General features: G+C 42.1%; 2 protein-coding genes across 3 annotated transcripts; one reads left to right on the top strand and one right to left on the bottom strand.

The window, feature by feature from the left end:
- The first annotated feature begins 496 nt into the window (after window positions 1-496).
- On the top strand, window positions 497-45,298 carry sdccag8 (SHH signaling and ciliogenesis regulator sdccag8). The gene is made up of 18 exons (XM_051418558.1): window positions 497-723; window positions 1,690-1,851; window positions 2,019-2,104; window positions 2,306-2,419; window positions 2,514-2,639; window positions 3,339-3,434; window positions 3,817-3,881; window positions 3,999-4,199; window positions 4,486-4,624; window positions 4,796-4,948; window positions 5,146-5,280; window positions 6,339-6,455; window positions 6,973-7,115; window positions 22,419-22,546; window positions 27,049-27,157; window positions 28,811-28,942; window positions 44,020-44,146; window positions 44,428-45,298. Exons 1-18 carry the CDS (start codon window positions 657-659, stop codon window positions 44,464-44,466), a joined length of 2,139 nt encoding a protein of 712 aa, XP_051274518.1. The 5' UTR covers window positions 497-656; the 3' UTR covers window positions 44,467-45,298.
- Window positions 44,870-100,101, bottom strand: akt3a (v-akt murine thymoma viral oncogene homolog 3a). 2 transcript variants are annotated; one of them, XM_051418583.1, is made up of 14 exons: window positions 100,003-100,101; window positions 94,211-94,633; window positions 71,774-71,899; window positions 67,269-67,380; window positions 63,588-63,732; window positions 62,890-63,021; window positions 62,583-62,648; window positions 61,074-61,142; window positions 58,888-59,010; window positions 57,919-58,047; window positions 52,657-52,871; window positions 52,146-52,233; window positions 50,717-50,819; window positions 44,870-49,869 (listed from the first exon to the last, which is right to left on the bottom strand). In XM_051418583.1, the coding sequence occupies exons 2-14, from the start codon at window positions 94,254-94,256 to the stop codon at window positions 49,784-49,786; spliced, it is 1,440 nt and encodes a 479-aa protein (XP_051274543.1). In that variant the 5' UTR covers window positions 94,257-94,633; window positions 100,003-100,101; the 3' UTR covers window positions 44,870-49,783. The 2 variants fall into 2 exon arrangements, with proteins under 2 accessions (XP_051274543.1, XP_051274532.1); XM_051418572.1 differs by lacking the exon at window positions 100,003-100,101 and adding an exon at window positions 99,618-99,895.
- Window positions 100,102-112,928: the final 12,827 nt, after the last annotated feature.

Genomic DNA, 112,928 nt, shown 5'->3' with positions numbered 1-112,928 from the left:
CAATGAGATCATTTTAAGTTGTTATAGTTAATGTATTGGGTGTGAGAGCTGATGTATTGTTTATTAGTTTCACTGCTAATGCCAAAACAGCCTTACTTTGAGTAATGTTTCTTAACAAAAATAACAACTAAAAGATCTATGCATGCTTATCTTACATTAATATAAAAATATCCTTTGTTTTTGCCTAAACTTATAAGAGGAGTGTGCAGAAGCCTCAGTTTCCCAAACTCTTTAAATACCCCACTTAATACCCCACATGTAGCTATATAGCGTAGTGTCCTCACATTGGGAGCATTAGGTTGCAGTACACAGTGTTCACCACAGGGTCGCAGACGTGAAACTACTAATTGTGACTACAAACAATGACTACAACTCCCAGCATGTGTGTGAGTTTACGGAAATGGAAGCAGTTAGCCGATGGTTGCCTCGTTTTATCATTCACGACACACTCTGGATTCCGGACGGGGGCGGTCATATTGGGTTTATATCATTAGAAAAGACATCTCCGCCCCCGGGGCATACAGGTGTTTCAAAACGAACACACCGCCGCTGAGCCTCGATGACCGTTACGACGTGCGATATGTTGTGGTTGTTGTTAGCATAGCCTAGCATGTGTCGTTAGTAACACAGATCGATATAACGTCGGTTATAAACTAATGAAACCGATAGACTCAGACGAGGAGGACGCGGAGCAGCTGGATGCTTATCAGAAGGAGCTGAGGCGTAAGTTAACGTTTTTATCGTGTTATATTTGCATAACAGCTAGCTAAAGAGAGAGAGAGAGAGAGAGAGAGAGAGAGGCGTTGAATGGTTTGTTAAAATACGGTGACTGTGTTACAGCTGGGTGTCTTTAAAGGTGTTGTTTACATAATGCTTCAGTTATTACGGCCGTAGAGTCGATGAACCGACGGCACCAAGCGGAGAGGGCGATGGTGGTCGTGTCACTGCCACCTGTTGCTCTTCGGGAAAACTGACGACCAGCCTGATAACGTTACCTAGTTACAGTTCCCAGAAAACAAATATGAGCTAATGTTGCTCCAAACTTTAAATAGACTTCCAAGTTATTGACAGAGAGTCACTTCGTAAACAATTACCAGGACACCAGTGTGGAGCTAAATAATAAGAAGTCCTGGACATTAAGGAAGCATTGACCTAAACTTTTAGACTTTTCTTGGTGGGAAAAGTGCTACTATAACATACTATAATATGGCTCTGTTTGAAGTAACTTTAAGTGTCCCAGCATGTATATATAATACCAGGTGAATGATATGCAGCCATAGTTAATTAATTAATTAATTACCAGAATATCTGATAAAAAAGCCTATTTGTGTTGTCACTGGCACTACCCACTAGAAATAGAGGGAGGAACTGTATATTTACCTTTTATTGGTTTTGTGAATTCTTGCATTAAGATTAGACAATACTAGACTGAACTGTAAGATTCATTTAGATGTGAAAACGTATGGTTAATTATGTATGGAAAAGTTAGTGTTTTTCTCAAATCGTCCTTTCTCTAATTTGTGTGTTGGGCAAGTGTTTTTCCCCTGCACCACTTCTGTGATCGTCTTTTATATTTAATAAGTCATAAAATGAGTTCTGCAAGTTCACAGACAGCAACTAAACTGTCATGGGATCACAGAAGTAATATGCTGTATGAGACTGGTGTCTGTGTGTGTATATTGGATTCAGAGCGGGCCAACCAGAGCATACAGCAGCTGAGCAGTACTCTGGAGCAGCTGAGCCCTGATGGAGAAGAGGTGGAGGAGCATAGAGGAAGTCATGGCAGCCTCCTCACCGCCATGGCCGAGGAGGAAAGGGCTGCATGGAGCCAAAAGACACAGAGCGAAGCAGGTGACTCAATGATTAGTTGTGGGACGACTGACAAAGACATAGTAGTGCGCCACCTGGAGATTTCCCTGCTCATAACCTTGTTGACAGACAAGACACAAAGTTATAATAAAATGCTTCTGTGTGTTTGTGTGTCTGCACGCTTGTTTCTGTGTCTTTTCGTGTTGTAGTTAATCAGCTGAAGAGCCTTCTGCTGAAGCAGTGCAGAGAGATTCCCTCTGCTCTCTCTCCTTCAAAGAAACAGTCTCCATCCAAGGTAGAGTGTGCAGCTTTGTGTGGCTAAACATTTAAATGCATTTGACCTAAGGTAAGCCTATTACATAATTATATTTGAGGCTAAAAAAACATTCTCCATAGTTAAATGTGGTAAATCATTCTGGATTCTCCATGATATCGAGGAATATTTTCCTTGCTTAATTTTGTTTTATTTTATTTTATTTTTTCTTTCCTCTGTTAGAGACTACAGCAGGAGGGAAGGTCCAATTTGCCTGCTTTTCAGGATTTGGTCCCAATGATTAACAACCAGTCAGAGTACATCCAACACCTGGAAGCTGAGGTCAAATTCTGCAAGGTATGTGTGCAGAGAAACGTGTGTGTGTGTGTGTGTGTGTGTGTGTTTTATGTGCAGTTCTTTTTACTTTTCCTTTCTGTGGATGTGACTTCAGGAAGAGCTGCAGGGGATGAAGCAGCGGATCAGAGTGGTGGTGGTGGAGAATGAGAAGTTGCAGTCGGACCTTAAATCCAAAGCTGTGAATGAATCTCTGAAAGACTACACATTTCAAAACTCCACGGTAACATGTTTTTGATTTGTTTTCCAGGTTCAGTGTGTAGGATTTAGGATTTAGTGGCATCTAGTGGTAGAGTTGCAGATTGCAGCTAACTAACACTAACAGCTTGCATCAGTATTTGAGACTTGGAGATGAGAAGGGGCTGTGAAGTGTGGAGGAGAAACTAGGCCCTATCTAGAAGCAGTGTTTGGTTTGTCTCTCCTGGGCTACTGTAGAAACACAGTGGTTCAACATGGTGGAGAAGAGGACTCCCTCCCTCTGTGGATAAAAACCGCTTATTCTGTAAAAAAAAAACCCAAAAAACCCACAACAATATATTTTTTCCGGTGATACACAACATAGGTACACAAAAAAACATACCATAACATACCTATGAATATGATATTCAGTTAATAGGTAAATATTACACACTGGACCTTTTAAGTAAAATATATGTTCATTCTTATATCTATGAGGACACATACATCATAATATCTCAAATAATAAGTTAGTATAGTTTTAGATAACAGAGCTATCTTCATGAAAAGTCTGTTGTTGAGTTGTTATATCCAGCCTGCGTTGGAAAATGATTAGAGGTGATGTAAATTACACATATACAGTAGAAGTGTTAAGAGGTTTAAGCATGGGATGTCACTGACATTTGTCTAATTAATGATCACCTTAGGAAATGTGACTAATCACCTGTGCATATGTGTTTCTCAGGTAAATGAGAGTATAGCAGCAAATAGCCACAAGGGCTCCAATACAAGCTACAGTGTGCAGCAGAAAGCAGAACACACTACATGGAAAAATGAGCTGGTAAGGATGATAGATCTGTTCTCTCTTTCACTTACTGTTCAGTTATCTTTCTCCATCTCTAACCCATATAGTTCTCAGCAGGGATAACATTTCTGCAATTCTACGTGATTTTTGTGTTTATTCCAGACAAGAAAAGTTAGAGCTAATTCTTCTGGGGACATCTGAAAATATGAAACAATTTTACAAATGTGTTTCTTTAAAGGAATATTAATGTTTCCAGCTTGTTTTGTGCATTCATTTGAAATGTATCCCACTGAAACTATTTAAAGATGGAAAAACAACCATCACACCAAGAACAAATATATATTTCTAGTGTTCAATAGTTGTTATGGAATCCAATCCTATTCTTGATTCAGCTGATTCAACTTCTCCTCTTCATCAGGAACAATTGAAAGGGATCTACCAGGCTCAGATTGAAAGCTTGGAGGCTCAGGTCATCTCCCTCAGGTCAGTGTACACTCATGCATGAGGTGAAGCCAGTGTCTTTTCTTTTTTTATTACTTGAGCATAGCAATACTCATTTCCGTCCTTGCCCCTTTTCTCTCTCTATTTCTCCATCTCCAGGAAGGATCTGTCAGTCAGCCAGAAGGAGTGTGAGGAGGTGAAGGTTCGCCTGAGACACCGGGAAAAACAGGCTGCAGATGCACTGAGGGCTGATGGAGCTCCCCGTGTAGCGGGATTGTGTCTGAAGTGTGCACAGCATGAGGCTGTATTGGCTGGGACTCACACAAATCTGCATGTCCAGGCTATTGACAGGCTCACAAAGTCAGTGGTCACACACACACACACACACACACACACACACACACACACACACACACCCACACACACACACACAAACAAATACATTTTATCAATCAGCCACAAGTTAGGCACAGTGTATTTGTTCTTCATACTCTGTAAGGTTTAAGTATATGGTTATGCATTACATCTAATTGCTCATGTTTTCATCAGTTATTGCATGTGCATTGCAAAAAATGAAACAATCTATACAAAGACCAAGCAATAAAGAAAGAAATTGTGTGTTTGCATTTTCTTGTCTATCTTTCAGGGAGCGTGATGAGTTACTGGTTGCTCTGCGTGCTGTGCGGGTTAGTCAGCAGGAGGCTCAACAGAGGGAATGGTCTGCCTGTCTCCAGGTCAAACAGGCTGTGGAGATGGCAGAAGAAGCAAATCTGTACAAAGCTAGGGTCAGAGAAACATATACACGCACCTTTCCAGCTGTGTTCACTCAGACAGGATTTGTGCTCTTCACTCAGCAAAAAGATTCGTCCTAAGTTCTCCTAAAAAATTGGGTTTTCTCTTCTTACTGTGGCTGGTTACCTCTGGCAAACCTTCTGTATCTGTTTGTATCCATGCAGGTGGAGGTTCAGTGCGAGCAGTTGTCCAGGGAGCTGGCTCGACACAGGGAACAGTTGGAACGAGAGGCACAGGCCCTGCAGGAGAGACTGGCTGAGGCCAGAGAGGAGGGCCGTGCTGAGGCCCGCAAACGGAAAGAGGAGCTGGCACATACAGTAAATCTTACTTACTCACTTTTTGGATGTAAACTATACTTCAATATTAATGCACAAACTAAAACTCACCACTCATACTTGTGTGATGTTTTCCAACCACTAGAGGCAAACACTTGGCAAAAGTTAGATTTTTTTCTAGTACAAATATTTAATATATTGAAATGCCCATGGAGAAATTCTCTTCCTCTGTGTATCAGGTGTCCAGCCTCTCCCAGCGTGTTGCCGAGCTTGAAGGGCAGCTAGACCGAGCTCATAGAGACAAGAACTCACTGACCAGTCAGCTTGAAGATACTCTTTGCAAACTTACCAGTCAGGAGCAAGACAATACCAAGGTACACTGTGTGAGCTGTGCAAGAAAACAGTCAGCATATATTGTTACTTATCATTGGTGCTTATGTGGATCAGAGCTGAGCAGTTTGAATCAACATGATTCAGGACAACTCGTAAGGCTGTTTCATCTTCAGGAGACTACGCCTTCTGTATTTCAGTGAAAGATTGAAATACTGGACCTAGACCACCCCCTAAAAAACGATCGCTCAAGCTTTGAAAGAACAGAGATACAAAACTCTCCTAATGCTCTGACGCAGTACTGTTCTGTCTACTTGTAATGCTTTTGTAAATCCACTGGATGGCAGCAAAGGTTTGTCTATTTCAGTATTTATTTTCCGTTGTCGGAAAGGTAAATTCAACATGAATGTAGAAATAAAGTTTAAGGCACGGTAAATACCAAGCTTTATGTGAAAATACTTAGTTCAGGTTTTAACTATGTTGTATTGTAAAACTATAGGTATATTTGCAAGAAAATGGTTGCAGAGCAGTGACATAAGTGAGCTCTGCAGGGTTTTACTTAAACTGGAAGACTCGGCTTCAAGTGCTTGTCAATGTCATTCAACCCTGCTGAAGTGTCTGGAAGACACCAAATCCATACCAACACTAATTTCTCTTCAGTAGTTGACCCTGAGCTCTGCTTGTGATGGGTGATGGTATCGGAACTAAAAAAGTGTTTTTGATTGCTAATATTAACATATTATTTGTAGTAGAGCATAATAAAAATGATAGTAGCTTATGGGCTAGTATTTTTAAGAATATAGTATAATATATAAACATAGTAACAGTTAACATATAGATAGTTGAATGTGATTTTATTCACTTATATGGGTGGGTTCAGGAGGAAACTCAGATCAGTCTTACAACTGTATTGAAAAGATCATTGAGCTTTAGTCAAAAAAAAGACTGGCAGAGTCTAATGATTCAAAGGACCTTCGGAGATAAGGATAGGGTAAGATGTTAAAAAGAAAATCTGAATTGCTAACCGCTGAAGAAATGGACAGGAAGCAATATTTGTTAATCAAAAGACTGCCTGTTTTTAATTTGTCCTTGTCATCTCTAGGTGTGTGTGGATCTGAGATATCAGCTCAGCCAGGCCCAACTGAAGAGAGAGGAGGCAGAGAGAGAACTCCGAGAGCTCAGCAACAAGACAAGCAGACAGATGGAAAAGGCTGCACAGGTACGTATGCATTCAACCCACTGATTTATTAGATTAATTAATTAGATTAGTTAAGTAGCTTTTATGTCAGCCAATCAGTTAGTTTACTTGATAATTTATTAAGCAGTCAGTTGTGTTTTTTATGGAAACTGTACTGAGGTGTGTTCTCAAATATTTATTTCCAAATTTATACCAACCAGTTATTCAGACTGTCTAGATGGAAATGATGAGTAAATATGCAGTGCAATAAAGAGAGAAGTCCTAGTTACACTTAAATGTCGTAGGACCTGTTATAGAAGAGCAATAGAATTCCTCATAAGAAATGTGAATTGTCCTGATATTTCAAAATACAATTTTACCATTTGGAATCAAGCTATTTTGAATTTTAGATGATCAAATGATTTCCTTCTACCCCTCATCGTTTACATGAGGTTGTAATCATCCTTTAACATTTTGTTGGTCTGAGGGCATAAGGTTGGTTGTTGTGAAAGATTTCCTCACCTCCTCTTCCCTCTCTCTTTCCATCTCTGCGGGACAGGAAGTGGAAAGGCTGAGCTCAGAGCTGGTTGGCTGTCGGCAGCGTCTGGAGGCGGTCCAAAAGGACGGGAGCCAATGGCAGGCCGAAGCCCTGAGCCTAGCAGAACAGCTGGCAAATGCCCAGCGCCAACTGCACCTCACCAGGTAGTACCTAATCCTATTATACATGCCACCACACTCACACACACACACACACACACACACACACACACACACACACACACACACACACACACAGACACAGCACTCCCCTCTGCCCAGCTCCTGCCCAGCTCAGCCCAGTCCAGTCCAGTTCAGACCAACACACCAACTGTACCGCACCAGGTAACAGCTAATCCTATTATACAAACCACACACACATAAACACACATGCGCGCTGCTGTGCCATGGTCCTGGTACCAACTGGACCTCACCAGGTCACCTCTAATCCTGTTAAGCATGCCACAACATAATGCAACACACACACACACACATATATGTATACACACACACACACACACACACACACACACACACAGAGACACACACACACAAACATACTGCCCGCTCTGTGCCACCAGGCCAGTGCCCAGCCCAGCAACAGCTCCAGCAGAGCCAAAATGGCGCCTGAGCCTTTCTTCTGTCCCTGGCGCACACACACACACACTCTCACACACAGAAAAGTACGGCTGATGGTCACTGGACAGCCTGGCCTCAGTGCCACCTGCCAGTGCCCTGCACCCGTTGTCACGACAGGCGCTACCGGCTCCCCCCTCTTACCTCCATCTTTTATCTTCTCTTTCTATCTATTTTTGCCTGTTTTTTTCCCCTGGTACCCTGTATCACTTCCTCTCTTATTCTTTTATCCATCTATCCCACCCATGCCTACCATTATCTTTTCTTCCTGCAGCTCTGAGCTCTTAGCTGTCCTTGATTTACCATTCTCTATACTTTAAACAATTCCTTTTCTTTTCATCTGTCATCTTCTCTTTCCCATTATTATTCTTTTTCTCCTGCCCTTCTGCATTCCTCCCTTCTCTTTTTCTTCCCTCTTTCCCTCCTGTCATCCTCTGGCTGCGGCTCCTGTCCACACCAGCCACTGCCAGGGCCATTCCAGCCCATGCCAGCCGCCCAGGGCACTCTCTCACCCCCGCTGCCCACAGCCGAGGTGTCTGAGATGGGCACAGATGTGGCGGTGGTGCCCTGTGGTGCTGGAGGCTGCGGGATGCAAGTTTGTGTAATCTATGTGTGTGTGAGTGTATGCGTGTGTATTTGTGTTTATGTGTCAGCTAGGTGGTGTGTGTCTGTGTGTGTGTGTCCACTGCAGCTCCTGGCTTGATCTGTGTTTAAGTGTGTTTGTCTGTCAGCTGGCCAGCGCTAACACACTGGCCGCATGGCGGGCTGTCGTGTGTTTAAGGGATGAGGCAAGGTGTGTGTGTGTGTGTGTGTGTGTGTGTGTGTGTGTGTGTGTGTGTGTGTGTGTGTGTGTGTGTGTGTGTGTGTGTGTGTGTGTGTGTGTGTGTGTGTGTGTGTGTGTGTGTGTGTGTGTGTGTATTTTGCAGCCAGCTGTGGAGAATGACATGCATATTAATATGGCAACATGATGACTTTGACCTGTACTAGAGTAGCCACTGGACTAAACCATTTTACTGCCATGTGTGCGGGTGTATGTGCATGAGAGAGTTTATAGTTTTATCTACCCGCAGATGCATACTAGATGTTTGACAGCTGTTGACTTGGCTGAGCATGTAGCCATTCAAATTCAATTTTAGTCATTAGCAGTGAAAGCCACTTCTGATACTGATTTAATATGGATATTTCTTTGCCTTCAGTAGTGCATGAAAGGTTCACAGTCAGTATCACAAAATTACATTTAAGGTCACGTTTAGAGAGAGGAGCTTTTATAAAGCGGTGTCATCAAGTAATTTACAGAAAATGGAGGAGGACATATTCATAATAACTATAAATGAATATAATAAAATAGCATGTACAGCACAGGAACAGCTTATAAAGACCTTCAGTGTGTATATAAACGCCCAAAATGTGTTGTGTTTAGTAAGGCAAACCCATGATACATATGTTTTAAGGTTGTGAATAGTATACCATCAGTGCTGGTCAACCAAAATGTTATTTTTATCATACTCTGTTATGACTTAAACTACAAAACAACACAAATTAAATTTACACCTGCTGGACACATGTTGAAATAGAACCAGTTTTGTTACACTATTAGCCCAAAACCAAAGGGAATTATTTCATTTGACAATCTGTTGTACTATTTTTGTAATCCTGAATGTTCACACTTGTTTGTGTGTCGGATACTAGGGAAGATATTAATGATTAAAAATGAAGGATTTCGGGTTTTGTGTAAATGTGGATTGCTAAAATATTAATGAAAGTATTTAAGTAGAGCCTATGTATGAAAAATGCTGTGCTCATCATTATTTATGTCACGTAGCATTGGAGCTCTGGAGCAAAAGGTCTACTGAGGACACACTAAGGATTTAGGTTTGTATTCTTATCACTCACAGTTAAGCTGTCCATCAGGCTAATTTTCCCAAACTTGGTGTTTTCTTAGAAGCCCGTTAACTCTTTCCATCCATCCATTGATCCATGTCTGTTGATATCACAGTTTTTAGAGATGATCTGTCAGATATGTGAGGATGAAGGAGGTCATCTAACCAAAGCGGTTTTGGAGCAGTGTAGAAAGCAAGCATCAAATGCAGATGCAGCACCCACACACATCCACAGCACACACACACACACACACACACACACACACACACACACACACACACACACACACACACACACACACACACACACACACACACACACACACCTGCTGAAATTTTGTCACAGTCTTTGTCCATCCTCAGGCCAGGACTATGTTTCTTTTTTTCCTGTTTTGTTTTTCCTTTTTCCTCACTTCTCATGTTCTCTATTGCTTTTTTCTCATGCTGTTCCAAACTAAACAAATAAACCTCAAGCGATGGTCTCCCTCCCTCCCTCTCTCTCTCTCTCTCTCTCTCTCTCTCTCTCTCTCGCTCTACCTTTCTCTCTTTCTCTCTCTTTATGTCTATCTGTGGGCCTTCTGGGGTTATGCAGAACTACATGTAGTTCATTCGTAGTCATGCCTCTGTTTGCCCTCTCTTGTTGTTCACTACAGAGCCATGTATGAGTCTTTGTAGCTGTAGTGGGTTGGTTTGTGTAACTGTTTGCGTGTGTTTTTAGAGAGTAAGAGTGTGAGATTCACAGTTGCGAGGCTGGAAGGCATTTGTATGACCAGCCTTGGAAAGCAGCTCTTTGATTCTCTCCCTGCAACTTGCTCGCTCCCCTCTTTCATTCTGTCCTCCTCTCGTGGCCCAAATGATCACAGCCCGCCTTCAAACAGGGGACATGAAGCACAGACAGCCTCTGTTTGATTTCTGATAGCCCTACCTTCCTTTCTGATAAACACAAACGTATGCACGCTCACACAAACACACACACACACGCACGTATGTTTGTTTGTACAACTGCATGCCTGCAAACGTGCACACTGATAAGCACATCAGTCGAATCCACATGCCTGTACACACAGACACAAACAGACACACAGATGCATGCACGCATCCGGGGGTCCCATGGCGGCTGGTGCGCTGCGCTGCGCTCCAGGATTGGATCATCAGCCAGCTGTGAGTTGGACAGCCCAGGATCTGTCCTAATCCCCGCCACTCTGTTCACATCGCCTCACATACACACACACACACTCCAGTCCCGGCCCCAGCCCAGCAGAGGGCTTTACCAAGTTTGTTTTGTTTGTTTGCTCCTGTCTTTCTTCACTTTCTTTCTTTTCTTCTTTCCTTGTCTCCATCCGTCTGTATCTCTCCCTGTGTTGTGATCACAGATCCCAAAGGCCACAGTGAAAACTGCCCAGCATAACTTCTGTTTCAGCTCAAGCCAGATAGGCATGCATGGGTAGATATGTGTGTTTGCATGCGTTAGTAGTGTACCCACGGTTAGTTGAGAGCTGCGTGCCTGCTTTGTGGTTGGACGAGTGGAAATGTCTGTGAGAGATGAAATCTTCCACCAGTTTTGTTATCCCCATGAAATCAAGCATCAATGTTCATGAGGGTGCTTGGAGCTGTAGATGGACGGGGAGCTCAAAATACTTTAGTGAATAAGTTTACTTGCTGTCACTTTGTCACCTAGAACTTGTGACTATGGACTCCTGGGCCAGGATGCAGAAATGTCAGAACCTGACTGTTCATATAATCTGATCTGTGGCTGTATGTCATGAACACTTTGAGCACACCGTAGAAGAAGGAGAGCTTTCAGCTAAAAAATCCTGGCAGGAGCTGCTTGACAGACCCAGTACGACAAAAATTGTAGTAAGGATCTACTGTGACTGTCTGGCAGAGGATCCTGTCAACAAAGTCTTCAACTTCACAACTGGAAAAAAAAATCCTGCATCTTGACAGAAGGTCTCAGGTGCCTGCAGTGACAGCTGCAGGCAAAGAACTTGCAGGTGGACAACAACGGTGAGAGGAAGCTGAAGAAGGCATTTTGAGCTAGGTTACCACGGGGGACTGAATCTTCTGTGGCCTTTTGAAGCAAAACCTTGGATGTAGGAAGCCATGGGATTGGATTGCCTGTTGACCTCAAAGAGCATTTGGCAAACAGGACTCAGAAAAAGGAGCCAGGGCCTTGCCTAGAGTTTTCTCAAAAAGCAGGAGAACTGCTGATCTTGACTAAGGATATTATTAGGCAGCAAAGGACTTTCAGGAACTCTTGAACCTACATAGGATGGAGGAGTCTGGAGACTCTGGGACGACTTTGTGTATCTCTCTGGTGGAGATCACTGAGGTAGTCTGAAGTATAGCTTGGACACCACTGGTCCTTCAAAGTAAAAGGCGCCAGTTGATACGGTATAGGCTTGTAACCAAGATGCCTCCCTGAGGAGGTATTCAGGGTCCAACTGGGAGGAGATGCCAGGGAAAATCTAGAACACCTTTGAGGGATTATATGTCTCACCTGTCCAGGGAATGCCTTGGGATATGTGGTTGGGGAAGTTGAGATGTCTGGTCTACCTTGTCTACCTGGACCCAGATAAGTGGCAGTGAAAGGATTATAATTTGAACAAACAATTAGAGCAGGGTGGACAGGCAGATTGCACTACACAGTGTTTCATTGTTATCAGAGCTGCTCAGATAGTGTTAAAGTAGCTCGATATCCTCACTGTATTGTCATAGCACTCTTAAACACTATTTCAACCCGGTCTATAAGAGGGAAGAGATGAGGTGTCTGTGCCACCAGTAGAGGACAAAATGGGGCCAACACAGAACAGAGGAGGGATAATGTGCATTGATCAATATTGATAAAGCAGTGGATGAAACAGACAGGCAAGCAGATAGACGGAGCTAGAAGGGGAGAACAGATAGCGTTCCTGTGTTTTAAGACCACATTCTCCTTTCTGTGACCCTGAAATCATAAAATGGATGCTGAGAGGCAAGAAGATAAAAAGCTCCAGACCAACCGCTGTGACTCTTATACATAAAGTTCCCCAAACTCTATTAAACATGTCACGCTGCTGCTTCCTCTCTCTGTACCTCTATCTAGTTCTCTCTCTTTTTTTATTTTTTTTCTCCCCTCAGTTGTACATCATGATAGCAAGGTCTGGAAAGGCGGTGAACAGAACTGTGTGTGTGTGCGAGGGCGGAGAAGTGTAAATGAGGAAGGTGAGGCAGCAGATGCCGCGTCCCGCCAGAGGCTCGCTTTGAGCAGGGAGTGAAATCTGGGCGCGACAAAACTGCTGCAAACCAACTCGGCGGGAGGCCCTTGTCCAATCACGGCCCGGAATAAAAGGGCCGGGGCGCCACGCGGGCTGCAGTCGCTCAGGAGAGGTGGGGGCCATAATGAACCTTCAAGCGCTGCCAGCGAGCGCACACACACTTGAGCATAGCATCTTTCTTTCTACCTGGCATTAACAGTGCCTAACCACTGTCACCGCACACATGCACGCACACAACCTCTACAGCAACTGTGCACGTGAACACATGAAGTATCCTTGTTTTGTGATGTGTGTTGACTCGTTTGTGAGCGTGCAATTAGATGAGTCTGTGTGCGTGCCTTTGTGCAAATGGTAAGTGTTGATACCTTTGGGCTACACCTGTGTCTGTAAAGTTTGATGTGTGTGTCTCTGTGTGACAGCAGCGGGGCAGTGCCAGGTATGAGGCTTGCTGTGTGTTTTTGTGTGCTTGCGTGTGTGTTTGTGTGTGCGTGTGCTTGTCTGGTCGGCAGCCATGTTGTTGGGTAGCAGATGGCACCATGGTTGGCAGGGGAGGGGCTGCTTAGCACAACTAATCAGACAGTTACGGATAGGGCAGCTGGGAGGGCCGTTGGCCAGCCGTGTGTGTGTGTGTGTGCGTGTGTGTGTACCACAGAGTGCCATGATGTTGACAGTGGTGGGCCCGTTGGCCCGGTGACGAGACCTTGCCGCGTTCTTCTCTCCTCGCTGTCGGAGTGCCCTCTCTGCCATCCTGCCTTCTCACCTCTCTCTCTCTTGCACTCTCACTGTCTCTTTCGCTCAATCTGTTGAGACCTACTTGGTCTTTTATCTTTCTTTCAGTTTCTTTGACTCTTTATCTCCTTTTGTCTTTCAGTGACACTGTCTTACTGTCTCACTCTCTGCTGCATCTTTCTTTCTCTGGTCTTTAATTGCGAGTTCATCTATGTTAATTTAGTTGATGTGACAGTAATTAAAACAGAATGTGTATTTTTGTCAAGCTGGGTACCAATACATGGAAATAGAAACCCTTTTAAAACAGCTTAGTTAAAGTCAGCATTAAACCTTTTAAAAATGTGGCCTACTGAGCAGGAACATTTCTTCTATTCTAACCATAAAACGTCTTTTAATCACTTCAAAGCATTTCAATGTTGTACTGCACATATTGACAATAATAAGGTAGGTCTGTTGTACTGAAAACACGATGGACAACAAATTATTGACAACAGATTGTGCTGCAAACCTGCAGAAGCTCCCTCTCATTGTTTCCATCCTGCTTATATTTCTTGCCTTGCTATCACTCTAACCCTATTTTAGTGCGTCTCATGTTACTGCTGATTCACCGAGCATAAGATATATAAAAGCTAGGTCAAGATCTAAGCTAGTTGTCAGTGCTATGAGTTGTAGCAGCTCATGCAACTGTGTAACCTTCAGCATTAAGCATTGTATGCAACATCAGTACTTTTAAGAAGTCCACAATCTGTGTTTCACTTATTTCAGTTTGATTGTCAACTAGTTTGTTAAGTCAGTTCAGATGAACGGCTCCTCGCATCTTTCTCTTTTATCATTTGTGTTGTTTTTCTTTCAGGTAGTAAAAGTAGATAGCTGCTAGGAGACAAGTTTTATTTTATCTATCCACAGCTCCATCCATCCATCCACCCATCACCCCTCTGTTTCTTGCAAAGGATAAATGAGCCCTTGTAAGCATGCCTCGCAAACTCTAACAGTGGAATTCCATAAACTTGTTTGCAGTAGAAATCTCATAAAGGTTAAAAAGTAGATAACCGTTATGAATTCAGCAGTGGAAAATTACCCACAATAAGTACCCAGATTATTAGGCAGAGCTGTAATCTGTCCATCCTGCGGGGCTGGGAATGGATGGAATAGACAGATCGCTGACTGGGAGACCTCAGGCAAGATGGAGGCAAATCTGTCGGCTACAACTGTTGTCACCCCAGCCAAGTGTGCCCTGGGACACTGGCCTACATACACACACTACTGCTGGAGGACAGAGAACGAAAGGGAGAGCACCAGCCCTCTGCCATCCATCCACAATCCACTCTTCACCTCATTCTAGGCTCATCTTTTCCTGCCTCTCATACAGTACATATACAAAACTCACCACTTCAAACTATGTAAATTTGATGGTTGTTGGAACATCTTGAAATACACTGGAAAGTGTTCAGAAATACCAGGATGTTTAGTGGAAAGTTTTAGCAGTTATTTTTATATTATTAGCATCGGTTTTGTTGTAGAGGACTATTCTGCTTGCTGTCTCCTTGTGCGTGCAGTGTGTATGGATATTGTGCATCCTGAATGAACTGTGAATCTGTCTGTGTGTGTGTGTGTGTGTGTGTGTGTGTGTGTGTGTGTGTGTGTGTGTGTGTGTGTGTGTGTGTGTGTGTGTGTGTGTGTGTGTGTGTGTGTGTGTGTGTGTGTGTGTGTGTGTGTGTGTGTGTGTGTGTGTCAGTCAGTCAGTCAGTCATCTGGTCAACTTTGTGCCCCCTGCTGTGAGGGTGGCACCATCAGTGACTCTACACTGTGCCCACTGCCCAGTAGGCACAGCTTTCATCCAACATGACAGAACCTCCCTCTGCTCTTCCTTTCCACTCGTTTCTCTCTTTTACCTCTGTCACTCTCTTTTACCTGATTGATCCATCCTTTTATCTTTTCATCCTCTTTATTTTTATCCTTCATATAGCCACTCTTTGTTCTTTTGTTTTCCTCTTGCCTTCAATCCATCCCTTTCTCTCTGTTGCCCTTTGTGGGTACAGCAATGCCAAGCATTGCCTTGTAGGTATTAGGGCACTACCCCCATCAGCAGATTGTATCCAGAGATGATCACAAAGGCAGGAGGAACATAAGATAGAAAGAAAGGTAGATATTCGGGGAGATACAGAAGGAGGAATACTGGAGTGTGGTGATGAGTTAAGGAAGGCATTGTATAATGGGAGAAGACAAGTGCATGCTCCTGCAAACTCCTCCACCGGCACTGGATGTAATACATTGCCATCGGTTATTAAAGTAATGATATATTTGAAATCAATCAAAGCTGCTCCATTTCCCCAAGTTACATTGAGGTTGCATGGCATCTGAAAGAAACCCCCAAGAAAATAATTACTTGCAGACAGAAGGGTTTTTATGGCTGGCATATGCATGCATTCTCACATTTTACATTGAAATGATAAGAATTAATATTGATTTTGTTTTTATGGTTTAATGATTACCATGAGAAATCCTAAAAGGAAAGGCAGTCCATATAGGTTGTGATTTTTAATAAAAACAGCCTTTACATTTTTTTTAAAAAGACATGAATATACTTCAAAAGGTCTGTTGCTGCATTGCTACTTATAACTTGTGTTTATTTATTATTTGTTTATTCATGCACATGGTGAAAATGCCCTAAATGCCAAAGCTATATTTATGCATATGCTGTGTGAACCAGGTTGAAAACACATCACAACCCGGACGGTGTTGTTGTTAATTGCAGTCTTTAAATAAGGAGACGTAAGCAAAGACACAGGCGATTAAGAATGGAGAATGAAAGAGAAGAGGACATATAGAAGTTGGAAAATAGGGTTTAGGAGAATAAAGAGGATGTTTTAAATGTAGAAAGAAGTGGGTGGATGACAGAGGGGAGCAGAGGAGAAAAGCAGTGAGGCTGGTGATGGTGTGTATATGAAGGCGGACACCGGATGGGCACAAGCCCCCCTGCAGTTCCATCTACAGCCCTGGTCCCCCCCCCACTGAGTTTAAAAAAGCTTGCCTTTGTTTTCTACCTCAATGGCCGCCTCTCTCACTAGGCATCTGATCTAATGGCCCATGAGCGGAGAGGAGAGGAGAGGAGAGGAGAGGAGAGGAGAGGAGAGGAGAGGAGAGGAGAGGAGAGGAGAGGAGAGGAGAGGGTGTGGGAGAAATGAGGAAAAGAGGTGAGGAAGTAAGAAGACAATAGAAAAGTTCTCTAAAGATTTCTTGGTAAGGGTGGGTAAGGAGAGAAAGATGGTGCATGTTTCTTCCTGCCAGTTGCCCCCAAGCTTATAACCGAGTGGGAGGGGTGAGGGGCATTCGAACAACATCGGGTAAGTCTCAGGTGTGAAGTGAATTCCAAAGCAAGTTGACACTGCATATGGTACAAACTTTTGCACACCTTTCTCTCTCTAACTGCTGTTCTTTTTCCTCCTCTGAAACGTTCTGTTATCTCTCAATTATTTCTTTTAGAAAAATAAACTAAAATAAAAAAATGTCGAATCTACATTGCAGAAACTTCACTTTTTTTCTAGTATTTGTTTCTTCCCTGATCCTGCTTTTATGTGAATATATTTGACATTTCTACTATAACATTCATATAACATAAATGATACACTTAATCTAATGAAAATTAACTTGAAGCTGGTATCCTGATTGAAATAATTAATTTTAGGTAATCATTTACCTTCTCAGCTGAAATTGATTCGACCCCCAGCTCTGCCACATATGCTACCCACAACTATTTCTGCAGGGCACAGATTTGACACTCACATTGAGTCCTGGGTTTCTGGATTGGGTCAGTATGGGAGCATATTGTACGTATGCTGTGTGTTTATTTTTAAAAATCACAGATGCCTGCGCTGCCAGTTCGCTCTTCCTGTGTTAAGACCATCAGTCATCTGTGCCAATTAAGAGTTTTAAACTTCTCTCGCTCTGTTTTGTGAGCAGATAGATGATGACAGAGGCCAATCAGCAGCTAATTACTTCAATCTAGAGCTGGTTTCATCTCTGAGGGAATGTGTGCTGTAACAGCAAATGTTTGTTTCTGTGAGGGGTCATGCATTTGTAACTGTCTGTACATGCATGCATTTATTCATATCATTCATGAGTGAGTGAAAGACAGCTTTTAAGATATTTTAAGCGAGTTGTCCATATTTATGCATGTGTGTGTTAGACGGGGAGGGCAAATTACTTTTTTTTTTTGTTAATTTAACAGTTGCAGTTTTTTGTTTTTTGGGCATGATTGGCTCACCACTGACCTTGGTGGCAGTGGGGGGGCTTTAGCGCTCCTTGAAGAAGAAAAGAGGCTTGGGCCGCCCGCTGTAAACAAAGTTGACTTGCCGACAGATGGATTGAATGACAGAGAGGCTAACTGAGCCAGGAACGGGCCTGGCAGCATCGCACTGAGCAGAGAGAGAGAGAGAGAGAGAGAGAGGGAGAGAGGGAGAGAGGGAGAGAAAGAGAGAGATAAAGGGGCGGGGGGGGAGAGGAGAGAAGAGGTGGCCAACAGGAGAGGAGGTGTGAACAGGTGCAGGGCCGCTGAAGGAAGAACCAGCAGATGGAGAGAGACACAGCCAGTTTAGTTACAGGAAAAAAAGGGTGGGAGGGAAAAGAGGAGGGAGGAGGGAGAGATGGAAACAGCAGAAAAAAGGATCGGAGCAGTGATGAGAACGCTCTGGATGGATAGATGGACAGATAGAAAGATGGGGTGGGCACGGAGTAAACGAGCGGTGAGGCTGCATCAGGCCCCCTCTGTTTGATGCGTTTGTTTCATAAAGTAGAGCAGCGAGATGAAGGGAGGGGTGTCGGAGGAAAAATGTGGGAGCAGAGTGATTGACTTACATCACCCCAAGGTTTAATAAAAATGTGCTAAAACACATTGAGGTGCATGTGAGAGAAAATTGTGTGACACCGTGTGCGGTCTGCTACACGAAACAATTCAGATATTTATTGTACGCGGCACCAATGATACGCAGCACCGCAAATGTTCAATATGTCACTTTATTTTCTCTGGAGTGCACTCATCCTTTGTTGGCAGTGTCAGTTAGATAGGCCTACACAAGGCCTCTGTCTCACTGTCTCACTGTCTCTCAGTCACACACACAAACAAGCACACAAACACGAGCAGGAATCATCTTTGTAGTTTCACGTATCAAACTGTTGAATATTAATGTAGTCTGATTGATGCAGTCTATCATAAATAGCTGTGGATGCTCTGGAATTCCTCCACAAAAATGAATCATCACGAGTGTCACCATTTTGAGTAGTTGAAATACGAGCAAATAGTTAACAGTTGTAATTTTATAGTACAGTATCAGCTCATTACAATTCCCCCTGTCGACGTCAGGGTTCGTCAGTTTAAACAATTGGAAATCTGTATAAAGTTAAATGCTCTTAATTTATATATACAGAGATTATTTTCATTTTCATTTGTTTTGTTGATACTGTTAATTAGATTAGTCAGTTACAAGCAGTCTAAGATATTACAGGTAATACACAGATCAATCTGTAATTGTCTGCTTATAAATGTTACATTTAAAACAATACTCAATTAAAAAATGTTAATTATCTATATATTCATGAAATCAATAATATATAGCTGCTATTATTATTATTATTATTATTATTATTATTATTATAATTGGTTTAGCTATTAGAACAGATGGTCCTCTGATAAAAATGGTAATATTCGTCTTCCTCCTCAGCAACTTTTTGCAGGGATCATCAGTGTCTTGCATCAGTCTTTGTTGCGGACAAAGCTTGTGTGTTTGCATGTTTGTGCTATAGGCTGTTCACCTGTATGTTAATTTCACACCTGTTATTTTCACAGTAACATCGCAGAGCATAAATATGAATATGCATTGATTTGAGGAAGAGGTCTTTTTTTAGTTTTTGTGTATGTAATTTCTGTACAATATCTGTCTCTACCCCTTTACCTTGTTTTTGAACTTCATGCTTCCAAAAAGTTTGAAGAGCGCTTCACGAAGGATGTGGATATTTTTTTAATTATTTGAAGTTACAACAAAAAAAGTGTGTGTGTGTGTGTGTGTGTGTGTGTGTGTGTGTGTGTGTGTGTGTGTGTGTGTGTGTGTGTGTGTGTGTGTGTGTGTGTGTGTGTGTGTGTGTGTGTGTGTGTGTGTGTGTGTGTGTGTGTGTGTGTGTATACTGTATGAATTCAGTCTGTGTGTATCTTGGTGATATTGTGTTTATTGGGAGAGTATAGTCTCTTTTACTTTAGTCCAAACAGCGGTCAGTGGTGCCTGGCATTGGCGAATGTCTCCAATTCCTCCAAGTCCACCGTCTGACTCCAATTTGTGCTCGTTCTCTGATAAACCGCGGCATTTGGTGGTTCTGGCGTGGGATGCCGGCTGCACCATGGGGTGCTGCAAACTCCGTGCTTGGTCAGGCCCTGGCACCCCACATCTAATGGGCAACAGCTTGAATAGTGCCCACTTAGGCAGGCAGTGCAGACTGGGCCCCCTCTTCTTCCTCGCTGCTCCAGCCAGCTAGCCAGCCAGCCACCGCCTCTGCCACCTCCCACTTACCCAGCAGCCACTGTACCTGGCCGCAGCCCCAGAGCCATTCCAGTCTACCTTAGGCCCCTGGCCCATGCAGCTCTCGCCATACTTATCAAGCTGTCCTACAGTGCATCAGGCCAGGCATATACAAACAGGCCCAGCTATCCGCTAACTGAACACTCAGTCTATTGCCTCCTAGGCCCAAACAAGAGTTCCTGCCACAGGCAGCAACCCAGAGCTCATTCACCAATTAGCTGGAAGGCAGATTATTGTCCAGGGAGAATTATCCAGCTCCAGCCCCACATATTCAGCCTCTGCTCTACCCGTCGCCCTTAACACTTGCTCCAGGGCTTGGCTCTCCACTGATATCTCTCCTTTGCTTTCTCGTTTTTATGCTTTAATTTGTCAATGCTCATCAGCAGCCATTTTGTGACAGCGTTTTGCAAGTAAACATGTTGCGTTTGATTGGGGATACAAAATGGCGTAGGGGAAAGAACCACATAACTTAGCCTGACTTCCTAGCTTTGATTTGATCCTGGATGAGGCTTTCAGGCCTTCGTCACAGGGATTTGAATCCTCAGGCCCCACTTATTGAACCGAAACTTAGAATCAGCAACCCTGCTCAAGGTTGCCCCATTCCCACCCAGAAATGAAGGCCCCGACTCTGTTCTGTTGTGTACAACTTGTACTTACAAAAACCAAACAGATGCCAAATGTGTAACTCTGTGTTTTTGCTTTTCTATCTTCTTCTGTTTTTCATCACTCTCCTCTTCCTCACCACCACTCTATTGCTGACTGCTGGAACTTTTTGGCGGTCTGTCTGATGCTAATTGGTGGGTAAACAGGTCTGGTGTGAGCCTCTCCCCCCCCACCCACCCCCCATTCGCACACAAACACACACTCATAGACATACACAAATACACACGGCCCCCTGGAACCTCTTGCAGGACCAAATGGCTGGCAACGCCTGCCCGCCATCTCCCGCTGAGCCCTGGTGTGCGCTTTGGTGGCTCAGGCTGCTGTTCAAGCCCAGCGGGGGTTCATTCACTCACACATACACACACACACACTCATACGCATACAGACACACACAGTCTCCTTGTGTCCCCTGCACACCCGCCACCCGCTTTCACACCCCAGACAGCAGGACAGCAGGAGAACACACACACACACGAAGGAACAGACAGACGCGGTCACTTTAGAGATGCAGGCCAAGCGCTGTAGGGGAGAAAAGTTTTCACTTAAACTGGAGAATTCTCTCTTCATTAGCGCCTTTGGACTTCAGGAAGAGTTCTGTTTATTTGTTCGTTTTTTCCTGTCTTTGTAGTTTTTCTTTTCTTTCCTTCGTTGTCTGTTCCTCTGTTGTTTGGGTACATTTGGACTTAGCTGAGTTAGAAAGTTTGGCTCAAACACGAGTAAAATGCAGTGTTGTTCAAAGCCTTCGGTGATAAGCACCTTAGTTTGCATCTTACCTGCACAATTTTGATATCGAGACGAATTAAAGCGGAGATTAAAGTGATTTGATTGCTACCAAAAATATAGTGCTAGTCTGCATTCCTGACTAGCCAAGCACAGTGTGCATTACGAAGTCATACAGTTATTCAAAAATGACCCTTGCATAAGTACAGTCTTCTAAAATATCTAATATCTTAAAATAAGATATGATTGATCAACTGATGTTATGTTGCATGTTTTTTCAGTGCTCAGTGTGGCTATAAACTGAATTATATTAGATGACAAGCAGCTTAAGCAAAGTAATATCACAGAACACATCTTTTTTTTTTTAAACGTTTCTTGAGTCTCAGAACTTCATCCTGGACTTTCAATCTAATCAGTGGATAAAGCTTTTATGATGCACTCGTCTGTATTGACCCGTGTGTGTGTGTGTGTGTGTGTGTGTGTGTGTGTGTGTGTGTGTGTGTGTGTGTGTGTGTGTGTGTGTGTGTGTGTGTGTGTGTGTGTGTGTGTGTGTGTGTGTGTGTGTGTGTGTGTGTGTGTGTGTGTGTGTGTGTGTGTGTGCTGTAGACAGCTGCAGTATCACTCAGGGGTCTTCAAACTGACAGTGGCCTGACGCTTTTACCAGTCTACCCCCCGAGTCTTTTGTGTCATTCTCCTTTTTGTCCTTTCTTTCAGTCTCTTATCGTACGCTGTGTTCTCTCCTCCTGCTTTCACTCTCACCTCTGTGTTCAGTCTTTCTTTTCCACATCAGAAACAGTTGTCAAGTATGATGGAATTTATTAGGAATCTACCGATAAATCATATATGTGCAAGACAGACGTTGTAGCCTACAGTATGTGGAAATGTTTTTTCATGCTCCAGCAGTAGCACAACATGTCACCAAGTGTATTTTTATATAAAATTCCATTGTAAATAGAAAATGTGCATTAATTATTAAAAGAATGATTATTCATCTAACATCCCAGTTGTTTCCCCCAGACAGGACAGAGATGGTGCAGAACGGGCTCATGAGGAGGAAATGGCGTCTGTGACCCTCTCAGCGCGGGAGAGGGAGAGAGAGCTGGCTGTGTTGCTGGAGCAAACAGAGGCTCAACACCAGCAGAGAGGTCAGTGCTTCCAGCAGCGGCCTGGCTTAAAAATACTGTCATGTGTCATAGCTCGCTGTCTCCTCCCTACCTCTTTGAAATTTACCTGTAAGATAGTTAAGTATTCTCTAGGATATCAGTTCTTCAGAAACACATATCTCCTTTCCGCTCTATATTTTGCTTATCAAGGGAGTGCCTTTTAATTTAGTCTTGTGTAGTAGAACCTCACCCTGGATGTCCACTGGATGCAGCTGCACCGTGTTTCAGTTTCGCAGCTCCCTCACATTTCTGTCGCAGTTCAAATGTTCACTGGAAGCGCTTCAGAGGCAGATCGTCTTCAAGCAGTCTGTCCCTCAGCAGCCACATTTTGTTTAGAGTTGTTTTGCCAGCATTTTTTGTTTTACAAGCATATTGAACATACATTTGCACCTCATTTATGATCAATGTGATAGCAGAAACGTTGTGCCTGTAATTAACTTGTTTTAATTACTGTAGCACGGTGTCTTTATCTCCACTTTCTGTCTTTTTCTTACTCATTTTAGTTTTGCAAAAGGAAAATGTTAGCATTCTGTCTCCTGCTATTCAGACTTTTGAGGAGAAGAGACATGAAAAGACAAAAAGTCTTGACCGTTTTGACCACCAATATTTATTTAAATACATCATGAAATATTATATTCTTATCAATAGACAGTAGATATCAGCATTTAGATACATGCACAAAATACATTTTACCCTCCAGTCCTTCGTCTGTGGGCCATTGGCCTGCTAGCTACAGTCCCAGTGGATCGTGTCTGTCAGGTGCAATGGAGCCACATCAGGTGAACCGTGGGTGTCGGACATACTTAAGAACATCTCTACTAGGGCTGTCACAATATCAGCTTTTCAATACATGATTAATAGAATTAATGATATTGGTGAAATATCAATAGAAAAGTTGAAAAAAAAGGCTCTAAATCAAATTCATCTTTAGCTTTTATTGTGTGGTTGTCTCTTTTTAGGCAAATAAATTACACTCAAAACAGTGTAAGTGTAGGGAGGTGATAACTGTACAAAAGCATACAAATATAACAATTGAAAACACTGAGTGAACCACAAAGCAAGAACTTAAAGAAACGGAAATGATTTAAGAGGCGCTGGTTTATTTAGACAATATTATCATATATGTATTATTACCATGCTATAAATATGTTATTATGTTATTATTGCCAGTACTGTACTGTAGACTGCTGTGGCATATTAGTTGTCTTACACGAAGGGGAGTGGGGGAGGGCAGAGACCAGAACAGGACAAAGCGAAACTAAATAGGATGGAGCACACAGAGTCAGAATATCCAGAACTGTAAGGAACAAAACAGCAGAGTTGATCAGGGTCAGCTACAGAATCACAGCTGGAGCTGGGAGGGTTTCAGTCTCTTCCTCAAGGACACCTCAGCAGGGTGGATCTTTGCTGGAACAGGGTCTTGAACCTGCATCTTCCAGTTGAAGGATGGTTTTCCTGCTTACTGTGCCACCGTGCTCCCCACCAACACAACATGGTCAGAGTGGGAGGGGATGGACAGGAACACAAATCATTTGAGCTGAACAAGGCTGAGCTGAAGTGACCTCAAAAGAGCAGAACAGAGCAAAAAAAAAAAAAAAAAAAACAGAAGCCATGAGAGGAGAAGACAGAATAGCAGGGCAGAGCAGAGGGAAGGTGATGGGAGCAGAGCATAGAGACCCAACTCAGAGCTCCCTGTCTGTCTGCACAGCAGAGCTGCTGCTGCTAGCACATCTGTTGCACCATCTGGATTCCCCCCTCTCACCCACCACCCACCCTCAGCCACCCCTCTCCCTCCCTCCCTCCCTTCTCCTATCTTTTTATTTACCTGTGGTTCCCTTCAACAACCAGGGAGCCTGCTGGTACGCAGAACAAAGATGGAGGGTATAGAGGGAGGAATGGATGGAGGGAGGGAAGCGGGGGGTGGTAAACAAAGGGTTTGTTTCTGGCGCGTGTCGGCAGCACACATGTTGTCTAAAGAGAGCTGACATCAGAGCACAGCAGGAAACTGTGGATGGGGAGGGGATGGAGGGGTGGACGTCCTTTAGTAGCTCGCATCACTTCCTCTCCCCGTGCAACCCAACAGACGAGCTGGATAATTAGCTTTCTTGCTCTCCAAATCCCGCCTCTCTGTCCATCCGTTTGTCCTTCCATCCATCCGTCCCCCTCTCCCTTTTTCTCCGCTCCCTCCCACCTTTTTTCAGATTTTTTTTTTCATGTTTCTTTTTTGAGTAAATGCGTACAGAGCAGCCTCTAGATGATATCAGATATTTGTTTCTCTCCGTCCCTCCCTCCCTGCCACGCTTCTTCTCTCCATCCCTCCCTCCCTCATTTTTTCTCTGTTTGTTTCCAGTGCCAGTTCTGCTGTGTTTCTGTGTCCCAGGGTTCTTTTTGGCCTACGCATGGCCAGACGCATTCAAAGCCTGTTCAGCTAATTAGCATTCTTCATGCAACTTTTCCAGCACTGACCAAACTTTGTTGAGTGTACGTGTGTGTGCACGTCTGTGAGTTTGTGTAGTTTATTTTCATGCTCTGTAGCATCCAATTTCTGCCCTCCATGCATTATCTATGGCAGTGATATGGGGACAGAGACTGTATAAAGGGGAATGAAAAAAGGTTAGTGGTAACTCACTTAGAGACACAATGTGAAGCTAGTAAAAAGTGAGTAATAATACATTCAAAGCTAGGGATGAAAAAATCTGTGGACAATGGCCTTTACACCTCTCCCAGCCATAATTTCCTGCTTTTTATATTTGCCTAGCATTTCTGTAGCACATAAAGAGAGAAGAAGTGAGAAATAGAAAAAAGTGTGAAGTAGAATTTCAGCCTGCAGGTAGAAGGTATGTATCATAGCACAGAGATCTAGCATCATGGCTCTTCCTCTTCTCCTTTTTTCTATCTCTTTCTTTCCCCCCAGTATCTACTGTATGCAAAAAAAAAAAAAAAAGGGAAAAAAAGAAACTCTTCTCAAGTCTGAGCTACTTTTCAAAGACTGCAAGTCCTTGGTGTTTTTGGTTTCGGTTGACTGTAACAGAATGCCGGAGCAGGTGGATCATTCCCTCCATCCAAACGGCAGCCATTGTTATTTTAAAAGAGCAGACATATGTTGGAGAGCGGAACGTGGATCATTTCAAAGGAATGATGAAAGCCTAGTGTTGGATTGTTCAGAAAGAGGCCCCCATGAGTGGATGAGGACGTGGCAGGAAGGGTGGAAGGAGAAAGAAAAGCGCTTTCAAACAACAGTCCTCTCTCTTTCTCCATCTCGTTTTACCCTTCTCGCACACTTTATATTTCCTTTCTCTATACTCTGTACTTCTGCTTTTGCTCTGTACATCTCCGGCTGTTGTTTGAACAGTTTTGATTTGTGAATTTTGTGTATGTCGACAAAAGCATTTTTGGGAATACATTCAAAGAGACATATGTATCTCGCTGGTGCTGCAGTATTCGGTACGATAGATTTCATTGTTTAGCTCAGTCCGTAATGTATATGTTTTCTTCTGGTATGTGAGGTCGTTTGGTTGGCCTGCTCTCGGACATATTGCACGTGTTAATAGAAGTACCCTAGATGCTCTTAAGCATTATTTATTACTACTAATACAGTATATTCAGTAGTCCATTGAACCACTATAGCATGAAATTGCAGAAAATTGAAATTTGTTTCTTCTCCTAAATTGTAACTTTGTTGAGTTTGTTGCAAATTGTAAGTTTGATTTTTATTTGAGGATTTCTTCAGACACTTTCTATGTTCTCCGCTGAAATTAAGAGACGGGTATAAAGGACGTATAAAGGTACAAAGGATCACTCAAATCCTAGTCACAGTTTTAATATTCCCATTGTGACAAAGGAACTCTTGGTGGTGCTTCATTACAGTCCTGCATTATACTGTAACTAATATCACCATTTCCCTTTATGGGGTTGAGAACAAGCAGCCACCAATATTGTCTGTCCCACTGCTTTACAATATCACTGACTTGTTTTAATTGATTTGGATTTCTTGTGCCTGTGTAAAAACTGTATTCATAAATGTAATTTTAAATATTTTTTTCATTACACTTAGACAGTGTCGTCTTAATTTTGTTTGTTCAGTGCTGATAAGAAGCAGGTAGAGCAAAGAACTGCCGCCACAGTTTTAGAACAAGTTTCTGTTTAAGATTTGTACAGTAAGCTTAGAAATTGTCTGTTTAGGTTTAAGGATTGATAGTCTATATATAGAGAGAGATATATATTAGATACACTACATGTAGCCTGCTATTTTTACAAACTGGACTGGACCGTGCTCTAATATGACACAGTTGCTCTTAGCAGTTGCTGATGACCACACAGTGTTGAAACCAGACATTGCTTGATGATTATTAATGGATTCACAAAATCTGAGGAAACCGTTTTTGTTGTTGTCTGTGCTACGTTTCTGTATTTGGTTGTGTTTTCTTGCGGTGTGTTGAGTTCTCAGGGCCACTAACAAACAACTTTCCCATGATCGATTACAGTTGGAGAGTTGGATGGTCTGCTGTGTTCCCAGAATTCCCTGATCAGGAAGCTAAAGGACGAATGCTGCGCGCTGGGAGTCAAACTGGAAGAGCTGACAGAAAACAGCAGGTCAGTCTTTTCTCTTTAATTCTTTCATCACATTTCCTCTTTGTTTGACCATTTATTCACTTAATTATGCTTTTGTTCTTTGTAACTGTAAGTCAGTGGCTTACATTCTGACTTATTCATTTATCTCTTTTCTCCATGAAAACATTTTCACGTGGGGAGTTAAAATGTATTTTTCTTGGTTATACACAGCTTCTCTTTTCCAGCAATTTATTTCAGTTGTTTATTGATTCTATCTGTTGGAAATCCATGTCATCATTTCATGAAACATCATCCATCCAGGCTGTTAGGACAGAGCATGTCAACATACTACATACTGCTTCCCAGTCTGACCTGTTTTCTTGTTAACCTGATGCTACAGTAGTCACAGCAGGCCTGCACAGCTCTCCATCTGGGCTGCCTGTGTGTGTGTCTTTCTGTGTGTGTTTTTGCACTTGAGTGTGTGTTTGTGAGTGTATGTGTGTGAGAGTGACCCTGGACCCAGTGTCCTGTCAGCTGTTGGAGCTGTGCTGCACATTAGTCACATGACAGCCCTCAATCTGGCCCTTCCAGACCGCACTGGCCTCACCAGCCACAGGACACATGCACATTATACACACACACCAAAGTACTCTGTGTCTTATGCGTGGACATCAATACTGAATACACGTATATCTACACCGTAATAACTACCACCTTGAATGTCTTTTTATGGGGAGGATTTCACACACATGCTGACACACTGTCATAAAGGCTCATACCCTACATCTGCTGTATGTGTGTGTTATGTAGTTTAGCAACAGTGTGGTGTGGGTGTGTTTTGTGCCTCGGGCTGTTTGAGCTCCTGGAGTCCAAGCCCAGTGTAGCGGTTAAAGTCCTGCTGGACGGCCTCAGTCAGGCTAAGTGAGGTTACACTGAGACAGTTGCAGCAAGATGAAAAAGAAAACTCTTGATGAATTGTTTTCAGTTGTTCGTCTGACTGCGAGCCGTACGAGGCTCACTCCTACTGATTGGTCAGTGTAATGTTGTGTCACAGACTATGTGGTTCAGAACGACGCTCACCACGTAACGGCAACCAGTGACCTCTGTTGCATATCATACCCCTCTTTTTCTCCCTGTATTTCCTTCAGTAATCCTATTGTCAAATAAATAGCAAATACAAATTGTGTATTGTGAATGGCCTACGGTATACTGTATGACGTCAGTTATTAAATTAAACCTTTTTACTCTCAGAATTAATAAATAATACCAATAAAAACAGTCCTGAAATAAATTTTGCCTTCATGAATGTTTTTTAGAGCAGAGTTGATTGAACTGATTATTTTGGAGGATGTAGTTTGTGGTGCTGTTGAACCGTCACTGATATAAATGAATGATAGAAACACCTGTTAATATAACGCAATACAGTTAAACTGCACCAAAAACAACATCCTCCAAAATATTCATACAGTTGAATCAACACCTCTATAAAACAGTTTCACCAAATACTATTATTATTATTAACTCTGTCTAATTTATTACATTCTGTATTTTATTACTTTCTATTGTCTTACTTTGTGAAGCATTTTGTGATGTGTTCTACAAATAATTTGTTGCGTGGCACATGGTACACTGGTAAGGTGCATTTTTAACATCTGTATTGTGTGTGCGTGTGTGTGTGTGCGTGTGCGTGTGCAGAAGTGAGATGGAGCAGCTGGCCCTGGAGAAGCAACACCTAGAAGAGACATTAAAGAGTCTGAGAGCTCGCTGCGCCGACATGGAGGAACAGTGTGTCCAGCATGGTCGCATGCACCAGCGCATGAAGGACAGGTATGTAAAAACACACAAACGTTTTTACCCCCCCCCCCAACCACTGCACTTATTTGAATGAAAAACTGGCACATGTATCTTATGATTGTCTATCAAAGTGTGTATTTTGATGCATGACTCATAAAGAGATCAAATTTTTCTGTTATTAAAATAACGGCAGTCTTGTTGCTGCTGTTGATGTTCCTTTCAGTTTGCAGAATCTGGCTGCAGGCCTTACAAAAGAAAGAAATAAGTGCAGTTTTCTTCACAATCTGTCCTTAACCAGTCCATCTTCTGCTCATCTAATGTAAGAATTGTTTTATTTTTTGTTGACACAGTAGTTTTTGTCATCATCACTTTACTCTCCTGCTGTCTGTGCAGTGGCAACAGTATCTGCTTCATCAGGCTGCAAACTGTTCTCTGATCAAAAAGCACAATTTATTTCTATAAAGCAATAGAAAGAATAAACTAGTGATAGACTCCCATGGCATTACTTGTGATGATCCACAGACTGTAACTGTATTCACGTGTGAATATTTAACAGCCAAACAGATATAACGTGCACTAGGTGAAACACAGAATTAGGGTTAGGTTTTAAAATGAGTGCTTATATATCAGACTGATCATTAATTGCTCTGTTGATTCAGAACAAATCATGAATACAAATTGAAGATAAAAAGCAGATCATTTATGATGAACTGTGACTGGTTTGGTGTTGACTAACCAAAATAATACCTGATGGGGTAGTAAACTGCAGATTGAGTCAACCTTATAAAGCCTTTCTAGCACAGCTGACGGTATCTTGAATATTTGCTTTCTTAGTCTTCTATGACATTGAACAGAATATCTTTGGGGTTTGGACTGTTGGTTGGATAAAACAAGCAATCTGAATGATGTCAATTTTGGCTTTGCGAAGTTGCGATGGGTTTTTGTAAAATGTTTTCATATTTTATCGATCTTCATCGACTAGTCAAGAAATGAATCAACTGATCAATATTGCAGACAGTCATTAGTTGCAACCATGCAGTGCTAATGTTATAGGTACAACATTTATCATTCCACTGAGGACATTTTTCAGAGCATTATATAGTATAATGCATCATTTTAAACTTTTGTGAAACTCATTTACACATGCAAAAAGCAAATATATTTCTCTGCGTAGCAATTCCGGAAACACTGACTTATAAAAGTTGCAGCTAAAAGTGAGTCCATCTTCGGCTTATACTACAGTATCTGTATGTGTGTGTGTGTATGATGTATCCCTAAGTGTGGAGCCCAGTTGGTGTGTGTCTCCACAGGGCGCCTGGCATACAGCCTGGCTCTACCAATGTGGGCGAGGGTGTGTGGGTGTTGTTGCCCCACGCTGCAGGATCTCTACCCCAGTCGCCACCCCACCCCCAACTACACCTTTCTCTTACACAAAACCAAACACACACACACACATTCACCCTTTTCTCCTGCTCCATCACTGACACTACATATTGTCTACCACCCACCGGTGTTAACCTGCCGACAGTCAGACGCTGCCAAAAAACAAAGTTTACCAAGTCACAGCTGTCTCCTGGTTGTGTGTGACTCTTTTTGTGTGTTTCATAGAAGGAAAAACAATCCAAGTTGTCAAGGAGTGTGAAGTATGAATATTCTGTATGTTTCCGCGCATATGTTATAGTGGTATTTTTATGTGTGTATGTGTGTGTGTGTGTATTACATGTTCTCAGGAGGTTTAGCAGAGTAGGAATCTGGCTGCCAAAAGTGGATTGGCTGGGAAGTTGGCACCTAACTTCTCTCTTCTCCCAACTGAACCACGATAATCACTCTTGGCATTTAGTGAGTTTTATTTTCTGCTTTGACACTTACTGGGTTGATGAATCCTCCTGATATTTAAATATCTCTTGAGTTCAGTTCTACATGAGGTCACTTTTGGAGTTACTGTCAAGCCGCTTGACCAAATTTTGTGTTTCATGTTTGGAGCTAACTCTTGTGGTAGGACGTGTGCATGTTTGAAAATGCATTTATTAGTTTTTTGAGCATTACATTTAGGTATTTTTGGCATTTATGTGTTAAGTTTAGGGTGCTTTATTGTAAAGAGGCGCCGCACAGAGATAAGGGAGAGACTGGGAGGCGAGAGAGATATGACTCACGTTTACAGTGATCCACATTCCAGCTGGTACTTGGTTTTTCAGTATGTGGTTGTATTTCTGGTACTGATTGTACTCCGGGGGCAAAACTAGAAAACTGGAAAACCTGCCACAGATACGTTCTTATATTGGTTTTAGCTTAAACAACAACAAAAAAAAAAGATCCAGATTTTGTGTCTTGCAGTTTATGTAAGAATTAAGCTGTAGATGCCGGATTGAACTTTATGGATCTCCGTTCTGTGTGTGTGCACGCAGTTATATTTATGTCTGTATATTTGTGAACAAGCAAGAGTACGTCATATGGCACCGTTCTCGTACTGAACTGCATGCATGTTCTTGTTATCCCCAGTGTGTGTGTGTGCGTGTGTCTGTGTGTCTGTGTGTCTGTGTGTCTGTGTCCATACATTGGGTATATATACGTTGGTCCCTGAGGGCCCTGAGCACTCGTTGGGCACCCTGTCGCGCTGCTCGAGGGTTAAGGTGTACGTGTTAACAAGCTGGTGCAAGTGGGTTCAATATCCAGCGCCCCGCCCCTCCGCACAGCCTCTCCATCGGCCTGCAATCTGTGCTGCGAAGAGCGGCAACAGCGCACCACGCACAAAACATTTGGAAAATCAGCTTGATTTATTTTTACATGGGCAAGCTGATTGCCAAACTACACAGGGGTTTTAGCACACAATGTTTTGCTTCACCACTTAATTATTTATTTCACCATGTCTGTGTTGTTGCTTTTTGGTTTTTTTTGCCTGGAAATGAAAGGATGGACTGGGAGAGTGGAGAGATGGAGGAGAGCACCGAGTTAGGGAAGAGCAAAGCCAGTTACTGTAAATGATAAATTTAAAGGTTATACGTGTTTTTATGAGTAATCTGATTCAGGAATAATACATTACATTTTAGTTTATTAAGTTAAAAGTATATTTGACATGAGTGAGCACAATTGGAAATGTTTGCATATGTAGATTTTAATTTGATTGGTGACATTTTATTTAGTGATTTTGCACTTTTCTGGTGCTTATTCTGAGGTAAAACAAGCAAAAGTTGAAGTCTCTATTAACTTAGTAGTAGTTAAAAATGGTGAGAGCTAGTTTGTCAGTGAGGGAAGGTTATGTTTGTGAGGAAACTTGTTGTATCATACTTATTTTTACAATTTATTTAATTCTGAATACAGAGATCTTTTATGCACAACTAACAGAATCTGTTCTGGTATTTTCAAATATGACCGGTCATTGTGTCATTGGTTTAAGTAATTTAACATCTTGATAAAATCCTGATACAAGCAGAAAGCTTAGTGCAAATCAGTCAAGAGAGAAACATGTAAGATGTTAGTGAGAACCACTGACACAATCCAATCAGAAATATGTTGAAGCCTGTGAAGGATATTACGGCTCTTGAAATATTTCCTCCCTGTGTGCAGTTTTTAGTAAGTCCAAACAATCTCTGAAATAATAATAATTTAAAAATGATATCTTAAATATCTGTTTTGCAGCACGGTTCTTTGTGATTCAATAAAACACCAGAGTGGGACACAGTCAGACTAAATGTACGACTGTCTGCGACACTGCACTACAGCGTGTTGTATTGTTTTTTTTACAATTTATTTTCTTGGGGTTCACCTTTTAAAAAAAAAAAAAAAAAAATTAAAAATTATTTCACCTTTTGTGTATAAAACATAATTTATATCTATATAACAAGAAATAAAAACGTTTCAATCCGTGTGTATAAAAATCATTTTTTTTTCCTGAATGATGTTGGGGAGAGAGAGAGAAAGAGAAAAGTTTTCTGTGACTTCTTTGCCGTTTATTTTTTGTTCATACTTAAGATTTGAATCCACCGTCTCTCAACTGTCCTCTCGCCTGCCCCCTCTCCTTCCTTATTAACCCACCATCTTCTTCTTATCTCTTTTCACTTTCCTCTTTGCCCTTCTCTCATTTTTCAACTTAACTCCTCTCCTCTCTTTCTCCTCCTCCCCTCTGCATTCTGTACCAAACACCACGCAACCTTTTCTCACCTCACAGCTGTTCGCAGGCTGTTTCACCAATTATCACTATGCATGTACACACCGAGGTCACATACACATACTCTCTCTCTCTGTCACACACACACACACACACACACACACACACACACACACACACACACACACACACACGTAAAACAGACCAACATAACACCAACGTTTGCTTAACCACACATAGTGACAGCAGAGAGTGTGTTTGTCAGCCCTGTGTGTGTGTGTGTGTGTGTGTGTGTGTGTGTGTGTGCATGTACTATATGTTTATGTGAGCGCACAGCTCACTGTGCAGCCCTTTAAGGAGAGCAGCAACATATACGCAGATGTGCCTGTAGATCCACAGGCTTCACTGGGCCATATGGCCTCCACGAAGAAAGATGGTGCGTGCGTCTGGAGGAGAGCAGAGGAGGGAGGGAAGGATGGAGGAGGGATGGAGGGCCATGTGGGGTATGAGCTGTGCAAGCAGTTGTTGAAGTATGTATGCCTGTGGATGTGTGTATGTGTGTATGTGTATGTGTGTGTGTTTGCACCAGAGGCTCCAGGAGATTGGTTAATGGAACAAATGGTCGCGGCGGGCCGGGGAAGAAGGAACAGGCTTGCTGCTACCGCGGGCGGACAGCGAGCCCCGGGCGAGGGCTGCTTCATCTGGGCTCCTGCCACACACACACACACACACACACCCTCTGTCAAACCCTCTTCTCTCCTCATCCCCCACCCCCCAAACACACAGTGTGCTGCCATGCCCCAGAAGCAAAAGGACGCTCCTCGCAAAACTTTTCATTTGCAAATTAAGTTGGCAGAGGCTGGGCAGAAGAAACAGGACAGCTTTCATTTGTTGTGTGTGTGTGTGTGTGTGTGTGTGTGTGTGTGTGTGTGTGTGTGTGTGTGTGTGTGTGTGTGTGTGTGTGTGTGTGTGTGTGTGTGTGTGTGTGTGTGTGTGTGTGTGTGTGTCCCCACACGGCGTACGCTCGTGTGCATCTGTGTGTATGATCTGATAGACACCGAGAGATAGAAGGATGATAAAAGAGTGAGATCAGGAGAAATCGGAGATAAAGACAATAAAGGCCCGGTGTGCGGTGCAGCGTTTACACACTCGCCGTCGTTAGTCTTCACATTCATGTTCCACGTCGTTAATATTTACATCACTGCTGTCACCTCACAAATACATTTTTATTACATTTTATTTTCTTCATATGTTTTTCAAATCAGCAGCCCCTTCACTTTATCAATTTTTTTTTGTTTTTGCTGAAAGAAAAGTTGGAACTGGAAGAAAAAGTGGTCTTAAGGCATATCTGTGTTTTCTATTAGTTGCTAATGTCCATTTTCTGACAAAAAAATAGATGTTGAATAAAATAAGTAAGAAATTAAAAGTTAAAAAGATGTAATATATTAAAAAAGATTTGATATATATATATATATATATATATATATATAAATATAAATATAAATGACTTTATAAGGATACATGAATCATTTTTGGATGTGGTGAACTAGTGAATAATGGAAATGTGGGGAAATCTCATCCGCAACCAGACAGAAGAGTTTAGTTCTGTTCATTCTTTTCATTTCTCTCTCACGCTCGCGTTCTCACCTCCGGATGGCGCTATCGTCGTCCTCCCCTCACCTTCATCTTACTCTCTTTCTCTCCTCATCGTTTCTATCTCTGCATTGCCCAGCTGGCTTCTGTAGCCGGGAGCAACTGCAGGGCGGCCTGCTGAAAGAGCATTGTCAAACGGTGGCTTTACAGCTCTATCACTCACACACAAACACACACACACACACACACAGACGCACAGATTTGCAGCTCAGATGTCAGGCTGTAGCCAGAGGCTTGCAAGCTGGAGCGTTAACTGTGCAAAGCGTCACATCTCAAGCCCCAGTCAGTGACACTCGCTAACACTACTTCATAAAACTACAACTAGAAAACTAGTGCAGAAACACCTGCCCCTTCTTTAGAAAATGTTAAAAGTAACAACAGCAGAAACACTTTAATGCCGGGAATGCAAACACTCAAACACAAGACTTAAAAAGAGTCAGCGGGCCTGACGGCAGCAAACACTTTGACATTGAATGGCTGATATGAGAGCTTGCAGCAGCACTGAAACCTCTGTTAATGCAGCGATGAAATGAAAGCAGAGATGGCTTCCATCGTTTTTTTTTAAAAGCTATGAATATATTTCTGACATCCCTCTTGAACACTTTCCAAATCGGTTTTACTGGAACTCTTCGCCAAGGACATTTTATTTTACACTTTTTTAGTCTTGTGTGAGTTCAGGTTGAACTTGTCAACCTTCTTCACACTGATGTCTCTATATACCACTACATATACACGATACCAACAAACTGTAAACATGTAAACTAACAGTGGGACAACCACTCCAGAGCCCACACCACTGGTTTGGTTCTTGTAGCTTATAATGAGTATCTTTATATTTTTACACCATAGATAGACCATAGATTTTTAGATGTTGTATCTATCACCCAGGGATCAGTTGGCTTCATGTCAGATCTTATTTTCAAAGATACAGTATAATTCTTATCATTGACTTTTAAAATGATTGTGCATTTGTACATTCACAGCAATAATGTAACTTTGTCAACACAAGCACATATGTTTACTGTGATCAATTACCAAACTGACAAAGTGTTAAAAATAACCACAAGTTGAATTTTTAATTAAACAATTTAAAACATAGCAGCAATTTAAAGGACATGAGATTTGTAGTAAATGGGTGAAAACATCATTAAACACTTTCATGAGCTTTTAAAGATTTATATTCTAAAAAACGATTGATGATTTCTTACAAAACAAAATAGTTATTAAAATACCTTCAATCACAACAATTAGTAGCACTTTCATACATTGAACCTATAAATAAATCAGTAAAGATTTATTTATCCCGTTTACTGTGAAGCAATTTTTAAAACAAAAGGCTACAAAATGATTCACAATAAAATCATTTAGCATCAAATATCAAACAGGTGTAACAAACACAAGAACAACAGAAAACTAAATATTAGTCAAGAGAAGTGAAGGAATTGAAGTGAGTCATGAAAAATCTATATTTAGAGGTAATTTATTTAGAATTTAAGGACAAAAACAGCCTACAGTCGGTCTCCCTTCTTTTGTTTTAAGCTGAGCTCCAGGAACATTTAGTAGACGCTGGTTAACAGAGCCGAGAGACTTAAGTTACTGAAGATGCTGAATAAATCAGAAATCTAGCCAGATGCTTCACTGTGAGGTCCAGTTTTATATTCTGTAGATTGCATTGTTTAACTGTATGTTAGAGGTTTTACATACAGCTCTCTGTTATGGAAAAGCTCCGCGTAGACTCACTTCAAACATAACAGAACTGTTGCAGAAGAGCTGCAGTGTTCATGTGTCTATCAAACAAGACTAATAACATCTAAGACCCCCCCCACCTTCTCAGCACGCTGCATCTCAGATTGATTTTAAAACTGATTTATCAGTTGAGTGATTGATTATCTCCATTATTTGTGTTTGCCTACTGCGATGCAGCACTGGGAGGTCATTCAGCCCCACTTCAGTAAGCCTACATTTGTCTTAGAACCAGAATATTTTTGCATGAATTGAATCATTTATTAGATATAAATGTAGAATCCTGCTACCTGTTTTTCCACCCGAACACCTCCAGATAAAAAAAACACATTTGTTAAAGTGGCTCTGATTTAATTCTTAATCGGCTCACATGATATTGATTTTGTTGTGTTTTACTGGATTTTTATCCTTCAAGCAGCAATTAGCCTGAATGACAGTTCAATGTTTGACTTTTTTTCCCTTTAAGTTCTACATCATAGGAAAAGATATCTCAGTGAAAAATACACAAAATAAACAGGATTTTATCCTGTACTTTAAAACTGAGTTAAATATAGACTGTAAGCACACTCATTTAGTATGTATATATAATATCTGTATACCGGTGTATTCAGACATTTAGACGCTCATACCGTGTGTGTTGTATCTAGCTGCGAAGGAAGAGTTACAGAAAGGTCCAGAGTAAGCAGAAACAGTGACTTAGAGTCCTTTTCAAACACGAAGCCGGCGCGTTAATTTGCCAGTACGCGTCTGAAATGTTTGGAAATACCAGGTACCAGTAAATCTAGAGACAAGAATACAAAAGAAAATCAGATAACAGCGAGGGAGTGCACGTCTGTCTCATCCTGATCAAAACACACAGTGTCACCAATCGTGTCCCCATGTCAAATGTGCATGTTAGCAAGAGCAACAACTGGCATGACAGGTTGGTGGAGGGGAGAGGGGCATGGCCTTCAGGCGCACACACACACACACACACACACACACATTCTTGAGTGTAGTTGTGTGCTAGCCAAGATTTAGCTAGAGCGCTGGGGTGTGAGGGTGGTGATGGTGGGCCTGGGATTGGGCGAAATATGGTTTTGTGTATATGTGTGTGTGTGTGTGGCAGCTGCAGCCTTCATGCCCCTGGCAGTGTTGTTGTAACCAGGCAAGCCAAGGCCGTCTGCCTGCATTCTTCACCCCCTAGGCCCCCTGCCTGCTACACACACACACACACACACACACACACACACACACACACACATGCAGAGACATTCAGTCAAATGTTGAGATTTTTCATTATCTTTTTGGGTTCAAGTTGACTTTTACAATTTTTTCCCTGTTTTTGCAAGTGTGTTTAGATGTGTGTTTAGATGTGTGTGTGTGTGTGTGTGTGTGTGTTGTCTCTCTTGCAGATCATTCATCATTACATTCATATTCACACTTCTCTTTATTTTTTCCAAAAAAAGAGAAAAAATCCTCCATAAGTAATAATATTATGGTATATAATGTCCTTCAGTATGATCCATGCTGAGTGGTTATTTTTGTCATTTTGATAATGTATGCACTGTCCAATAAATATTTCCTTTAGGTGACACGCTCCGGTAGCTGATTTGTTTAGAAATTAAAAAAAATTTAAAAAAACACGTGCACACACTCATATGGGGCTGTTGAATGACAGACACGAACACCGCTTCCAGATCTTCTTTTTTCTATTACCGTCTCTCCGTTCCTCTAACATGACGTTAGCACTTTCCCTTTGGACCGTGCCTTTAGGACATATGCTCCCACCTGTAAATAAATATGCAAACACAGACAAACACACACACACACACACACACAACAGAGTTTAGACACTAGCTGTGGGCTACGACTGATGTATACCACAGAGAGGTAACTGCGTCTGCGTGTGTGTGTTGTAATTAATCTCCTTAGTAGCAGCAGTCAATAGAGAGTGCGGCGGTTCGAGGTGCAGATTGTGAGCAGAGTTTGATTATCGGGCTGTCAGGGGAAATTACTGCAAACTGCCTCCCAGCTAAACTTGCTTTTATTATGTCTGCTGCAGAGCAAAACACACACTTACAACCATGACTGCTTTAGAAGCTGTTACAGGTATTTTTAATTTTTGGAGGATCAATGATTTTGGGGTAGGTGTTTGCAGTGTGTGTGTGTGTGTGTGTGTGTGTGTGTGTGTGTGTGTGTGAGTAAACCGTGGGATCCAGCAGGTGGTGTCCTTTCACCAGGTCAGTGGGGAGGCTCTCCTTCTCCAAGCACCCCCCCTGCAACCCTCCCATCAGCCCGTCAGCCAGGCCAGCAGCAGGCGGCGAGGAGGTGGCGGCTGGAGCCTTTGGCCTCTTTGTTTCTCCGCCCCACCTCCACTCCGTCCTGCACCTTCCTCGCCACCGCAAACTGTCAGCCCTCATTTTTCACCCACTGCAGATCCTCTTCACCTAAACATCCATTTATCTGTCTCGCCATCAGTCCATCCATGAGTCCATCCAAGCTTCCTTCCTTCCTTCCTCACCGGTTCCAGGCAGCAGGGCAGAGGCGAGCCAGCCTGCAGTGTGTGTGTGTGTGTGTGTGTGTGTGTGTGGGTTAGTGTAGGGCAGTGCCCGAGCATTAAGCCATATTAAGCCCTAATTAATGAGTGTGCCAGTCGATAGAGGCCAGTTATTGGATTTGCTGCTTTAGCTGCTGGAAGGAGCGCTGCCTTAATCACACACACACATTCATATACACCCCCCCCCGAGGCAGGGTATGCAAGGTGAGACAAGGGGTGGATTAGAGATAGATAGAGAGAGTGAGTGTGTGTGTCCGTTGTGTAAGAAGGCCAGAGGTTGGCTGCTCTCTGGCCAGACCAACTGAGTGTGTGTGTGTGTGTGCGCGAGTTAAAGCTTTACTTAACTGCATTACATAAACCTTCAGCTTACAACCTGCAGCCGCTTCAAACATCTCAGGCCACGACCCGACCGACTGATTTACTGGCTTCCTGTTCAGCTCACTTACCGTCAGACTGCTGTGTGTGTGTGGGCTGCTGGCATTTTGCAGCAGTGTCTGGGATTTCTGTGCAGTTGGTGCCATTTCTCCTAAATAATTGTTTTTTGAATATTTTACTGCATAGTGCCTCAGTGTCTCTCTGGAAATGGAAAACCTGTATAGCTGATAAAAACACACCATGAAGACTAGTTTGCTCTCATATCTGACACACAAATCACAATTGTATTTTTTAAGGTGCACTGTGTCAATTTTACACATCAGAATCGGTGAACTTGTCATGAAACGACTCCGCCTGGGAAGACAGTTGGATTGTGGTTTTTCTGAGTCTAACAAAATAACTCAGAGGATGTCAAACTGGGGGATGTGGAGTTTGAAAGACATGGATGTTTACCATGCAGTGAAACACTATTGAAGGACTCCATTAAGTTGCATTATGGGAAACTGATCAGCCTTTATGGAAGTGCCACATTAACTTGCTGGAAGACACCCTTTAAATTACAGACTTAATTTCAATCGAAATGTTGGCAATTAAAGGGTCAGTTCAGCCAAATTACAAAAAAAACACTTTCTCACTTACCTCTAGTGAAATCTAGTAATTTGGTTAAATTGGCTCTGGTTTTGAGAAATCTGCTGAGATGTGAGTTCTGTGGATTATACGGATCAACAGGGACACAGTTTCTGGAATGAGATGCTGCTGGTGATTTATTTTTTATTTTTTTAAACGTTGTAATCACCGCAAATCAAATACCATTCAACCCCTCAACTGAGGCAGAAAACCTTGAGACAGATCTCTGTCAAATTAAACCTAAACTATCTGTATGGCTAGATCCTTCTAGATATAATATATAATATCTCCGATAAATACCTTCACATGCTCTGAATCAATAAGTGAATAAATCCTCTCTACGTCTACCAGCAGAACAAGTGTAAAACTCTTCCTGGCAAACACTGTTGACACATCTCCTGCTTTACAAACCTGGAGTGGATCTCTGGCCGTCAGTCATCACAACAGACTCTCTTAAACACACAGCTGTATATTCTCCTGTTTGGTGCGTCTACTTGTACCAAGATCAGAGGTTGTGATTGGATCAGCATTGGCATTTTCTCAGCATGATTCAGATTAGTTTGGTGGTGTGGAGTTAAAGGCCTTACATTCTCAACACTTCCCTCATCAAACATTTACAGCTTCAGAACAACAGGCTCTGTTTCTGACCTTTAGGTCCTTCGCTGTGTGTGTGTGTGTGTGTGTGTGTGTGTGTGTGTGTGTGTGTGTGTGTGTGTGTGTGTGTGTGTGTGTGTGTGTGTGTGTGTGTGTGTGTGTGTGTGTGTGTGTGTGTGTGTGTGTGTGTGTGTGTGTGTGTAGTTGACATCTCCTGCACTTTGCGTGTGGCACATTGATTGTGTCTATATCTTGTGTCTTCGCTCACCACAGCGGGGATCTTTCTCTCTCTGTGTGTGTGTGTTACTGTGTGTTACTGTGTGTTACTGTGTGTTACTGTGTGTTACTGTGTGACGTGGCGGTGGCCTACTGTGTCGTGCTGTGTGAGGGCGGAGGAGGGAGAGTGGGAGGAGGAGGAGAGGGGGTGGCTAGTCAGGACAGCTTGGCAGTCGGCTGTAGGAACACCAGGCGGGGAGGGGAGTCATCGCCCGCGGCCTCCAGGACTGGACGGAGCCTCCAGGTCTGAGATAAACCGCTCAGCGGGCCTTTGGTCGGGATGGAGGAGGAGAGGGCGGCTGAAGGAGGGCAGGTTATTGCTGGGTGTAAGCAGGGAGGACTGATGGTGAAAGTTGATGATGATGATGATGATGATGGTGGAGGAGGAGGAGGAGGAGGAGGGGAGGTTCTGATGAAGAGGGACAGGCAGGAGCAGGATTAAAACCCTGCAGTGGAAAACCAGAAAGCACAGGGCAGAGTGAGGACAATGTGGGGGGGGGAGAGCAGGGAGCAGATTGTGGAGGAGTTTTGGGATGTTCGCCTCCCCCGTCTGTCACACACAGGCAGCCCTGCCACTGCCAACATGACCAGCAGGGCAGGGGCATCTGTCTCACCCCCCCCCTGCCCCCAGCTACTTCTTTCTGCCCCGAGCCACAACTCTCTTCATCCTCCTCCTCTTCTCTCTTCTTCTGTATCACACACATCATTCCTGCCTCACTGTTCGCCTTCTGAAGCTGAAACAGTGCCGAACATTGTGAAAGAGGATTACTCTCAGTACACAGTGCTGTGGTATTTTATATTTTATACGACCAAAGAGTGAAGTTTCTACGGTGGCCCAGAGGTGTCGAACAACCTGCAAAAGCCACAACACAGAAGAGAGGCAGTGGGAACAGTGGTTCTCAACCTGGACCTGGAGGAGGGATGGGGGGCGCTGGTTTAGAACAGAACCACTGCTTCACGTCCAGCTTTTGCATTCATGTTGTGGCTTTCTGCAGTTCCGTTGAAACCACTGTTTCATTTAAAGTCGTTTGAGGCCTAAAGAGGTCAAACTCTCACAAGAAAAAAAGGCTTGTTCTGAACTATTTCTATTAATCATCTCACTACTTCACAGACTTCTATTGTGACTGCTTGAGGTCCCGATCCCCAGTTTGTCAGCCGCTAAAACACTGTGAATCAAGTAAAAGATACCACAATGTAAAAATACTCTATTACAAGTGAAAGTCCTGCATTTAATGTCCTATTAAGAAAAAGAGAGAGAGAAATATGGATGGCTGGTTAAGTATGCAAATGTGGATTCCAGTGCTGAGAGTTTCCTCTGTCCCATTATCAGGGTGTGTGTGTGTGTGTGTGTGTGTGTGTGTGTGTGTGTGTGTGTGTGTGAGTGAGAATGAGTTCACCGCTGCACTAGAGGAGGGGATGACTGACTGAATAGATGAATGGATGAAAAAATGGGCTGCTGGTGGGAAATCTCTTAACACACATTCCACCTCCTCCCCCAAACACAGTCAACACACACACACACACACACACACACACACACTATTCATACAGACTTACCCCCAAACCCCAGCTGGAAAACACCACCTACCAACACACACACACACACACAGTGTGAAGTGAAAGAGTTCACTGTCTGCAGAAGCGCCTGTGTCAGAGGGGACGCACTAATTGGGACGTCCCAATAATGATCAACACTTTGCTTCATACACGCCACTTTCTCACCACACTGCTAACCTGCTAGCACATGAAGACAATATGGAGACATAATGTCACAGAGCAGCGACAGTACAGGCCTCAAAGTAACAGTCAGCATGTTTTCTGAGCCTATCAGGAACAAATATATCTCCTTAGCCTTGTCCCAGTTGCTGTAGCTCTAACCATTGTTGGAGCTTGTAGTATGTTCACACTATGAAAATACAGTTCACCAAACTAATATAATACTGTAGCATGATGTGGTGAAGTACATATACTCGGGTACTGTAGTTAATTACTTGCATTTTATGCTCCACTACATTTCAGAGAGAAATATTGTACTTTTTACTACATTTATGTTGCAGCCATAATGAAGATTTTACATTAAACACACACACACCTGTCTACCTGGGGCCCTGTGATGTTTTCTTGTAAACAAACAAGTTAGTCTACATTCAGGGTTACTCGCATTGTATCTCGGAGCTGAAAACAAATGTGTTGAATTAATTTCCTTCCTCCCCATAAAATATTTTAAAGTTTTAAAAAGTTTTAAATCCTGTATTGTTTTTATCAACGTTTACGAGCTTGTTGTCTTCTCCCCAGGCTTTGTTTGCACATTGCTGCAGTTCTTGGCGTATTTACTACCTGTTGATCAGTGGTGTAGGGTGAGACCGTTGGCAGGCTGTTAATGAGGTCACCTGCGTGTGAACAGATAAACATTACAGAGATCCTAGAGATCAATTAATCCTACACACTGGTCCTTTAAGTCAGAGAAAATTAATTCAATACAATTCTTTCTTATTTTAATTATACAATTATATTGTTTTATATGGTGTAACATTTCCCTGTTAAAATGTTTTGACGACGGTCACTAAAAAACATCTGTCACATCTGGCCGATGTCTGATCAAGAGCTGCAACAATTTTAGTCAGTCGCCAGAAAGTTAACAACTATTTTGATGATAATAATAATAATAATAATAATAATAATAATAATAATTAATAATTTTAGACCATTTCTGAGAAAAATGAAAAACATTTTCTGATTCTTAAATGTTTTCTTTCTCATACAGAAGAGTAAACTGAGTAACTTTGTTGGTCTGACAAAACAAGACATTTGAAGACATCAGCTCGGATTTCTATTATATTATACAATCTTTCACTATCGGGTGACATTTTAAAAACAGAACAATTCATGGATATATTGAGATTAGTTAGTTGCAGCCCTAATTGGATCCATTTATTAGGGTCAGTGCAGTCCGATATCGATTGAGCGCATGACGATTATTCAGCTCCTCGTCTGCACTCTAATTATAAAAGGAACCCTGCTGTCACATTCATGTAAACACTGTTGATTACTTGATCAACACAAAGTCCAGTGATATTAAAAGCTTTTTGTGGATCCAGCTCTCTTTCAATATTTACAACATTTGGTTTTATATCAGCCAGGAGGGTACGTTCCTCTCACACAGTTTCAGTCAATATTGTGTGTGTGTGTGTTTTGCAGACTGCAGCAGTTGGACCGTCACTGTCAGAGCAGCGCCCAGCAGGTGTGTGAGCTGCTGGCCAAACAGAACCAGCTGATGCAGGAGAGAAACACACTCACCGAGGAGATGCAGACCCTACACATAGAGGTACGTACACACACGTACACACACACACCAGTGTGTGTGACTCACTGTTACTAAATTAATTTGTGATGGTGTCTTTTCTCTCTAGGTGCACATTATAGTTGTCAGTTTACTGAAATAAATCAGTAAGAAGACGTTTGTCCCTTCATGACTAATGATTCTGTCTGGTTCTGAATTTAACAACATGTCTGTATTCTGCTCTGATTCATCACCAGAGAGATTGTGTGTGCGTGTCAGACGTTCAGACACTGGTTTTAGTGAATGCTCTATGTGTGTCTTTCTAGCTCCCGAACACCAGACGAGTCGATGCTCTGTCCACATGAGTCTGTCCTGCCCATTTCCTCCTCTGGTCTGTTTGGATTCAGAGTCATCTCCCGTCAACGAAAACACATCAGAGTATTATTTATGCTTTTTTATCCAAAGTGCAGGGAATCAGATGTCCTCCTATTTTGTTATCAGGTTTCCAGCCTATATTTTACATTTGGCAATAGACTGTTACTGCAATATATTGAGTGGTTAGAGGTACTTTTTTAAACATTTAATAAGAAAATCAGTGGTGCACTAATATGAGCTTTTGGAATTCCCTAAATCATCATTTTAATACAAATTTTCTACATTTTCTTTTTTTCCCCTTTTATTCAGAATAAGCGTTTCACATTTTGTATGGGAAAAAGTCTAAACTCATTTCTTTTTTAGCCACAAAGGAAACAAGTCGACACCATTGCAGCAGATTGACATAGTGCTTTATTGAAGCTGTCTGTAAGAAGGAAAATAATGTGCATCCCTATCATATACATTTTATGTGTAAAAATACTAAGGATGTACAGTGTAAAAAACAGCTTCATGTTGATGGTAATTTGTTGTTTTTACATCCTCGCGGCCTCACTGGCCAGCAGGACTGTATCCTAACAGCATGAGGGACAGAAAAAGGCTGTTTGATCGATCTGCTGAGTTTCCCGACACTGTCTCAGAGTCAACATCCTCTCTGCTCCACTGACATGTCGTAGAGCAGAGCTGACTTCAGTGCTACAGTGCTTCAGGGAAACGTGGCCCACTCTGTGAACAGCTGGCAGCTGTCCAGAAATGTCTCACACAACTGTAAAGCTACAGTAGATGAACATGGACGTGAAATTAAAACTCAGTTACACTTTGTAATATTTGTACATGTTTGCCATTTTTTGTTTGCTGTTTATAAATAAATGCATCTCATGCTTGTTCATGTTAATAATCATGATGATAGACTAGTACCAGAGAGGGGAGGGGGAGGAATGCTATCGCAGACATGAGGTCAAATACTTTCAGAAATCCTTCCAAACACTGGAGCCGTTTACTTATTATCTGCATTAAACGCCGGGCTGAGGGCGGCATGTGATTTCTGGCTGACGCCGTCCGTTCATTCACAACGGGCGAGATCAATACAGAGCAGCTGAGGTCTTTGAAAGGATTTTACATATTCAAATACTATTGGAGTCAGATCTGATGTGTGATAGATGTACAGTACAAACAGCAGCAGCTTAAAGACTGAACGCTGTCAGTGCAGCGTCAGATATCTCACATACTGTCGATTCACACCAGTCTAGGGCACCGGTAAAGCTGTGAGGAGGCTTAAACTGAGCTTCAGCATCCCGTTTAAGAACCTCTGTTTGGTGAAACTACTGAGACAAAAGTTAAGGACATGTCCCCTCGACTGATTCAAAGTCTTTAAGGGAAAACCCACATTGATGAAGAGGATTACTTAGCTCCACCTGCTCTCTCTTTTTTTTATGATCTCTGACCTTTTAGAATCAGCTTGTGGCATTGTTGCTGCCAGTAAGTGAACTTGAATCTGTAGAACAAGTTGTTGAACAAGGAGAGTCGGAGGCTCACTGGGGTGAAAACTTTTCAAAATGAGAGGAGGAGGAGGAGTCAGTGGAGTCGCAACGATTGCTCAGTGGGTTTTTACAAACATTTTAGTTTCTGAAGACTGACCAATTCACTGAAAACATCCACTGAGCTCCAAAGCCCGCTCTGCAGTGGCAGCACTGACTCGTCTCTGGCATGTGGGACACAATCACCTGGGTCTTGCCAACTCTAGAGAGCAACATCAGAGCTATCGGTCTATGTGGAGGGGAGATGTGCTTTTAAAATCCTCAGTTTCTTAAAAACATTAGAGAAAGAAAAAAAAAAAAAGCTAAAACTCTTCCTTTAAAGCAGGGCTGAATCAGATTCCTCTGAATCATATAAAAAGTGATGGATGTGAAAGTGCTGTGGCCAAAGCTACAAAGCGGTATTTTATGAACTCTGGTTTCTAATGATTTTGGCGGTAAGCGTGCACATACAGCTAGAACTCCTCAGTCACTCGCAGACCTGGGTCAAATCAAAGCTGAAATCCTTCCAAATACTTGGGAGCGTTTGCTTGAGCCTGTCGAGGGTGCCAGCTGGGTGGGATTCGCCTGCTTCAGCTGTGCCAGACAGGCTCAATCGATCACAGAGAAGTATTTTTCATAAGAGTTCAGAGTGCCACTTTGACTCGGGACTGGTAGTGCGGACAGAGGAGGACTACAGCATGCAGGCCAGCGCCATCCTTTTATACTTTCTGCCATAAAGCGCCTTTGCTAGCTAATAGCAATTTAATGGATGTGCAAGAGTAAAGCATATGGACTTAAGAGCAGCGGAAAAACAGGTAATGTGTCGTATAAGAGATATCTGTAAAGAAAAGAAAAAAAAAGGAGGCATTTATTTTTAGAACAAAGTCTGAAGACTTAAACTGCAGAGTGAAACACGACTACACCCCCTTACTGCTAAACTCCAAAACAAAATGACATCAAATAAATTAAATAGAAAAGAAATTCAAGTTATCCATCAATGATAATAATAAAAACATTCAAATAAATATATTGGAATACAATTCCCTATGCCTAATAAGAGCACATCCCCTGGTGCTCTCTTTAATCCATGTCATTCAGATATTGAAGGGGAAGTCTTCCACGTTTTCTTTTTTTTTTTTAGTTTTTTTTTTTTAGATGTAGTTGAGATTTCAAATGTTTAAAAATATATTTCCTCACGTCTGTTGATTATTTTTTTTGACTCTGAAATGCTGGACGTCGAAGTTTTTGACTCATTCTGAGCTAAACCATAAGGCTTACTGGCGTTTGAAGACAGAGAAATAGAGGGGATTTTAAATCTTGTTGGTCAGACTGGAAGACATGACGACGCAAACAAACAAAGTCCAGACCGGAGAGATGACAGCACACGTTAAAGACAAGGAGCGTGAGGGAATGGTTTAGTGGTCGGGGCCCGAGTCTGATCATCCCCACTCTTATAATAGAGGTAATGTTAGCGGGCAAGAAAGCTCTTTCTCATCTAAAATCCATAAAACTGACAGGAAAACACTGACTGACCTAAAAAAAAACCTCACATTATTAATCCTCTCTTTCGACTTTCTCCTCGACTCCGTCTCGACACACTTACAGTAAACAGCAGCACTTACAGCTCGGCACTGAGTCTTTTCCAGCCTTACCGCGTTACATTCTGACTTCTGTACTTGTTTTCTTTCTGCTCAACTTCCACTTGGTCTTTCTCCCTGAACTCTGTCTCAGCCTTCAGCAGCACACACATGTAGTGAGATTCAATGCGGGGGACATTTGTGTCAATAACAACGGTGAGATGAGCCGTTGCAGTAAACACCTGTGGGATGATGTGGATAACGCTGAGGAAGAAAAGGTGGGTTTCTATCATCGCCCCTCTTCTTGAAGCTCACAGTAAACTATCGTCTGTCTTTAACGTGTCGTGTCACCTCTCGGCTGTCACATTTTGGTCACAAAACAACACAAAAAACATCATTAAAATAAACAATGGAGCAGGAAGGCTATTTGCTTTCCCTCCTACATTCTTCAGCCATTTTTGTTTCTTGAGGTGCCTTTTTTTTCTCCTCTCAGCCCTAAGAAATATTTTTTCTAGAATAATGTAATAACAATAGAAAAAGTTAAATATAAAACCGATGAGTAGAACAATAAATAGAACATATATATATATTATAGCCATTGCTGTGATTGGTGTAAACCCATAACTGTTGATGCGTACCTCCTCACAGACCATAATGTCTTTCTTTAAAAATCCTTCTTAAGAATCTCACAGGAAACAGGAAATCAGCTGTTACCTCACTCATCAATACGTCATAAATTATCACATTATAAATATTTCATATCGCATCATTCTTCTCAGCTTTTTCACCTGCACTCTCTCTCTTTCTTTCTCTCTCTCTCTTCTCGTCACAATGCCCAACCTGCCATCCTGGACTTCTCTTTTCACTCTGTGGTGAATCTGCTACTGCTGCAGTTTCCCTTTCCTGCACAAAGACAGAGAGGTACAGCCGTGCGGTTCCCAAAGCCATGACAACAATATGTCACAGTAAAGCTTTCCATCATCGACACAGAGTACCGATTCGCTTCGTTTTTCCCTTTTGGGACAGAAGACATTTAAACTCAAGGGGGACTTGTAGTTGGAAAATAAAAAAAAAATAAAATAAAAAAAGTTTGGGGGTTAACATTCAAACCAACCATTTTCCTCTCATTTTCACCTCTGCAGCGATGGATTTATCAACCACCTTGCACTGCATTGTGGGTAACGTAGTAAAGCTCATGGTTTGGGAGCTTCATCCTTCTGAACTGCTGTGCTTTGAGGTGCGTTCTTAAACACAAATCCATAACAGTACTTCACACACACTCACACATACATGACATCCTGTCATCATCTTAATCTACAGAGTTGATGTGGAGTAGCAGAACTTTAGGAGTAGCAACACCTGTTCTGCAGCTGTACAAGCATAGACGTTAATACAGGTGGTTGATGTGTTGCTGGCGCCTGTATAATGATGCAGCATTAAGCTAGTAGTGTAGCACCGGGTTTTAGTAGTAGCAGTAGTAGTATAGTAGGAGTAGGAGTACCTGTAGTAGTTGTGATAGTAGTTGAAATAGCAGCAACAACAATAATGAATTGCACTGAGCAAAACCTGAGTCAAATCCTGCTTGACAACATGAGGTGTGTAGGATTCTGCTCAATGCCAGGCAGCCTCAATCAATCCCAGAATTATTAATGCGAGGATATTAAATCAGACCCGAGTGTCTCTCCGAGTCTGACTATCTGTCTGTTTGTAAAAGCCTGAGATACAAACCGGTAACGGCAGTTTGGGTTTGAAAGACTTAAAATTCTGTAACTCGGTCTTACAGATAAGAAGCCACAAAAACGTCTCGTTAAAAATGAATCAGCTGTTGTCTAACTTGATCTGAAGTGTTTGTTTGTTTTTTGAGTTTGGCAGGACCGACACATGTCAAAGCACAGCAGGCCACCGGTGATGCTCCTGTCTTTAAAGGGACATTACATAGTAACTGATCACATCACAGTTCGGATCACCTAGGGTTGCAGTGCAGGATTAGAAAATAATTTTGCCTGGAAGTTCTCTCTAAAAAGGGATTCACCAAAAATAAAAATAAAAACAGTGGAGCAGACTGGAGAGGTGAAAGAGAGAGGAAGAGGAGAGGAGGAGAAGGGCAAAATCCTTCAAGTCAGGGTCCTTCTGGGTCGGTCCAAAGCTGTGGGTCTTTTTGTCCCACATTCATGACCTCAGAGACCAGCTGTGATGATGTCACTGTGATGGACAGTTCATTCTCGCCCACTGGCAGAGTAGGAGAACTGTGGGAAGTGCGGCCTTCTCTCGTTGTCCAGACAGTCCATCCCGTCCTCGTCAACTGCAGACAAATATTGATTCAGAGGTAATTAAGGGCTGGAAGACTTACCATTAAAAGTTCAGTTAATATAAATAAATAAAATCAAACAGGAAATGTATAAATTGCCAGGTTGATTGTATCATCTAAAGATGTAATCAAACACAACAAAGCATTGTGTTTGCAACACGTTATTTAAACAGAACAAGATTCAATTAACGGGTGTGCCTTTGATGTGCCACTCTCCAACTGATGTGCGACCTACAAAACAAGTGGAACCTCACATTAGCGCAGAGAAACACGTCGGTTCCACTCATGCATAATTCAGTGACGAACATTTTGAAACTGGCGTCTTTATTTCAAAGCTTGTAGAGCTGCATGCGGCCCGAGGACTATTCCGGAGACACTACTACGAGCACTTTTGAGTATTTTGTTGCTTCGATTAATTCAAGTGGAAATGTGTCACCAGAAGAAAGAGAGGGAGCACTGATAAACTGTTTGAAACTGCAATTATTAAAGTAATCCATAGGAGTAAAAAAGCTGAATTTGATCACTAGCAGGTGCTTGACAAATGCAACTCGACGCCAAATAATTAATTCTAATTTGTAATCAGGACAGCTTTATTAACATTATGATCCTCTGCAGAAATGATTCAGAGTACTCAAACATATACAGAACATACATTTCTTTTTGGTGGGATGTGTGCTATTTTACAGTGACGTAATATCCACTACTACTACTATATTCTGTCTCCACTGGGAATATTTGCTGCTATGTAATGAAAATGAGATGGCCGTAAGTTTTAATGTGGGCATATGTTTGTGCATACATGTATGAGACAAACAGACAGAGAGAGACAGAAGAGACTCACATTTCTCTGGTGGAGTGATTGTGATGGTCTGGGCCGTGAACTCCTCGTCAAAGTATCTGGTGTCTGTCTCTGACGTCACCTGAGGCTTGAATGGAGGGACCAGCTGAGGCAGAGATGTGAGGAGGACACAAAGAGGAAAGATTAGATTGTACAGTAACACTGGTTGTCTCCAAACTACAAAGCAGCTGCTTCAAGGACCTCTGGATGTCACCAATCGTTCTGCAGGTTAGGGTGGACAAATGGTTAAAGTGCATAGCACATAATTCTCCCCCCTCCCCCACCCCATATATCCTGTTGCCTTCTTTATCGATCGGCCGAATAAGGGGCAAAAGAATACTCTTTTAAAAAGGAAAACCGTCCTGCAGTTGAACCTGAAAAGGCACAGAAGCAGCAGGTTTGTGGATGTTAGATTCAAAACAGTTATCATTGAGCCTGACCTCAATTTTTACTCACACTTCAGCAGCATCATTAAAGTAGCCTTTCATCATCTCAGTATTTTTAGAAAATGTTTTGCTTTTTGTATCTAAGTCAGATTAGACATTTGTTTGTGCCCTTTTTATTGGTAGACTAGAAGATAGTTCTGCAATGTCGTGTAAATGACTGAAAAAAGCCATCGAACAGCTTCAAAATGCAGCCGCCAATATTTTAAGTAAAATTATACTGAACATCTCCTTCAAGATTCTGCTCCTGATATAATGATAATGATAATGAGCTGGCTCTGGTGTATGGATATGTGTTGTTGTGCATTTATACTTCTACTTTTATGTGTTTTAACCACAATGAAAGGAAAGGAGGGAGGAGAGACAAAAGGGAAGGGAAGTACAGATGAAAGGAGAAGAAAGGAGAGGAGATGAGGAAAGGTACAGAAAGGAAGGAGAGAGCAAAGGAAAGAAGAGGAAAGGAGGGAGGAGAGACAAAAGGGAAGGAGAGCAAAGGAAATGAGGATGTGAAGAACAGGAGAAAAGAGACTTAAGTGAAAGGAGGAAGCTCAGCACCTGTCTAACAGGCTATAGGTGTTGCCACACAGGACCTGACTTACACTCTGTGGTGTGAGCAAACACACGAACAGACTGATAGACCTCCAGGATACAAGGTCACACCTCTCCATAAAGCCCTGTGCTTTATACTGTTGCCTGTCTGTTCTGATGCACACATCCTGTGAGATATCTGCATGCCTGCATGTGTTTCATGAGTTAGCCCTGAGCCTGTGGATAATTGCAGTTCAGCACACAATTACAATACACTAAATGTGAACATACGGAAATGCAAGGAGTGAAAGAACTTGTTATTGTTATAATTTATTATCATAACTTATATATCTTCGTGGTGAGCCATTTCCCATCATACTATAATACTTGATTAGACAGTACAAAACAATGGCACACTACACAGTGCAAGCATATGGTTTTACCATCATATTGATTCATACCTTTTTATCATACACATCCTGCCAGTCAATGCCAGAGAAGAAACTGTGTCTCATTATTTCTTTAGCGTCATCTGGTCCTCCACCGAGCCTAGATGAGAGGAGAGGCAACATTTGATTTTAACCAACAAGCCTAACAGACAGAAATCAAACTTATAAAAGTCCTCAGAAGTGATGAAGAGATATGTATTACTTTCTTTAGAAGAATAATGTGAATAAATGTGAAAAAAAACTTCTGCACATCGTCTCTCTTTTTGCTTGGTACATACGCAGATGTTGTGTAAATAATCCATACCAGAGGATCACAGAAATTAGGTCAATTGGTGAATGAAACACAATGAGAAACCACGCATTGCCATCTCCTTCCTTCACATATGCGTACATTTTTTTAAGAACATCAACATTTTAGGAAAATGAACACAATGAATGTAAAGGACAAAACCTCCTTCCTGACCCTTAATTTACCAATGTTCACGTCGCTAAATTTTCACCTACACTAAACCTGGACACACACCGTTTGTTGGGGTCTTTGATGAGCAGGCCAGACAGCAGGGACTTAGCGTCGGATGAAAGAGTGCGTGGGAACTTGATGTCCTCCATGAGGATGAGCTCAAACAGCTTCTCGTGGTCCTGGTTGTAGAATGGCAGTCGGCCGCACATCATCTCGTACGTCACGACCCCCAAACCCCACCAGTCCACCGCCCGACCGTAGTCGTTGTCCTCCAGGACCTGAGGAAAGTAGAGAGAGGAAAAATTGCTACTTTTTTAAATGGGACCATTTGTTTTATTGGACATCTGCTTTTATTGTGTTTCTGCATTTATTTTATTGGACAATACAGACTGCCCAAGGTATTCAGCGAAGAGACAGATGAGCGAGGAAAGATGCAAAGGAGAGTCAATATGCCATTTTGCTCAAGGAAAAAAATAAAAACAGTAAAAAGTTGTCGTTGTTGAAGTGGCTGCACAGATAACAAGGACTGAGGTGTAGAAGGTAGCACACAGACACACACATACAGAGGCAAACATCATGGGATGGCAGGTCTTCAGAGCCCCCTGTTACAGTAAGGGAGTCTGTGTGCTGGCGTGGCCCACCAGATGCCCCCTCTGGTCCCTGCCAGCTCCCTCTGGCACACTGATCCTCCCCTGGCAGGGACAGAGAGGAACGTCCCTGGATGGAAAAGGCAGGAACAGCCCGCAACGTGGGTCAGGGCCAGTCCGACCTCCAAGCTGGCTAGCGCAGGTACTGTACTGTGAGCTGGAGTGTTGTGTGGAGGGGAAAGAGATTCTGTGAAAGAAGTCACTCCTGTATCAAAGTCTTATGTCTGGGCTGCCTTCCTACTCCTATTTCCTGCCTGCTCTCCTTGTGCTGTCTTCTCCATCCTGTCTTATCCTGCCTTCTGCATCCTCTAATCATATCTTCCCTTGCTTGTTCCTTCTCTTTCATTCCCACTTGTGCCCGTTTGCTCACCTCTGGACGAGCAAGGAAGAGGAGGGAAAGGGAGGCACATGCTGAAAGAGAGGTATTTCAGGTGCTGTTGAGGCCCTCATTAACATAATAAGCTTATTAACATGAAGAGTGTGCATGTGTGGATGCATGCGTGTGTGTGTGTGTGTGTGTGTGTGTGTGTGTGTGTGTGTGTGTGTGTGTGTGTGTGACTGACAGACAAGACTGGAGAGCAGCCAAAACAGCATATGTTGTACATCTCGCCAATAATAATAACATCTCACTCACTGTTAATAATGGACCAGGCAGGGTGGACACAAACACGTGAATGTACAAACATACTATACATTTTTTGACACAACTATTATAAATTACACAATAAAGTATACAGCAAAAGTCATATCAAAACATCCAAAAATATACAGAGTAAGTACCGTACACTGAACTAATATCTACCATTAGCAGTAGCGCAATGGGTGGCAGATGTAGAAAGCCCAAATCTTATAGCCCACAATTCAGTGAGAGAGTTACTGTAATTTACGGTCTTAATGAAGGGTTTTAAAAGGTAGGCAGAAAACAGTCTTATTATTCAACATTTTACTTGGCAGTTTCTCCTAATAAGTGTAAGTGTCAGGTTCAGATGAGGTTCTGTTGTACAACCGCAACTGTAAATGATGTTAAACGTTACTGTGCATACCAGGTGAGAAAAAAAATCCAAACATCAAACCGCTGCCTGTGACTTTCCACAGCCACTCAACAGCACAGAAAGCTGGTCATTAACTGACTGAGCTCACACACTCCAAACTAAACTGCTAATGATGCAGGCGGCTGCTTCAGTGTGGGCAAGTCAACATGTGCATGGAAGTGAATAAGAGAGTTATGAGAGTTATTTTATGTGTGAGTGTGTGTATGTGTGTTTGTGTGAGAATTAAGCTGGTCACCCTGTTGGCAGCTGCAGAGAAGAGCTGGGGGAACGAAGCACGCCGCCAGCTCCAGATATACTATTGATTGGTACGGCTGGAGGGATAACACTGGCTTAGACTGCTGGGAGACTGTCAGGCACACACACACACACACACACACACACACACACACACACACACACACAGCAGATGGAATATTTATCCGCCCTCATCAAATTCATAAAGTTTTGAGAGTGAGGCAAACTAGGAGATGTTTGGTGTTGTTTCAGTCCCTGCACCTTGAGGAGGGACACACACACACACACACACACACACACACACACACACACACACACACACACACACACACACACACACACACACACACACACACACACACACACACGAAATTCAGAGCATCCTACAAGGCTGTTGTCGATGTTGATCTACAGGGCTGTGAGTGTGCTGTGTGTCGAGTCTTTGCACAAAAAGGTATAGAAATGTGTATGTATATATAAATGCAAGCTGTCCTGTTGGGTATGTATATGTGTGCATGTCAGTGTAAGAGTGTGTGTGTGTGTGTGTGTGTGTGTGTGTGTGTGTGTGTCCTGGGACCAAAGAAAGTGGTGGCAGCTCGGTTGCAGGCAGGGAGCAGATTAATCCACACAGAGCCAGAATGCTGCCCCACAGCCCAAGGCATGGAGGCATGGGAGTGTGTGTGTGAGTGTGTGTCTGTGTATAGTATGTGGTTATGTGTGTGTATTTTAGAAATAGACAGGACAAATAAATAGGACAAGACAGATGAGCTAACAAATGAGATAAATCGGCAGGTGGAGAGGAGAGGAGAGGAGAGGAAAAGAGAGGAGGGGAGAGGAAAGGAAAAGAGGAGGGGAGAGGAGAGCTCTGATTAAAAGCAGCCGTGAGGGAGAAGGTCTTGTCCTGTCCGGGTCCCTGTTGGGGCAGCCATGTGGCAGTTAGATTCTGCTCGCGGGACGGGGGCTTTGGCAGCCTGGACAGGACTAGATGGGACGGGACGGGCACACACAGCCTGTGGCTGTACCAGCCCAGATACCCAGCAGGCTACAGAGAACATAAACACACTCACACTCCACACACACACACACACACACACACACACACACACACACACACACACACACACACACACACACACACCTGATATACTCGGCACAGTGAACATACACTCACATACTGTTGGTGTCGCATAGAGACCTTCTATCTCCAAAGTGTTGACACTCTTCAGACATTTTTTTATGTTGTACTAATGGCTGACTGCTGCTATGTTTATGAAACATTTACAGTTACAGTAGAAAAAACAACGCACAAAATATATAACACAAACAAAAACAAACGCATACAAATAAATGGAAAAAGCCCAAATCCATCCCCTTCAAAAAACAAATCGCCACAAGGAAATGTGTCAAACACAAAAAATATGAGAAAACAGAGAAAAAGACTCTGCATGTGTTTTCTCTGATCCTGTTCCATCCCTTTACAAGGACCTTACGCTGCTTATTGTTCATTAATCTCACATTTATCTTTGAAACAAACAATAGCACTTCAATCTAATGTTTTACATATTCGGCTGAAGTATTTATTCACTTGACAGCGTAGTTTTTAGCAAGTATTTGTGTGTGAGTTCCTTCAGGCGTGCAGCAGACACAAACACTCTTTATTCACTTCTCATCTGCCCTTTTCACTGACGGCAAACATGGGAACTGTCTGAATTTCACTCCTGTAACCCTGAAATATTTTCTCTCCCTTCTCATCTTCCTCTGTCTTCAACCCCCACCTCCCCCTTTCTCTTTTTAATCCCGGCTACTTTGCATCTCTGTAACTTGGCTCCGAGCAAACTGTGTTATTTTTACACGCGGGCGGGCGAGCAGAGCGTGCGGGCGGGTGAGTGGCGGCGGCGGTGGTGTAGATTTCCAGGTTTTTTCCGAGCACCTTCCTCCAACCTCGCCCATCTGCCGCCATCTGCCTCGCTTTAGCCCGCACTTTCTACTGCAATCACACACACAGCACACACGCGCACACACACATAAATGCACACAGACGCACATCCTGTGAAAAATAACCAACAGCCTCCAATCAGCTTTTGGCACGCAAAGGAAGGGACTCTAAAAAAAAAAAAAGCACAAAATGCTGCGCCAAATTGTCCTCCATACTTTTTCAAGTGGGATATACACTATGCCTCTCCCCTCCTGCCTTCATCTCCACATCTACATCCCTCTGTCTCCACCACCCACAGTCCTGCAACGCTCTCGCCAGTTGATCTGCTGGCCTTCGAGTGAGGCAGCGCTGATGGCTGGACAGCGGATGGCTGCAAAAAAAAAAACTATTACAAGAATGTAGTTGTGTGTTTTTGTGTGTGTAAGCACTGTGTTGTGCCCTTTTTCCAATTCAACCAACACCCTCATTCACATGCATGAGCTGCATATTTACTTTTCATCCTGATATTATGGAAAGTGTTCGCCTGTGAAACCTCCAAATGAAATGTACACCAATAAATTCCACTATAAGAAGGTTTTAAACACCAGAGTCCTTGCAAAACGCAGGGTATTATGGGTAAGAGGTTGCAAGAGAGTACCTGGATCATCACTCCATGGATGCCACAACCTCAGTCAATCTGCTCAGTTTACAGAATTTAACATACAGTACCTGAATTGACAAATTGATTCATGTAATTTATAAAGAATTGATATTGTGTTGTAGATGTTGCCATTAACCATTTGGCCACACTGGACACCTTCATAATGTAAGCAGGTCTTCTTATGTCGTCTATAATATATACTGTATATACACCGTAGAGCAATATATCATCTAACACATCTACTCAAGTTTGATGTTAATTTCCTGCTGTATCGTTTTGTTTTGTGATTGATGAATGCTTAGGTTGACTTTGGTAAGCAGGTGATCGAATAATGCTACATAAAGTATCTTCTTGACCTGACAATATATGTTTGTACCTGTACATAATGCATTAATCTGCCATTCTGTACAAAACATATCCTGTAGTAGTCAGTGACAGTAATTTGAATTGATTCAGAGAAATTTGCCTTTTGATTTGATGCTCATACTAACGCTAACTGAAAAAGAAGAAGAAAGCTCCTTACATAGCAACACATACACTGACCAAAGAGTTTCTATCTTTTCTTCTTGGCTCTGATTACTTCTCCTGGAATTGTCAAGGCACATGATGTGTTGCATCTAGAGGGAGAGGGAGACTAAAAAAGAGAAACGATGCAAAAACACTGATCATAAAAATTACGCCAAGTCATAAAATCTGAGAAGATAAAGAATAAAAAAAGAAAGAGGCTGAAGACTTTCAAGGCATGAGAGAAAGAGAAACATAAACAACAATTAAATCAAAAGAAAACCAGAGACAAAAAGAAAAGAAAAAAGTTACCTCAGGTGCAAGGTATTCTGGCGTGCCACAGAAGGTTTTCATGGTAGCAGCGTCTGTGATGCCCTCCTTGCAGAGGCCAAAATCAGTGATCTTCATATGCCCATCTTTATCCAGCATCAGGTTTTCCAACTGGAAGGGAAACAAAATACACAGCAATTCCCACAATGCACCTTTCACCATTGGAATCTCAAAAATCAGTGGAAGAGAAAACTGTAATTCTGACAATGCATTTCTTGGAGATACATGAAGAAGGGAACTGGCTTGAATTCATCTCGAGAGATTTTTGTCAAAGGTTTTGAATAATATTTAATTCTCATCATTTGTGACTGAGAATCAACACAATACTTTACAGCTTTGTTAATTGACTGAAATATATTTTCTGTACTTCAAAGTTAAACTGCTGTGAAGAGGAGAGCAGAGGCAGACAGGTAAAGAAAACCATATTGTATTACCCCACATAGTGGCAGTACACACACTCACAGCAGACACATAAAACCCAAGCAGAGGAGGGAAATAAACTTCAGGCGTGTAGTGAAGCCACTCAACCTTTTAATTTTAATGGCTGAAGTGTTTTTCTCGCTCTCAGTCTGCTTTTTCTCCTTTTTGTTTTCTTGGCTGCTGTGAGCAGAGCTGGGGCCAAGGCTGCCAGGCAGACGCTCAGACAGAGCCATCTACCTCTCTACCTCTGTGGCATCAGCACCCCCTCCCTTGCTTCTTCCCTCCCTCCCTTGCTCCTCCACCTCCCACGCTTCTTTACTGCTTTATGTTTGTGCAGGTTTGTCCCTGTCCCTCTCTTTAATTACCACACATTCTGAGCCACTCCTCTCCTCCTGGATGAAAAAAAAAAAATAAAAATATGTGGAACTCTAGAGGTTGTGGGGGTGGGGGGTAAAAAAAAGAAAAAGTTTTCCCTCAAATATCTGATCACTCTCATCCATGCCCCCCAACCAGCCTCCCCTCTCTGTTTACCTTGAGGTCCCGGTACACAATCTTGGCTGAATGCAGGTAGTCGAGAGCTGAGACGATCTCGGCACCGTAGAAGCGCGTGCGCTCCTCTGAGAACACTCGCTCTCTGGACAAATGGAAAAACAGCTGCGGGAGAAGGAAGGAGGAAGAGAGAGAGGGTAAGAGGGAGAGAGGGAGAGAGGGAGAGAAAGAGAGAGGGCGGGGGAGAGAGAGAGGGGAGAGACAGCAGGGACGGCACAGCAATAATTACTGATTTATTGGAGGAAATTAGCACAACACAAACTGGCTGCCCGCACCATATTGAGATGATAGATAGCGGAGGGGAGGGTGAGTGGGGGGGTGTGTGTGTGAGGGGTGTGCGCGGAGAGGGGTTGGGGGGGTGGGGGTGGGAGTCTCGGAGGAGGGCGGGTGGAGGCGCTCGGCAGCTGGCGCCTCATCTAGCAGCCCCCCTCACCACACATACACACACACACACACACACTTGCATACCTCTTCCACGTTACCCTCTGGGCTAGGTTGGCACGGTGCTGGCGTGGAGTTCGGTGACGGGGGCCAAATCAAGGGTTTAATCAATACACCAGTCTAGTTAAAGACAGGCCGACCGCCGCTGCCGCCGCCAACGCCACCCCCCCCTTCAATTCCATCCCAACAGCCTCCAGTGCAGCACTCATTAGTGGCCTAACTGGCCTTGCCCCCTGAGCTTCCGTCTTCATTTACTCCATTCTCATATCCATCCCTCTCCGGATTTGGCTAAAAGCTCATTTTCATACTTTAAAGACTACACAACTCGTTTTTTTTCCCAAGTGGCTTGACCTCCCGTTTCTCCCCTGCTTTGCTTTTTGTCGCTCACCTCACATTCCCTTCATCTCTCTCTCTCTCTATCTCTTATTCCCTCCCTAGCTGTCAGTTGTCAAGTTATCACTGTCACGCAGCTACACATGTGGCACCAAAATGACACCAGCCTGCTGCGGCGCACCAGTCAAGTTGTACAAATTACCCATGAGGCCAAGGGGCACACATCTCCCCATTAATTGTTCAGGGAGGTTTGCATATGGCCGCTGGAGTGATGCTCACAGACCACCTTGCTCAAATGGTGTGCGTGTGTAAATGTGTGTGTGTGTGTATGTGTGGTGGGGGTGCGGTGAGACGGGGTAACACGACAGGTGGGCCTTCATCAGTGTACTGGCAGCTGTGACTGTGGCAGGTTTGTAATGGGATGTGTGTGTGTGTGTGTGTGTGTGTGTGTGTGTGTGTGTGTGTGTGCCTGTTTGTGAGGAATGTTTGGTCACAATTTGTCCGTTGAGGTAAAAATTTGTTGCGTGTGTGTCTAAGTATGAGTGTGTTTCCTGGTGTTTTCTGTGTGTGAGTGAGTGTGTGTGTGTTTGCTCAGGCCTGGCGCTGGCTGAACTGCCTAACTAACTGGGAGGGGAGCAGGTGACAGTTACACTGAGGGAATGAACCAAGATTGCAAAAAGCGGCCCGATTAAAAATCTGAGAAGTGGAGAAGTGGTGGAATCCAAACTCATTTCGTCTCCGACTGTCATTCTGGCTATATTTGCCCCATAGGTGTGTTCATAAATAGACACAAGCAAGAGAGGGATGGAAAGGAGAAGAGAGACAAGAAGGCAAGCGAGAGGCCAGTTGGTTGGCAAATTAACTGTGTTAGAAAGCAATCGAACAGTCAAACTTTAGCCACTTCTTGAGTGTTTGCACGTCTTAACATTCCTTTGCTGCATTACTGTCACAGACTCGCAAACGTCCAATTTCCCATGTAGAAAGTGAGCGTTTATCAGTGAGAGACATTTATAAAGCCAGACGAGTGTTTAGAAGACCATCTTTGAAAATAATATTTAAAACAACTCATTTACACTCATACAGATAAATAATTTTAAGTCAAGTTAAACATATACACATCAAAATTAAGACAAAAGAGCAAAGAAATTTGTCTTTTTAAATGCAGTCTATAAATACTGTGAATATCAGAATTTGAATATGTAGCCAAAGCCAATTCTCTGTCATCTGGGTTTCAACACAGGTTTGAGCTATACTAGGATAGGTGGTGTGCTTAATCGTTGTCAGTTAGTGTGGTGGAGTTGTGGTTCAGCTGCAGTAACAAAGATAGGTAACCACATACAGCACAACCCTCGTGAAACTTTGTATCCGTGTGTGTGTGTGTGTGTGTGTCTTACCTCTCCTCCATTCACATACTCCATGACGAAACAGAGGCGGTCTTTAGTTTGGAATGAATACTTCAAAGACTGAAATGAGAAACATACACAATGTATAAACATAAAAGCATTTAGCAAACAGTTTTATTAACTGTATCCACTGTGCAGTCCAATGTTGATTGTGTCTGTCATTTTGTTTTTTTTCCTTGTGTAGTCAGATGTTTTGAATCTTAGGCTGACTCCAAATGTCTGGATTTCACCCTTCTTGCAGACTCACAGACTTGCGGACATGTTCTCCAGAAGTCTGTGAGTGCTGAGGGCTGTCTTCCCGCAGACTTCCAGAGAGTCCGCTTCACCAGACGTCACTGATTTAATTACCCACGATTCATTGCAATATGGACGTGAGTCGTGACGTTGTAGTTTTTAAATTGCTGACTGAAAAAAACAAAAATAACTTGGCTGTGTAAAACAATTACTTTATTGAAAGGTTATGCCAGATATAATATTCAGTCACATCATCATACAGAAATATGACTGTTGCTTCCAACATTTCCACAGCAGTGTGTGAAATATACTTAAGACCTGTCTATCAGCTGCTTATAGCCTCCTCCTCCTTATAGTATCACAGTAACAGCGACTGAAGTCCATTAGGACTCAGTCTGCAAGGGTGGGTGAGGGTGGACATGTGGATTCAGCCTTACAGTATATAGTGGACTCAAATTATCCCACAGTGCAATGGAAAATGTAGTGTACAAGTGATTGTTACTAATCAATTGCTAGCTACCATGATGCATTTTTTAACACAATAGCTTTCTCTTTAATTTCTGTAACAATTTCTGAGGGACAACTTGAATAGCATCAAATATTGTTTTTTTGATTTTGCCAAATGATACATTATGTACTCGTCTTCTACACGCACTCCCTATACAGAGCACAGTGCAGTGAATGAGTGAACGTTTTCATACGCAGCAAGAAGTCTGGTCCCATTCTAGCTAAAACAGCAGGAGCAACAAAACGTTCATAGCTTCAAACAGTTTATGTCTGTATTTGCTTATTCAAAGCAAGTAGGTGTGTGTGTCTTTTCTTTGGAGGGAGAAAGCTGCTAAACAAAAGAACAGTTGGTCGCAGTCTCTTTGTGACTGCAGGTGTGACAGGGGCAAACTCAGATGTGAACTGCAATTGCTCTCACAACACTGTGTGTGTGTGTGTGTGTGTGTGTGTGTGTGTGTGTGAGAGAGAACTTTTATATATCCAGTAAGCGTGTGCGTTTACAGGGAGTGTGATAGAAATGCGTAGCTGCTAATGTGTGTATGTGTACATCAAAGACAAGAGTGTAAAGCTAACAGATGCAGTCGTTAATGTACAACAATTTGGTGTCTAACTCATAATTAGCCTCGAGAGACTCGGGTACGTATAGGATCAATATGTTGCCTGAGTGTGTGTGCGAACATGTGACATGCACTCTTACAGATGTCAGTACATTTGCATATGCACATATGTCTGAATTTAAACCATTTGCAAGGTACTTACAGTGAGAAAGGGGTGCCTGGTGTTTTTCAGAACTCGGCTCTCTGTGAGTGTGTGAGCCACTTCATCCTGCACAGATACGGTAAAAACAATTTTAATCAAACAACTAAATAAGGAGTCAGTTGAAGAGCCCTTTTATGAAATGCATTAAAAACATCAGATACTGACATTTGACACTGTACTCAAAAATTAAAAATAGCCAGAGAAAAGGGCTCAAGTGCCACAAATTTCAGTTTCATGCGGTCCATTTAAAATTCAGTAAAATGCTATAAAGATTGCTCAATAGATTAACAGTCTCTGCGAGACTAACCTTGGCTATGATGACTTCTTTTTTAAGGATTTTCATGGCGTAGTATTTCCCGCTGGCCTTTTCTCGGACAAGAATCACTTTACCAAAGGTTCCCTTTCCCAGGAGCTTCAGGTAGTCAAAGTCACTCATTGTCTGGGGTGGGAGAGAAACACAGGAGACCAATGTCAGCGATCCATCTATGCTTCAAGTTGAACAGCTGTTATGACCTTATCTCACTAGCAGTGTAGGGCTGTGCATTTTTTACATGTAACATGTAACATTTCAATCCAGAAATTCAGTGATTGGTCCCTGTTGGTGCCATTGTGAGATCAGAACTTCATCTTGACCAACCCTTTGGGTCTTATGAACAATGGACCCTGCAGGGGCCTATATATGTACTTCAGACAGTTTAGTTTACTTGATCTATCTAGCATACATTTTACTCAAGTGTAGCCGTTACCATTTACAGATGTTATTTTGCATGACTGCTTTTACTATCCAGAGTACTCTAATTTGGGAAAACCAATTTTCCTTGTTGTTACAGGGGCTATTTCATGTTGACACAAACTTCTGACTGAGAGGACCATTTTTAAAATTGCAAGCAGTCAAAAGGTAAATAACCCATTACATGACAATAAAAAGCTGGAATCACTTCTGTGTTTTGCGTATAGAGTTTGTGAGAGTGAGTATGTGTTTGCTTGTCTGTTGTCGTGGGTTACCTTGCGTTTGTGGTGTGTGGTGGAAATGTCCATCTCTTCTTCAACCATGTTGTCAATGTTGGATGTGGGGCTGCACTGGATCCTTTCCTCCTCTTGTCTCTGCAGCTTGTCAGCCACCATCTGGATGGCCTCTGTCCACTCATCTCTGAGTTTAAAACATACAACAAGATAGAGTTTAGGAAAACACTAATACCAGTACCTACTGTGTCCCATCCACTGCTACTGACACACATTACAGTTTAACTGGATGAGGATGACTGAGACAAGTTCCTTTATTCATTTTTTTATTTCATGAAATCCAGTGTTCTTCCAGGTTTGGAGGGTCATATTTAGTGCTGCAAAAACTAGTTGTTTGTATTATAAATAATTGAATGAATCGGCAATCATTTTGATAATCCATTAATCAATTTAGTAATTTATGAAGCAAAAGTAGCAAACACTTGCTGGTTCCAGCTTCTCAAATGTGATTTATTATTTATTATTCATTTATTTATTATTAAACAGAATATCACTGGTGTGCAGATATAACAAGCAAGGTGAATGCTCAGGGAAATTGTAAATTTTACACTATTTTTAATTTAAACTAGGTGAATCAACATTATTCTGATACAGTCTCAACAGAATCTGGACATTTGAATGTAAGAAGCAAAGGCATCAAAGGGTTATCATATATACACATGATATTGTAAGACTGTTCTAGTTACTGTTGTTGTTATTGCCCCTGTGCCCGACATAAAATGCTCAACTGGTCAAACAGCACACTACATACACACATACAGTAATACGTAATTGAAACCATCCCAGGTAACAATACATTACACAGGTGTAAAATTTAATATTGGTCACAGATTCTCCAATAGGTTGGCTAGTGTACTTATTTAACCAGGTTTTTAAAGGCGCTAAAGTGTTTTCAATTAACATAAACACCTATTTGTTCGACAGAGAGGAAACATGGTCAACTAGAGGATCAACCAAATGAGCAATGATCATGGAGCAGAACTAATGCCTACCAGTCTGTGCATGTGTGAGTGTGTGTGTGTCTGTGTGTGAGAGTGTCTGTGTTTATGTATGAGAGGGTGAGTAAGTGTGTGCACGATTGCACACCCATGCATTAGAGGGAACAATGCATTGTTGTTTGCTAACATTGTTCCTCCCCATTGACTTTCCATTAGCGGTGTTGTTCAACATCTGTTGAGAGAAAATATGTGAGCTTGATTGTGTGTGTGTGTGTATGTATGTATGTAAGGATGTGTGTGTGTGTGTGTGTGTGTGTGTGTGTGTGTGTGTGTGTGTGTGTGTGTGTGTGTGTGTGTGTGTGTGATCATCATCTGTAGCAGAAGGCCAGCCATGCATTAGGATGTGTAGACACGTTAACTGTACTTAACGATGATGAATATAATGGTTTATACACAGGGCCAAGCTTCCCTCTGCTCTGATAGCGAAGAGAAGAGAAGAGGTTTTATTAGTTTCCTGAAACTGTATATCTGGTTAATTTCATATAAAAGAGAATTCACATAGTTTATCAATAATTTCTTGTTTTAAACATAAAATGAAAATTCTGCAAACATTTCCTCAAGACTGGATTCAGAAAGCGTTCTCTTTTGGACTTTTCCCCCACTGATCTTCACTCAAACAGTGTTAATCCAGTGCTACATGCAAGGGTTGCATGTTAGCAGAAAACACGACAGAGCCTGAACTGAGGTGAACCAAATATGATATTCAAATATTCCGAAATCCTCAAGACTCCAGAGAAGCAAGTTGCGATTTACCAGTGTGCACTTTCAAATACACTTACCCAGTGTAAGCCGAGAGGGGATCATAATAATGAAACCTGTTTGACTCCCAAACGATCACCCCTGTGTCTTTTGTTTTGTTTTGAGTTAGATGCCCATATGTTTCCTTGAGGGATCTGGAAGAACACTCCATCTGAACCTAAACAGAGCAGTGTGTGTGTGTGTGTGTGTGTGTGTGTGTGTGCGTGTGCGTGTGCGTGTGTGTGTGTCTGTTTTTAAGATCTGAATCCCTTTCTACTGCAAAGACTTCAGAACATACCCTACACACTCCAAAACAAGGGCAAACTGAAGTTACACTCCATCTACAACAATGGAGCACTCAATTTGTGGCACCCATGATGTGTGTGTGTGTGTGTGTGTGTGTGTGTGTGTGTGTGTGTGTGTGTGTGTGTGTGTGTGTGTGTGTGTGTGTGTGTGTGTGTGTGTGCGTGCGTGCGTGCGTGCGTGCGTGCGTGCGTGCGTGCGTGTAGCTACATGAAAAGCAATGGGAACTCTCTCAAGGTCAGGCAGCAGATAAATGCTCTCTCTCTTGGTTAGAGTGTTTTTTGTATAATGAGTTTTTTTTTTGCTAATGAGAGATAATGGGCCTGCCTACAGTCGGGCGCCATGCCAACACGTGCCACCCTCTCTGCTCACGGCTGGGGCTGTGGTAGCTGGAGCCCTGCCAGCACTGGTACAGTACAACAAATACAGTAACACACACAAAGAAGCGCAGACACCCAGTTGTGGCACACACACACACACACACACACACACACACACACACACACACACACACACACACACACACACACACACACACACACACACACACACACACTTCCAATTTCTAACCCACTTAAACTTCAATGATGCACACACTTCTACAGCTAAACATACACACATCTGCTTCAGAGTCATCAACTAATCTGCATATTGCATATACAATTGACTCAATAAAATAATGGATAGAAAGTTATTAGTAATACGTTACCTCTGAAATATTTATTTGATTATCCAGAGGAAAAACTATTATAAAGCAACATATAACACAGACAAAGTTGGACAGACAGCTACAATACACACACACACACACACACACACACACACACACACATAAAAACACACACAAACTCAAAGGATGCACAGAAGCATCTGTGGTCTTCTGGGCAAAGCTGTTCATTTTCTGGAGATAAACACCTCAGCTCCTCAGAAAGGAACTGAGCAGCTGGAGAATTTATGCCAACGCTACTTGAAAGGTCTCCTTTCCACTCTGTCTCTCTCACCCTCTCTCTTTCCCTCAGACACACACACATCGAAAAAAGAAAACTCTCTACAGTACAAACCTCCTCACACATACCTCTGCCCTTGATGATACCTTTACCCACAGGATATATATATGTGTGTGTATATATATATATTTATATATTATCTCTATTTAGTCTAATGTCATGGTAATTTAAAAGCTTTTGGCTTGTTAATTTCTTTTTCTTTCTTTTACTTGAACAGAACTTGTACATAATGTTTTAGTATTTTTCTTGCAAGTGTGAAGTTTTTAAGTTGAACTGAAACAACCCCAACCACAGTGTAATTTCAAAAATGTCTCCTTTTGTATTTGAAGAAGAAGAAAGTTAAACTTTCGAAACATTTGGTTGTTTTAACTTGCAGGTTTCTAACTTAAATGTCAATTAAGTTAGTGCTGTGAGAGAAATGTCAGAGAAATGTCAGTCCTTTTTCACTTCTGGTTTTAAAGAAAGCTCTGAATTTGAATCAAGACAACCTCAGCCCGATATATGATTAGAGCTCTCATTAGACAGATTGAGGAGGACACAGTGCTTGACATCCTCGTTGTTCACTGACTAACAACGACAGGAGGATGCTCTAAGAACTGAGTTTTCAGGGAACTGACCTCTCATCGGGCGAGTCCACATGGAAGGTCCTCTCTATGACGGTGGTCCACTGGAGGCAGCGTATGATGAAGGTGTTTGGCTTCGGTCTCTCCGTCTTCATCAGCTGACATTCTGAAACAGGCAGCCAGAGGTTTAGTGGTTTATTGTCAGTAAAATTACAACAACGTTTCAAAAGGAGGGACAAGCTAGGAGCTTCTAACTGTACATAGAATTACATTTAGATCTGGTGGGGGTGCTTTTAATTACATACAGTTGGTCCTTCACTGATGAGCTGATATCAATCACAACTGTGTCCATAATAGAGTTTCTGTATCTGTGTGTGTGTGTGTGTGTGTGTGTGTGTGTGTGTGTGTGTGTATGGGGTTCATGAATGTCTTTCTTTGTGTGGGTTTGTGGTTTTGTTTGGGGGTTTATCTTCTTTTGTTTAGTTATCGTTGCATTTTCTTATATTTTCTATCTAATATTCTACATGCTGCATTCATTTATTGTAAGGCTCATTGAATTTACTAGTAATACAAAGTGCTGCATAAATAAAACTGCCTTGATTTGAGCAACAACTATGGTAATTATGACCAACATTTATACTGTGAAAAAGTGAAATAATGTAAACATTCTACTTGAACTCAAACAGATCAAAGACATTCATGTTGAATATCATAATTAAGAGATGCAGCTTTGTTTTTTCATTTGTTAGTTTAAAAATAGGCAATAACTTCAGCCACCCATGATTCAAATAAAGGTGCTTTCCTGTGCCAAGGGATATTATGTGCTGCAGCACATACGCATCTGGCAAATATCCGAAGAGACACATTTCTGTGAAAATGTGCAATACAGTAGGCCATTATTACACAAATGCGTAATACAGTACACAAACGCAGAAATGTACGCACACATAGCCAGATGGGACTGTGAGAACGCTGTGGGAAGGAATGCATCTTCATTGTCCCTCAGCAGTCTCTGTGGTTATTGGGGACGAGAGCTGATGAAAAAGAACATAATGATCCATCCTCTGACCTCTTCTTCTTTGTTCTACATATATCACCCTCCATTTTCCTCTCCTGTTTTCTCCTCCCCTCTGTTCTCCTTTTGTCTACGGTCATTCTCTCCTTCCCTCATCTCTCCTCCACCCATATCCTCTCCTCCTCCCTCCTCTCCTTTCCTCTCACCTACCGTCCTCGGCTATCCCTTTTTCCAATTACTTTCTGTTTAAGTGTGGCACAGCACAGCATGTCATGGCTCAGCCTAAATATAGACAGGAAGGTTAATGACAACACCACTCAGGTCGTACACACGGCAGACTTTCAATGTAAATTCACACACACACAAAGAAGTTACTACCTGATCCGTGAGTATGGCCTGCTGTGCTGCCAGAAAACAAGGTCATGCTATGGGTTGATGCCAAAAAACACTCACACCCACACCCACACCCACACCCACACACACACACACACACACACAAAAAGTGATATTGAAGTTTGAATGCTGAAATTGGGTTGTTTGCCACAGCAGGCAATTGTGAAATCTGTGTAGCGTTTTAGTGGGTGTATGTGAGTGCATGCATCAGTGTGTGTGTGTGTGTGTGTGTGTGTGTGTGTGTGTGAGCGACAGCCTTGTATGTATGAGTCCCTCTGCAGGGAACAGGCCTGTACCATCTCTGTTCCATCTGACCACTTCTGTTGTTCACACACACATAAACACACACACACAGGCACACACAAATAAACAAACACACACACACACACACACACACACACACACACACACACACACACACACACACACACACACACACCCACACACACACACACCACCTGGCCTCCCAGCTTTGGGCAACAGATGTGGCAGTGCCAGTGCTGTGCCAAGCAGCCGGGGCCGGATGTATGGCCTGGCTTGTCCTCCTCACAAACTCTTTTCCTCTCCCCTATTTTCTCGTTCTCCAATCCCGTCTTCATCTCCTCCTCCCTGTCTGTTCAGTGCTGACGATCCTACTCTCCTCCCTCATCCTCCCTTCCTCTCCCCCATATTTCATCCACAAAAGCCTTACTCTCCAATCCCTCCATCCCTCTCTCAATCTCTCATCCGTTGCTTTCCACCCTAATCATCCTTCCATCTCTGTCCTCTCTCATGTTCCTCTCTCCTCCCCACATCTCCAATTTTCTCTTCCTCTGCCCCCTCCGATAGACTCCCATCGCTCATTGCCCATACTTGTCCTCCCTTCCGCACTCCTATCTTTCTTTCTCCTCCTCCATACTTCGATGTACCATTCCTTATCGTTTTCTCTGAGGTATCAGCTTGGACTCTACCATTCGTCATCATTTTCTTTTCTGTTTTTGCCCTCATCTCGCACCTATTCTCCTGTACTCTCCTCTGTCTCCCCTATCATCCCCTCCATCGCCAATCCTCACCAAAATGTTCTGCAGATAATTTACATGGTGCTATTCTAATGCCTTTCAACTAAAAAACCTGAATGGATTTCACTGACTAAACCTATTCAGTTTAATTAAACGTTAATTTAAAAACAATAATTTTCAATAATTGATGTCCAAATCTAAGACCCTGTACAGTAGTACAGTGGTAACTAGGAATAGATACAGTGACATCTGCATCAGGCCTTGTGCCAAGAGGTGAAACACCAGCTTAGCGCCTATCATATTACGTTTAGTAGACAGCAATGTATGAACATAAACAGCTACACGTGCATCCAGCAAGAGACATATGCTGTGTTTTATACTGTATTTAGTGTTTTATCTGTTTTATCCAGCGTAATGGTAGATGCTGATCTGCCAATAATCTGGGTATATTTTTGTTTTCAAAGTAAAATAACTAGATAATCCTGATTACTTTTGCAAATTTAAGCAACTTATAAAATGTCATCCATGACTTTACCCCATTTCAACTTGATTATAGTGATTCCTCTAAAAAACTGTCTCCTGTCTTCAGGTAAATTCAGCTTTTAGTGACATTAAGTGACAGGACCACATTACACCAAGTATTTTATTGATACTATTTACTGTAAAACTATTATGTTTATGGTTTTATTTTCTTACCCTACCTTTTTCTTTTGGTATTTTGGACAGGTGTTCTCATTTGCATGTGGATTCATGTGGTTGGTCTATGTTTTTTTGTTTGTTTTCTTTTTGGGTTGAGTAAAGGAATTAGTTAAAGAAAGTTTTTATTTGATCCATATGTTCACCCAATGCCACAAAAGACTTGTTAGTGTTACTGTACGTTAAACTTAGCTCCAAGTCCACTTTTTGGGTCGTCAAGAACCACCATTGCTACTGACTTACCTAGTCTGAATCAGTGCACTGTGCATATTACTTGAGTATAATAATCACTTGTGTGATAGCTACAATACAGCAGCAGAGAATAAAAACAAAACCTGAACTTCAAACATAAACACATTGATTTAGGAATCAGTGCTACAACAGTGATGTACTGTCTTCAGCCTTATGGTCTTTAATGTGCTCAGCGATATACAGTAATGTCAAATTGAAAAGGTTTTGTGCCTTAAAAAATAAAGGTGATGTCAGCCTAAATGTGTGTGAGTGTCAGTTCTGTCCTCGGTCAGATTGTGGCAATTTAGGGTGACCACCTGAGAGCAGACACATAGTTTTACTACCAATCTGCATTGTATGAAGAATGAGAAGTGATGTTTGTGGTAATGAGACCGAGAGACATTAAAATTAATCTTGTTAAGTCATTAGCTGGTTAATTACACATGTCAACGATGCTGTGGAGCTTGTTAACCAGGTGTAGACAGATGATATAGTGATAAATGGTTAATTAGAGCCCTCAGTGAATTCTGTAAAGCGTACCAATGCTGTGAAGACTGATGTCTGACAAGATGCTTTGACACGTCTTGAGTGAAACTGATGCAATAACTGATGTACCATTTCACTGCGGCTCTGCGTGATGAAACCACAGGAACATTTCAGCAACATCCCGTGGTACTTTACAGGACAGAGGTAATTTGCACTTACGAAATATAAATATATAATCAATTACAGTATAGGGTCTATTTTTTCAACTGGAAGATGTGGGTTCGATTCCTTGTCCTAGAGCATGACACTGACTACCTGTCATCTACAGAGGTTCTGTTTTAAACTGAAATGTTACCTGCAGGGGTTAAATACAGCAGTTGCCAAAGTATTATAATCAATTATGAACCTACAGACAAGTATGCAGGGTACATGGGTGCAGCATAAAAAGATAAGATGCAGGTAGTTGGACACATTGCCACTAGTCTCTTTGTATACCCATTAGGATTAAAAAGTGTATAGTTAACAGCATTTTAAAGAAAAAAAATGGATTATAACAAGCCTGCAAAAACAAAAAGATGTTCCAAATTAGTGTATCAGGAATCTAAAAGCTGCGTCCTTGAGGTGGGAACCTGTAAGCATGGGATGGGTAGCTTTGATGTAAAGATACAGATACAGGTACAGTAAGATTTAGAGCACAGTCTAAAAAGGCTATTTTGACATATATATGGTAGCTCACGTACTTGCTACAGAGAAGTTATTTAGGGGGTAGGGCAGGTCCGCATCCTGAGGTTTCTCTTTGTAGCCGATGAAAGAGCCGTCTGTCTTCAGCAGAAAGTAACGCGGCCGCCAGTTCTTTATGTATTCACCTGAATAAAAAGATAGACACAAAGAGAAGAAGGACATATTTAAGTCAAATATCAGATATTTGATGCAAACACCACTGAATTCAGATCAGTGATGATGCTGAAGGCAATATTGTACTCAGGGGTAATGATGATTATGACGATCACAGTGATACATGGAAAGCATTAACAGCAATAACGATGATGGTGATGATTTTAAATACAGATTTTATTCCCTAGACAGATAAGAGCTTGTCCACTCAACTCTGATCTGTCCAAAAAAATATCACACACATGTACACACTGTACACATACACATACACATACACACACACAGACACACACACACACAGTATCTCTATGACTCCCACAGTGCTTGCCAGATTCCGATCGGATTATCATGTAAAAAAAATGACAAAAACATGTTTACCAGCACAACAACCAAACTATCTATGCCAGAAACATCATCTGGCTGATACATGGGCAGGTGTCGAGGTGATGACCCCTCTACCAAACACACACACACACACACACACACACACACACACACACACACACACACATACACAGACACACAACCACACTGTGCACACATACATACAAATATATATATGAATTCACAATTTAAACACACATGCATACAAATCACTGGTCTCCTGCAAAGGGGGTAGAAGAGACAAGGGATGAGAGATAAGATGGAATGAGATGACATGAAATGGGATAAGATTATACATAGAGAATGACCCTTCTTAGACCGCAGCAACAAATAACAACATCTGCTGAGCAGCTGGTGGCAGAGTATTACCCAACTGGCTGGCACAGACTGGCACTAAGGTGGCACCACAGCTTTATCAGATGACCTGCTGCAGGATTACATGAGTGTCAAACATTTCCACACCACAGAGGCGGATAACACTTACTGGAAGCAGCATGGATACACACATGGATTAAAGTACACACACGTGTGGATTCACACATAGTTGGACGAGTACAATGAGTACAAATACTGGGATGAGACTGTGCGCACACATGCACGAACGCGCAGAGTACACGGTTGAAGTAATACTGAGACACACAGCTCTGATGAAAGAAACTGACAATCTCAACACTTTCCAAAGCCGGGAGCTGTGTAAACATTTCACTTTCCCATTTCAAACAACAGAAATAAAAACCACAGAAGGACACAAATGTTCCCTACTCCTCAACCCCTTTTAATTAACCAGCCGTTCCTTGACATGCACACACACACACACACACACACACACACACACACACACACACACACACACACACACACACACACACACACACACACACACACACACACACACACAGATGCAAGAGAAAGACTCGTATGTGCAGCAGGTATCAACACTCATAGCCGATGCACATACACACGAAGCTCGGTAACAGCTCTGATCACCTTTCTTAGGCTAATTCGCTGGGAGAGGAGAATAGGCAGCATGTATGTGTGTGTGTGTGTGTGTGTGTGTGTGTGTGTGTGTGTGTGTGTGTGTTCTATTTGTGACATCCATTTAAAGCGGAAATGACAGCAGGCCGTGCTCGTTAACACGTCGCAGAAAAACACCTGCTCCGCCGAAGGGACCATGCGACTACGGGGCCTGCCGGTACCTCTGGGTGGTTCTGGTGGTGGAGGTGTGTGCGTGTGAGTGTGTGGTGGAGGGGTGGTAGTGGCTGAACACACAGGGACAGACAGAGACACAGATAAGAAAATGCTGTTGGATGCCAGTGCGTCATCAGGATTACCAAATCACACCTCTCTCTCAGTCTCTATTTTTTCTCTTTTTCACAAATCCACCCACTCTCCCCTCCTCTCCCATTTCCTTCTCCTGTTCTTTCAGAAACAAAGCATCTTCTTTGGATCAGTTGCTACTGATAAACAGAGTGCTGTGAGAGGGGCTGAACGGGAGGGGTGGTAGGAGGGATGCAGGGAGGCATAAGGAAGAGGAAGGAAAAAATGTAATAAAGAAGGCAAAAAAGGGATGGAGAGGAAGGAGGATGTGAGTGAACGAAAGAAAGAGAATATTTCATCAATTCTGACCAAACTAATATATATAAAACTAGAGATGAGGGTTGCATATAATCAGTTCAGAATTTTGAAGTGCATTGTGGGATTTTGGTTCCCTGGAGAGAGAATGAATGTAAGCAACCCTAATGAGCTTATTCCAAAATCTACCAGAAAATACTTTGATTAGTACTTTGCAAATTAATGTGAGTGACTCCATACATTTTTTATGTTTTTAATGTAAATGTGATCTTTGAGATGCAGGTTTCTTCAAATCCAAAAGAGGAGGAACACAACACTGTTAATGTAATGTAGACTCTGTAAGGAAGGCCATGATTCAACTTTATGGAAATATTTGAGGCTGTAATTTATGGTGTTGGTGAACTTGACTTCATTCTGAAGCATTACAAAGGTGTTTCCGTTATTGTGTTCAGCTCCTTTTGGTTCACATCAGCATCATATCAACTGATTAAACTTGATGGGGAAAGAAATCTGGAAAAATATGATCATCTGGAAAAAAGAAATCTGGTTGACTTCAAAGTGGACAGGAGACAGAGATGTATTGACTGACGAAATGGATGAGGATAAACAGAAAGTTAAACTGATAAAACTATTATAAACTGGCAGTGATGACTGGCTTGCTGGTCCAAGTCCAGTCATTTCTCTGAGTCAGTTTCTAGATGAAGTGTCCAACCAATGGAAGCCTGTGGCTGGCCACTTCATCGCTCAGCTGTCCAGTACAACTGAAAACATTTAAGCAATCCTTCTGGCCGGGCCTAGACAGTGTGTATATATGTGTGTGTGTACACGTCCACTGGGGGGCGGGGGAGGGGGCAGCCAGGGGTGGCACAGACGGAGAGAGGAGATGGACAGTTGTCCACACATGCCGTTCCAAACAAACACAGGCAAGTGCACGCTCATACACGCACACACAAACCAACACAATTCAGTTTCGACCGTTCCAATTCTCCGAATGATCCAATGGTGTTCTGTCAAGCTATCCCGTCTTGGCCCTGCCTGTAATGAGTCCAGCGAGCTCTCCCACTCTGGACAGCTTGTCTGGGGAGCCACATGTCTCTAGTTTGGACTGCTGGAGAAAACAGAACAGCCGGTCTCCTTCCCACACCATCTCTCTCGGACTCCTCACTTCAGTTTCATTTAGTTTTCTGCACAACTTTACTTTTCCCTTAAGGCCAATTAGTAAATACTACACTATACAGTACTTAAGACAACAGGAGTCTCTTGTTTCTTGTTAGAACGACAGGAAATCAGTAATACAGGACAACGTGGGTGATCCGAAAGATCTAAGTAACGGAGGATATTTAGGAGGAAAAGATAATGCATTTTTGAAGTGTATTTAAATTTGTTTCAGAATTTGTTCAAAACACTGACAAAATATTAACTTGTGCCGCAGTTCTAAAGTGCTCTCTTTCATCTAATTTCATGCCGTAATTCGATGTATACTCGTACTTTTCTGAAATCTTTATGTTCCTTTTTGTTTATTGTTAGGAAAGTATTACATTGCATTGTGACTTGATTTAAAAAAGTCTAAAATAAGTAAATATGTAAACATAAGCCAAAAAAACAACTGCAACTACTGTACTTATTCACAAAATGAGTAAAGGTGACAAACTTTCTCTCAAAGTCTCTACTCTTCAAGACCTTTAGTTTTCAGCTTTTTTGGTGTGTGAGCTACGAACTAACGATTAAAAACTAAACTAGTTTAACTTTTAAAAAGTTATTTTGGAATTTCTGGGAGAAATAAATCTTGTTGGCACATCCTCCAGTTGCAGCTTGTGGATTTAGAAGTAAGAGGCAGAGATGAATCAGCTGTGACTGTGTCCGTTCCAAGCTTTCTGATTGGACAATTACAACAACGCACTGACTAACTGTCACTCAATTAGCAGACTGATTAACTATTCATTTCAGGACAGAGGGGGAATGGGGAAAGAATGAGACGGAGAAATGCAGAGAGGAAAAATAGGAGACAGGTATAAATGGTAAGGCTGAACTTCAGCCAGCTAAACAGAAATGAGACAATACTTTACGGTCTCTCTCCATCTCTCTGTCTCACACTCGTTCCTTCAGGACACCAGCACACCTCTGCTCTTCTGCTTTACCACATTTCAGCAAAGACCGAGACAGACGAAAAGCAGGAAAAACCTTGATGACAATTAAATAAATAACTCCATAACTATGTGAGCTCACCAGCCATTTGTTAATCAACCCAAACAGGGATTTAATTTAATGCTTTGGCCGAGGCTGGAGCTGATATGCAGATGGCGCAGAGACGGGGCTGTGTGACTGGCACTCTGGGAGCTGGAGGGGTGGCGGGTGGTGGTGTATAGAGGTAGGGGGAGGCGGATGGAGAAAGGGTGGAGGGGAGGTTCTGCCACGTTCCAGCACATAAACAGCAGCTCACCGGCAGGGAGAGGAATGTGTCATCTGGCCACATGACAACACACACACACTGACATACATCCACACACACATTCAGTGTTCAGAGTAGTAGTGTTTGGCTGAAATGAGACGGAATAAATAACAAGTTTACTGATCATGTGACTGAGTAGCTGGCTGTTTGGTCGCCCTGACTGATAAGCTGACTGACCAAAGGAAAAGGTAACAGACTACTCAGTTTGGCTAGTTTTGGCAGGTTGTGTGAGTGCTGACTGGGTGACTGACTAAACTACATCATTCAGTACTGAAACAATTCAATTAAGTGATCTAGATCTAGATCTAGATTATAAATAAAAAAATACAACTGTTTTGATGGCAGATTAATCAGTAAGTCATTTAGAAAAAGAAACATTTGTTGGTTGCAGCTTCTAAAATGCAACAAAAAGTTTTTCTGTTTTATGTCATTGTAAACTGAACATCTTTGGGTTTGGGGCTTTTCGTCAGGCCAACAAAAGCTATAAGAAGATGTCACCTTAGGCTGTAATAGGCCTTTTTAACAATAAAAATATTCTTCAGTTGAAGGCCTTTCATGTTTCAACAGCACAAAAAGCACAACCAGTACAAAAGTAACTGTTTAATGTACTATACAGTATCATTGTGAATGGCAAAGTTCAATGAAATGCAAATCACTAATGCACAGTGTAGCAGTATGGGATTTGCACCATCGAAACAACCGCAGAGAGCAGTCAAACTGAAGGGTGGGTTTGAGCTGAAATCGTTGGCCGGCTGCTTGAGTTGATCTCCTTATAAATGAAGGTCAATACACCTCCAGACACAACAGTGTGGGGAGGGGTTTCATGTGTTTGTGTATGTGAGCATTAGTGGCTGATGCGTAAGTAAAAGCAGTAATACATAGGGAGGAGGAGGAGGAGGAGGAGAGATTAGCTAAACATCAGGCAAGTAACTAATGGGTAAAGGAAGTGAGGGAAAGGTAGAGGTGACTGTGTGGAGCAGAGAGGGCACTGGGGGTTAAGGAAGTGTGTGTTAAGACGCTTGGAGAAGACATCTGTCTGTCCACGAGCTCTAGAAGCAAGCAAGAATGCATGTTGCAGAGCTGCACAAGATGTTTGCAGTCACTCTTACTGGTCTAAAACAGTATTGAGTAATAGAGTAATAAGAATATTTTTTGTACAATCTGTGCAGACTAGTTCATTGTGTGCATTTGCATGGTTGTGTGTGACCCCAACCCCAGCAGTTCTAACTCCAGCCTTCTCAGACATCTTAAGGCGAATCCAGGCTCTTCAAAGCCAATCCACTTACAGTGCATTAGTCTCATTACCACATCGGGGCTGGACTGCTGTTAGTGTGTGTGTGTGTGTGTGTGTGTGTGTGTGTAAGCATTGGTGCTTTAAATACTGCCACCATCGCTGACAAGCTAAAAGTGGTGCTGTGTGCTACCTGTAAAAGTTCAGACGGCATTTTTGTCACTTGCGTAATGATCAGAGAAGATTAAAACAAGACAGAAAAAAGATTTGAAGAATCAAAGTATTAAATTCAGTTTGAAGCTAGGTCTGTGGCTGGGTTTAAAGGTTTAGTGCTGGAGTAATTGTACAAGCCTGTGGCTCAGTCTGTGGAATGTGACCCCATGGAGGCTACAGCAGCATAAAGATGAAGAGGATGGTAGAGCGAAGGATGAGGGAAAAGAAGAGGGCATTGCAAGAGACTGAACAAGAGAGAGAGACAGAGAGGGAGAAAGCCTCAGTGTACGCGGTTAAGGCTATGACAGTGACAGAGAGTTGGGACAGGGCAGGGCAGCCACAGGGCAGCCAGATTGAGTGGAAACCCATGGGAGTGTGGCCATCCCTTGGGGGCCACTAGGAGATCTCATCCAGCCAGCTGCACACAGCCAGATCCTCCTGGTAGGCTGTGCTGGATGCACACACACATACCCAGGCAGGCTGCCGTGGTGCCATTCTGCTCCCCCAGCTACAGAAGGACGCACATACACTCACTGGCCACATATTACAGGCTGACAATACTGCAAATTAAAATTACTACTATATTACTAACAAATAAGCACTAAACCCCTTTCTTTTCTTCTTTAAATCCCCCCTTTCTTTACTCCTATATTCTTTTTTCCTCCTCTTCTCTCCTCTCCTGCAGTACCACTATAGTCCAGTAGATGGTGGTGGCTCCCTGGAGCATGGTGGCCACTGCTGTGACGCTGACATAGAGCTGGAGACTGACTGACAGAAACACCGCAGCCAAGACGCCTCACATCCTAATCCCCCGCACAGCACTGGTGTGTGTGTGTGTGTGTGTGTGTGTGTGTGTGTGTGTGTGTGTGTGTATAAACAGTATATATATATAAGATGGGGTCCGTGTGTGTATATGTCAGTTGCTGTAAGTGTGTGTATTTCAGCATGCAGGCATTCAGTCAGCTTAAATTTATGAGTGTGTGTACACATGAGAGTGTTTGTTCATGTGTGTTGTTGGGGAGGAGGCAGGGTCCGTTGCTTGCTAAAGCACCCTAGGATTAGTGCGGTGTTAGCATATTAGCATCTTAGCTGGAGGGCTGCTGCTCAACACCACCTGTGCCAGACAGGAGGCTGTGGCTACCCAGCTACGCCCCCCCAACTCTTCTCTACCCACACACACACACCCCACACACACACACACACACACACACACACACACAAGTGGGTAACTGAAGGTCACTTAGCTACAGCAACTCCAAGCTTACTGTCTTAATTCATTACTGTAACTACTTTATCTGTCTCTTTACATGCTATTATTAAAACAGGGAAAATTACTTTGTCCTCATTGTGTTTTCTGTTACTTTAAAATATAATTAACTTATTACCTTATTTTCCACATACTGAATTAAAGGTCAAGGCCCAACAAGTTGGCGGTTTCTGTGACATTACCAAGAAAAGGAAGAGATGGCCACTTATATAAAAAACACTTTTACTACATAATACAATGCAATATAAATAATACACATCTATTTTTAAGTAATAAAAACACACCAGGAAGTACTGAGGCTGGACATAATGCACATAGAGTCATACTGATGAGTAGAACACAAGTACTGATCTTGGATCAGCTGCTAAGCCCACCTAACCACATCAGCTACTATGCCTGACAGACACAGCTGACCAGAGATGAGCTATATGCCTTGATAAGTTAGTTAAGTATAATAAGATGGTACTGTTATACTCTGGGAAGTCAGGTCAAAATTTATAATTTAAGGCTGCTCTACTGAATTTTAAATTATTTTGCAGAAATACAATATTTGCTGTTAAAGTGTTTGTTCTAAAATTATGAGTTATTTGGAACAACGAAATGCCAGAAAACAAAACATCTCTACAGGTGCACTGTCACAATTCACAACTACATTCATTCAACACCAAACGTTGAGCCTCTTACACTGTATTCCCAAAAAAGAATAGGCATGTAACTCCAAAGAATAAAATACCCTCTTGAAATTTTGAAAGTGTACAACTAAAGTCAAGATTTCCTCCTTAATGATGTAATTCAAAGGGTTTGTGATGGCCCCTCTGCCCTGCTTGTTGGTTTCCTGCTCTGTGCTCTTCTGTCTGCAGAGGCCTGTCCTGTGAAGCAGGACCATTAGTAGCAGGAGACACACCTGGGCCCAATATGACCTCCTGTACAGTGCATAAGGCCGGGTCAGCCTCCAGTTCAGTAAGAACTCTTCTTCTCACACATGGTGGTGGCTTCTGTTTTAGGTTTAGCCAAGATAACAGCCCATTTCTACTCATCCACCCACCACAATAACAATTCTACAGACTTGCCACACTGAATGGTTTGTCTTATCTTAATTCATTGTTTATTAGTCACATTCTAAGAGCAGACTGTGACAGCCTCAACCACATGAAGATTAAGCTAAAAACATACTGTATAAAACAAATGAAAAAGAGATGTAACAAGGGACGTGGAAGGTCCTTTATGCTAATAAAGTGAAATGTGTTACACACAGATGTGTACATACAGTTCAAAGAGTTAAGCACATATTGTAGCCAGACAGTAGTAGGAGGCATATATAACTTAAATTCTTACTGCATACTGCATATAGTGTTTATACTGTCATTACAGGCTTTATGTGTTCTATTATATCTTTATAATATATTTTTTTTCTTTATTTTTATTATTCTCTCTTTCTCTTATTATTCTATCTATTGTATTTTCACATGTCCACTCCCACCGGGGATCAATAAAGGAACATCTTATCTTATCTTAATGTTTTAACTATTAACCAGACAGGGTAAGCTCAGGTTTATGTCTAGATCATAGTAAACCATATGAAGAATATTAGACACAGCTCCGTTCCCCCCCACCCCCCACCCCCACAGCCACACATCCATCCACCAACACACACACCAAGGCATAACACGCCATTGAAAACACAAAGACTGATCTGTTTGGTTGTCTTCTAGCATGTCAAGAAGGTAAAAATACAATCTGAGCTAAGCAGCACAAAAAGCCCCTGCATTCAAACACCCAATAACATTAGGAATGCCATGCTGCTTGTGTTCAGAATGCAGTGGATCCAATGCGATTAGGAAAGGCACACACAGCCAATGAGCAGGCTAATCAAATTGCACTGATTGCTGGTATATTGCCTCTCTCTGTTCTCTCCTTTGGATGGCATTGTGTGTTGGCATAATTGATTTCTTCATTTATTTTACATCATTGAAGTTTACATTAAATACAGTTTATTTTCAAAACACTGTGTGGCCTTTTCAAAATATAACTATTAGTTGAAATCACATAATAATCCACAACACGTCATCTCTAAAACACAGTAGGACCAACCAGTCCTTTTAAGCAGAACAATTGGTGTAATTTGGTCTAACTGTAAATAACTGTCAAATATTTTAAATATGGATATGTGAGAATAGTGCTGTTTACATACATCACAATAATGATGCTAAAAATAACTTGACATTGTCATTAACCTCTTTTTTCATTCAGTAATTGTTATATTTATATTGTGTGCATTCATAATTGCACAGAGGAGTGGGTTTCTTTGAGGTTCCCCATATCTGACATTCATATTCAAATTCTTATTCTGTCCCTTTGCTTCATTGGATCTAAAACCAACCAATCAGGGGAACAGAATAAGGCAGCTGAACCAATCAGTCAATGAGAAAAGCTGTCGATCAGAACAAGAAGGGGAGGGTTCGGAGACAGACACAGCTGTCTAACTGTTGCCTACAAGACACAGGCAACAAGGAGTGTGTGCATATGTGTGTGTGTGGGGGGGGGTTAGGGTTAGCCCAACCCCGTCCAGTTGAGCAGTGGTGAACAGGTGCAAAGCTTTGTGCATGTGTGTGAGTCACTATTATTCCAGAGTGGTTGGCTCTGTATTATTAATTCAGAAATGCTGGGCTGGGGCTGTGCGCGGCAGCTGGCGTTACGTTTGCATGCATGTGGTTGTGTGTGTGTGTGGACAAAATAAGACCCCCCTGGTCTTTTGTGAAGCCCCCCTTCTTTCCCAAAGCAGCAGAGAAGTATTGTGCTGTATGTCTCCCCTGTCTGCCTGTAAATGTATACACATGCACTCTCTCACACACACACACATGCACACACTAGACCACAATAGACCAGCCCAGCAGGCAAGAGTAAACAATCAAGTACTATACCCCAACTACTGTCAAGTACCCCCACCCCCTGAACCCTCCATCCCACACACACACACACACACACACACACACACACACACACACACACACACACACACACACACACACACACACACACACACACACACACACACACACACACACACACATACATACACACACACCAGCCCAGCCGTGCCTCATTCTAAAGGTTCCATTCATATGTTGCACTGAAGGGCCGACAATAAGTGCTCTCCACCTCACTAACTGCTGCTGTTTGCTCTCCCCTCTACCCTGCCTGGCTACCTGTCTGTCTCTCCACCTGCCCAAGTATATGCCCATCTGTCCATCAGGGTCCATTCACACTGGACATGTTTGGGGCCTAACTCCAACCCTGAACTCTGGATCATTTACTCCTTAACTTTTGTTGGTGTGGACAGGTGAGAGCGATGCTAACAAGCAACCACAGTGTGACACCCCTATCTGTTCTTGATTTCATGTGATTCTAAGCATAATGTTTGTTAGAGGTACAACACATGGTTATATCTGGATGAATTGCAGCTTTATGGATACAAGGAGACATGTGATAGGCTGCAGTTAATCATGCTTGTAAAGCAAAACATTACAAAATGAAGCAAGGGTAAAACACAGCCTCATCTGATTTCCTCACAATCAGTCATGCTCCACTGTGCGTAACTGACATGCCCGAGTTACAGAGACTAGAATCATATTTGTTTTGGCTCATCTGCTGCTAAAAATCCCTGATGTCTCACGCAGAGTTTATCAAAACATTGTCCAATAAAAGAGCTACTAGTAAGCCCATGTGACTTTTGTTTACAAGATGCTATTTGCTTGTGATTAGGCAGTGGAACTTTATGAACTACTGTAGAGTTTGGACAAAAAAATTCAGAGAGTGATTGCAATTAGTGACTCCTGTGTGCCTCTGTCACACTCTTAGGTGGGTGTCAGCTCTATATGTCAGTCCATCTCAGACAGACAAACACTTCTCCCCTTCCCTGAGAGCTGGTGTTTGTCATGTTGTAACGTCTGTTTGTCTAAGAGGCTGTTTTAGACAACATGTCCACCTCAGCTGGCCAGCATCAGGCACTTGAGGCTCTGAGACAAAAAAAATAAAGATGACTACATGCGTTATTTATGTTGTAATCAATTTTTTTACAAAAAACACATATTTGATTGTCAAACACCTTGTGAAAATAATAATTATAATTTTATTTACAGTACCAACCACTTACAATTGCTGCCCCCAGCCCGCTGCCAGCCAACTGCCAGCAGGATATATCCATTCATTCCTTTCAGATAAGCTAAGGCTGTCATGGACCTGTCACTGACTAGCTGGCAATTCTAGGCAGATGCATCTGTAACTGTATTATTTTTGGATTGCATTTTCTAGAAAAATAAGTCACAACCAAAACCCATAACGAATTTAACATCAATAATATTCTGCATCAGGAGCTGACAAAATTAGACAAAAAATTTGTTTCATTGAATGGCCCGACTAAATTTGGTATTCCATCAAACCCATTATTATGTTTGACACCAGTGACAGTAATGTGAAAAATTAATAGACCACCGTGGAGTCAGCTATAGATTGCAAAAAAAACCTTGACAGAGTCAGAGTAGGGTGGGCCATTTAAAAAAGGGGGGGTGATAAATTACGTGGTGGGGTGCTCTGGTTGCTCACCTGATAGAGCCGACACCCCAAGTACCAAGGCTGAGTCCATGCTGCAGCGGCCATGGGTTGAAGTCTGAACTGTGGCCCTTTGCTGCGTGTCATCCACCCTCTTCCCCCCCTATCCTGTCACGCTTCAGCTGTCACTGTCAATTAAAGGCAAAAAAGAAAAGCCCCAAAAATATATTTGAAAAATTAACTAAATAAATTAAGTGGTATTGGATGGATGCACAGACACGCATACTACACATTTTTGGCAGTTTCGGAGGAATTTCTGATACCGGTATTGGTATCAGAACAACCTTAATCATTTTAATTAAAATAATGATTTTTACAAGGCTATTTTCTGGTAATTTTCTAAGAATATTGATAAAAAAACGCACTAAACACTTTCTTTATGGTAAGTTGTTATACGTGCTACCTTCTTAAGATGCAAAAAAAATCTCAGTTTCTACATTATTGGTAAAATATACTGAGGAATATATGTGAAACCCCCATAATGCCTGCCTAGCCCTGCAAGATACTTAATGAGCAGGCCGTTTCCCAGGTCTATTCAAACTCAAGATATTGTGTAGAAACACTCAAACCACGGAGCAATATCTGAATATGGCAGATGTTCATCCTCTTTTCTTCTGTGTTCTCCCCCTCCAGCTCCTCTCATACAGCAGCCTGCCATTGAACCTCATGTTCCAGCCTCTATGCTGGGAGACATCTGCACCTCACTCACTGTTTCTTTCTTTCTTTTCCGTCTCATCTTTCCTCTGTATACACACACACACACACACACACACACACACACAAAAACACACACACACACACACACACACACACAGATAGAACTCTTCTCTTGATGACAGATGGCAAGTCAACAATTGTACCGTCAAAAACACAGACACACACACTACATGCACACACAAACAAACACCACCTCCTTGTCCTCCTGTCCCTTTGAGCCCAATCCCTTGTCAGATGTCTTGATTTGTTTCTTACAGCTGAGTGTATGCATTACTGAGTGTGTGAGTGTGTGTGTGTGTGTGTGTGTGTGTGTGTGTGTGTGTGTGTGTGTGTGTGTGTGTGTGTGTCCCTCTTTACCTTGGTATATTAAGCACTAGTTTAATGAGAGCTTGGTGAGGTGCAGGCCCCAGCCAATGGACCATATGGGGGACATTTAGCCCCCTCAGAACATTGAGCCAATCCTCACTGACATGATTACCACTGCCGTCCACTTCTCTTCTCTAGTGTCAGATTGGGAATGGGGAATTTTGTCATGGACAGCTAATTAATGACTGGAGATTGGCAACCAGAGACGGAGGAGGCTGAGGGAGGATGAAAAATTCTGTCACTGTTTGGTCTCTTCTTCCTCTCTGTTTTTAATCAGGCTAACTAACTGAGACTCTGTGAAACGTGCATACACAAAAAAGACATACATGCAAGCACACATGAACACATGCATGTAACATGGCAACACATTTTCTGGTTGGTTAAAAACGGACATATTTCCTTCCCTACAATATCTTGATTGCAACATTGATTGCATTTTATACACTTGTATGTACTGTACGCACTGTACATCTTTGTGAATGCATGTATTTATTCATGGCTCACATTTTCAGTGTTTCTGTGTGGTACAGCAGACTGAAGCTGCTGGCTTAGTTAATCCTGTCAGAGACAGATTACAGGTGGGAAGATATAAATAGACTGACTGTCCCTTTAACCTGGCCACTGTGACATCAGGCATAACAGGAGCAAACTCAAACCAACCCCCCAAAAGGCAGCACATAGTTTATTTTTGTTTATTTACACATGACCACAGTGACCAGATGTTTCAACAGGTTGTCACAGAAAACAGACAAGCTTTCGCTGTATCTTTACATCACATCTGGGTGCCAAAGGAGTGCCATCTGTAGTATACTCATAAACAGAAATTACTTCAACAGCTACACCTACTATCTTTGCTGTAGTGAAAGTAATATCAGTGCTGCCTGCAATGGCACTGTATGTTAGCCAATATATTAGCTTACACGCATACATGTCTTAATATTTTAGTATGACATACCCTGACAATTACACTGTTAATTTAAATAGGTTTCCCATTGAAATGAATGTTCTTATGCCTTTCAAGAATGTGTTATGTGTCAATTGGATTAAAACAGAAATGTTATGGGTAGTGTAGAAGATTAAATTAGGTAGCTGTTTTCATTTATTTATAGTATATAGTATTTAAGTACGGCAGATTTTGTATTGCCACAAGCCAGGGTCAAAATATTTCACACACAACCAAACTGACTTACAGTGGTTAATGGATTCCCAAATCTCTGCACACCTTTGCTCGGTTAAGCAAGGTAAGGACTAGACCAACTGTAAACTGTGAGTGAGTGACTCTGCTTTACATTAGTGATCACTGTGCATTATCTGACAACCATCAGACTGGGTAATCAAGTATCTGCACTAGCCCCAAACAGCTTCTGCCTTCATAGTCTGCACATAATGTTGTGTAAAAGAGGTTGAACCGATACTGTGTTTTACAAACGAAGCAACACAGAGCTTTGTGCCACAGGAGTAAAAAGGAGAAAGTGCATCAAGGATGTAACGGATGTTTCAGAGCAACAATGGTTGTCCAGTTGCCCTTGGCAACCAGATGTAGACCACTGTCCACCATTACGGGTGTGATTGGCTCTGTTCAAAACCACTTTTCCTGTGCCAAAAAATAAATCATTCCAAAAATCATACAACCATTGATATTAATAACAAGCCACAGACTCAGTAACAGCATCACAGAATAAATCTGTGCCCAAGTGTTAGCAAAACTGACCAGCTTGTTTTTCGGGAAATCGCATTCTCAGCAGACATATACGGTGTCCGAAATGAACTTTCTGGCATCTTGGTCAAGGGGACTGGTAGACAAAAAAAAAAAAAAAAAAAAACAGCATATTTTTTATTGGCCAAAATAATAAATTAATTTGAAACTCAGTAAATCACGGTTATGTTATTCGTAAAAAAAAAGCCATAAATAAAGTTTGGATACGTCACATATACATTAATTTCAGTAGATTTTATTGAGATGATACAGTAAACAGTGCTGCAAAACTGGGAGCGCTCAAGATGGTCAGTTTTGCTCCCCGTGAATGACACCAAAACATGGTCGAGACGCTTAGCATAGTTTTAAATTACATGACTAACTGCTGCCACCAGTTACCTGCCAGTGTGGTGGATGGCTTTCTGAGATCTACTCCCCAAATGAAAAATCTACCCACATTTGGTGCTTGGCAGGTGTTAATTTTGGATCCTGGACATATATGATAAATCTTATGTAGGATCATTATCACTTCAATCAAAAAGTATTACTAGAATAGCGATCATTCTGTCAACTTTGGTAAGCAACATTATGGAAACTGATTCCCAGTCGTCAGCCTGAAAGTCAGTTCTTAAAAACATGCCATCAGACTTTTTAATTATTTAATAAGGAGACAAATTACTGTATATTTGATTATCTATAGTACCTGTTTGGAAAAGAGCTCTACAAGTCCACTAAATAGACTTTGCCAAAAACACACTGTATTGTTGCACAGCACGTCAGTATAATTTCTCTATAGGAAAAGTTATGTATCAATATTTTATAGGCCAAAAAAAAAGTGAGTAGCAATATGAGATCAAATGGTCACTTTGGGGTCCTTCTCCTGCAACCCAACATTTACACTACCTGTTAGCCACTAAGCACTAATCTGTTGGGCTAAATCAGTCAAACCAACCCCCACTCTAACCTGCCTCCTCTAATCAGCCCAAAGCCTACTCCAACCAGCCCACAATACCTCAAGACTACACACTACCCCCCCGGTCTAATCTGTGCGTTAGCACATTTAAACATCGAATATGTTTTTAGCTTAAACTCAAATTGTTTTGTCAAATAAAGAAAGAGCAGCTGCAGCCAATGGATCACCATGGAACACAATAGAAACATATAACAGTTTTCTGGTGAATAGTTGGGAATACAAAACAAGTTGTTTGTACTGTACAGCGGGTTGATAAAAGATATAATTCACTAATAATGGTAAAGACAATAAGAATCTAGTAAATGAATATATGTGAATGTATGTGACTGTGATCAAATGTTTGAGGTGAGCATTTCTGTGCTACAAGCTAATCCCATTACTCAACCTCTCCTCCCTTCACCCCTTCTCTCTTCCTCTATCCTGCAGTGATCAGCACTCCATTCATTGATCCATTCATTCATTTATCCAAGACTGCCTGACTCTACATTACTTCATTCACTCACCCATCCATTAATCCATCTCTCTTTCTGTATGGCCTTTACAAGGATGCTTCCTGTCACTTACCACTGATCTTATTGACTGACTGAGTTTGCAGAGTTATGCAGCTTCACACCATTTAGTTTGGAAATTGAACATTATATTGTATGTTATCTTCTCTTTATGTAAGGAATGTAAAAAGTTACAACATTCAAACAGCAATGTGAGTAAAAGTAATGCCAACAATGTAACAATGCAGTTTGGTGTCAAAAATGTACATTTACATATCTAACTTGTCACAGAAAACAGAAAGCTTCACTGTATCTTCTTTAGTATACTCATAAACAGAAAACAGCTACACCCACTAGCTTTGCTAGTAAGCAGGTAATATCATTGCTGTCTGGAATCACACTGTATGTTAGCCAATATATTAACTTGTTGTCAATAGTCATCTTAGAAACAGGAATAGAAAATATAGTCTAGCTTATTTTTAATTGTGATGCTGCTCATTGCTGTGCTTTTTATTCATCACATCCTCCAGTGCAAGGACCAGATTTGTTTCCAGTAACTATACATAACTCCAGAAGGGGACATTCTCCTCTGTAGTGATTGCATCAGGTGAGACAGGTGTATTTTTATATAATATTCTTGCCTGGTGCAGAATTAATTTGGGGTTACATTTATTTTCAAGGTTTGTTATCTCAATTTTCTACTCAAACACTCTGCAAAACAAAACTATCATATTCCGATTGAAAGTAAAGTGACACACTCTCTGCTACCTGTCTGTCTATGTTACCTATTTGTCTTTCATTTGGTGTCCGTACCCGCTAGTTGCAGGTCTCTTCTGTATTGGCAAGTTGTCTGCCTCTGTTCTATGCTGGCTGTATCTGTCACAAACTATCTGTCTCTCTGCCTGTCGTTCCTTTGCTGTTTGTCTGTAGGCTCTGCAGACTAGTCTGTCTGTTTGCGCTGTGCTGTCGGTCGGTCTGTCTGACTGTCTGGCTGACTGCCATTCTCTGCAGTGTAGAGTGAGTCATTCTTAGGACAATGGAGACAGTTTGTAAAGCCACACTGGAGCGTACACTTCCTCCGGATGTGCAAGAGGATGCCATTCATAACAAAGCCTGCACTGTCTGCCTGTCTGCTACTGCACTGTATGTGCATGTGAGTTTCAGAAACAGAGGGGATAGAAAGAGAAGTACAGGGAGATGGAAGGAGATGGTGAATTGCAATAAAAGAGGTGAGTTGTGTTGACAGGCTTTACAGCAGGGGGAGGACAGAGGAGGAGGACAGAGGAGGAGGAGGAGGAGGAGGAAAGAGGAGGAGGAGAGGAGAGTAGAAGGGCGACACAGCAGACAGTGTCGGCGGCAGCAGCAGCAGCAGCAGCAGTAGCGGCGGCGGCAGCGACTGGTGATTGATATCAGAGATCTGGCACTGCCACCTGATCCAGCCAGCCAGCCAGCCTCCAGCAACATTGAACTCACTGAACTCACTGAGCCAAGATGGCTGCCTCACTGCACTGCACCCAATGAACCCACAGCAGTCAACGTATACAGTATAGCACATATAGTTCCCGAAGGGATTAAGTTGGAGAGTTGGAGAGTTCAGAGAAAAGACTAAAAGACTACAGGTGTGTTGGATCACATTTCAGCTTGATTAGCTAATTATTATTAGCTTGAATGCCAAGATGAGATGCATTAAGTGACAGGCTGAGATACATTAAAGGATTTTCAGAAAGGGAGACACTGAATATCTGTGTCCACAGTGAAAGGACTTGTACTGTGATTGGAATTCTGCATATTATGGATGCGACTGCAAACAAACAATGTAAAGATCTAAATATACACAGCCACAGCAAAACATGCAGAGCAAACATTTGAGTCAATGTGTGGGATGCAGCAATGTAATTTAATACTGCATCATGTCTGATACAAAAGCATGGCAGTATGAAGGTGCACATAGCCACCACGAGCCCCCTGAAGTTTTACCCAAAATGCTCTGAAAGAAATCAATAACAATAACTACCACTGCAGCATCCAAAATTATTGAACTGCCTGAAGAAGAAATAGAGAAACACTCCCATTCTAATATTATAAGATTACTGTGACGAAATATGGTAAATATAATAGAATATAATAGAATAGAATAGAATAGAATAGAATAGAATAATATAAGGTTATTTGTTGTGGAATTTCTAGTACGTGCATGACATTTGATTGCAGTCCTGTGCAAAGAGAACGCAAACATATTTTAAATTATGTACAAAGCCTTGTGACTTCACTCTGTGGCTTGGTAATATTAGTCTTTAATTTTCTTTTTAAATAGCTTACATTCTTAAAGTTACATGACAAATGTGGATAATTTGAAACACAACTGTATAAGGAAGAGTATGTACAGCATCCTCTTGACTTGATCTTATTCACCTTACAGTGTGTGTGATTGCTTAAACCCTCCTGGGAGACAAAGAATCATTGATCTTAAATTATTTCGAAAACAAGGCAGTAACGAGACTCGCTCCACTCTGGCATAGCCGTATCTCATCTGATTAGTAGCTTTGCAGAGGAACACTTCTCGGGGACAGAAAATGTCAAAGAAAAGATGATGGTGTTCTCCCTGTCTCTCTCTGTCAGTGTTTCTCCTCCCTCCTGGCCATCTGTTGTGCTGACTGCTGTGTGGGCTGATGCTGATGGAGGTAACAGTATCCTCAACTGCAATGGCTGACTATGACCTCTGTGGCCTCACATGGGCTGACAGAAGGTAAACTCCTGTGCTGGGGGGAAATGAAGTGGAGTTCACTTCAGATTCAGATGTTATAGGTGCAATAAAACAGCCTTGTAACTTCTAACAACTGAAATACACCATTCAATACAACACGTCTTTCAAAGGCTGCACCTGTAGCTCACCTGTATCCACCACATTTTCTATCATTTGTCATTTAAAGTATCTTTTTAATCATTCAGTCTTTATTATTCAGAACAGAATAACAAACATTGCTTATTTTAGTTTACTAGTCTCTTGCCTTCATGTCAGACGCTGCGACAGATTCTGGTATTCATCCACTGTTAATTCTTTTCAAAGATAAATAAGTGATGCTGCTGAATGCACTCCCTGATTTAATGAAAGCAGGAAGGAAATCATCTCCATGCTAGTGAGCAAGTGAGTACTGAAAGGCTCGGTCATCTGAGGACATGCTGTATGTCCTCAGATGACCGAGCCTTTCAACCTTGCAAAGTACAGTACAGTATGATACTGTACTGTACTTTGCAAGGGTGCTGTTACTGAGGTCTGCTTTTATGCTTTCATTACATACATGCATTCTGCTGCTTTAAATTACTAGTTTTTATTTGTATCATCTGCTCTGGTTTTGTGTTTTTTTTCTCATCAATCAATCATTTATAATGTGAATAATATTATATAATATTATGTGAAACACTGTATTTCAAGTTAGACTGACTGTTTGACTTAAGGAAGGAAGGAATAAAAAAAGAAAAAAAACAAAAGCTTTTATATTGTTACAGTACAATTCACATTTGTAGCCCAAAATGGAAAGCCTTCATTCCTCCCTCTTTGCTTTCCATTCTGTGTCTTTGTGCTATGAATAGGAAACACTTTCTTACAATCAATCAATCAACCAGAGTAAAAAAAGTTAAAAGAGTATAAAATAACATTTATAAATATCTCTTTATGATGGTAAAATTAAGTCGCCTCGCCACAACTGTCTAGCAATTGGTTAAACTCAATTTATATTATTTAATTTATCCAGGATTTCTGTGGTGCACAACATATGACAAGCACTACAAAATATCAGTGCAAAAGTATCATGGTGTGCAAACAAGTCTCTGCACCGTTCTTTTTATACCTAAACCATGCGTGAGATGTATATTATACAGGGGCAAACAGTAAGTCCTCAACAGCCAAACCACATCAGTATGGTGTTCCCCATAGAATAGAATTTACAATAAAGTCAATATAAATCTCTGTCATGCATTAAGTTATCTATAAAACGATGACCTCACAGTGGACTTCAAGAAAGACATCTGTGTGTGTAAATTGAACTGGGAAAATACAAATTATCTATAATCCTAAAATTAGCATTAAATTACTTTTTTTGGCAACAAAATTGCACCATATTGGAAGCATATACTTAACAGCTGTTGTAGACCAGCCCTGCAGAAAGAAAGTATAACCAGTCCACCTAACATAAAATTATTAGGCTAATTATTAGATTACCAAAAACACAACCTGTTTAAACAAGCATTTACCTGCAAACGCAGACTAGGAGAGAGATAATATATTACTGACTTATCCCTGCTATGGAAAGCGTCAGATACATTACTACACATCTAACTTGAAGGATTTAATAGGAAAACAACACACAAGAAGAGAGCAGTTATTTAGGTACTCCTCTAACACTTATTTTATGAAATATAAATTTTCATGAGTGAACTGCTGCTGCCCTGTATGTAAGAAGCACGTGAACAATGTTTTCATACAGAGTTCTATTAGACACTTTTCCCTTCCACTTATTTCACCGGTCTGTCTTTCTAATCTTCCACGCATTCGGTCGCTGTGTAACCGTTTTAATGTTGCTCAATTCAAAACAAAACAATGTGCATTATTTGGTAGAAGAGTTAGAAGTCCAGACAGTCCAAACACAACTAAATGTAATCTTATTAGTACAAAAGGTTGTGTGTGTGTGTGTGTGTGTGTGTGTGTATATATATATAGAGGTTTCACTACCTTTCTCGTTCTCTGTTGCTGTTTCGTATCAGTAAAAAGCTGTCTAATGACTAAGACTGCAGTCTTTGCTGTATCACGACCTGGACAGTGAGTCAGCACCCAGACCTTGCTCCTCTCCACACACACACACAAAGACAGACAATGATTTAGCATATGATGCAGACAAACATTCATATTCCTGACACAAACAAACACCCCCCACCCCCTTCCCTACAACCTCTATCTCTATCTCTCTCACACACTGACGAACACTGGTAGCGCTGCGTCGTGACTGGGGGCGATGTGTTCCTCTTAATATGCACAGACGACTGTCTGAGGATCACACTGGCATGCTGGCACACATAGACAAAGATCCTCCCCTCTACTTCAGCAATACAGAGTGTGTACTGCATTTGTGTATGTGTGTGTGTGACAGAGTGACAGAGAGCATCCACTCCATGTAGTAAGGACCACTCTGTTGTCCAACATGTTCTCCTGCTGTGCCATAGTGTTAGCCTACATTACCCAGAAGCCTGCTGTCTGTTATGTATCCATGTCACTTCCTGTTCAACAGTTTGTGTTACACATTCCTAGACACCATCACATAGTCAGGGGGATGATGCTCATTGGCCTAAAAGTCTGGAAATCCCCCTTGTTCTATCCCCTAAGCTCTCTCCCTAAAATGTACACACACATTCACATGCACATACACTTGTGCCTGGAGGAATCAGCATCAGCAGACACAAGACCCCATGAAATCCTGGTTTTGGGGGCAATGTTCAGCATGTTTGAAAAAAACACAAAGTCCTAAAGTGCCTTACAGTCAGTGCTGCATTCATCACAGAGGTACTGTATATCACTTTTTAACTGTTTCTGGTTCAGTTTGGCCCTTACACAAATTACTTTGTACCTGTTGCAGAAACCACACACACTGAACATGAGCTGTGAAAAGGGAAGTACTATCTTTGCTACATGCTCCTCAACTGTTACAGTATTTGTTTCCCCATTTCTCATTCAGACAGTTGTAAGCAGGATGTGTTGTCAGTACACCCCCCCACCCCTCGACTCCACCCCGACTCCACCCCAACCAACCCCTCAACCCCATGTCATGTGACTCTGAGTGACATCCTGAATCTATGAACTAATACCTCAGAGAGATAGAACTAACTTGATTTCACACACTAGTAGACACACTGGCCTGACAGAACACTATGCAGCAGTGGAACTACAGGCCTGCTAGATGTTATTAACTGCACACACACACTTATGCATACAAATACATGCACATACCCATGCAGACTCTCTTTTTCAGACACAACCTGACTGAAGCACATAGAGGCTTAGCAAACAAACAGCCAGCCAAGCTTATAATAAAGACACACATCCCGGTGGGAGAACATGTACACACATACACACTCGCACACTAGATAATCAGACATCCATGTGATCACACACACACACACTCAATCGCAAACACTCACATCCTCCCACCGGCACATGTGGACAGGCACGACCAGGCCCTCAGTCTAGACAAGAGGCAGAGAAGAAGAGGAGAGAAAACAGAGGAAGAGAGGAGGGGAGTAGAAGAAGAGAGGTACTGGATGTACTTACCCCGTTTCTGGAGCCATCCCTCTCTAACGATGGTGACATCGCTCATGGTTCCTTCACGCCGAGTCTGATGCCGCTACACGCCTGCTCCACAGAGAGAGAGAGAGGGAGGAGGGGAGGAGAGGAGGAGAGGAGAGAAAGAGAGGGAGAGGAGGAGAGGAGGGGGGGGCCGGCTCTCCCAGCCTCCGCGTCACTCTCCCTCCCTTCCTTTCCCGTTCACCCTCTCGTTCGCGCAGTCTCCCTCTCAGACACACACACACAAACACGCGGTGTGTATGTGTACGCGTGTGTCGTTTTGCTTCCTGTTGTGGCTTATCTCCCTGCCGCCCTCCCTTCTTCTTCTTCTTCTCCCCCTCCTCCTCCACCTCCTCCTCCTCCTCTCTCGTTCCCTCTCCAGACCTTCCTCCTCACCAGCAGTGACTCAGCCTGGAAGGAAGTGAAAGGGAGAAAAAAATAAAAATAAAGAAAAAAGAAGGCATGAATTTATTTTTCTCCTCCTCTGCTGCTCACGCTCCCTCTCCCTCTCTCCTCTTTCCCTCCAAAGCCCTTTCATACAATCTGACAAGACAAACAACTAGTTATTGTGAGGACAAATGCACCCTCTGCCCCCCCCCCCCACCCAGTTCCTCTTTCTATCGCAAACACTCTCTCTGATAAACAGGATGAATTATTGCAGAGCTCTTGATGAAGCAAAAACTGACCTTGATTGTCAAACAAGTATCCCTGAGCTCTACCTCTCATTCATTCATAGATCCTTTTTTTTTTTCTTCTGGTGAGCAGGATGTGCTGTGTGCAAAAGCCAGTCTACCTTTCTGTGCTCGCCGTATTTCTGCATGTCAAATTATTTTGTCAACGAGTGTGTATGTGTGTGTGTAGGCTGATTTGTCTCTCTATATGTGGGAGGTGGGAGAGCATTTCAGGACTGTGGAGTAGAGCTTGGCTATAAATAGCAACAACGGCAGTTAGGGATGCTCTCACACTCTCTTTCTCTCTGCCCAAATCTCTGCACCTCTCTGTCGTCTCACTCCCGCTCTCCCTCCCCTCTCCCTCTCTCTCTGCATAGCTGCCGCGTTCACCTCAAATGCACCCTACTACACTGTATTACACAACGCGCAACAACACTACGCTGCTCAGCTTGAATGGAGATCAGCACTATGGCGGCTAGGCTAGCAGTCGTAGCCATCTAGCTGGAAATCAGTATTCAGATCAGCTAGTGTCTGCACTGCTGCCGACACTTGGAGGGACTGCAGCGTCATAACGAAGCCTGGAACAGACCCACAGAAGCACTCACGCACACACCCTTGTAGGTGACACGGACCTATTTTTTTTATGTTGAGGCAGCAGAATAGTAACCAGTCTGAAATCAGATGAACAAACGCAGACTAGTACAACGCAATAAAGTTCATTTAACTTAAACGTGAAATAAAGTTCACTAGTTCACAGTATGATTTCAAATTTTTTTACATTTTTGTCCATTTCATATTCTTAGCTTCCAAAAAGGATGGGTTTGATAACTAATTCATTGTTAAGATCATTCATCAATACCTAAATAAAATTATGTGAGAATTTGCTGTTTTTTTTACACTTCGTACAGTTGAAAATTTAATATCTTTTGGCTTTGGGCTGTTAGTTGCAACATATTTAGACCGAACGATTAAATCACAAAAGAACAACAGATAAATCTATAAAGAAAATAATTGTTAGCTGCACCTCTACCAGTACCAATAAAACTATGTGTTATTATTTTACCACATATTTTACACATAACTTAATATTGGAAACTATTGAAAGCGGCCATCAAATCTCTGATCAGAATCATAATATAGCGTATTTTGAGTTTCTGATTTATATCAAAGTTTAGACCAATTTTAGATTATTATAGTTAGGGAAAGTTCTTACACAGCTGCTTGTGTTTATACCATAGTTCAAATATGAGAACCGGGTTTTTGTTAGACGAAATAAAGGTGTCGTAGAAATCCATGTTTATATTCCTCCAACTAAGATATAAGGTAAAAAAAAAAGTAGTGTTTATGTTTTGGTACAGAACTAATAACCAAAACTATTGTATTAGCACTGATTTAGAAACTCAAATGATAACCAGCCCTAGTAATTACATCCAAGGGGATCGAATCCTTTTTATAAGGACAGTACAATTCTTGATTTAGCTTTAAGACTACAGTGTAATTCAATGAAGCTTCAGTTAGCTTTAACCTTAATCTGGGTGAGGAGAGGAGAGGAGAGGAGTAGAGAGGAGAGGAGAGGAGAAGAGAGGAGTAAAGAGGATAGGAGAGAAGAGGAGAGGAGTAGAGAGGATAGGAGAGAAGAGGAGAGGAGAGGAGTAGAGAGGATAGGAGAGAAGAGGAGAGGAGTGGAGAGGAGAGGAGTAGAAAGGAGAGGAGTAGAGAGGAGTAGAGAGGAGAGGAGAGGAGAGGAGAGGAGAGGGAGAGGAGAGGAGAGGAGTAGAGAGGAGAGGAGAGGAGAAGAGAGGAGAGGAGAGGAGTAGAGAGGATAGGAGAGAAGAGGAGAGGAGTAGAGAGGAGAGGAGTAGAAAGGAGAGGAGTAGAGAGGAGAGGAGAGGAGAGGAGAGGAGAGGAGAGGAGAGGAGAGGAGTAGAGAGGAGAGGAGTAGAGAGGAGAGGAGTAGAGAGGAGAGGAGAGAAGAGGATAGGAGTAGAGAGGAGAGGAGAGGAGAGAAGAGGATAGGAGGAGAGAGGAGAGGAGAGGAGAGAAGAGGATAGGAGTAGAGAGGAGAGGAGAGGAGAGAAGAGGATAGGAGTAGAGAGGAGAGGAGAGGAGAGAAGAGGAGAATGTCCAGACAGTGGCAACCCCTTGTCACCAGGGCAGCTGTTGCTATGGAGATATCCACTGCCATGATGAACCAACTATGCCAGGGGAAGCACCTGCCAGACAACATTTATTTAATGTTATTTAATTCCAGAGGCAACAAGGAAAAAATGACAAGGGAGAGAAGAGAAACACAGAAGCACAGGAAATAAGAGACCTGAAATGACAAGAGAAAGAGGGACGTAGAAAAATGGAAACGGAGGGCAGGGACCAGACAGTCAGCTACCCCACCACTAATCAGTCTAGATGTGTCAATTGAATCGACATGGAAAGGCAATAAAGGACGGCAACTGGAAAAAACGAATACACAGCTTTGACACACATTAAGCACTTGACTAGAACTTTATATTTACAAGCTATTGTTACACCGATCAACTCATCATTGGTTTCTGCTAATATTACAGTGGTGAAGATGAACAAGACATAACAATTAAGAGTGGCATTTGACAACACCAAATCATCCTCGCTGACACCAACAAGTTCGACTGAAACTATAGGCTCTACTCCTTATCTTAAAAGATTTGTATGAATAAACCCCGACAACTTCCAACCATTCTCCAAAGCAGGGGAGGCTAAACATTGTGATTGATTTCTTCCATGCCCACAAACTTTTGAAAAGACCAACAACTTATTCACTACCTCAAACGGCACTACTACATATTAATAAATCTTTGACATACGATAAACAGAATAAGTATTCACTGTGGTGGATTACCTGTCTCAAGTCTGTGCATGCAGAATGTTACTGCTATCATGAACTGAAATCTAAAGTGGCAGGAGGACACATTTTATGTAGGCTAAAATCTTGATGTGGCTCTTTAATACAGATCGTGTACGGAGAGGTGGACAGTACAGCATAATATTTGTAGATAAGTTTGTGTTCCTACCACCCTCCTGTCAGGACATCACACCTCACCTCACCTCACCTTACCTCACCTTATCTCACCTCACCCCTCCTCACCCTAAACTGTGGCCTCATACAAACCCTGGCTGACATCAGCAGTGAGCCAACAATCTTCTTCCTAAAAATGCAAGCCAGCCTTTGGCAGGACCTCAAGTGTTAGACTCTACTAATACAGGATGTGCTTCAGCCACGTTTTTCAGTCGTTCGTCAAAGGCTTGTATGACAGAACAAACACGCTTCTATTTTCATCAATATAGCTGGCCACACTGGCCACGTAAGAGATTGTGGTTCACAAGCACCTTATATGCTTAGGACTCAAGTCTATTTCCTTCCATTTGATTCATGTAAATACAGTGATTGTGTATTGGGCTGCCAAAACACAAGTAACCTCACACTAGTACAGTTGAGGACAATGCTGGACCTGTGTATACATACACTGATGGAGGGCAGAAGCAACAGCTGCTGCGCATTGCTGCTGTCACTACACAACCTGTATAAGAGTAAAGCTAAAATAATTAGTTAATTAATCCGTTATTTTAAAGAAACTATACCACATAGCAACAAGTAAAAATGTTAGTATTTTCAGCCTTTGTGTTTTATATCATTGCACTTTGAATTTCTAAATAATTAACCATTTAATTGATAAAATAATCAGCAGATTAATTGATGATGAAAATAACTGATGTAAGAGACAGTGTACAGTATCTTGGGCATTTAGTGAATATAAGTGGAAAATAAAAGATAATGTGTAGAGCAAAATATGTCCTCCTTCCTTGGCCAGTAAAAACCATTGGCTTTATAAACATGTGAAACATCACATGTAGGGCCGGGGATCATTTTAAATCTTTCGATGTCTGTAAAAATATTTTTCTCCCATTCCTTGCTTTAAGAAATATAAAGATGGGGCATCACAGAAGCTCACCAGGTAGAGCATGCAACATGTATGAAGGCTGAGTCTTTACCACAGAGGCCTAGGTTTGACTCCACACATCTTGTCTGTACCACTCTACTGTCTCTATCCAAATAAAGGGAAAGAATACAGGCTTTCCTGAGCCTGGCAGTGATGCAGCAGTAGCAGAAGCATAAACAATAACCCCATCATCATCATCATCATCATAGATACCATTTTGTACACTGAGAGTGACATACCCTCTTAATCATAAATGTGGCCACTTGTTTAGTCACCAATCAAGATAGGCCTAGTTTGCCATATTTCCCTACTACAGCTATGAAAATAAAGAACACATATATACAGTACAGTTGCATTAGTGATGTCCTTTTAGTGAGACTGTTTTGCTCATGGGATGAATGTGTACATCTTTCACTCTGAAACGTTGTTTTTGTGGACCATGAATGAGTGGGACAGCACTGCATCATCTAACGTTATGTCACGATGCAAACTGCCTGTCAAACTGATGCATGTTGCATGCAGCATGGCAGAAAACGGTGCAGAAAACATTAAACACATATTTTTCCGTCAACCTTTTTTAAACACTCAACCTCAACCGTATCACATGCCATTAAGCATCATTCCCAAGTGACCCGTCAAACACACGGGACCGCCCCCCCCTCCTCGCTAGCATTATCACAACATAAACACCCATTACCTAGCTAGCTTTAGCGGGGTTTATGTCAGAGCAGTGCGGCTAGCTAACAGCATTACCTGTCGCCGCAGGTGCTGTGGTATTCCCGTGCACCTGCTGTTCATAAACCGCTCGGGTTGTTTCTTTTCCTCCCTTCTGAGTGAGTGAGTGACGTAAAGCTAAACCGGACTGCAAGCTAAGCTAAAACCGCCAGTCAACGGTCGCTGTCAACGGTCGCTGTCAACGTAACGAGCCCGGGCAGAAATAAGCTAACGTTACATCAAACGGATTTCCGAGAAGCTACGACAGCGACCGTTACCGCAGCCAACGGTTGTTTTGACTTTCAGCAAAACTCGTGACGTCACCTGGAAACGGCAACCCCCCCTTTCTGGCGCGCGCGCGCGAACACAACACACACGCACACACACACACACACACACACACACACACACACACGCACTTTACCGTTTCGCCTCGTCCTCCCGTTTTTCGGTTTGAACGGTTTCAGCTCTGGTTCTTCTCCACTGTGGAGCTCTCTCATCATCCCATCCCATCCCGTGTGTGTGTGTGTGTGTGTGTGTGTGTGTGTGTGTGTGTGTGCCGGCTAATAAGCCAACCATCGCGAGAATAAACCGGTGTTAAGGCTGTTTATCTGCGAGAGCCGGACGGGAAGAGGCCTGTACTGGTGCGGTGACTGGCCCCAGCTCAGTAAAACAATCATGTGTCATACAGTGAAGGCTTTAGGACTTTGTGAGTAAGTAAAAGTAGGGATAGCATAATATAAAATACTGTAGGCTATTACAAGTTAAAGTTCTCAATTCAGGTTAATAAAAGTTAGTAAGTGGGTGCTTAAGTCTAGTGATAGACTGATTAATCAATGGGCCGATTAATGGGACAATTATTTGGCATTTTGAGATAATCGGCATTGGCCGAGGTCGATAAAGGTCTTCAGACACATTTGTAGGCAGCTTTGTCGGTGTGAAACGATGTTAGTGCTTTTGTGAGTTTGGGGAAGGTGGAAGAAAAGTTAGAGCCCTGTACTATAACTCTCATGCATCCTGCTGTAAACATATGTCTGAATTTCCTGTAGAATAGAATAGAATTGAACATTGTTTTTATTTGTTTTAATATCAGCATTATATATCGACCATCAGCGACCCTGCTCTTTAAATAGTGGCATCAACCATTGAAAATCCCATATGGGTCGACCACTACTGAAGTCTTCACAGTTAGTTGCCTCCAAGTTTCAAAGTGTTAAGAAAACTCTTCCAAACTGGTGGGAAAAGACAGGATCTCGTGACATATAGCAGTGAACTAAATACCGCTTGCCTTCCAACCCTTCCTGTAGGAGAAACTACAATGCATATTGGGATTTCACTAACATTTCGATTAACTGTGTAGCCCTATTTACTGTAGAAACATCACTCACTCTAAAGTAACAGAAACATAATGATTCTTATTTTTAGGTGATTTTACACTAACAGAAATACATTGTTATGCATATAATATTCAATTTCTGGCCAATAGATCCTCCTGAATGTTACACTCTGGTCCTTTAAGATTAATTAAATGTATCTGATGCAGCACTCTAACAATAAGTTTACAATGTTTTATATTTTATTTGTATGTGAAGCAGTGAAGAAATATAACTGATAAATGTAAGCTATGAAGACTATTTTGTTCTCTTTTGTTTTTTGTCTTTTTCCTTGTGTAGTTGTTTTCATATTTTTATGTCTATTGTTTACAGAAACATGCTGGTTTCTGAGCAACTGAGCAGACTGTTAGTCAGTTGGGTCATCAGCAATTTCGACAGCCTCTTAACTTCAGTACATTGCATTATCTTAGACGTTGTGTACAGCCGGAAGGATCAGACAGCTGCATAGCATATGACTGAACTCTCTGCTCAACAGCTGATCAGTGTAGTGTAAACCAAAATGTTCAGTGGACATTTAAGGCTTAGATTGTTGATAGAATACATTTTTTGAATTCCTGTGCAGGTCGTTTAAAGCCTGCGGGGTCAGCTGCCCTGTTGTATAGTACAATAATGTTGTTAAAGGTTGATGGTGAGCATCCTAGCATAGGTTTGATCATTCAACAGTGCATCCTCCTTTTCTTCCATCTCACTAAATCTGTTCTCTCCCCTCATTTCACACAAAGTACTATACTAAGATTTTAAACTCACATTTTAAGCTATATTTAAAACTAGTATCCTAATTTGTTGACATTCTGGCGCAATGACCCCCCCCCCATCTCATCTGTTCTCTCATCTTTTCTCCCCTGGACTGTCTGCCTCCCCAGATGGTGTGGAGTGTGGAGCTGGGCAGCAGTGGCAGAGGGTATAGGTATGGGGGCCATGGCTGGGCACAGAGTGCAGACACAGGTGGACCTAGCGTGTCATATAATATATGTGTGTACTGTTCTAGCCTCTCTTAACACACATACACATATTGCCATCAGCTGGCCTTTTGCTCACCGCCCTGTGTGCAGAGGGGGAGTGTGGGCAGAAACCAGCAGCCAGGGAAGGGTGTGTGTGTGTGTGTGTGTGTGTGTGTGTGTGTGTGTGTGCGTGCAGGGGAGACAGTGGAGGTGGGGGTAAACAGACAGCTTGAAAAGGAAAAGGGCAACACAGGGGAGCCCTTCTGTTACCATTGCTGTGGCCAGACGTGCCCCTGTGACACAAACACACACAAATACACGTACACACAACTTAGAGCGTCGTCAACTTCAGCATATGAAACATTAGTACTGAACAAAAACATGACTGGAAAAAATACCAACATGATGTTTATACTATTAAAAATTATGGTCAAGAATAACTCCAAGTTAAGATTTGTTTGTGGATGAGATATTAATACATATGAACAGAAGTCTACCACCCTGCTAGTGGCTCTGTGAGGCTGCACTTAGTGCTTTGTGCTGCTGCTGATGTTTAACAGGTTTTATGTTTACCATGTTCACTATCTTAGTTTAGCATGTTAGCGCAGAGTGCAGCTGAGGCTGATGGGAATGTCATTAGTTCTGCAAGTATTTGTCATAAACCAAGTATTCAACAAATTAGAATTTTGATCTGAAGTTTTTATAGTTATTTCTGAGTGGGATGGATATCTGCACCAAATTTACAAGAGCAGTCCATTGTTGAGACATTTCACTCAAAACCACCATTGTCAACCTCATGGCAGCACTAGAGGAAGAAGCAGAGGTCAACAAAGTCATTAGGTCCGGGAAACATAAATGAATGCAAAATTGTGTGCTAGTCCATCAAGTAGATGTCGAGATATTTCACAGGATAAGAGGAAACGTTGACCTGCTGGTGGCGCTAGAGGAGATGTCAGATGATCACCAAAATCATTAGGATTTATAATCTGGGCACCATGAATGTCTGTACAACATTTCACTGCAATACATCTAGTACTAGTTTGGACAGTGTGGATGACAGTGGTGGACCAATTGACCAACAGACCAACATTGGCTGAAAATCCATTATGATGACAATCGCCTCTCTAAGGAGATCAAAGTCAGCCTCTCGTACAGACTAAGAGTCCTTGTTGGACAGACACTTAACAACATAGGGGCTTGAACCTTTGTTCTCCTGGGCCGTGTTTCTTTGACAAGGACACACTGCTGCTTGATAGAGGTCCTCCTGTTCTACTATACCCTCTGTTAATGTCTTCCTTTTAATAGATTGTTATATTTTTTATGGCTAATGATGGATTGAGGTCTGTTGTGTCACTTCCCCCTTTCATATGCTGGAAGTGAGACAAAAGTTTGTGAGAATGCGTGTTTGAATGTGTTCATATTAATAATTATCTGTGGGGAAATGTAGCCACCTACTTGAAAGCACCTTCCAAAACTGTGATAATATATTATGACGTAGATAATAATGTAAGAATTCAAATCAAAATGCAACTAGTAGTCAGTAGAGCATATTTTCATCTTTAAATTTTTCATAGGATGTGTCCTATATGATCCAATACACAGATTCTTGGGTTCGTAGAGTTTCATTTGAGTTCTTCTCTATATGACCTCCATATCAAAGGGACTTGGATAAACAGGGAGCTTATAATTAGTGCACTAGTCTATTTTCTGGGTTTCCTCGGGGGCGTCATTATGCACAATCTTTGCAGTGGAAGAGTGAGTTTGTCCAGTCAGTTAGATCAGCTGTAGAGGAACACCATTTTAAGGTGGGATCCTCTAGGTATGTTTTGCTCATCGGTGCGTGATCTCACACACAAGTGCCCCACATGGTGTATGTTAGTGAACTTCAGGCATGTCAGGTTTCCATGTGTCTATATACAGTACACAGATAGGGAGAGAAGATGGTGTGAAAATGTTTGGCAGAATGTGTGTAAGAATATTATATATTAATTGATAGTAAGAATGTGAGTGTACATTTGGGTTTGACTGAAGTCTACAGCCGGGCAAGTGGCTCTGTGAAGCTATACTTAGGGCAGCAGTGCTTCAAGTTAAATGCTAATGTCAACATAACAACAGTCTCACATATAGCAGGTATAATATTCACCATTCACATGTAGGCAAGCTAACACTTGGTATTTGGAAATAAACAAAGCTGGGCTAAAGTTCCCACACCAACAACATTAAATCATGATGCAAAGCTTTGGCCCCTGTCATGACACGTGACACTGTAACATCCAAACTTTGTTGCCATTGTGTTAGGGCTCCAGGTGAGTCTTGGAGTTGTGGAAATGATTACGACATAAGATATAAACCAGTGGTTCCCAACCTTTTTCCTGAAGGGACCCCTTTTCTATCCTCGAGTAAACTGATGACCCCTTACTAAGTGACATATTTTAAGGATATTTAATATTCAATTGATAACAATAACAATAACAGTACATAACAACTGATAAACTCTGCAATTAAGTCTAAATAGTGAACACAATAACTGCAGGAAGTTTGTATAAAACTGGCGATTTTGGATGAATTTTTAGCAGGTTATTTTTTGTGAGTATTGGATATGAGTTTTCCTGATATTATTATACAGTTCTCTGTCTGTATTATGTATTTTTTTTATTGTTGAACAATCATACATACCTCATAAGCTTACTTTTTTTTTTTTTTTTTTTACATTATTCTATTTGCTCTTTGGTTGTTTTCAGATTGCACTGCAGTTGTTGATGTGTGGATGCAATGAGATAAGTGCCATCTCGTTCATACTACACTACAGAGCCTCTGTGTTTTGTAACCTGTTAAGTGTATGTGTTTCAAAACCCTTGGCTACAGTAGCGCTAGAGGAAAAGTCAAGGAATTAGCAGTGTCATTAAAATTCATCCTCTTGGGGTGTTCCCCTGTAGCTCACCTGCAGCAGGTGCCCCATGTGTAAAGGCTGGGTCTTTACTGCAGCGGTCTGGGTTCTAACCTGCAGCTACCTTCCTGTCTCTCCTCAACTACTTCTATCTAATAAAGGCAATAAAAGCCCCAAAAAATAAGTCATCCTCTGGGGATCATGAATATCTGTACAAAATTGCATGCCAACCCAAATATAAAATAGTCGTTTAGATATTTCAGTCTGGACCAATGTGGCAGGCCAACAGACCAACACTGTCATCCCAAGAGCCATGCCGCTAGCATGCTCAAAAGAACAGGGACACACCTTACAGTGTCATGTAATCCAAATACTACAGAAATTACCGTAGAGTAGACTCTGCAAAATGTGTCCTATTTGGTTTCCTTTTTCTTTCCTTTCCTTTCTTGTCCTTTCCTCTTCTGTTTTCTTGGTTTATTTCATTTCCTTCTCTTGTTTTCCTCATCTAACCCCATGTGCTACTTTTTAATAATTTCTTTGAAGAAAAACACAGATTATTTGTTTTTTTTTATTAGAAAATGATGGGCTCCAGAAATGCATTTATTTCAGGGCTGTTAAACTAGATCGCATGATTCCGTCAGGTGTTCCTGTTATTTTGTCCTCCCTTCCTTAGGGGTGTGTGTGGCCGGTAATCTGTCTTTTCCATTGGGACCCCTATGTAACAGTGGCCCCTGAGCCCACTGTGACATCAGTTCTCACCAAGCTGGACCCCTGATTCCCAGTGGGTGAGATGGTGAGCTGCTGAGTAAATCACACACACCCCTGACACTCTGATGTGACACCAGAGCACAGAAGGTCTGTCCAGGTTGAATGGCAAACACACACACAAACACACACACAGTAAAACTTACAGCTTTCAACTGTAACAACATTCCCTTACCCCCATTCCCAAGCCTCCTGTCTCTGCCCTCCTGCCACCCCCCCCCCCCCCACCTCCCCTCCCCCATATTTTTAACTCCCTTTACATCCTGCAACACACCCAACCCCGCTCCGCCCCTCTACCTTAACTCCAGTCCCAGCTCCCCTGCTCCCAAAGCCCAGGGAAGCAGCAGGCTAGCCGGCCCGGCACCCCGTACCTCTTCAGCCCATCCCTGGTCTCTTTGAAGTGGCTTCAGGAGAGCGAGGTCAGCCTCGCCCCGGAGACCCGCATAGAGGTAGGGACAGCTGCGGTCAGACAGACCCTGTGCAGGGGATACATACACACAAGAACAGGAACACATGCACATACACATATGCACACACGAGACAGGGCAGAGCAGCTGCAGCCACGGTGCTGAAGGTGTGCTGTACAGCAGGACAGCTTGGGAGCCAGTATGGTCCAGCATGGCTCTGCTCTGCTCTGTTCTGTTCTGGGTCACCTATTTTGCACTCAGGTGTAAAATATAGTCTGCAGAGTACCAGATGACCGGATAAATTCATATATATTTAAAGCAGCCTCCAGTCTATAAACTCATTTTCCTGTTGCTGTTTTCTATTATTGTTGCTTCAGATTTAATGTCGATGCATGCTAAATCTCAAAGATAGGGTGGCACCACTTCATAGGCTGAAGCCATTCATTCATATTATGGTGCAACTTTGTCCTGAAAATATAAAAAAAAAATCTTGCTCATATTTTATTACTTGCCAATACTTAATCACTCACATTTTTAGATGATCTACTACTCTAAACATCTTAGTTAGAGTGAGCCCAGTTTTTAATTCTAAAGTACAGTGGGTGGATAAAATAAAAGGAACACCAGTACAACTCCATAAACTATACCTTCACAAATTTCAGTCTTATTTGATCCTCACCTCTCTGACGCATTGTCAACTAACTGAACAATACAGGTACACTACACTGTAACAGTATGTCTGAAAGGGTATAATTTATTGCAGGGCTTTGATTGCACCACATTGTAAAATGTTCCTGTTGTCCCTCCTCATTATATTATTATATGAATACGCTTCCGCACCTCAAGTGTGTGCACTGTGGGGAAGCAAGATGATGAGGTTTGTTTCGTAAGTTAGACCTTGATGCGGTTAGTTTGAGAGTGAGTGTGTGTTGGTCTGGGTGCATACATGCCTACATATGTTTTAATGCTTGCCTGTTTATGTGCTTGTATCCATGCATATGTTCATAGTGTGCTCACGTGCAGACAGGTTGTACTTCCCCAAAGACATCCTTTTCCCCAACCCCCTGCACATACAAAACACACGCTCTCTGCCCAGCCCCACCTTACACAGATGCTTCCACCCCTAGGTTGGAGCAGTCTGGTTTCTCAGGTTGCTCTGCAGTGTGCAGCTGCTCTGCCCTAAAATTAAGGGCTTGGAGCCAGAGTAGTGGAAACAGATTTTGATTAACTTTACAGGAGTAGCAGTAATGCTGCAATGACCTCTCCATTAAAGTGATCATCTACAATCAATGTTATAAATAAAAACTCAAAATAACTGTATATTGCCTAAAGGCAGTGACAGCTAGCAAAAGAGCAACATTGCAATAGAACAAAAGGCTTTTTAAGTTTAAAAGCAAAGATAAAAAAGACAAAAGCATATATTATTAATATTATATATATAAAATATTTCTCTGTTTGAGTCCCAAATAACCAGCTGGCATATTTGAAACTTGCACTTCATTGTTCAAGTTCTGCCCCCAGCTTAATGTTGTGCACATATTCAAAATGACACTGCAAGTAATAAATATATAATCTGAAAGCAATACAGTTTTTCTGTAAAACTTTAAAAACAGCTGCAAGGTTGAACCACTACTGTTTGGGTCTGTTACTAATAACATATTTATCTCCATGAACATTTAAAGCTCCTATAGACCTTTTTCACAGCAGTCATTTTGACATGAAATAGTCGGGTGAACACAGGTGTTACTAATGATACTAATTAAGGTTCAGTTCCATTCAGGTCAAACAAGTCATGATGCTGCAATTGTGCATGTTTGCTCACTGGAAAGGCTTTGCTACACTAAATGGGACAGAGCTTTAATTAGTATCATTGGTAACACCTGTGTTTACCCTACTATTTTCTGTCAAAATGGCTGCTGTGAAAAAGGTCTATAGGAGCTTTAAATGTTCATGGAGATAAATATGTTATTAGTAACAGACCCAAACAGTAGTGGTTTTGCTATTGCTATTATTACTTTTCACTTCCTAATTATGAAATGATGCATTCAGTTGCTCCAGACAGTATTATATATTGGGAAATATCATTTCAAACAATTTTTCTTTACAATAACAAAGATTAATGTGGGGCATCCTGATAGCTTACCTGGTAGAGTAGGGGTCCACGTATCAAGGCCGAGTCCTTGCTGCAGCAGCCTGGGTTTGACTCTGACCTGTGGCCCTTTGCTGCCTGTCATCCCCTCTCACTCTCTCCCCTTTCCAGTCACTCCTCAGCTACCACTAGTAAATCCAATAAAAGTCCTCCCTCCCCCCAAAATTATTTTCCAAAATAAAAAAGCTGAAGATAAGTACAGTACATCCAGTGAATAACGAATTCAATATGGCCTTCTATTCTGATAATGTGTCATGATAGAGAGCTCACCGTTCAGTAAAACACCTCAGCTTGTAAATGTGTATCTCAAAAGGATTTCTCAAACCCTGAGCAGATGTTCATGTGCAACGTCTGAGTCGGTAAGTTGTATTTCCGATATCTGTGATGGCATGTGACGGCAGGATTATTTATGAGTGAGGGTAAAAGCAATTATGTGATTGACCGCTGCTTAGCGGCAGCTGCTGCAGTAATGTAGGAGTCATTTTGCACCATGGTGATAAAGAGAGAGCTGAGCCACTAAGCAAAGGCTCTTGATTTACTGCTCAGGTTACTGGCGCTTCCCAGCGTCATAAGCTCTTGGCAGTTACTGTAAGAATGAGACTGCAGTTTGTAGGCTGAGGTTACATCTGTTTACAGGGTGGCAGGTGGTTTGTCCACCATATATTGTGTTGTATTATCGGATGTGTATTGTTTTCAGCTATATGAGAAATGTTTTTAATGAATATTAGGTGTGTATGTCTTAGTGTCTGTAGACAGATGTTACCTGCATGAGGTAGTTGGACAGCCAGGGACAACATCTTTCCTTCAGTAGCACAAATATCTACAGGCACTGGACTATGTGACATGAACATGCATATGAATTCTCTGTCTCTGTCTCAAACACACTCATCCATACGCACACATACATACACATCCTCTCTCGCTGCTCTTCCAGCTGCATGCTGGAGTTCCACTGGGTGCCATCAGTGTAGATTCTGCTCAGTGGCAGAGTCAATGAAGCAGTGGGAGGATGACAGAGAGAGAGGGAGGAGAGATCTTTGATCTGTTTTTGTTCCAGAGGAGGACTGCCATTGCTGAGGTGTGACCTTGACATATGGCTGAACACATATACTTACCAAATTGATTAGAAATTAGATGTTCTCCCAACCTACAGTCACAATATATTAACTTTTTTGTAGGCTGAAATAAATATACTATACTTATTCCCTTCTTTTTTCTATCTTGCCTAGCCACAAATTTTAGTCCTACCGTACATAGATATTCATTACTGCCAAAGTTTAAACTGGTCTCATTATTTCACGCAACTGTGTTTTTGTGTTTTTTCTCACTGATTTGAAGGAGGAGGGGGGGAAAGGTGAACATATGTTTATACACCAATCAGTATTTCGCAATACTCAAAACAAAATGTGATGACAGGTGTGCGGTTGTTTTCGGATAGCCAGGTAACTGTCAATCAAATCTAAATAAAGATAAATTAATAGATACATTTAAAAAAAGAGTTTATTTGTTTAAAGCTCTTAATAAATAATGATCAAACGTTAACATTGATTGTTGAATATTTAGCAATAGCAAACATTATAGAAACCATGTTTGCAAGGGCAATAAATATTCAACTCTGTTAATAACTAATGGCATTCAAATAGAATTGTACACTAAGTATTAAAAAAAAATACTCAGAAAATAATACAAAACAAATTACTTCCTCTTTTCATTGCATTGTGTTGGTATTATGGTCTGCTTCAGCAAATTATGGGGATAAGACAGGACAAGACAGGATAGGGATAGAGAGTAGGATGGGATATCAAAAGGATATATATGACAAATGTGATAAAATAAGACAAGCTAAGATCGGATAGGATACGATGGAGGGGGGTGGACAAGACAGGAAGGGAAAGGATAGGGATGGGTTAGGAGAGGATAGGATGGGGCAGGGTGTGGTTGCATAGGACAGTGTTGAGCAAAACAGGAAGGACAGGACATGATATGATAAATATGGTATGATAGGGCAAGATGGCATTGGACATAGGTGATAGGATGAAAAACAACAGCTGAACCCTAAAACACCAGTACCAGCTGGACCTGTGACAGATGACAACTAAATGTCCCACCACTCCTAAACCATCCCGGTCTCCCACATCCTCAATGTATGTGCACAGCTGCATGTGTGCAAGGACCACTCCAGGCCACTAGGGAGAGCTGCATTAGTTCTACTGAGGGCTCCAGCTGTTAGTCTGTCTTTCTCTCTCTGTGTCTTTCCCTGAGACTGCAGCTTATGAAGTAAGCACATCTGGATGAGGCATGAGTTCTGTGTGTTTTATTTATAGAACATCTGGAACAGTGCAGCGGACCATGGTCTCTTGAGCGCAGCCGCTCACCACCACGGCTGAGGTTGGTTTTAGGATATATTGTGGTATTTGTTGAATATCTCAAGCAAGCCAGGAAGATTGTCTCTAGAGGGGGTGCAGGAAGGATATGTGCTACTATGTCTCCTGTGTTTGTGTGTGTGTGTGTGTGTGTGTGCTTTTGTGTGTGTGTGTTTGAGTTTCAGAGGAAGTTAGGTTACACAGCACATCTGTCAACATCTGGGTGCACAGACTGTGTTTGGCTTTCCAACAACTGGGTGAGATCAACACCAAAAACACACACAGTTTTGAGTACAGCCAGAGGAGCAGCAGTAACCCCCCTCCCACATCCACCCACTTCTAAAGCCTCTGATGGCCCCTGAGGGCCCCCAGATTCCAATCCTGCCACTTCCTATTTCTGGTCTGTGCCTGCTTTACTTCCTTTGTAAGACACATTTCGCTCTCTCTGTCTCCCTTTCTCTTTTGTCTTCACACACACACACACACACACACATTAACACTTTATGTGTAAATGTGATTTTCCCCAGGCTACTCCCTCCTCAGGGAGGCACAGGTGGAGTCGTCTTCTCCTTCTCAGAACAAACTGCTGTGTAACATCTGTGTGCAGGAGGTGTCTGTCATGGGAGGAGATGTCTCTCAGTCATGTTTTTCTCTCAGCAATTTGCATTTCCCAAATGTGTCATATGCCGTGTTTGATAGAAAGTTGTCAGTGCAGACAAACGTGGAGAAGCTGCGACCAATTCACAGCTACTTAGTTTTTTACTGTAAACCAGCTCAGTTGTATCAGTAACATCTGATGCCTGTGAGTCATAATCATTTAACCCCTGTGAAATGATTTAGAAGTCAAATCTGTTTTGATAGGGTAGTGTTTTCCAAAAAAGATAAACAGATTTTGTGATTTTACTGAAGCATAAATACTGACATATGACTGAGGTAATTCACGTGAGAAATAGATTATTATTATTATGTCATCTGTGGTTTTTCGTCACAGGTTCAGGAGATAATGTCCTATCTAAAAAATATTCCAACAAACACAACACCATCACCCCACGTCCAGTTGTTGTTTACTCGGTCAGTCTGATGGCTGGCTGGAGGTCCCACACAGGGGAGGGTTGCACTGTGCCGACCCAGTGACAGCTCGCCATATGGGGGGGAGCGGACGTTCTCTAAGCCCTGTGGAAGTCCACACACATGGATCTCACAAACAGAGCTAAAGCGCCCTGGCAGATGCCACCTCTGTGGTTACCATAATACACACACATACACACACACACACACACACACACACATGCGTACACAGACTTACAGCCAAATCTGCCCCAACATCACAGCTACACCCGTCCAGATGATCAAGCTAATTGTGTCCTACTGTTTAATGGTGAATGAACATGTTGTGTTTTTCTATTCCAAAACTGCTCTCTTGTTTATGAAAAGAATATTTATATATATTGGCTTTGGGTTGTTTTTGATAAACAGTGGCTCGATGGCTACAGAACGCACAGAGAGGCGACCTCACAGTAACCTAATCATAAGTCACCAGAACAGATTTTTTGATGATTTTTATGATTCATTTTGATGTCTTGTCTAGTTATTTTAGTATGATAAGCATGTCAATTTTGATGCTTCAGACGTTTCAAAGGCTTACACTTACCTTAGAGCTGGTGGTAGATAACCTTACTATAACGTAATGGGGTCTAACATTAAAGCTGCACTAATCAACATTTTTGTATTAAAAATGAATTAATCGCCTGAGTGAAGTGAAAGGAGTTGTTTGTAGTTAAAAACCCAGACAGCTTTCATCCAACTCTGCAGTTCTCCTCAACTCTATGGAGCGTTTTAGCATCTTTCAGCTCATTCTTTTGGTTGGGCTTACTGTTCACTCTCACCGCTCTCATTTAGCCACGTTTTAATCTACAACAGGCAGCTGTTTTCAGTTCTAAAAATCCTCTGTACACAACCTACTCACGGCCAAATGACAGACAGACAATGTTAGCGACTAGCTGGTGAACATATTGGAGCCAAAACAGCTGAAATGACAGTGAATATTGGACATGTGGCCATAAACAAATTAATGATGATGTTGTTGACGTCGGCTGGATGTGTGAATATAATATTCATTTGTGGTTTTCCGTTATAGTCAAACAGTGTGCGGTAGTTTGTTTTGCAACTTTTGATCTACTCATCCCATTCCTATGCACCTATCTCATGAAATAGATGTGCAGGAGTTTTTTTCCTCCCGATGTGTAAATCAGCAACTGTTTGCTAACATGTTTGTCATATGAACTTCATGAGGTGGTAAATTGTTAATGCTGTGTTTACAGATTGTTGAACTCAACAGGTCAAAGACATACATTAAGCACTTTCAGTGGATGTACTTTGAATGATGTATTTGGCCCCAAGGATAACGTTGCCGCCATTGCAGCCCATTTCACGATAGACAGATA

Source organism: Dicentrarchus labrax, unplaced genomic scaffold (assembly GCF_905237075.1).
Source record: "Dicentrarchus labrax unplaced genomic scaffold, dlabrax2021, whole genome shotgun sequence".
In the NCBI taxonomy this organism is placed as follows: domain Eukaryota; kingdom Metazoa; phylum Chordata; class Actinopteri; family Moronidae; genus Dicentrarchus; species Dicentrarchus labrax.
The sequence above is the reverse complement of the archived record's forward strand: the minus strand, read 5'-3'. Positions and strand labels throughout refer to the sequence as shown.

Bases quoted from the DNA above. Each gene is read 5' to 3' on its own strand.
- sdccag8 (XM_051418558.1), top strand. From the start codon at position 657: ATGAAACCGATAGACTCAGACGAGGAGGACGCGGAGCAGCTGGATGCT. The intron at 2,420-2,513 runs GTATGTGTGCAG...ATGTGACTTCAG, and splicing joins CTGAGGTCAAATTCTGCAAG to GAAGAGCTGCAGGGGATGAA. The intron at 7,116-22,418 runs GTAGTACCTAAT...TGTTTCCCCCAG, and splicing joins CGCCAACTGCACCTCACCAG to ACAGGACAGAGATGGTGCAG.
- akt3a (XM_051418583.1), bottom strand. From the start codon at position 94,256: ATGAGCGATGTCACCATCGTTAGAGAGGGATGGCTCCAGAAACGGG. The intron at 63,733-67,268 runs GTCAGTTCCCTG...TTTTAAACTCAG, and splicing joins GTGGACTCGCCCGATGAGAG to AGATGAGTGGACAGAGGCCA. The intron at 52,872-57,918 runs GTAACTTTTTTC...TACTTTCCTCAG, and splicing joins CAGAATACCTTGCACCTGAG to GTCCTGGAGGACAACGACTA.